The sequence below is a fragment of the Ochotona curzoniae genome, unplaced genomic scaffold (genome assembly GCF_017591425.1).
Source record: "Ochotona curzoniae isolate NIBS_2020 unplaced genomic scaffold, NIBS_Ocur_1.0 scaffold_4506, whole genome shotgun sequence".
Taxonomy (NCBI): domain Eukaryota; kingdom Metazoa; phylum Chordata; class Mammalia; order Lagomorpha; family Ochotonidae; genus Ochotona; species Ochotona curzoniae.
The window spans coordinates 51,739,024-51,870,528 of NW_024467119.1; the positions used below are offsets into that span (position 1 = coordinate 51,739,024).

The following is a 131,505-nucleotide window of genomic DNA, read 5'->3' on the forward strand; positions in this document are numbered from 1 at the left end:
AGAAACTGTGCATTAGCTGACAGTCAACCTCAGGGTCTCCATTAGCCCCAATTTTGCTGTTTGGCTGGGGTAGTTGTCCAATTTGTCCTGTCCTCCTTCCACAGGGATGGTACAGACACCCCTCTACAGGGCTCAATTTGCTGCCGTATCTTCCATACAGATCTGGGCCAGCTGTCCACTGTTCCATCTTTTCCATTGAGGACTAGTTCTTGCAGGTGGGCCAAGGCCCCTAACCAGGTGACACGGGCCCTACCAGACCACTGCCCCAGTGCCTACTGCACAGACAGGCTAAGGACCCAGGCCAGGTGACTGGGGACCCAGTGGACCCTACCCTCAGGGCGCATGGACCTGGCCCCAATGCGCATAGTAAAATTTCAAATGCAACTATCAACTGTAATTAGTGAAGCCGCTTTACTAATTCAATTCTGTACTAAAACCTAAAAAGGGAAATTACAATTTTTTTTTTTTCTAATAAAAGGCATTTATTCATTTCTTTGAATGGCAGGGTATCAGAGGAGACAGATTTCCCATCAGTGGTTCACGCCCCAGGTGGCTGCAATGACCAGCTGGGCCAGGCCGACACCAGGGACCTGACTGGAACTGCACTCAGATCCCCTGCGGGTGACAGGGGTCCAAGCACTTTGGTCATTCTGCTTCTTTCCAAGCCTCTTCAGCAAGGAGCTGGATCAGAAGAGAAATCAATACTAGACCCAGTGCTCTTATGAAATACCAACACTGCAGGTGGAGGCTTAATGTGCTGTGCTCAACACTGGCTCCCAATGTGACAAAAAGGAAACATTTTTGAAAGGTGTGAAGATTGTAAATAATCTTAAATTCCAGTAATCTAAAATTACCAATAATATATGCAATCAAATCCTTCTTTTCTGTCGACAATACACTGAGTTTAAGCACTACTATTCCTCTTAAACAAAGAAACAGCTTGGCTTAATAAACACACTCTAAACAAATTAAAGGAATAAAATGTTTTATTTAAAAACCCAAATATGTTTCAAATAAAAACTGTTCATTTATTAAGCACCCACAGAGTGCCAGGCACTATACAAAATATATGAAACATGGTTCATGCTCTTTTCGAGCGAAATTGTTCTATCGCATCCATCTTTCCATCAAGTAGACATCTTACTGCAATGCTGCAAGATGACCTGATCTTCAAAACTTGCTCAAGACACAAGTTTCCAATCCACAGCAGAAGTAGATCATGCCGATCAAAGCAGAAGTGTCAACCAGAGAAATCTGTCCACCACCACATCTAATGTCCCCTGCCTGGTTAAGAGAAAAATTCAAGAGTTAACAGGATGGAAAACAGGTTTTTAAACAATATTCAGATCTTAAATTTAAAATCAGCATTAGTTCCTACGTTTAGTAAGCCATTTGTAAACTTTAGCTGTCATTCATATCATTTCAGTATTATTTTTCAAACTAGTAATACAAAAAAAATAAGCTGGAAGTAGGTTTAAAAAAATGAAAAGGGAAAGCAACAAACTTTGCTCGTGGTCCACATGGTTGGTGGGTAACAGAGAAAAAACAAACCGGAAAACAAGAGAAAATGGCAAGCCATGTCAATTCTAGAAATCCAACCCTTGGTAGACACTGTTTCACTCACCTCGGAAACCACCGCCCCCTCTTCCTCGGAAGCCCCCACCTCCGCTGCCGCGTCCACCTCTGAAGCCACCTGCAAAGGAAACACAGATGAACCACAGGCTCCCGCTCCCATCAGCCTCCGAGATGAATACACCGGTACAGCTGTAAACACCGATTCACGTTTCCTGTCTCACAATTTTTACAGGATCACTGGGAACCACCCCAGTAGGTGACCAACTGGTCAATCACCTTTCATACAAGTATCCCATTTTAACAAATTAGCACGGCTTGTTGCCTCAAAGTATAATGTAGTCCTAGGGTTAAAAGCAAGATTATCTCAGCTTCTGTTTGCAGGAAATGCTTTTTTTGACTGAATTTAGTATAGTCTGATTTAACTGAGGGCTTTTATCCTAAGAACAAGTCAGGGCAGACCTGGGAGGCTGTGCCCTGGGAACGCTGGGACAAGGATGCTGGGCAAGGTGGCCTGCGCTACGACCGACCACAACCGTCCACGACCGACGCTCCCCTGTGGAGGATTCTCACGTTCTAAAAATTTCTTGGGCATTTTCGTATTAATAAACACATTTACCTTCCTACTTTTCAGGCTCCTTTTTGTGCTAACTTTACAAACATTTATAAAAATATAAGTTAACATTTTACCAGTTATGAAATTTAGTGTTAAACATGAGACTGTACATACAGTGAGGGAGCATTCCCAAAGCACTGAAGAACATTCGGATCTCTACCAAGGCTATCTCCTTCCTATCTACCCAAACAAGCACTTCAGACAGAAGTGACTCAATTAAGAAACTCCAAGGTAATTGTGGGGGCTCCCTTTCCATGAACTCAGTAATGGAGCTAAGTCCAGCTTTCCCCTTCTTCCTTTTTTTCCACTTTGGAAACTATAAACAGATCTCAGCATACCCTAGGTGGCAGCCCTGCTCATCACCCAGCTTTCCACAAAAAACGAGTGGCAGAACCTTGGGGAAACACATGATCAGAAGTCTAAAACCACAGCCACAAACTCACTGACGTGACAACTGCACGCAGTTTTAATTCCAGCTCTGCCAGCAGGAGCAGGGCAAATGTCAACCTTGGAAAGCCTCCTAAAATCAGGTTATCACCTCTGTAAAAATATCATTTACCACGAAAGGTTCTGCTGAATATTAAAGATACGCATGGCGCCTGGGGTGGTAGCCTAGCAGCTAAAGTCCTAGCCTTGCATCCACCGGGATCCCATATGGGTACTGGTTCTAACCCTAGCAGCCCCGCTTCCCACCTAGCTCCCTGCTTATGGCCTGGGAAAGCAGTAGAGGACAGCCCAAAGCCTTGGGACCCTGCACCCACGTGGGAGACCCAGAAGTGGTTCTGGGCTCCTGGCTTCAGATCAGCTCAACTCTGGCCACTCAAGGAGTGAAATCAGCAGATGGAAGTTCTTTATATCTCCCTCTCTATATGTATCTAACTTTCCAATAAACATAAAACGAAAATCATTTTAAAAAAAAGATACAAATGGATATTAAACGAACATGTGGCTAGCCCTTGCCATACAATCAACTCTCTACAAACCAAGTAACTACAATTTAGTTTAAAATTATCCTTCACCTTACTAAACTGCATAAGATCACATGATTAAATCAAATAGCTGGAAAACCCTCATAGACATTTACTAGTTCTTTTCCTACCTATTTTATTTGTTCAAGCTAAGCGTCACTACTATTAGTAATTTGCAAATAATATGGGTAATTTAAATAAAAGGCAATCAGGAAGGTCTGTGTAAACACCAATCAGGCTGATACCACAGGAAGGATGACCACAGCCTCAGCCTCCCCAGACCCGCGACTTACCGCCTCGGCCACCGCCTCGGCCCCCTCGGCCTCCGCCGCCTCTGCCACCTCCACCAGCGCCCCGGCCACCGCCTCTGGGGGGACCTTTCTCCCCCGGGGGCCGGGGCAGGAACCTCTGCAGCGGCAGCAGCTTATAGGGATCTATGTAAAACTGAAGCATGACAGAAACAATCAGTGTGCTGCCCTTGGGGACAGCCCAGTCACCACTGGAGAACCACACACTAGGATCAAAACGGCTTGATTCCAGTCCCCACTCTGACTTCCTGCTGTGCAGCCCTGGGCAAGAATTTAATTTCTTAGTGCCTTCGCTTCCTGCCTCTGCTTAGGACAGTGCTCCCCTCAAAAGCATTTTTTACTCACAGGAATTCTCACAGAAAACAAAATTAAAAGCAAGGCATTAAAATGCAAAACAACTGGCATGCCAGCTAATTTGAGATTTCAATTAAGATCAATCTGCTTACTTACTAAGCATACAAGGTAATGGAAGTGATACAGAAACAAAAGCCAGCCTGTATTTCAAGCTCATGAGGACATTTCAGACACTACAATGTAAGGAGCTATCATGTTCACAGCCCTACACAAAACACAAACAGGGAGGCTTCACTCACATTGAGCCAGAACAGTTTCCTGTATCCCTCAGTGGCTCAAAGAACATGCCCAATAATATCAACCCAGGAGCTCTTCCTGTTTTTATATTGAAGCCAAGGCCCCAAGAGCTCCTGGGCCAAATCTGTAGGCACGAGGGCTGGAAGGACATCTAGAAGTTTCTCCCAGACAGCAATGGTCAGGTCTTTCTCCAGGCAAGTCTGCAAGTTGGATTCTAACCCATTTTTCTCCTTCACAGTATAAATCGTATTATTAAAACACTTAGGAAATCATTTAGAACCTACCTTCTCCCCGAATAATACAAGTTTTATAATCATTCATCTTATATGGAGTGCTTGGTCATGCACGCTTTTCAATAATACAATAAAAACTAACAGTTACATATTTTGCTAAAATGACCAAGGAATGCTTGCTAAATGGTTGTACCAAACTTTCAGAGATCAGTGAACTCATGTTTATATAAGACAGATCATCTCAACTCACATGCTGGGGAAGTCTCAAGTGCCTCAGTTGGACCCACTATTACCTTACAAAACCAAGGATCTCAGGATGGCAAGCTTCACTCACCTTCTGTAGTTTTTTAAAGGAAGATGCCTTCATGTTCTCTGACAATTTAACTGAAAAGTACTATTAATATTATTAAGGAACAAGCAAGAAATGAAGATGAAAGATTTCAAACCTTCTGAACTCACATTTTTATTTAAAAACAAGACTATATGTGGAAAGCATATATGTGTTTGTGTGTGTGTATATATATACATATACATGTATACAGAGAGGGAGAAAGAAGCTTTAAATGAAATTTATAAAAAAAAAAAAAACCTCAGACTTCCAATTCCATTCCAGTGAACCATCATATCCAAAGCAATTAATTAATTCTTCTAGCACGTACCCAACTGGCCATCATTTCTAGAACTTTCCAAAACACAACCTTTCTTTCATCTATGAATCCAGTATATTTAGATGAATACATTCTTCTCTCTTTATTATCTTTTATGGTCCAAACTATAGAGATACAGTCTAAAGTTTCATTTATATTTAACTTCCTCAGGAAAAAAAAGTAACTTTTCCAAAATTTTTAGATCTTCCAGTTAAAAAGGATACAAAATCTCTAAGTTGTCCAAATATTTCATCCACTTTTCCAATTTGTTCTTTGTTTTCTAAATACACAGGAGCATTGAAATAAGGCACCTTATTTTCATCTGTGGTGCATTTACAAACTATGTCATCTTCACAAGGATGCATGAACTCTCCTAATACTGAAAGACAAGAAATCATTAAAACATGCAACTCTTTCAAATGTCACTGACGAATCTCTCCTGGAAACTGGATTACCCCCATGTTAGTATACCCACTCTCCCAATCCAGTTACTAGAGACAGACGTCTATCTAGTCTGGCAGTTATGACAGCCATGCTTTTTTATCAGATACCTGGGTTCAATGCCCAGTACCTGCTCCACATTCCAGCTTATGGTTACAGCTCAGGTAATCTGCCATCCATAGGAGAGACCTGGGCTGTACTTCTGGCTTCCCCCTTTACCAAGCCAGGCCCAGACAATGATACCCTTCGGGAACTGAACCAGCAGATGAGAACTCTCCAAACTCAAATAAGTGCATTTCCTGGGTTGGAATATCAACTCTAAAGTGTATCAGACGCATGACCTAAGGAAAAATATTCACCCTCTTTGGTTTCAATGTCCTGATCTTTAATATATAGCTAACAACACTAACAGGTATCTATGGCTAATTTATAGTCTCTTGAGAATTAGGTAGAACAACAAATATCCAGGCCTCAGGACTCAGAACAGTACCTGACATGTTGAGGCCACTCAGCCTACAACACTTTTACTTTATTGTAACATTATCTGATTAAACACAATATTTCATTCACTGAGTTTTTCATTTCCCAACTTCTGTGAATCACACTTTTGTTCTTGTCTTTTTCTTCTCAGAACTACTGCCACATCTTTACCAATAATATCAAAAACACTTTAATGAGTTAATTTATTTGAACAGCACAGTTGCAGAGAGGAGAGAGAAAATAAGAGCTCTTCCCTCTGCTGGTTTGCTCTCCAAATGACTGAAATGGCCAGAACTCAGCCAGGCCAAAGCTAGAGGCTTAGAAGTCTATGGAAGTCTCCCAAATGGGTGAAGGGGCCCAAGGACTTGGGCCATCTCCTCCTGCTCTGTCAGGTACATTATCAAAACCAGATCGGGGGTGGAACAGATAGGACACAGCTGGCACCCACCGGGGACAATGCTATCCTGACAACATGTTACCCAGTTTGCCACACTGCTGGTCCCTGCCAAATCTTTATAAAAGTATGTTGGAATCTCAAAACAACTACCTTTACTTATAAATGACTGTCACCCCCAAATGAAAATATTCATAAAATGCCTGCAGTATCAACTCTGTCCCACTAATACTTAAGCTCAAAACCTGGAACTTTTAATTTCCAATATTAATCAAGTTTCGCAAATTTGGTTTCCCTCAAAACTTCTCACACCTGAACCTTTGCTCTTTCTTCACTGTCACCAACCTAGATCAGGCTGTCAGTGCCTCATGCGGGGACTGTTGCCAAAGCCTGTGTTCTGAGATGACTGACTAACCGTGTCCCCACCTGAAGCCATCCTGCAGACTGATCTGACCCGTTTTTCTGGGCTCAGCCTTCTCCCCTTCAAATCCCCTTCCACACCTTCCCGACTTCACTGACAATTACTCCAAACTTCTTCTATGTGGGTCTGACTTCCCCTCCTAGTTTTCCTCTCAAGCAATTTTTTTCTCTACTTTTACGTAGCAGAAGAAAAATATGAGCTTTAGAATAAAAAGCACTTTCCTTTTTACCCATCTTTACTTGTCTGAAAGGCGGTGAGAAAAGGGGAAGGAGAGGGCAGGGAAAGAGAGCACGTGACATCCCTGGTCCCTCCCCCAAATGCCTGTGACAGCCAGGACTGGGCCAGACCGGCACTCCTTCCCAATCACCCCCATGCATGTGCGGCGGGGACCCATGGGCTTGACCCTTGGGGATGTGATCAATGGAAGCTGGGTCAGAAGCAGAAGTGAGCTCAAACACACCAACTCCAATGGGGATGGTGGCTTCATACAGCTGTGTGTAAATAGGTCAGCCCCGTTGGCTTGGCATGTATCAGTAACCTTAAGATCCTAGCAAAAAAGCTGAACCTTGAATCACAGTTTACCCTTCTGTTAAAACGGGGCAGAGGGAGAAATGGAGAAAGCATGCCATACCGCCTGCACAACATCCTTCAGTCCAAACCTGGTCATACCTCCCAGACACTCTCAAAGCCATCCAGCTTTCCCACACACCACAACATTCAAATCTGGTCCAGAATTCTGCAAGTGTACACACTGGCCTCCACACACAGGGACCGAGCTGCAGGCCCTCTACCTGGGCTGCTGCCCCCACTCTTCAGCACCTGATTCGTGAAACTGCAAGGGACACGAACCCACAATCCAGCCCCCAGCCCCACCCCCGAGCAGGCTGAGTTTCCAGGACGACCTACTGACTACGTGTTCCGGAGGTCCTTGGTCCTGGCCCTTGTTAAAGCCCCCACGGCCACCCCCTCGTCCGAATCCTCCTCTGCCGCCGCCGCCTCGGAAGCCGCCTCCTCCGCCTCGGAAATGGCTGTTGCCGCCGCCACGGTTGAAACCGCCACCTCCACCACCCCGATTAAAGCCTCCACGACCTCCGCCTCGGAAAGACATGATCTCTTCTGCCTGCTGGAAAAAGAAAAAATAAAAGTAAAATAAGGGCGTGTCTTTCGATGCATGCGGTCCCAGAGCATGCACCTCGCCAAGCCCAGGAGCGCTGGCGGGTGCGCGCCGACCGACCACCCGCTGTCCTGCCCGCCCCCGGGGTTGGCACCTCCTCTCCTAGCAGGCAGCGAGGTCTTCAAGCCGCACTCCCTTCCCGCAGCTAACTTCGGGACCCGCACCCCCAGATCCCGCAGCTTTCCCGAGGCCACTCGCGGGCGCCACGTGCGCCTCCCGGCCCCGCGGCTCGCACATCCTCCCCGCCCCGCCGGGTACTTCCTCCCCCGCAGTACCTTTCCGGCCACCGATCCGGAAAGCGGGCCGGGAGGCAGACACGCACCGGCAGATCCTGCGGGAATGCTCCAAAACAGTCTGCAGCGCCGGAAAAGCACCAATCCTACCCAATTTCCGACCTCCCGGTGGCGGCGGGTAGGTCCATGGGCCCCGCGACCCGCGGCGGAAGTGACGCACAAAAGTGGCGTCCTTGGCAGCAGAACTTTGCGGAAGTGCCGGGAGACGGAGGGCGTCGGGGATCCGCCCGTCAGCCCGGGGCTAGCGCGCTCTTCCGCGGCGGCTATCCTGGCGGCCCGGGACTCCGGTAGCGGGTGCCCCAGGCCCGGTGCCTTCGCTTCTCTGGGGGCGAAATGGCCCCGCAGCCTCGACTCCCGCGTCCTGGCCAGCTGCAGAAGGTGCGGCCGCGCAGCTCGGAGGCGCGCTCTGCCCGGGGTGGAGCGGGCTGCCTTGCACCTGTCACAGTCCAAATCCTCTGGGATTTTACCTCAGTATTTGACCCAGGCGTCGGCCTCGTCTTTGAATGAGGTGATCGGTACCTGTTTCAGAAAGTTATTGTGAATCAGGATTTGAAATATCGCTATGAACGTCACTGTGGAGTATAAGCTTGTGAAAGAAGCACCTAATCATATAAATTTTGATGGAGGTATTTTAACTTGGATTTGATAAATACGTTTTTAAATTCGGTACATCCAGACGGTGCTGGAATCAGCCGTGTTACATTTTTGCCTTATGGCATTTAGGGTTTACATAAGGTCTGTCTCCGTGTGTATATTTTATGTCCCACTGTTGCCCCCAACCCAGCGTGACAAAACCATTGAGCTCCTAGGGAACTTTGAAGATCCCTTGACACCTCCCCTGTTTAAAGGAACTGGCATTCCAAGAATAACGCCCTCAGCTGGTCAGCAGGGCGGACTAGAACCCCGAGTTGTCACAGTCCTTAGCTGTTTCCTCCTGCTCCAACTCTCTCCTTTTCCCAAGTTCATCTTTCCAATGCCCGATCTGTCCTCTGGGTGGCATCATCGTCTTGGTCCCTGATCTTTAAATATGTGAGCGCTTTTCTCTGGCCCTGCCCTTCAGGACCCTGCCCTCCCCACTCTCTCCTTCATAGTCCATTTCTGTTCATTCTTCCTAAGGTAGCTTTGTGTTGTTGTCAACTTATTACAGGCCTCCAGTTGTCACTGCCACAGGTTTCCTTTGTTAGTCCTATCCTAAATCACCCAGTAAAATCACAAGACTAGAAATAATAACATCCTGTCTCATGTTGAGTATTTTTGCTGCCTCAAACTAAGTGCTTCCAGTCTCCACTTCCTCCTGCCATCTCTGCTGCATGTCATCACATGGCATTGAGCTTACTGAAGCAGTTCCTCGGCACCAGGCCCTCATTTCCTTAAGTACAAGCCAATTCTCTCCATCTAGCATTCTGTATAATTGATTTTATTGTCAGGCCAATGTCATTGTTGCTTCCCTTTTATACTTCTGTCAAAAATTTTCTCTTGCTTGGAGAAGCCCCATTTTCCATCCACTAGACACAAGGGGCCTGTGATGTTATTCACAGGCCATACAAAGGTCAAATTAAAAATCAGCTTGCTATGGGGGGAGGGGTATGGGAGGGGTGGGGGGATTCCCCAGGGCCTATAAAACTGTATCACATAATACAATGTTAATAACAATTTAAAAAAAAAAAGATGAGCTACCCCACATTTAAAAAAAAAATCAGCTTGCTATAGATTTGTTGAATTTTCAGTGCTGTCTGCCCTGTCTTACCAATGCCACACCAAATGCTTTCATGGGCCTTATGTGGCCTCTAGGCTCACCGTACTGCTTCCTGGATCATGTTTATGTTCTGGGGCAATAATTGAACTCATTTTCTTGTTTCTTTTCTTAAAAAAAAAAAAGATTGATTTGTTTCATTTGAAGGGTAGAGTTACAGAAAGAAAGAGCAACCATCAGCTGGCTCTCATCTCAGATGGCTGCAACATCTATTTGGGCCAGGCCAACTGAAGCTGGGAGCCAGGAGTTCCGTCCCTCTCTCCCAAGGGGATGGTAGGAGCCCAGGCACTTGGGCCAGCTTCCATGTCTTTCTCACGCAAATTAACATGAAGCTGGACCAAAACTGGAACAGCCAGGACTCAAACTGACACTCAAGTAGGATGCCAGCACTGCAGGCATCCGTTTAATATGCTGCACCACCAATGTCAGTGCCTGTTGAAATAATTTTTAAATCTAAAGTATGATGGGCAAGTTGTAGACATGATAATCCAATAGTATCAATAGTGTCATTTTAAAAATACAGTGAAACACATATAACATAAAATGTGCCACATTAAGTAATTTTTAAAAAAACATTTAAGAGCTCTTATCTGATTCAGACCCCAAATTCCTGCCACTGCCCAGCATTGCCAGGCTACAGAATGTCTCTGGGAGCCACAGAGCCCAGAGTCCAGGAGCCCACGTCTGTTGTGTGGGTGGCATGGACTCAAGTTCCTCAGCCGTTACCTGCTGCCTCCTGGAGTGCATGTTGGCAGGAATCTGAGTCAGGAGTGGAGCCAGGTCTTGGACCTGATAACCTAACTACTGCCCACAAAGGCCTGCCCTTCACTCTCTGATGTCCACAGAGGTGGACAAGCTTAGTGAGCTGATGACTGCAAACAAAGGAGGAAATTAACTGGCGTGCCCTTCTTTGAGCCCTGAGCCTCTGTGGAAGTTGCAGTTCATTCAGCATCTTGGGTGAGTAAACTTGTTCTTGTTTAGTGAACATTCAGAGCAGAATCAGACTCTCCTTACTATTGAAAATGAAATCTGTCTGTGTTGGTTTCATCCTACAATGCTAGTTTCTAAAAGACTGAAATTTTTTTTTTGAAAACACAGTGCAAAAATGAACAAAACCCACATGACTGTTCTGCCACCTGCAGACTATCTGGGAATGTGTGTGATGAGATTAGGGTCTGTGCTTGCTAAGGTTAGCCTTTTTTGTGTAATCATCCAGAATGTCTTGCTGCAGCTGCAGGTATCTGCTATCCACACTTGTCTGGGAAGAACATAGAGTATTGTGAGGCCATCACCATCTTCTCATTTCAGGAGAGGGGAAGCTTTCTGGGAGTCAGTCACTAACAGTTCCTCCAAGGAGTTCCAGTTGTTTCCAGTATGAAGACAACATTAAATGTATCTTTACCACTGCTTTATTGGAGTAGGACTTTATACCAGAATTTTTTCTTGAATTTCACAGTAATTTATAAATACTTTTTGAAAGATTGATTTATTTTTATTGGAAAAGCAGATCACATTTTATAGAGAGAAGGAGAAACAAGAAATATCTCCCATCTGCTGGTTTATTTCCCAAATGACCACAATGGCTGGAGCTGAGTCAATCCAAAGTTATTCTGGATCTCCCATGTGAGTACACAGTCCTCATCGAATGCTTTCCCAGGCTATAAGCAGGGAGCTGGATGGGAAGTGGAGCAGCCAGGACATCAACCAGTGCTCATACAGAATTCGGGCACTTGCGAAGTGAGGATTTAGCCATTAAGCTGTCATGCCGGACCTCAGTAATGTCTGCATATTAACTGATGTTACCATTGCTCATGTCTGATGATTCATCGATCCTGGATTAGAAGTTGTTAGGGTTTCTGGCACTATTCATCATATATTCTATGTCACTAGGCCAATCTAACAAACTTTGAAAATGAAACATTTTAGTTTCTCCTGTTATATCTTGGCATTTCATTCTATAACTTTGTGTGCTGAGGGCTGCCACTGTGCAACAGGTTAAGCCTCTGCATGTGACACCCACATCTCAGACATCTCAATTTCAGTCTTGGCTACTCCAACTTCTGGTTATTTCTCTGATACAGTACATGGGAGGGCAGCAGATCGCCCTAGTGAGAGACATGGATGGAGTTCCAGGCTCCTGGCTTTGACCTAGCCAAGCGCAGCTATTATAGCTGTTTGGGGAAAGAACTCGGGGGAAAAAAACTCTTGCTCCTGCTGTTTCTCTGCCCTTCAAATAAAGCCTTTTGTAAAAGTTTTGTTTGTTTTTTGTTTTTTACTGGGCTGGCACTATGGTCTAGTGGATAAAACCATCTCCTGTGACACCAGCATGCCAAATGGTCACTGGTTTGTGTCCGGTTGAGTCAATGTCTGATTCATCTCCCTGCCAAGGGCATGAGAAAAGCAGTGGAAGATGGTTCAAGTACTAAGGCTTCTGCATTTACATGAGAGACCCGGACAAAGCACCTTGTCCTTGCAGCTGTTGTGAGATTGGTCTGAGAATTTCCTACTTTAAAAAATAGTTTGAGAAGAACTGGTGCTAGTTCTTTCATAAGAGTTATGTAGAATTTAGCAATGAAGCCCTGATACTAGGATTTTCTTTTTCTGGAGACTTTTTATTACTGATTGATGCTAATGAGCTGTTATTAGTCTGTTGAGGCTTCCTGTGTCTTTATGTTCATTTTGGTAAGTTATATGTGTTCATAATTTTATTCATTCCTCCTAGGTTTTCCAGTTTGTTGGTATGTAACTGTTCATAGTAGTTCCTTCAAGAGCCTCTGTATTTCTATATTATCCATTGTAATAACTCCTTTTTTTTTTATTTTTTTCTTTGGGTAATGTAGCTAAAGATTTATCAACATTGTCTTTTCAAAAACCCCAACCTTTCATTTCATTGCTCTTGTATGGTTTTCATTTTTATTTTCTGTCTCTGTTCTCACTTTTGTTTTTCTGTTACTTTGGGTTTAGTTTGTTCCTGCTTTTCTGGGTCCTTGAGATACATTGTTAGATTATTTGATGGATTTCTGTTTTTGTTGTGGTCCTTTACACCAAGAACTTCTCCTTTAGTACTGTTTTGCCTTTGAAATATTTTGATTATTTATTTATTTTTTTTATTGTCCAGATAAGTTCAATGGCTTTTTGGGGAGACCTTCTCTGGTCTGAAGGTAGAGCCAACAGAGTAAAAACCCAATCAATCTAAAGCCCCAACATATCATCGGCAACAATATACAATGTTATGGTATTAATTGATGTAATATTGAGTAAATAATCTATTAAAAAGAATGCAAGTTCTTAACCGCATCCTGTGACTACTCCATTGATATTTCAGCAATTGAGGTGTATAACAGTTATATTAGGAGTGAAGCACAAGGTTTTGAAAGTATAGTAGGTTTTACAATTTTTCAAAAACACATGGGTTGAGACAGTAGTAATTACAGGTTCAAAAAGAAGAATAAAAAATTACAGGTTAAATTAAGGCAAACAAATGGTATCTAACCTTTTGGGATTGGCTCATTTCCCTTAGTATTATGATTTCCAGTTGGGCCCGTTTGGCCACAAAGAACTGCATTTTGTTTTTTTTAATAGCTGAATAGTATTCCATGGAGTAGATGAACCATAGCTTTCTTATCCAGTCTTCTGCTGATGGGCATTTTGGTTGCTTCCATGTTTTTGCAATTACTGATTATGCTGCTTGATTATTTATTGATTTGATAATGTGTTGATTCCATTTGGCATAAAGTACAGTTAAGTATTATTCATCAATATCCTTTTCTTTGGAGCCTGATATTAAAGTGGCATTTTGTTCCTCTGAGAGTGACACAGTGCCTTGTTCGCTCATAATTCCTCTGTCCCTGCATTGACATTTGTACATCTGGGAGACCGTTTATCTCTGTCACTTCCAAAAGTAACTCTCAAGGTAAAACCTTATTCCTGAAGATGTGTCTGTATCAATTTGATAGCTTATTTTACCTTTATAGCTGCAACTGGAAGCTGTAGTGTAATCTCCCTATCCCCCTATATCCTTTTCTACCATACTCTGTGGAGGCTGGTCCTGGCAGGGATGGAAGGGTCACAGTAAAAGCCTGCAAAGTGGAACTGGAGGTACAGGGGTACCTGCCTTTGGCCAGGGTCTTATGAATGCTGATGTACAGTTCTAGAGGAATCACTGTGCCAGATGTTTGAGGTTGCTAATACTATGTCTGACGGAGGCAGCAGGTGCTTCTCTGCAGTGTCCTGGCCCCATCTACCTTTTCTTGCTCCAGGCAGACAAGTGCTATTTCCATGTTGTGTTGTCTGGGATTAGGAAAGGCTTAGAGTAAGAGTCCCTGTGGTTATCAACTGCTGAAATAGTGTATCGCATCCAGAGCCCACTGATTGCAGGGCACCATGGAGATTAGGCATGGGGTGCCTGCTGCTGAGGTGGATTTGGACTTTAAGGGTGCTGCAACCAGCCAAGATGGAAGTCCAATTCACTGAGGTCAGGAAAGTTCTATATCAATGTGAAGAAATATCTAATGATTCTAACTGAAGACCAGATCCAGAAGTGTATTCTCCTTGGAACAGTAAGAATCACAGCTAAAGCAAAAAAAAAAAAAAATTGTTAGCAATGTTGCAAGGAAAGGCTGGCTTTGACCTTGATGTTGGATTTACTGATACTTTGGGGCACAGCCTACTAACAGGGTAGTCTGTGCACAGAGCTGTGTCGTAGGCTGTCATTCTAGGTTTAGCAAAGTTACACTCTAAGATGTTCACATAGCAACAAAATCTCCTAACAAATAATTTCTAAAACCGTAATACCAGTGAGAGAAGAAATAATAAATAATTCCTGGATCTATGTTCTGTCCTACAACCAAATTCGATATTTGGAAACCTAAGAGAGAGGTGGAGACTTTAACCAGATCCTGGACTACAAAGGGAATAAAAGGCTTTTAAATATGCATTTTCAACTTCTGTTTAAAAAACATTGTTTGGAATGAATTTCCAGAAGAAAAGCAGAACAAAGATGATTCCCTGAAGAAACCCAGAAACTTCCTCTAAAAGTTCATCTTGAGGAGCTCCCTGAAACTGCTTTATTTTCAAAATGATTCTGCTAAATGAAGCCAAACCTTATGCTTTCAGATGTATTTAATTTTTCTTATATCCTTATGTATTTTTCATTCCTTTTGATTGGTTTTATTGGGTTTTTAATATTCTGGCTTCTATGTTTAATTTACTTTTTCAGTATCTTTATTGTAAATTTTAATTTGCTCTGTTTTATTAGCCTGCCTTTCATTACTTCAACTAAAATACCCAAGAGAGGCTCAAGTTTAGTTCACCTTACAGTTGGGAGGTTACACATCAAGATGTGGCATTCTCCAATCTGGAGTCTGGTGGGAGCTCACCTTGGTGTGTGCAGATAAATGATCACCTGGTAGCCCGGAAGGGAGTAGGGAAGAGAGAGAGAGAGAGATTTCATGCAAGACCCACCTTCCCATAGCATATTACAATCCCACCCACTCCCACCAGGCCCATCTCTCAGTTGCCATTTTTAGATCAAGTTTCAACACTTAATCTATTCATTATTAATAGATTATTAACATTAAGACATCAGAGGTTAAACTTCCACATGAGTTTGGGGGACAACAGATCTAATTCAACTCATAACAATACGTAAAAATCTTTTCGTGTGTTTTTTTTTACATATATATTTGTTTCTATTCTTTCTCTACTTAGAGATTCCACTTCTTACCTAAGTTTTGGTGTTTCAGTGGGATGTATTTTACTGATTGGAGCCCTAATTCTTGTTGTAGCAGTATTATATCGTATCAGAAGGGATTGGTTTGAGAAAACTGAAACCACTTTAGATATTTTAAGCAAAAAAGAGGAACAGAAATAATTTTTATTCACATAAGGTGGGCAACATTTAAGGTTGAACTTTCTCCCCAGTTTCTCTCAGCTTCTAATAAAGTCTGCAGCGATTGAAATCATATGAGCTTTCCATAAGATTTCCCATTATTTTGCATTAATAGTATTTTCTTGATCAAAACAGATGAGATGTGCAGTATATTGAATGCTTGCTAGGACACACATGTGCCAGAGGATGAATGGCATGTCAACCAGTCCTCAGGAACCTGCCAAACCATGTTCTCTAAAGTTGAAAAATTTGAGTTGTTTCATCTAGTACTTTTCTGTTACAAAGAAGGAAACATATAACCTGATAAGGCTCTGTGCTGGGGTCCGTGCAGTAGGTGTAGATGACACAAAGGTGTGAAGAGCACAGCTTCCCTGTTGGCGAGTCCGTAAGGAGCTTCCAGCTGTATGGCAGGGCCTGGCAGATATCTCTCCAGCCACCTCAGTGTAGTCTCACCCCCTTTTGCATGAACATTCAACCATCCCACTAAAATTCTGTAATCCATTGAAGCATTGTTGTTTTCTTATGTGAGATGGTTTGTGCAACCAATGTGAGCTTGGGAGTTAATATTTCTGATCATGTCTTGGTGAGTGGGCCTTTAATAATTTGCACACAGGAGTATAATTCAGCCCATGCCATTTCTGGACATTTTATTGTGTGCCTGCCCATTGCCCCAGAATCTGGTTCAGACATGTAGCACACCTTCTGGGAAATGGCTTGATAAGTATCCTAAAAATTAATGAAAGTGATGGGAGTATGAGCTGAAACTGCTATGGTGATAAATAGAGTTACTGTGACCTTAAAGGCTAGCCTGTCTTTGCAGTTTCTTTGGCACATAGGAAATGTATTTGTTTTAGCTGCTTATACAACTTTTGGCTAGATGAAGTAAAGGATGCTTTTATTAATATTATAGAGATATGCCTTTAATTATTGTTTGATTGTTTATGGGGTTGTAGAGCCTATAGTTGTAGGAGGATTTAATATATGGAACCTTTGTCTTGGATCTTTATGTTTTTTCCCTTGTGACATTCTTCCCATTGATGGGTAAATTACACAAACAGAAATGTGGTTGGAATGTATTACTGATTAGCAGGTAATTAATTGCATGTGTCTTGGCCTTGGAGTCCTGGCTGTTGCTCCATCGCTACTACTAAAGAATGAACAATAGCTTGCATTGAAGAACATGAGTACAGTATTTTGCAGAATTATCTTAGGGGCACCTGCTTAGCCATGAAGTACAATCAGAATGACCAAATGTCTGTGCATGCCCCCTTAGTCATGAATTAAAAATAGAACAATTAAATGTTTATGCAGAAGTTTGTGATGGGGGCTGGGAAAATAAAAAAGGACAGCTTCTTGAGCTGTAACAAGAAAGCACCAAGTGATTGTTTGTGTGTCTTTTGACTGACTCCATACCCCTTCTCAAGCTCCAAACTTGGCTGGAGCTGGTCTCTGGCAGCTCTGGCCTCTGGGGCAAATTTTCCATACTGAAGTGTGCAGCCCCAATATCTGGAGCAGGAAAGACTTCTGCAGTGACCCAGCAGACCGTATAGTATTGGAAGTGTCCATGATGGAAAAAATGTGTGTGGTGTTTCAGGAAGATGTAGCAGTAGAATCATAGTACAAGACCTTGAAGCTGTAGAGCATGGCCATGCCATCAGAAGCTGAGAATTATATTCCTTTTGAGGCACAACTTGGTCCCTGCTCTGATAGATTAGCATGGACTGATGAATGTGGAGCTGAAATAATGAAGACAATCTCTGTGAGGATGGGGTGCTGCCCTCTGAGAATCAAAGGAATATCAGGAATTAAAGACCTTCATATAGTACCACATCCCCAATAGGAAGAATACATGGGTCTAGAAAGCACAGGATAGAGTGAGAATGATCATACCTGCTAACCCTTCCAGTGACCAACTGGAGACTTTGTGCTGCCCATCCCCATAACTATAGATTCTGCAGGATTACAAGTCTTAGTCCACAAAGGACTATACTTTCAACAGGGGCAGAGCACAAATCCTATTGAGTTCTGAGATAAGGTCTAGGAGAAAAGAGGAGTCATCTACTTTTAATTAATTAATTTATTTATTTATGGCAGAATGTCACAGAAAGAAAAAGCTCTGTGTGCTGGTTTATTCCCCTAATGGCCACAATAATCAGGTCAAAGCTAAGAACAACTCCTATCCTGGTCTTTCACATGAGTGGTGGGGACCCAATTGTTGGATCAACTTCTGCTGCTTTCCCAGGCACATTAACAGGGAGCTGGATTGGTAGTGGAACTGACATGCTGACAAAGTGTGCCAGCTTCGCAAGTACTTAACCCTAAGCCAGGCCACAATGTCGATCCCCCCACTTGTCACTGTCTTGACAATTTACCCTGATCATTACAGATGAATCAGAGCAGCTTGTTACCAAAGGGGAGCAGCAAGGAGATCTTGTGGAACCTGCAAGATGTGTGAAATGCTTCTTGTGACAATAAAGGGATAGAAACAGCCTGAGAAATGAATGATAACCAGGGCTCAGAAAACTCTTGAAGGAGTTGGTCAGTAATACCATCAAAGCAAGCTCCAGAAGTGAAAACTCAGAGGGAAGAGACTGTAGAATGGATAGGGAAGACAGAAGGGGATCAATAGCAATGGCAAGAGCAACAGTTTCCCCTGCTAACTTCCTCTTAGGAAGAGACCTATTAGAATGACAAAGGAGCCACTCTTGGACTGTGTATGGAAAGCAGATCTAAAAGGTGCGCCAGTGGATTCTGAAAGATACTGAGATGACGTTACTAGATTCCTTTTCAAAGAATACATTGCTGCCTGGCTGTGATGAGTGAGCAGATAATTATCATATCTTTCAGGATATATACCTCACCTACAGAGCACTGACTGAAGGGCGACACAGGTAATTGTATAATACCCAAGCCAATTTCACTGGACCCAGGAACACCCAGACAAGTCACACTTCCTCCAGGGCTCCCCGTGGGCAGAGAAAGCCTTTGTGGAGCCTGCATTGCTGTTCACCTCAGCCTGCTCACGCCTGTTCCCTCTCTTGATGATCCCAAACTTTGTTTCCAGCCTCCTTCTGGAGAACCCAAACAGTGACAGCATTTTTTTTTCATCCATAACAGTGAATCCTGCACCATAGTTGGTACTTTTCAAAAGACATCCCATCTCCTGGATCTCTCCGGGAGGTGCTTTCCTCCTACTTCTTTTTCTCATTCACCAGGTCACTTCACAAACAAAATTTTTCTGTCTGGAAAAAAAAGAAGAAAAAAATCTTTTCTGTCCTTAGAGAGTATAATTTGATTACAGCACAACCAATACATGGTAAAGGAACTGGTGGTTTTGTTTGTTTTGAGTGTGCAGTTAGTACAGCCTTCAGTATGTTGCATTTTCATTGTTTTCTTGTAGTCTTCAACCTTCAGGGGAAAATATTTTACAAAAAAGAATAACAAGTATGCTTGCAGTATAATTTTGTATCTCTCCCAGAAAGGCGGAATTGTTGCCAGGGACATCAGTGTCTCCTGGACCAGATCAGGCACCTCCTATTGATTGCCTCGCTCTACTGTTTAACAAGAAGGTCGTATTTGGTTTCAGTTACGGTAAAACTTGGAATTTGAGTCAAGTTCTTTGAAGAGTTCAAAAGTACAAGCTTCTTTAGGAGGTTTGCTCTTTTGAAATATTTTTTCAGAGGTTAAAAATTAAACTTCAAAAAACTACCTAGCTGGAAGAGCCCTCAGCAGGACACAGACCCTGAATGCTTCTAACATGAAGCTTATTCATGTTCTTCTGTCACTTTTGTGCTGCCACTTAAGTTTTTGCAGGGTAAGTAATTTAATCTTTATGTAAAGTATTTTAAGTATTTTACAGATTATAACAATCTAGGATAAATTTTAAAGATGTCATTTTGGCTGAACTATCAATAGTTATCAGCCATGCTTTCATATGGTCAGTGTAAAATATGTTAATATATTGATGGAAAAGTTAAGAAAATAGTCTTTTTATATCCTTATATATGTGCTTAGACATTGACCTGAACAAAAATTTTGTAAAATTAGGCTGTAATTTAATCAAATTGATAAACGTTTGCTAATTCCCTTCTTTGTGAAAGATATAGTACTAGGAAGACAAGATTGATCTCTTCCTTCAATGGCCTTTTAGTAAAGTTGCTAAGAAGTTATATAAATATGCTAGTGGAAAAATAAGATTAAAATTATGTTTGAAAACACAGAAGCAAATGCTAAAAGACAGTTCAGGTACTGCTCAACCTGTAATGGTTTTACACCTAGAAAACCCATAATAAGTATATTTTAATCAGAAATTAATGTACCTAACATACAAACCATCATATCTCAGAAACCTAGCCTATCTTAAATATGTTCAGATCATTTACCAGTAGCCTACAGTTGGGCAAAATCCATAACAAAAAACCTATTTTATAATAAAGTATTAAACATACTTTATTCACTGTTATTCATTGATTACTGAAAGTAATGGGTAGTCTGAGGCTGAAGCAGTCATTTGGAGAGTGACCCAGCAGATGGAAAATTTTCTGTAAGTCTGAATTTCAAGTAAAATATTTTTTAATTACCCTTTCCCTTTGGGACTGATATTGCTGTGTAGCCATTTTCTGTGATGCTGGCATCCGGCATGTATGCTTCAGTTCTGATCCAGCTCCCTCCTGATTGCCTGAAAGCAACTGAAGATGCCCCCAAGTATTTAGTCTTCTCCCCACAACCACCTCCCTTGCTGAAGTAAAGACCTCCTGTGTAACTTACTGAGTCTGACTTTTTTGGTGTTGTGCCTGTACTTGGTAAGTAATTTAGGAAGTCAGACCCATGCTCAGAGAAGGACACTTAGCATATTTCAGGGAGGGTTCTAAGCTTGACTCTCTAGCTGATTTCTAGGCTGCATGTAAGTAGCAGGTGTAGGAGAAGAAGCTAGAGTTGCACATGGGATGTACCCATGTTGAAAAAGTACCTCAGGACAGAACCAATCTGCAGACTGGCAGAAGTTTTGCTATAGTAAGTTTATTTTTCTCTTCTTTTTTCCTGTCTCTCTCTCTCGCCACCCACCCTATTCTTTCTTTCAAAAAAAAAGCTGTCTAAAGATTGACTAGCTGAACACAAGCTGAATGGACTTTATAAAACATACAATTTTTTAAAATATACTCTTCAAAAATGGCTTAGAAATCTATAGGTTCTAACAACTTGAGTTAGAAAAGCACAATAAGCACCAAAAAAATAAACTGAGCAGAGAGCATGGGTTTTGAGGGAATGTGAGTTCAAGGAATTACGTATTATATATCCAGAATGTCCAGTTTTCAACCAAAGATTGAGAAGCAGGCCCAAGATACGGGAAAGCAGGGCCCATTCAGGAAAGATATTAACAAACCATCCCTGGGGAAGCACAAATTTTGGACTTAACTAGACAAAGAGTTAAATCCAACCATCTTTTTAAAATGTTAAATTATGCTGCATGTAATAAACTGTATTACTTAATGTCTGTAACTTGAGTTTGGATATAAATACACAGCTGTGAAAATACCACAGCAATCTATGCTGCAACAAATTTATTACCTCCAAAAATTTCCTGTTGCTTATGTGTGTATGTGTGTGTGTGTAAATAACTCTTAACAAAAGGTCTACCCTCTTAGCAAATTTTTAAGTGCACAATACAGTATTAAATATAGACACCATGCTATATAGTACATTTTGCATGACTGAAACTATATACTTTTGACCTATACCTCCCCAGCTTGCCCTCCTCCAGTCCTTGGGAACCCCCATTCTACTGTATTTTCATGAATCTGAATATTTTAGGTTCCTATCATAAGTACTATCATACAGTCTTTGTTTTTCTGTGTCTGGCTTATTTCATTTAGATTAGTTTTCTTCTAGGTCATCTGCATTGGCAAGTGACAGGCTTTCCTCATAGGGTTGAGTAATGTTCCACTGCATGCATATATCACCTGTTGGTGGATATTTAGGTTGCTTACATGTGTTGTCTGTAGTGAGGAATGCAACAGTGAATGTGACAGTGCATTTTTGACATTCTGATTTCAATTCTTTTGGAAATAAACCCAAAAGTGAGAATATATATGGTAGCTCCATTTTTTAATTTTTGGGGGACCTTCCATCCTGATTTTCATGGTACATTTACTGATTTCTACAAACATACAAGGTTTCTCCACATGCTTGCTAACAACTTTTATGATTTTAATAATAGCTATTCTGACTGGCAAGTGGCTTGATTTTTGTTTCCTTCACAATTAGTAATAGTGAGCACTGTTTCTGTGGCCAGTTGTGAAGTTTTTGAAGAAATGGAATCAGCAGATATTTATTTAGGTGCAAAAGAAAATTTTGAAATCCATGCTCCTTTTTAATAATACACAATTTCCATGAATTTGTTGAAGACTTTTCCTGTAAGAATTTTGAGAAATGTCTACTCATACCTTTGTGCAGTTTCAAGACAATTATTTAGCTTCACTGTGAACTGTATGACTCCCCTATTCATCTTGGATATTAACATGCTTATCAGGTGCATGGTTTGCAAATATTTTCTCCCAATCTGTGTGTTACATTTTCATTTTGTTGACTGTATCCTTCACTGTGCGGATTTATTAACTTGATATTATCTCACTTGTCAATTTTCTCCTTTTGTGGCCTGTGCTTTTGTCATCATATTCAAGAAATCATTGCCAGTATCATACCATGGAGCTTTCTCTCTGTTTTCATCTAGAGTTTTATAGTTTCAGGTTTGTGATGTTAAGTCTTTAAATCCAGTCTTAGTTGGTTTTTATGCATGGCATAATATGGAGGACTAATTTCATCTTTGCAAATGGATATCAGGTTTTATGTCTATGTTTTTCTTAAACTTTTCAATTTTTTATTATTTTTGTTCTTCTGTATAATTTAATATAACCTATTTTTAGTTCACTGACTCTTCTGTTTGACAAGTATGATATTCAGACTATGCATTGGATTTTCCCACTTACTCGTTTTTGCTTTCGATACTTCAAGAACTTCTCTGTGTTTTTTTTTTATTATGTTTTCCATCCCTGTTAAATTTTCATTTCATTCATGTATTTTTCCCATGATCTTTTTAGTTGTTTGTCTCTATTGCCTTGTAGCTCCTTGGATTTCCTTATGGCTATTATTTTGAGTTAGGTGTCAGACAGTAAGTTTCCATTTTTACAATCACTCACTACACGTTTATTTGTTCATTTTCTAGTATCTTATTTCCTGATTCTTCCTGATTATTGCAGCCTGCATTGATATCTGCACATCTGAAGAACCAGCTGCCTCTCCCAGACTTTACAGTCTAGCCTTGGGAGGGAAAGCCTTTCAGCCTGGTCATAGATTCTAGGTAGGCCATCTGAGAATATCTGTAGGGTGGATATGTTGCCTCTGATCTTATGCCGGTGGGCTTGCTGAGCCTGGTGCTGTAGTCTGTGAGTGGACCTGCTGCCCAGGTCACTGTGGTAGAAGGTATATTTCATGACAGGATTCCTGGGCAACCTTACTCTGTATTTCCCCCACAAGTAAAAGCTATTTTTCTTGTTATAGTTCTATAATATACGAGAGTTGTATATGTGAAGAGAAATTTTCACTTGCATTTTCAACTCCATCTTTTCTCATATCCATGTTCCACCAGGATGAGAAAAAATATTTCCTTATCCAAAGTATTTAAACTGATATTCCTTTGGTAGACAACTGGGAAGTTTTTTCCTTCCATCTTGCTAACACCACTTTCTTCAACTGCCTTCTTTTTTTTTTTTTTTTTTTTTTTGCGCCAAGCATCTATTCATTTGAATGGCGTATTGGCAGAGGGAGGAAACACACATGCACCCGCAGCCAAGCTATTCAGATGACAAAAAAACAGTGAAGGAGGTGATGTGACTTGCATATGGTTTGTCTCCCAAAGATTTCAGTAAGGGTGGTGAGGTGATGAAAGCTTTCTAAGATAAGGCCAGGCTGGGCATTTTGCACAGGGGTTAAGATACCACTTAGGACACCCACATCCCATAATAGAGTGAGCTTCCATCATCACACCACCCTTCCTGGAACCTTTGGGAGACAAACCATACGCAAGTCACATTACCTCCTTTACTGCTTTTTTGTCTGAATAGATTAAAACTAAAACTATTCCAATGGAAAAACTTTTGATGTGGAATAAACTCTTGGTTAAAACTGTTTTATTCACTTCCAGAAGAAAAACAAACTTTTACAGTGCCTATTCTTTCAGAATCCATTTGTTTCCTCAGTATTTTCCAGAAAAGTAATTGCATCCATTGGTTAGTGTTGTAATATTAAAGCCACTACAAAATCTCAGTGTACACAGTTTTTATTTTTATTTTCCCCAATTTACAAGAGAAAACTGGATAAGGAAAATATAGTCATATAGCCAAGATTGTTCAGCTGGTGGGCAGTAGAAAAGGGGCTTCCAAAGAATGCCCCCAAAAAGGGGAAAGTGGTAGATTTTTCCTTAATGTGGTCATAATTAATCTTTTTCCCCTTGTTAATAGGTAAAGGTGAAAATACAAAATGAATAAGGTAACAAAAGTGAGATAAAGTAAAGTAGCTATATACTGAGGTTGACAAGACCTAGAAAACTCTTATTTATTGTTTGTTTTCGCATGACTGACTGTCTAAATGGTTTCATTGTACTCCTGCTTGGAAAACAAAGACCACTTCCACCTAAAAATAACTGCTACTTCATTGCAAACAAGGATATGGCCAAAGGTGAAAAAATAAAGGCTATGTACACAAACAGAAGCAGGTCAAACCACTGCAATTCTGTTTGTAGATAAGATTATAGTAATAATTGCTAAACCAATATTCTGTGCTCCCAGTATATACAAATATAAACATTTAAGAGTAGTAAATGCATTTATATATCAATAAATGCATCATAAAATTTTAAACTTACATATAACATTTTTAACATGTTTTTTTTTAGATTTTTCTTTTTATCTTTATGGCATAATAGCTGGAAAAATACCTCGCAAAGCATCATCCTGTACTTAAGTATACAGGGAGATATTCATCATTAATGACACTATATATAAATCTGTATTCCAAATTATCTTTTTGATACTGATGGCTTGGGGGAATAAATAGTCCAGCATCATTCATTCATTCAATATCAAAGATTTTCTTCTTTTCTTAAAATTCTTTTTTTTCTTCTTTTCCCCCCCTTAATATCAAAGCCTAGAACCCATTGTCATTCCCTTAAGGGATCAAATTGTTCAATCTTACTGCTTTTACTTGTTCAAATGTCTTTCCAAGCTATTCTCAAGCTCCACTCTTGCTGCCTGTCCCTCTTGACTTTACCGACAGTGGTCACCCAATTGAAGCATACTCCAGTGCTATATATGCTTGATGGTGGGATGGTGTATAAAGCTCCAAATAAGCTCAGTACCATCTTTTTCTTGTGTGTTGCTATCATAGCCTTCTGGCAGATACACCTATCCTTCCTGGGGGTAGCTCACTTCCTACCACCTCCATGAAGTCTTGCAGAATCTTAATCACCCTGGTTCTCCAGAACCACTGTATTCTGTTTGTACTTCTGTTAATATTACTTACCAGTCTGCTTTGTTATCCTTGCTACTATATGTTTCCAGCTTATTGCCTTAATAGCCCTTAAAAAGATAAAGACTGTCTCATGTTCATCTTAACAATGTTTTACATGCTAAGTGCAAGTTTAATAAACAGGTTTGCATTTAAGTTTTATTCTTATTAATTTTTGTTTGTTTTAAAGATTTATTTATTTTTTATTACAAAGTCAGATATACAGAGGAGGAGAGACAGAGAAGAAGATCCTGCGTCCGATAATTCACTCCCCAAGTGAACACAACGGCCAGATCTGTGCCGATCCGAAGCCGAGAACCAGGAACCTCTTTTGGGTATCCCACATGGGTGCAGGGTCCCAAGGCTTTGGACTGTCTTCAACTGCTTTCCCAGGCCACAAGCAGGGAGCTGGATGGGAAGTGGAACTGCTGCAATTAGAACCGGTGCCCATATGGGATCCTGGCGCGTTCAAGGCGAGGAGTTCAGCTGCTAGGCCACGCCACTGGACCCTATCTTATTAATTTTAAAGGGAGAGACATGGAGACAGCGAGGAATCGTGTGCTCTCCAAATGCTTGTGACAGCAAAGTCTGAGTCAAGCTAAAGCCAGGAACCAAGAGCTCAATGTGGATCTCTCATGAGGGTATAATAGACTCCAAACATTTGAGCCAAAACCTGCTACCTCGTTGGTATGCTTGACAGGAATCTGGAATCTGACGTGGAGATAGGATTTACACCCAGGCATTCTGATATGGGATACAGATGTCCCAAACAGTATCTTAACCATTGCATCAAATGTCTGCCCCTGTATTTAAAAATAGAATTAACAAATTTCATCCATCACATTATTCCGTAAGACTGTTGAGCACCAAGTTGTTATTCCCTAACATGGCGTTGAAATTCTCTGATTTCTTCAAAGGTAGAATTTTATGTTGACCACTAATGTCAGCGCCTATAAACTGCAAGCCTAGGACCTGCTATCCTTCGTACACATAGTATTTCTAATCATTACATTGGCCTAGCAGAAGATGAGCTTTCGTCCTCATTTACTAGATAAAGATACTTGCTCAACGCCAAGCCTGGGAGCCATGTGGATCTGATCCTTAAAGCCACCAGACCACACCAGCCTCATCTGCACTGTGGTGTGGTTCAGTTTTGTGCTGTTTTGCTCTTTTCTGACACTTACTCATCCTCAAAAAGAAGACTGTGGTCTGACGTCAAGTTAATGTGATTGTTTGCTTGTTTGTTTGTTAGGTCCCTGCGATTTCAGATGCATCTCCAGAGGACCTTGTGGAGGAGAAATGCTTAATGAAAAAATACACACATCTCTCCTGCAGTAAAGTCTTCTGCCAGCCATGGCAGAAATGCATTGATGGAACATGTGTCTGTAAACTCCCATACCAATGCCCCAAGAATGGCACCTCTGTGTGCGCAGCCAATGGCAAAAGCTACCCGACTTACTGTCACCAAAAGAGTTTTGAATGTCTTCATCCAGGGACAAAGTTTGTAAATAATGGAAAATGCACAGCTGAAGGTACGAAAAGACAACTAGTTTTCAAGTTATTCTTGATGTGACGTTCACATACTTTCCTACGAAATATTATTATGACAGCTCAGTATTTTTCTCTAGATCCTTAGCAATACTTCACGTGAAACTTAAAAAGTCAAATGTCATTAGGATCCAACCAATTATCTTGAATCCAAAGCATACCGTTCTGAAGTCAGACCCTCCCCTGAATGCCTGTGCCAAGCCCATTACAACTGTTCCAACTGAATGCTTAGTTAATGGATTATTCACAGGTGATTGGGTTGGCCATATCCCATCGCGCATTGGTGAGTTTTGTATTGACATGTAGTCTAATTGGACTTTACACCCTCTTTGGACCTCCAGCTGAAGTCACTTTGTTCAGTATTGGTCTCCCCTGCCCCAAGCCTTTTCTCCTACCTCCAACCACAGTTGCCCTGACTAGCCAAGGAGAGCTTGACTTGCTGCTGACCCAGGAAACTTGAATATCAGACCAGAGACTTTGTCTATATTCCATACTTGGTCAAAATAATGATGAAACTGAATGTGAATCACTGGAGTGATTTGAGATCTCACTTTAGATCAGATCCAGCTCCTCCAAGCCTCACATTATTTGTTAAGCGGTGTGACCTCTCTGAATCCCAATTCCCTCATCTGTAATTTGTGCATAATAGAAGTTGTGAAAATTAAAATCAAAATATGTATATTTCCACAGAGTACTTAGCTTGTACAAAGTACTCATTAAATTTAGGCCGTGTCAAAAAATTTTCATTTTATTGTCTTCTGATATCTAGTTCCTGTAGACATTTTATGAATTTGCAGAGGAATCCTTAAAACATTCCTTCCTGTACCAGTTCACAGAAGCCTACATGTTTTTATGATGCAGAGTTAAGATGTTGTGGTACTTTGGAAAAGGAAGAAAAACCTGTTAGAAAAGAGAAAAGCCAGTGGAGATTGTCTGTCAGCGTTAGATATTTCTGCTCTGAATAAATACCTAAAATATATGAGAATACATAAACACTTTGTATGTTTTCTGTAATTCTTTGCTCTGCTTCTAAAAGTATGGACGGTAAAGTAATATCTGTTCAGCAAGCCCCAGTGGCTGACTTTACTGTTTGGGTCAATACCTCAATACATTCTACTGGATTTGGCTTTCTTATGTATAAACACAATAATGAATGCAGGATTGATCATCTTAGGATTGGATTTAATAATCCTTTTTATGCCCAAGTAGCATGACCACTCACATGTTATAATGCAAAAGAATTGCTTACTATTTTTTTTATTTTTAAAAATATTTATTTATTTATTGGAAAGTCAGATATACAGAGAGGAGGAGAGACAGAGAGGAATATTCCGTCCAATAATTCACTCCCCAAGTGAACACAATGACTGATGCTATGCCCATCCGAAGCCAGGATCCAGGAACTTCTTCTTGGTCTCCCACATGGGTGCAGGGTTCCAAAGCATTGGGCCATCCTCAACTGCTTTCCCAGGCCACAAGCAGGGAGCTGGATGGGAAGTGGAGCTGCCAAGATTAGAACTGGCGCCCATATGGGATTCTGGTGCGTTCAAGGCGAGGACTTAGGTGCTAGGCCACACCGCCGGGCCCACTTACTATTATTTTTAAAAATCTTCATTGTGTTCAAAGCTAATTGAAAAAAAAAAATATTATTTTTTAAGTCTCTTAACCTAAATGGGGAAAATAATTGTTCATCTTTTTGATTTTTTTTTTAGGAAAATTTAGAGTTGACTTGGAGTATGGAAATAAAGACTCTGAAGGAATTGTTAAAGTTAAACTTGTGGAACAAGATACGCATATGTTCATATGTAATAGCAGCTGGAGCATAAGGGAAGCCAATGTGGTCTGCTTTGACCGTGGATTCAAACAGTGAGTACTTCTGTCAGGGAATTTTTTTTCTTGAATTGATTTTCTGTTTTCTATTACTTAATCTTTCTCTGCCTCACTTTCCTCGTGTGAAATCTCAAGATATTGATTACCAATTTCATAGCATTGTAGCAAGATCAAGCAGCTTTATCTTTACTTAGAACTTAGAACCCCCTGAGCCCCAGTGTAGCAGTAGTTTTATGATTCTATAATGCCTAATATGTTACTGTTTTTACTCATCATAATGTGTATTTTCTCATATCAAATATTTTTTGTTTATGACTTTTCCCTAAATTAGCCTTATAGAAGCTTATTGATTATTTATAAATTCTCTTACGTCTTTATTTTGTAGTTCATTAGTCTTTGCTTCCCTCATTTTACCTATTTATCTTCTTGAATTCTTTGAGTTGAATATTTAAAACAACCATTTTCAACTTCTCTTAATTAAACACTTATGGTAGAAATTCTCAGATGCTTAAGTAATACTTTGTCTGCATACCATTAGTGTCCATAAATAGTACTGTTTATTCTTTTGGTGACAGTAAGTCGGGTAGCTTTTGCCATTGGCTGCGCACACAGAGGTGCCATTCTTGGGGCATTGGTATGGGAGTTTACAGACACATGTTCCATCAATGCATTTCTGCCATGGCTGGCAGAAGACTTTACTGCAGGAGAGATGTGTGTATTTTTTCATTAAGCATTTCTCCTCCACAAGGTCCTCTGGAGATGCATCTGAAATCGCAGGGACCTAACAAACAAACAAGCAAACAATCACATTAACTTGACGTCAGACCACAGTCTTCTTTTTGAGGATGAGTAAGTGTCAGAAAAGAGCAAAACAGCACAAAACTGAACCACACCACAGTGCAGATGAGGCTGGTGTGGTCTGGTGGCTTTAAGGATCAGATCCACATGGCTCCCAGGCTTGGCGTTGAGCAAGTATCTTTATCTAGTAAATGAGGACGAAAGCTCATCTTCTGCTAGGCCAATGTAATGATTAGAAATACTATGTGTACGAAGGTTGGCAGGTCCTAGGCTGCAGTTTATAGGCGCTGACATTAGTGGTCAACATAAAATTCTACCTTTGAAGAAATCAGAGAATTTCAACGCCATGTTAGGGAATAACAACATGGTGCTCAACGGTGTTATAGAGTAATTTGAATCTAATATATGTAAGTTTAGAGAAAATTACTGTAGTCCCTTACCTTCTACAATAGCATTAGAAGTGTAAATACTAATTATCCTACCAAAGCGCTTCTTTTCTTCTGTTTGCAGAGGTGCTCTTGATGTGCACAGAACGTTCCATTTGTCTGAAAATCTCCATATAAATTCCACTGAGTGTCTGAATGTGCACTGTCAAGGATTAGAGACAAGTTTGGCTGAATGTGCTTTTACTAAGGGAATAAATGAAGGTTACCAGGGATTGGCTGGTGTGGTGTGTTTTACACAGAATGAAGGTTGGTAGAGTACCTCACATCGTATTTGCCCTCCAATATTGAAGGTCGAATCTTGTAATAAATAAAGTTTGATATCCAGTTGCCAATCACAGAGGCAATGACATTTTTCTATCCATATTCCTTTTTAAATATTTTCATTATTATTAATATGATTTCTTGAAGGCATAGGTATTCCTGAATCCCTGTCTCTCCCTTCTCATTCTTCCCCACCACCATCACCATAATCTCCCATTATATTACAATAGTGAAAGCTGACATTATAGGGTTTTTTTCCTTGTAAAGATGTATTTATTTTTATTGGGAAGGAAGATCCACAAAGAGATGGAGAGACAGAGAGAAATATCTTCTATTCACTGGTTCATTACCCACATGGCCATAACGAAGCCAAGAAGCAAGAGTCTCCTCCATATTTTCCACATGGGCCCAACATCTCGAGACTTTGGGCCCTCCTCCACTGCTCTCCCAAGCCACAAGAAAGGAACTGGATGGGAAGTGGAGAGGCTCATATGTAATACCAACACTGGCAGGCAGATGGTCAGCCAACTGAGCCACTGCACCAAGCTTTTTTTATAGGTTCCTATATAGAAAGCAAAGTTTTCTGACTATAGTTCATTTCCTTGAACTTTGCTCAATCATGAAAAGCAACTTCAGCATCTTTGACAGTCCTAGCATGTATACAGTCCTTTAAAGTGCTTAAGTGACCACACTGGTACCTCAGTTTACAGGCAGTCATTGCCACTTTGAATCTCCAGTGTGACACTGGAATAGTTTAAGCATTTATGTGGTAATAAAAGCCAAAGCCATTCCCTTACTTTTCAGTGCTAAAAATAATTGCCATCAAAATGTAAATGAAAGGGCTGGCATTTTGGTGTAAGTCAGTATTGCACCAGCATCTGATATGAGTGTTGTTTGCTCCACTGCAGAGCTAGATCCCTGTGACATGTCTGGCAAAGCAGCAGAGGATACTCTAAATATGTGGGCCCCTGCCAATGACTTGGGAGACCAGATGGAGATCCAGGCTCCTGGCTTCAACCTGCCTCAACCTTAGGTATTGGCATCCATTTGGGGAATGAATCAGCAGATGAAGAGCTTTCTGTCTCTCCTCTGTCAGTAGCTCTGCTTCCATAGCCAACTTTTTGTATATTCTTTATTAGCCATAGGCACTATGCTGATAGAACCAAAACATATCACATCATTTTTTGAGGTCTGATTTTTTTCTTAAGGGCTCTTTATTTTTCTCAAAAATGTGATAAGGATGTCATGCCACAGCTCCTTAAACAGATTTTGCAAAGATTTTCCATGCTTTGCAGGTTCTCCAAGAGAAAGATCCTTCCAATGTGTGAATGGGAAAAGCATCCCTTGGAAGAAGGCTTGTGATGGTGTTAATGATTGCGGAGACCAAAGTGATGAGCTGTGCTGCAAAGGTAACACAGTTTAACCACTAGATCCTCTGATTTTAAGGTTCCACTGCATTCAATTTTAAGAAATAGGAAAAGGACTGGCAGAGTGGCATAAAGGGTAAAGCCACTTACAATATCATCAGTATCCTATATGAATACTGGTTCAAGTCCTGCCGCTCCACTTCTGATCCAGCTCCCTGCTAATGCACCTGGGAAAGCAGCAGAGGATGGCCCAATTGCCTAGAATTCTTGGAAGAAACTCTTGGATCTTGGCTTCAGACATACCCAGTTCTGGTTACAACTATTTTGGGAATGAAACAGTGGATAGAAGATCTTTCTCTTTCTTTTGCTCCTTTTTCCTCTCTCTCCATCCTTTCTTTATCTTCCTCCTTCTCCCTCTCTCAGTGTAACTCTTTCAAAGGAAAAAATAAAAGAAATAAATGGACGAGCCCTCTCCTTCTGTTTGCACAGGGTGTCAAGGTGAAAGTTTCTTGTGCAAATCGGGTGTTTGTATTCCAAGGCAACACGTTTGCAACGGGGAGGTGGACTGCATTACGGGAGAAGATGAAGTTGGCTGCAAAGGTAATTCAAAGTCCCATGGCAACTTTCCCTCATTATTGAATCCAGGGGATTCTGACAAGTTTCTTTATGTAAACTATAATCACATGTGAACAATGGAAGATGTAGCAGGAAGAATGTTACTGTGTGGGTATTTGAAGAATCTGGAATATTGGCCTCCTAGTATTTTAATCTGCTAAATATCTATTTGTTACTTCAGAACCTTTTATTTAAGAGTTCTCACATTTTAAAAAATGACACAATATTTGGAGCATCCCCTGTGGACCCACCTCCCAGCTGCAGTAGTCGTTTTCATTCATCTTATTCATCTCACGCCAGACACATCTGTTGGAGTACCTTAAAGTGAGTTTCAATAGGATGCTGGACTCTCTACCATTGTCTGTGCCTGCAGTGTCAGGATACACTTAAACAGCAGAATGATGGAGTTATAGCTGATTGGGAAGGATATACTATTGCAATGACATGGGAGAAATAATTGGGGGCGGTGCAGGTTGGAATTTGGGGAGGGGAGAAGGGAAATCCCAGAGCCTATGGAACCATATTAGGGAATAATAAAATAAATTAATCATTTTTTTAAAAAGTAAGTTTCAAATAGCAGATATTATATCATTTTACCTATGTCCCTACTCTAATGATAAAACACTATGTCTACACATATATAAAACATTCCTTTCCTAAAATACCTAAAATATAGCAATTCTTTAATGTCATTTAATAAAAACGTGTTCAAGTTTTCTCAGCCATCTCAAAAATGTCCTTTTTAAGTCAATGCATACAAATCAGGGTTTAAAATACTCTAACTGTTGTATTGACTGTATTTTCAATATTTTAAATTACTTATATAAAATGGAAAATGTCATGTTTTCCACAGTACAGATTTAGGGGCATAGTGATACTTGTCACCCTATCCTCTCTTGCCCTCATTCCCTACACACCCTGCTCCTTTCTTACTGGTTTTTCTAAATTCCACAATGGCATACTTTCAGTACACTCCACCAGGTAAAGAATTTAATAGCAAGTAGGAAAAAAAAAAACGCTATCTCTCAAGAATATAGACAAAGGCTGCAAACAAAAAACGCATTTCAAAATCCCAATCTCACTCACATAGGTTACATTTTTTTGTGCTCTGTGTAATAGTTACTATAGATCAGGAGAACCACATTTGTCTTTTGGAGAGTAGCTTATTTCATTAAGCATAATGATTTTCATTTGTATTTTGTTGCAAAAGTCAGGATCTAATTCTTTTTTTAATACCTGAGTATATATGTCACAATTTCTTTATCTAGTCATCTATTGGTGGATATCTGGGTTGATTCCATAACTTAACAATTATAGGTATTAAATGTATAAGTCTCATTTATTCTTTAAGGGTATTCCCCATCTGCACAACCCATTGTTTCATGTCATCAAATGTGTTATGTCATTTGCATTTGGATATTTCTTATTCCGTATTTATAGAAATCTGTTTAGATGCAAGGTTTGTTATTTTTAGTCAAGGATTCTTGAAGGATGTTACTGTTTATTTTCTGTCACATAAAATGTTTTCTTATCTGGTTTACCCACTTCCAGTGATGCCAAGACTGTCCACTGGACCACTTTGATGTCACCACTAAAAATTCCTCTACAATCTTTCCCCATATGATTTAACAGCCTGGGTAAATGTTGCCTACATTTGTCAATAAGGCTGTACATTGGCAGTTGCTAAATTTGTCATTCCTTCTGCATTTATTGACTGGAATGCTACAGGGAAAAAAAATCCCTTCATGAGCTACTTTGTTTCCATAAAATTCAATTCAGAAAAGAAAGGCTGACAAATGATTAATTCTTCTTCTTGACTTGTGGAGGAAATCATGGTCACAGCCACACAGGTGGCCCTGACAAGTGCTTCAGGCAGATGCAAAGCTTGTGCAATGTGCCTGAGACAGGAACATTCCAGTATGTTTGAGGAGTCCACAGAAAGGTGGCAGCAAGACTAAGGAAGGCTGTGGAAGGAATAAGCCACCTCATCTACAGAACTTGTCCAGTAATTTGCTGGTAAACACTCATCAATCAAGTATGGAGATAGAAAGAAAAGCACTGATTTGTAGCTTTTGCCCAATTTTGTGGCAGAAATACTCCCACCATGGGTGATCTTAGGCTGTTGATTTAATGAAATGGAACATAAGTGGAAAGTGATGGACCCAGCAGGTGCTTGTGAACCTGTCAGTGACAACACACACAACATTACATCAGTGGTTTATCGCAGATTTGTTTTGCTTTTTTATTTGTCTCCCCTTTCTTTCTCAGCACTAAACATCTTGAAATAGAATCTACCTAATCATTTCTATGTTCTAAATGTCCTGGGAGAAGCACTTTGCACATAAATTATTACGTGTGTGTGTGTGTATATATGTATATATGTGTATATATACACATCTAAATGTATAGATATAGATACATACATCTAGATGTATAGATAGATATATATATTAAAGATAATGTGTGGATAAATGGACTGATTTAGTTACATTTTGCCATTGCTTGGTGTGCCCAGTATTAGACCTACAGAAATTTTCTCTAATTTTCCATTGCTACCATTTTTTTAAAGATTACAGAACATACTTTTAGATTTCAAATAATAATTTCTTTATGGATGGTTGAGTAAAAGAGCTTTATGTTCATTGAATTTAATTCCTTCAGGCACGAGTTTGTAAAACATGGCTTTTCTAGTGAAGCTCTGCAGTTTTATCTCACTTCTTCAATGTAATCATATTTGTGGCTTTTCTTTTCCTCTTCCTTCTCAACTTTCCCTTTTGTTCCCCTGCATTTAAAGCTGAAGTTCATGGAAAGGCATTAGTCACAACATTTAAGATACTTCTTAGGAGAGTCAAATCCCATATGGTATCTCTGAGTTTGAGTCCCAGCCCTGCTTCTGATTCCAAATTCCTGCTGTTATATACCTTAGAAGGCATTGGTGATGACTCAACTAGCTAGGTCCTTTTCTCTGTCCAACAGATGGACTCGTGGCTTTAGTTTGGTCCAGCCATGGCTATTGCTGGCATTTGAGGAGAATATCAGCAAATGGAAAATAACTCTCTTGCTATGTGTATGTCACTGCCTTTCAAATAAAAAAGAAATTCTGGGCCCGGCGCGGTGGCGCAAGTGGTTAAAGGTCCTCGCCTTGCACGCCCAGGATCCCATATGGGCGCCGGTTCTGATCTCGGCAGCCCCGCTTCCCTTCCAGCTCCCTGCCTGTGGCCTGGGAAAGCAGTCGAGGACAGCCCAAAGCTTTGGGAACCTGCACCCGCATGGGATACCCAGAAGAGGCTCCTGGCTTCGGATCGGCATAGCATCGGGCCGTTGCGGCTCACTTGGGGAGTGAATCATCGGACGGAAGATCTTCCTCTCTGTCTCTCTTCTCTGTATATCCGCCTTTCCAATAAAAAAATAATAAAAATAAATCTTTAAAAAAACAAATAAAAAAGAAATTCTGAAGTTTGAAGTCAAAGCTTATGTTGATATAGATTTCTTGACTCCATAACAAAGATATATTTAGTGAACTGCCATTGTTACTTTCGTTTATTAGGAGTTCTACCTTTCTATTTCCCTAGTAGTTCTGTTTTTTCCCCCTAGGAACGGGAATTGGGTATAGAGATGTAAAATAGAAATATTAATGTGTTTGATAACCTTTGCTTTAAGTGTCCAGATCAGAGTCACTACGTCAAAGGGGGCTTGGGTTCTGTTTTAATTGCATTTGTCTTTTAAGACTCCTTTTATTCATACATTTAAAAAGTTATAAATTATGTGTAGTTGCATGGTAAATTTGCTGTTGAGTAGGTATTTACGATTATTATTTTTAAAATTCAAGTTAAAATGATTTCTTTACTGTGCTAAAAGTTATGGAATATTAAAAATTTAAATGATGCAGCACAGTTTGATTTTCTTTTACTTAAATACTAATTTGTTAGGCTATTTCTAAAATAGCAAGTATTTGTGTACATTTTATGCAACTGAAATTTTCTTGGCTATAAATGAGTTTTTGGTTTTCTTTTCAGGTGGCGACCATCCTGCTATTCTAGGTAAATCTATTTTATAAAACAAAAGTTGCATTACAAATAAAAGTAAAATACATTGTTTTGATTGTATATAGAGAAAATATTGAAGTGGTATTTATTTATCCTCAATTAAAAATTATCCTCTGCAGTGGTAATTTTTTTGTCTTTGTTTTTCTTCAGGTCTTTTATCTATGGCTCGAGGTAGGTATTTTATTAAAATATGGGACACCAAAAAATTGAAGCAAACTAAAGTTCTATTATCTTCTTGTATGACTAACGTAGCTGCTGACCAAGGGTTGACATGGCTGTGCATTAGCAAGATTTCAGCTTTACAGCTCATGCACATGGGCCTTTTTCAGTTCTCACACTGCCTTCCCAGGTACAGCCAGAGATCATAAGATACCCCCAGGGACCCTTCCCCGCACACTTCTCCTTTGCCTAACACATTTCTCCTCCCCCTTTAACTTTTCCTTGAAACTAAGGCAGCAGAGGAGAAGAAACTGCCAGCAGAGAAACAATAACATGTTTCATGACAGCTATTTTCTTGTTATATAAGCCAAATATCTCTGAATTCTCCAAATCTTGGGCAATGCCCTTTCCTTAAATATTCATATAAACACCTACATCCCCAGCCCCTATGCTTCTGGAAGTTCCTGGCCCCTCATAGGATTTCTTAGGATTCCCAGGCAACCAAAGCAGTTCAAGATCTCCCTTTCTCTAAAAGCCTATTTTCAGTTCCTTTTTTACTCCCACTCACTGGTACTCTTGCCTTCTGAAACCTCTGATCTTCTCCTTTCTCTGTTTGATCTTCCACCTTTATTCTTATTCTTTATTCTCTCTTTTACTTCCTTCTCCCTATCTAGTTTTGGACTTCAGGGGCAAAGGGACTAAGTTAAAGACATTCCTCAGTCTGTTGGACATGATCATCATTGGTCCAGACAAAGTCTCTGTCTTGTTTTACTTTGTTCTCTTTGTTCCTGTATCCCTGTTCCCCTTCCTGTGTGAGCAACTACCATAATGTGATTTAATAAACAGGCCTTTTGGTTTGTATGCATTCTTCTCCAAAGTATGTATTGTTCTGAAAGCATACATTGTTAATTTGCACGGCCATTTTGTGGTGGGTGTCCTATTTACTTTTGTATTTTCCTCACGAAGTATTCTGTTTTAAAGATCTGTTCATGTTTCTGTGTATTCATCTGTTGCTTCTAACTGCCATATAAAACACTCAACTATGTCCACCTTTTTCAATTTACTGCGTGTTTTCTCAGTAATGGACTCTCAGTCCACAGTCACACTGCAATAAATATCATCTCCTTCAGGATGTGTGGGAGAGTGTGTTTGAGACATCTGGCTGGGCAAGGAATTTTGGAGTTGGTATATGCACCTTCTAAACTTAACTACTAGGGCCTGGATGATTTTTAGCGGAATAGAAACATTACCTATCGGTTTTCACTTCCAGCAAAAATATCCAAGGGTTTCTAGCAAATCCCACCAAAATCAAGCATTACCCAGCTTTTTAATATTGCTAATCTCACAATGTCAATGGATAACCTTGTCTGTTAACTTAAATTTTTGTAATATGATCATTTTGAGTTTCTTTTCATATACGTAACATTTTTATTTTTTCTTTCCCCTGCCCTTTCACCAGTTCCCATCCTTTCTTCATTTCAGCAATTCTCTCTTTGAAATCTTCCTTCTTTTTTATTTCCTTTTACACTCTAGATATCAATCTATTGTAGATTTAGACCTGGCAAATACCGTCCTCCATTTTGTCATTCATATATTAGCTCTATCCATGGTGATATTTGTTGAATTAGAAATCCTTAATATCAAAGTCATCAATTTTTATGATTTATTATTATTTACTTATAGATTTTAACTGAAACATAAAAACTGTATATATTTATATATATAACTGTATATTTATATATATAACTGTATATATAAAACTGTATATATTTATAGTTACCATGTGATGTTTTGATACATGTATAGCTTATATAGTGTTAACTCACAGTAAATATATCCATCTCAAAACACCTATCACTTCCTTAATATTTTCTTCTACCTTTAGTTATACATATTTACATATTTATATGACAATACTATTAGAAACCCTGCTGTGAAAAAGAACACCAGACCTTTCTTCTCTTCTGTATAACTTAGCACACCTTAATCAACATTTCCCCATCCTCCTCCTTTCCCCCCAGCCACTGGTAACCACCATTTGGTTTTCACTTCTATGTGATCAATTTTGTTAGATTCTGTGCGAGAATGAGAGCCAGCAGTACTTATCTTCCTATCCCTGGCCTATTCCACTTCACAAAAAGATCTTCTGTTCTATGCCTGTTGTTGCAAATATTAAGATTTAATCTTTTTCCTGGCTCAGCACTGTATAGATGGCTTCCATTTCCTGGCTGTGGTAACTAGTGGTGCAATACAGTTCATGTGTTTGAAGTTTTCAGCTAGTCTTCTAACATCCAGCACATCTAAACTACAGGAAACCCTCCTCATCTCCCTTTGTGGAACACTAATGTGCATATTCAAGTCATCTCTGATTCGTTGGAGTGCTTTGATGAGCACTTCTGAGCAGAGCTTCCCTGCCCCAGAAAGCAACTCAGATGCATGGCATGACAGACACATGTCAACCTGTCCCAAAACAAACTTGGGAAACCCAGAGGCAAGACATAGATAGGATTTCCATTACAAAGTAACTTACTTTCTAGGCTGTGCCATACCCAACTACATCCTTATTATTCATGGCAGATAATGTTAACGGGACTGCAGCTTCTGATACCTAGGCCAGAGGAATAATGACTCTATCCTTTAAAATGCTCCTGGATGACAGAGAGAAGATGTAACCAAATATCCTCTATAATTTCAGGCAAAAGTCAAAGAAAGAAAGGAGAACCATTTTTTCCTTTGGATTTTTCTATCCCAGAAGCCTACTGCTAACTATCTGTGACACTAAAACCAATGCATCTATGTTTGTACCAGTAAGAGGTGACTTTTTAATGCTAGTTCAGAACTCTCTTCTTCAGAGTCAATAACTGCTCTTTACACTATATGGAGACTTTACGAATGTAGTGGCCTTAAAGAGAAGCTTTCAGTATCTGTTCCGGGCATTGCTGCCTACTTTAGATAAAAACCACCACCACAGCAACAAAACCTGTGCTACCTCGTACCTCAAGCTATAGCACTCATATCAACAGGTACCTGTTGTGCCAGTAGGAATGGCTTTGTAGCTCATCTTGAGCCTTTACAGCTTCACAGGAATTGAAAGGAAATAAGATATCATACTTTGAGGGAGGACAAGTTTTAAAACAGCTAAAAATTTGAATGATTTTAATGATTTAGTTTTCACTACAAACACATTTATAACCTTGTAACTTTTTGTTTTACCATAGAAGAAACAAAACTGGTGATTGCTGGTATGGATACAGGTAAGTTAATATTGTATTTTTTCTAAATATTGTATTTTTTGACTAGTGGTTCCTGGTTTAGGCTTACATTTCCCCCTTTTTTTTCTTCTCTCATTGTATGTTTGCATTTTAGTATCATGTGTGAATGTATGAATTTTTGTTTACATATATATATGTGTGTAATTTATTCAAGCAACAATTAACATTGTTACCAATTTAAATTGAAAATATATAACATTATTCTTCCTTATTTCTATGAAGATAACTTTTAAAGAAAAGACCCAGGATCCGGCACAATGGTCCAGTGGCTGAATCCTTCCCCTTGCAAATGCCAAGATCCCATATGGATGCTGGCTCATGTCCTCACTATTCTACTTCCCTTAAAACTCCCTGCTTGTGGCCTAGGAAGGCAGTGGGGGCCCAAAGCCTTGGGACCCTGTATCCACTTGGGAGACCCAGAAGAAGCTTTTGGCCCCTGGCTCCAGATTGGCTCAGCTCTAGCCTTTGCGGCCACTTAGGGAGTGAACTAGCAGATGGAAGATCTTTCTCCTTCGCTCTGTAAATCTGCCTCTCCAATAAAAATAAATAAAAATTTTTTAATCTACCTAATTTTATTGGAGAGGCAGATTTACAAAGAGAATGAAAGACAGAAAGAAAGATCTTCCATTTGCTGGTTCACTCCCCAAATGGCTGCAACAGTCAGAGCTAAGCTGATCCAAAGCTGGGAACCAGGAGCCTCTTCTGGATCTCCATACAGGTGAAGATTGAAATGGAGCCAATGAGACACAAACTGGCACCCATATGGGATGCTGGCATTTGCAAGTGGAGAATTAGCCAATGGAGCCATTGTATTATCCCTTATGAAAATAAAACATTTTAAGAAAAATTAGTGCAAATAAGTTGTAATTGGTTTTTAAACTGGATTGATAGATATGACTGATTTTGAAGTACAGTCTGACATAGGTTTTCTATTTGATATGAACCTTGTGAGGCCTGTTTTGCCAAAAAAAAAAAGGGGGGGGGGCCCAACCAGATTTCAAGCATGATTTGTAACATACATTTGAAATAGAAAATAACGGAAGTCAATTGAATTAATCTGTTCTTTTCAAAAACGTGTTCCACTGATCTGCTTCAACTGGGGTTCCTGGCTAGTCACCCACTCAGGACTAAATAAGATAAAGGATATACAGCATGCCTTAGTATGGGAACTGACACATAAAAAATAAATACTTAATGTTGATATTTAATGTTAATATTTATTGTTATTAGAGTTCCATAGAAACAGCCAAAAGCCAAGACAGTGAGAAGGTACAGTTCACCATGTCTTTAGCATATTTTGATCCTTTCAGAATGTGACATGCCTCACCTGAGCTGTCCCTGGAGTAACACCTGGCATCTGGCTACTCTCAGAGGCTGACAAATATTTAAACCCTTGGCCAGCCCCTTTCTTACATTAACTCACCTTAGGAAAGAACCTCAGTGAATTTAGCCAGTTTTAATATCAATCCCGAATTGTTAAACAACATTAAGAGTATAATTTAGCATCCAGATAAATTTACTAATGAATCTAACCTGTTTTCTATTAACCACAGTTGTTTTTGTGGCATATAAAATCTAGAGGTGTCTGTTTCCAAAGTAATGAATTCAAAGTAATAAAGATCCCATCTCTTACTTTCTTGAAGAAAGAAAACGGATAAAATCATTATTACCAAAACCCTTTTGTGGAGTTAGAGAAAACATACGCACTCGAAGGAAACGAATTGTGGGAGGGAAGCCAGCTCAAGTGGTAAGCCCACATGAAAGTCACAACTTACACTTCCCAGAAGCAGCCTAAATTGGGGGAAGCAATGCGGGATGAAGTGATTACAAGAGTCCAAGTTTCTTGCAATGGACAGAGTTAGGGCTACGTACTTGTACCACTGTCTGGTAGAAAGGAAGTGACCACATGAATGTCTTTTCAGGGAGAATTTCCATGGCAGGTGGCCATTAAGTATGACAATAAAATCAAATGTGGGGGAATTTACATCGGTGGCTGTTGGGTTCTGACTGCTGCACATTGTGTCAGGTAAAAATGTCTTCCGTGCATTTCAGATTTCCTGAAACAATGAATAATAGAAATTGTGGTAGATGTTAAAAATGCAAACATGTCTGAGGATTCACTGACATTGTCGTTGTATGAATTGCTCCATTCCTGCTCATATTCATGGCTGAAATTCCAGAGGTCAGTCACCCACGACCTGCTGTGTTCTCCACAAACCAAACTGCTGATTCCACTGGCAAGGGCAAATCCAACCATTAGGTACAAGGTTACTTCACTTGGCTCATTTGCATGGTAGGAAAGCGAGTAGTTACTACTTTACATTTTGAAGAGCTGGGAACAAAATCTTTGGAGAGCACATAAATGAATATTTATAAAGAGAAAACACTAACCCAGCATTTTCTCTGATCCTGTTCTCAACAAAGATGTTGTCTAGACATCTTTTAAACTTCCTAACTGTGAATGGGAAATACACATTTGCTGCAGGTCCAGTAGGTGAGTTATAAATATCTGTATTAGTTTGCTAAGGCTGCCATAACAAAATACCATAGCATGGGAAACTAAATCACAAGCATTTCCTTTCACAGAGTTCTGGAGGCTTTAAGTTCAAGATTGGGGTGCCAGGTGGGTTGGTTTCTCCCTGAGGTCTTTATCTCAGGCTTGAAGATGACCATTCACTCACTGTATTCAGTTACAGCCTTTCCTTTGGGCATATACTTGCATGGTCTCTCTCTCTCTCTCTCTCTCTCACACACACACACACACACACACACACACACACACACGCACACACACGCACACACACACAATCCTACTGGAATAAAGTCCCACCTTTCTGAACTCACTTAGCTCTGATTACTCCTTTAAAAGTCCTATCTCCAAATGGGTCACAGTGGAGCTTAGGGTTTCAAAATGTGCAGCAGACATAATTCAGTCTATAACAATGGCTGAATTGCAGTACCTAAAAGGTATTGATTAACAAATCAAAATCATCAGGGAAAAGAATGGAGCTCCAGGTTATTAGTTTACTTATGACTATAGAATGAATGAAATATCCTTTATGGAGCACTTACCATGAACTAGGTACTGGGCCAAGCACTTTGATATAGACTGTCTTGTTTAGTATCCTCAACAATCCTTAAAAGGAAATATTGTTCTTCCCATTATGTGGATTAGTAGAATGAGACTGAGAAGTCACATGACTTGGTAAACAACAGAACAAAGATAAAATTAAGTGAAAACAGTAACTTAGATGAAGACCTGTCAAATAGCCAGACAATCCAAAATTGAGAAGAATCACAAATATGTCAAATGATTAAATGTGAATTATACCTGTAAAAATCCACATGTATTGGAGAAATGAGCCAAATCTAACATCTTCCTTCTTCATTTTTTAAATTTTAATTGTTTTTTAATTTGAGAGGCAGATAAAGAGAGAAAAGAGAGCTCCTACCTGCTGGTTCACTTCCCAAGTACTCGCAACAGCTACAATTGGAACTGAAGCTGGAATCCTGGAACTCTGGCCAGGTGTCCCCTGGGAGTAACAGGAACTCAATTCCTTGCACCATCACCACTGACTCCAAGGATCTACCTTAACAGGAGGCTGGACTCAGGAGTAAAGCTAGATAGTCTAGGAACTCAGATGTGGGAGCTCCAAACATTGACTGGTAGGCCAAATGCTATTCTCAAATTCTAGAGATCCTTCTCTTGGCTTTGGTGCCATAACACTCTCATGGGTTTCTGTTTGTCTCTCTGAACATACCTTCTTTGTCCTTTATACACATTCCTCCTTCTGTGTTTGCGTATTATTATTCAGCTAAAATATTGGAGTTTCTCACTCTTTAGCCTGACTTTTTCTTACTATAGTTATCTGCAGTGTACATATTATTCTGGGACTCTTCTTTAGCCACTGACCCCTACAGTCAGTTGCCTACCAAACCATCTTGGATGTATCAAACTATATTGGGGAGCAGGAGTTTAGCCTGGAGGTTAAGACGCATTCCATATCACAGTGCCCAGGGTTCAATTTCCAGTTCCAGCTCCTGACTCCAGATTTCTGCTAATGTTGACACTGGAAGGCAGCAGTGATATATCAAGTAGTTGGGTGCCTGCCATGCCCAGGGCAGACTTGGATTGTATTCCTAACTCCCTGCTTTGGACTGAGCCTGCCCTCAGCAGTTAGAGACATCTAGGGAGTAGACCAGCAGGTAAAAGATGGCTCTCTCCATTTCAACTAAATAATTTTTATACTGCATCAAATTCAAAATTTCCTGAGGTTAAGCTCATAACAGTATTTTTCCCTCAAATATGGTCCTGTCCCAGTATTTCTTACCTCAGTAAATGACAGGATAAGGCAGAAATCTAGGAATCACAGTATTTCTTTTTCTCAGCTGTACTCTGCGCCAGCCAGTATTTTGGCAACTCCAGATGGCATTTATAGTATCTACTGATGTAATTCTCAAAACTTCTCTCCATGTTGCCCTGCTTTCCCCTTTGATCTGGGTGGTGTCCATCTCCTCTTAATTGGCTCTTCACCACAGTGATGCACACTTATCTAGAGGCAGCAAAGTCTTGTTGCTTCTGGGAAGCCCAGAAGAATTAAGTAGTTTTTTTGATTGCTTTGCTTTGCTTTGAGTAGCTTTTTGAGAATTGAGTAGCTTTTTTGGTTTGTTTTATTTTGATCAGCTACTCAATTCTTTATTTTGCTAATATTGGATGTGTTGATGGATTATTCCTTTTTCATTTACCATTGGCCTACTTCTGCCCTAAAAATACAATGTCACTGTTCTAAGATAGCAAAGATTTAAAAAAAAAATGGTGAAATGAAGATGGTCCTTTCAGAGAGAATTATAAAATATCAGAATTCCATATTTATATATTTTTCTCAACATATTTCTTTTTCCTTTTTCCTTTTGGTTATAGCACAACCAGAACTCATCGTTACCAAATATGGACAGGATTGATAGATTGGATAAAACCTAATTCTGAACTGAAGGTTGAATTTGTGGAAAAAATTATTGTCCATGAATATTACAATGGAACCAGTTACCAAAATGACATAGCTTTGATGGAAATGAAACCAAATCCTCACAGTAAACGTTGTGAGATCCCTAACTCCATACCTGCTTGCATCCCCTGGTCTCCGTATTTATTTCAAGCTAATACGACATGTGTCATTTCTGGCTGGGGTCGAGAAAAAGGTACATGTTTTATACTTTGTTAGTTAAAATCCAAAGATTGGAAATTAATGGAATTAGGAATACATGAGAGCTAATCTTCTTATTGTAAATTAGAGAGGTTTCTGTTTCCAGGCATTTCACAGATAGTGATCTGCTAGAAGATATTTAGTCTATAACCGTAGTACTGTGAGCACCAGTACTTTCACTATATCAGCATTCACTGAACAGCTTCTTTGGGTTCAGATGGCTCCACCTGCTGATGCAGAATGAGTAAGGCCTACCTGCTGCTCTCACAGCATTTAGGGTAATATGGAAACTAACCCCAAATGAAAAACTACAGTATGAAAATTTCTGTGAACTGGGAAAAAAAGAAGTTGGGGCCAAGACTTACTGTTTACCCCAAAGACACCTTACAGTGTTCTTACATTTTATTGTGTCAGTTGACAGTATCTGGTCCATTTCCTTGGATCAAAGATATTCAGGTCCCTAAACTTTCACTTAAATGGAGATTCCCTTTCTTTGTTCATAGATTTATTTTATTTATTTGAAAGGCATAGCAACAAAGAGAGAGAGGGGAAGAGAGAGAGAGAGAGAGAGAGAGAGAGAGATTTTCACCCTAGTAGTTAACTCCCCAAATGGCTGCAACGGCCAGAGCTGTGCCAAACTGAAGCCAGGAGCCAGGAGCCAGCAGCTCCATCCTGGTCTCCCACATGGGTGGCAGGGGCCCAAGTACTTTGGTGATCTCCCATTGCTTTCCCAGGTATAATCATTTAGAACTAATTAGGAAACAGATTTTCTTACACACATACACACACACAAACCTGTTTGCAATTTCATACATACATCCTTTATTTTGACTCTAAGAAGTACTTTCAAGGAATGAGACTATATGGAGATAGGAGGTATTTCCGTGAGAAGATTCTGTCCATTCCTGTCCAACTCCCCCAAAATCAGCAACCAAAGATTAAGGATTTGATCTTTCACTCACTTCACCTATGAAGTGTGTCAGACCTCATCCTCCTGGACCATCTGTTCAGTTTTACAAAGGCAAGCATACCAACTAACAATATGAAGAAAGCAGAAAGGTGCTAAACAGGTGTAGACCTTTGGCCTAGTGCTCTCACAGCTGTCCGAGTCACTGGACTCACATGCTTGCCCTGCTCCTGATTCCAGCTTCCGGCCAGTACACACCCTGGGAGGCAGCAGGTGCTGGCTCAAACACTTCGATTCCTACCATCCACGTGGGAGACCTGAATTAACCTTGGCCTAGTCCAGCCTCAGCTGATGCAGGCATCTGGGGAGTGAATCAGCAAATGAGAGTTCTGTCTGTGTCTCTCTTAAAAAGTTTTTTTTTAATTAAGGAAATTGCCTCAAAAACTCATATATGTATTAAAGAGTACATATATATAGATGCTTTTATATTCCTAGTGGCATACTAGGCAGGAGCTTAAATTCAGATTTCTCATGTGTGACTAGAACGTTCGTTTTCTCATTTTGTTCAGATAACCAAAAAGTCTACTCACTTAGGTGGGGTGAAGTTAACCTTGTAAGCAACTGCTCTCAGTTTTACTCAAATCGCTACTATGAGAAAGAAATGGAATGTGCAGGTAAGTGCTAAGTGGTTTGTCTGAGAGATCTGTACACCACCTACCAAACATCTCTCCTCCTCTTCATACCTGCTCCTGGCTATGGGTCTTGACCTCTTCCAAGTGTTCTGTCCATGATATCACCAAGCTCCTTCAGCCACTCCCCTTGTAGCTCAAGTTCCCTCATTTTAATACTAACAGAAAGAATCTTCCCTAAGCCATTATACAGCAGTTTAGCTCTTGGTCTGTGACAAAGCAGAGATAGTGGAACCAGACTGCCTGGATTGACATACCAGTTGTCGTGTAACTGTGAGCAAGGTTCCTCATTTGCCAAAACTGAGGGCCTTCATAGATAAGGAAAATGAAATATAGAACCAATTTTCCAACCAATGTATCACATTTGGGATGCCTTATTGAAACTATTTGTAATGAATACTGAAAAAGACAGCATTATTGAAATCTTATTAATTCTTAGATGTAGTGGTTAAAAATCTTAGAAAGCCATAAGAAGAAAGCACCTTCCCCTGTTGAAGTAGAATTCAAAATTCCTGTAGACAGATGAGTAGAGAGCACAAAATCCTCCAGGGAGGGTGAAGAACACAAGCTCTGGGGTCCATCTGCCTGGGTTCAAGTTGAGCTTTCATAAGTAGTTAAGTACTATTGGCACTTTTGAACAAATAGCTAACCTCTCTGTGACTTGTCCTACCTGTGAGATAGAAATAGGAACGACACACCACTTTGAGCCGTGAGGCTTAAGGCAGTGAACAATTGATGCATATAAACTCTTAATAAATACTAGATATTCCTATTATTTTTTCCTCTTAGCTTAACATGCTATTGTCAGACTACATTCTCTTCCCAGTATACTTAGCAATTGCATAGAGATCACAGGAAGAATATGCTAAGGTGAGGGATGAATAGAATACTCAAACTTTTCCCTAATCTTCCCAACTCTGCAAGTCCAGCAAGGATCTGTAAGGAGGGGCGAGCTCATTCAAATTATTTCAGTAAAGTGTAAGAAAATCAAAGTCATTGCCAGCACTGGCAGAGGAGGCAGGAAGTCAGTAGAGTGTCCTTGATAAAGGAAGAAAATAGGTGATCTTCTCCTTCCATTTTCTTTCTCAGGTACAATGGATGGTTCCATCGATGCCTGTAAGGGTGACTCCGGAGGCCCCTTGGTTTGCACGGATATCAACAATGTGAATTACGTTTGGGGCATTGTAAGCTGGGGTGAAAACTGTGGAAAACCAGAGTTTCCAGGTGTTTACACCAAAGTGGCCAATTATTTTGACTGGATTAGCTCCCATGTAGGAAGGTCTCTTATTTCTCAGTATAATATGTAAAATTGTGATCTCCCCTTTTTTTCCTACCCTTTGTCTCTCAGGAGTCCCATTTTGGTCAAAATTAATTAAATAATCAGTGCTTCTCAATGGAAAAAATGGAGGTAAATCTTACTGAAATTTTTATTGACTTATCAAGCTCATACTGTACTGTTTTGCTGTACAATTCTCAAATAAATATTTTGATCAAACACAAGTTTTATTTACTTATTTATACAAGAATGATAATATTGACTAAAACATTTAACTAGTTGAATGGCATTGCATTCACCTAAACCTGGGTTAAGCCCTCAACTTTCTCACCTCCTAAATTTGACCTTGGGTAATTTATTATCCTCTTTATGTCTCATTTTCATCTATGAAATGAAAACTAGAAATTCATGAAAAATAAAACTGTGTACCTATGTAAAATACTTGACATAGTACTTGTCACATGGTGGTGCAGGCCTCACTGCCTAATGTTCTCTTTTTAACATTATTTATTTGTCTAAGTATGCATTTATTATTTTTTAAAAGTTTTATTTACTTCATTTAAAAGGCAGATTTATACAGAGAAGGCTCTTCCATCTCCTGGTTCACTCCCCAAGTGTCCACAAGAACCAGAGCTGAGACAATCCAAAGCCACGAGCCAGAAGCTTCTTCCCATGTCAGTGCAGGATCCCAAGGCTTTAAGTCATCCTGTACTGTTTTCCCAGGCCACTAGCAAGGAGCTAGATGGGAAGCAGGGCAGCCAGGATTAGAACCAGTGCCTATATGGAATCCCAGTGCATGCAAGGAAAGGACTTTAGCTGATACCCTACTGTGCACCAGAAACTCTGTGCAACTCTCCCACATGGGTGTCAGGAACCCAGTTGCTGGAGCCATCACTCCTGCCTTGCAGAGTTCCCATTAGCAGGAAGCTGGAGTTAGGATCCAAGACTGGGATTCAGATCCAGGTATTATGACGTGGCTCATGGGCATCCTAACTGATATCTCAATACCTATGTTTAATTCCTACCCCTCTCTGCTTTACATATTCAACTACAAAAAAAAAGTCTTTGTTTCCTCCCTTCACATATTCTTCTTGACCCTATCTCCAAATATCACATAACTCAGATGTGCCCCATCTCACAGTCACTAAGCGGTTCTCATCTCAGCAGCACTAGATCCTGCAGTGTACCGCTCTCTCCCCATCTGCTATTCTCAGCCTGCCTCCCCAGCCTCTTCCTTCATGTTGCTTTCATCTGTCACTTTCCTTGATGATCTTATCTAGATTCAGTTTTAAATGTCACCCACAGTGAATGGCTCAGTGACATAGTGGTTTGGACCTCTCTTTGTGGTACCAACATCCCATATGGGTGCTGGTTCACTCCACTTCTAATCCAGCTCACTGATTATGGCTTGGGAAAGTGTCAGAGAATGGTCTAAGCCTTGGCACCTTGCACCCACATAGGAAACCTGGAAGAAGTTCCTTGCTCCCAGCTTTGAATTAGCCCAGCTCCAGCCATTGCAGTCATTTGAGGAGTGAACCAGTGGATGGAAGATATCTCTCTCTGTCTCTCTCTAACTTTGCCTTTCCAATAAAAAATAAATTAATTTTTAAAAGCTTGCTCATAGACCCATGACTCGCAAATCTGTATATTCAGCCCTGACCTTTCCTAGAGCTAGATGCAGACTCTACTACATGCCACTGAAGTCTTAGCATCTCCATGTGGATATCTGGTAGCATTTCAGAAAAAAAAATATGCCCAGCCCAAAACTCATATTGCTCGTCCCTAAACCTGCTTCTGCTCTGCTCAGTAATGGCCACAACCACCACCTTGGGGGCACAGAAGGCACTTTCCATCTTGTCACCCTACTGTAGTCTCTGCATAGCACTGACTATCCTCCAGCCTATTCTCTTTCCATCAGCTTGTCTACTTACCCACGCTTTTCCCTACCAATTATAAGACATGGGAGAGAAACCGCATAGATCTTCCTTCTGGCTGCAGTCCTAGCATTTGTTTCACAGGGGGTGCTTAATGAATCAGCATTAGCTGCTTTGCTTTTATTATGTTTTTTTTTTTTAACTACAGTTATCATCCTAAAGGAAATATAACCTTTTGTGTATCACTGGGGTGCAGTCTTGGATGGAGTCTGGTTGTTTTAATAATAGAAATGCCATGTCTCCTTAGATTCCAAGATTAGTACTCAGACTTTTCCCATTTAAAAAAAATTATAGTAAAATATTTATATGTAACAGAAAATTAACCATTTTAATCACATCTAGTATAAAGTTCAATGGTATTAAGTGCATTCAAATTATTGTACAGCCATCACTATTATCCATCTCCAGACATTTCCATCTTTCCTTTTAAAAATTTCATTATTTATTTATCTATGTGGTACAGATTTAGAAGTATAGTGATACTTGTTACCCTACCCGCTCTGTTCAGCCCACATTCCTCACCCTCTCTCCCCTGCTCATATGGAACTGCACACGGGCTGGGGTGCAAGCTAGTGGCTGTCGAGGTATCTGATGGAGTATTCTTGCAGTGATCTTTGCGTTATTCAAAGATCATAGACTCCATTTTTTCTAGCTTTCCTTAAACAAATTGGCTACAGTTGTCTGCAGTTAGAAGGCCTGTGGCAAAGCTGTAAGCTGGGAGAACCACAGAAGTAAATCATGACGCTTCTGTTCCTCCTGTTTCATACCCGTTGAGCACTGTCTCTTCATTTCATCCTCTCAGGCTGGCCGGAGTTTAAATTACTTTTGTCATTTGATTGCCAACTGATGTGTAAAAGGAACTCCCAAAGAGTGGCCTAAAGCAACTTTGCTCACGAATCTGGGAGTTGCTTGGGCCCTGGTGGGCAGTTCCCCTTCAGGTCCCTCATTCAGCTGCAGACAGGGTTGGAGCAATTTTTCTCGAAGGTTTCTTCCCTCACGTGTCTGGTACCTGGGCTGGGAGACTTCACAAGCTGAGACTCCTCGGGTATCTATCTCCATGTGCTATGTCTTTGTGGACTGTAAATGATAGACTGAGGTCACTGGAACCAGCTGGTGAGGGTCCCAAGAGAAAATTCAGGATCTGTAAAGACTGCCTGTCCTTGCAGTGGACGTCAGTCAGCATCACTTCTCTCACAAAGTCCTGCCCAGGTCCAAGAGAATCTCTCACTTTAAATATATATGAATGTATATGTGTATGTGCATATACACTGTAATATGTGTGTTTTAATGTTTATATATGCATATATATATATATATACATATGTTTGAAAGGCAGTCTTGCAGAGAGATAAGGAGAAATATAAAGTTCTTCCATTTGTTGGTTCATCTACAAAATGACCACAATGGCTAGAGCTGGGCTGGTTCAAAGCCAGGATCCAGGAGCTTCTCCTGGGTCTCCACATGGGTGCAGAGGCCCAAGAACTTGGGCCATCCTGCACTACTTTTCCAGCCCATTAGCAGTGAACTGGACTAAAAGTAGAGCAACCAAAATCCAAACTGGCAGCCATTTGGGAATGCCAGCACCATAGGCAGAGGCTTAGCATGCTACGCCATGGTGACAGTCTCAAGAGAATTTCTTACTGGCCAGAGTGTCAACAGCTTGCACTGTTAAGTCAGTGTCCTGACTTAAGAGTGCAAGAGCAAGGTGGCAACTTGAAGGACATCGGTGTGAAATAAACAGGCATGGACACCCTCAATTCACAAGGAGTCATATCAATGCCTCTTAAAGGATGAGGTCAGTGTGTGCAGTAGCTGAGGGCTAGAGGCTTCAGCAGACATGGACCTTCCAGTGAGAGTGGTGCTTCTGAAAAGCCAAGAGCAAGCTCTCCAGGGGACTCTTGTGGCAGCAACCAGGAAGAGCGCAGGTAGCAAGATTTAACTCCACTGTTGCCAGGTCGGAGTGAAGACTCTTTAATGGCAGACAGCAAAAGCCAATCTAATTGATTTAATGAAACACACACACACGTGCGCGCGCTCAATCCAAGATATAATATAGATCACAGATTCTCCAGAAAATTGGAGTCTACACAGAATAATGTATACAGAGACTACTGTAGGCTGTCCATCACGAACTTCCACAGCCGCCAGCCTGGACCCCAGCCTCCATGCGCATCTTATACTGCAGCGGCTGAGCATGGGGTGCTGCTGCCAGGCCCTCTGTCATTCCTGCCTGTCTGCATTCGTGTGGCCCTCCCTGCAAGTGCTTGGCAAACAGAGCTCAGTGGATGTGGAGCTCTGCCCTCATTTTCCACTTACTCCAGCCTCTGATCTCACGACCTTCTGAGGCAGATGGGAACATATGTTACAAAGCTTTACCTTCCAGGTACAGTGATAATAAAAACTCAGGGGAGATCTGGAAATAAGTCTGGAGTGTTAAAGAGAACTTCCTTAGAGACAAACCTAATCTGAAATATGGAAGAACATTTCAGGCAGCAGCAAATTCCAACTTCTTGCAGCATAAGGAGCCAGGTAGCCAAGGAAACTGCCACTTGACTTGAGCCCTAAATTCACTGAGAGTTGAGAGCACTACAGGATTCCAGCAATTTGAAATTGAAGGCAGTGCAGAAAACACTTTGGAGAAAGATGAGATGGAAAATGGAGACAGTGAAGACACTTCTGGAATAATCCAAATGAAATGGTGGAGACAGAAAAACTTGCCTAAGTCAGCTTAGTGACCTTCAGATTCAAACCATGCACTCCACCAATCCAGACACATTTATCCCTCATGTCCATCTACAGCCACATCTGCCAATCCCTGAGCCGGCACTCCTCATACCCACCCTGAGACTATAAAGGTGCCCCGGCCCTTTGTTCTCTTTCTTCTCATGCTGTCTGTCTCTGTTCTTCTCATTCTCTGAGAGGAGCTTCTTTCAGGCCTCTCGCATGGGTACAGGGTCCTAAGGCCTTGAGCCATCCTCTCCTCTACTGCTTTCCCAGGCCACACACAGGGAACTGGAAGGAAGTGGAGAAGCTGGGACACGAACCAGTACCCATATGGGATCCTGGCACATGCAAGGCAAGGGCTTTAGACACTAGGCAACTGCGCTGGGCCCCTATGCTCCCTTCTCTAAATATGTTCAAAGATGCCATCTCTACCCTCCCCCCAACTAAATGTTTCTGCATGTTGTGAGCCTTGGTTGATGGAATTACTGTCACCTGACTTCAACTCCTGCTTCTAGTGTGGTAGTTCAAGCCAATTCCAGGGAACCTGGAGTCATGCTGTCCCCATCCACAGAAGGGACATTCTTGTATTTACCTGGTCCAAAGGCTGCCCACATCCCTGTCAGAGGGGTTCTGAATGGCAGAAGTCGGGCATACAAGATGTCTAGCACAGAGTGTGCACTCGACAAACAGGACATGATTCTTAGGAACTCCAAACTGCATTCTTAAAAAGATGTACTTATTTGTTTGAAATCAAAGGCAGAGTGTAAGAAGGTCTTCCACACCACTGATTCACTCCCCAAATGGGTGCAAGAGCCACGAGCCCAGGTCCTCCCACAGGGGTGGCAAGAGTCAGCTAACTTGGCCATCTCCAGATGCTTTCCCAGGCATACTGGCAAGGAGCTGGATCAGGAGGAAAGCAGATGCTGGCATGGTAGGCAGGAACTTAACCCACTGCACCACAACGCAGCTCCTCCCAGACATAAGACATCAGTTTCCATAGTCCTCATCTAAAGGAGGCATCTGTTGCTAACAATTCCAGCACTGCCCTGCATCCATCGCAAACCTCTTTTTATAGTTATTTATAGCTCTATTAAAGTGTGCTGCAGTCTGTTTATTTATGGATCCTGAACAATGCAGGAAACAATTCAGAGAAAGGTCAGTAGAACTAGCAAGTAACATTACACCTTGAAAAGGAACACGGTGACTACCTCGCTCCAATTTTTTTAAAAACTGTACTCCAACATAGACTACTGATTCTTCCTCAACTGGGAAAGAAATCTGCAATTTTCACTGTTAAACCATCTTGTCCCAAAAAGTGTAAACTAACATCTAGCTCATCCTTGGTAAAGGCCAAGGCTGGGAGGTACCTTTTTCCCCCCAGACCCTGTCCACTCTATCCGAAGTCAGAGGGGTCATTAGGACGCTGGGTCACTTAAGATGAAATCTGCTTTTCAAACCGAAAAGTCAGCGGACTCACGCAGATGCAACAAACACTAGAGCTTGTCCAGAACCGGGAAAGCCTGACATTCGGGGTGGTGGCGCAGACCCTAACACATCACATCGGGTCACGCATGGATTCGCTCCGCAATTCCCGATGCCCACGGCTATTCCGTACCTAGGTAAATAGACTCCTTCTGGCACGAGGTTCGGGCACGGTGCTTTCCATGGCCGAAGCCAGCATTTCCCACGCGAGCAACCCAAAAATTTAGGTAGCGCGCCAGAGCGTCCACGAGGGCGAGGAGCACTCCGCCCCAGCGCGTTCCTGTGACGCACAGGCTCCGGCGCAGGCGCGCAGCGGCGGACAGCCGCCCCGGTGAGCGGGCGCCGCGTCCGGCTGCCGGGAAGGAGGTGTGGGCATGGCGGAGTCGGCCGTGGCCGAGCCCGGGGCTGGAGCCGCTGCATAGGACGCTGTGGGGCCGTGCGGATGGCCCTGCTCCGGCGGGCCGCGCTCGCGCTCCCGCTGCTGCTCCTGGTCGCCGCCGCTGTCGCGTCCCAGGAGGAGGCTCAGAGCACCGACTGGCGGGCCACCCTGAAGACCATCAGGAACGGCGTCCACAAGATCGACACGTACCTGAACGCCGCCCTGGACCTGCTGGGAGGCGAGGATGGGCTGTGCCAGTACAAGTGCCGGGACGGTGAGAGGGCGCCGCGCCGAGCAGCTGGGGTGACGGAGGTCGTGGGGTGTGAGTGTGACAGGTGCGGGGCAGACCTTGCTGTGCCCAAGCAGTGCTTGGGCTGGAGCAAACCTGGCTGACAAGTTCGCAGCACTGCTAACCCTAACCTGGGTGACACGTTCGCAGCACGGCTGTTGGAATGCGACAGGTCGCCCGAATGTGTCCCTCGCATTTGGGTTGAGCTGCGTCTGAATTACTTTGCTTGGGCGATTGCATCAAGTTGCCTAAGAGCTTAGTCACTTAGGCGTCCAAACGGACTGATATCAGCTGTGTGTGGACTGGTAAGCATGTGAGCCGAGCATACTTAAAAAAAGAGCGAGAGAGCGAGAGCGAGAAGAAAAGAAAGCAACTCCAAAATTGCTTTTAAAATAAACCGTGCCATTACTGGATATTGGATTCCCAACCCCGGCAAAGCTACCGGAAAGAAATGGTGACCTTTGTACAGACCGGTGTCCCTGATTGTTGAGAAAGAGTTCTGATAACTCCCTAGAAAATAGTTTTATCAGGATTTCACAGTTTTCCTTCCTTGGGTATCAGTGACCCCTCCTTTTTGGCTAATGCTAATGTTAATATGATTGTTGCCGTGTGTGTGTGTGTGTGTGTGTGTGTGTGTGTAAATATATGTATATATTTTTTCACTTATATATTTTAACTTTGAATCTGAGAACTTGTTCAGTGGAAATGTGGTAATAAACTCAAACAGTTTGGTTAAATGGCTCATTTGGAGCATTTGATTTTTTGAATACTGATATATATGCATATAAAGGTTTATTTTTATTGGAAAGGCAGATTTCCAGAAAGAAGAAGAGACAGAGAGGAAGAACTTCCATCTGATGATTCACTTCCAAAGTGGCTTTAATGGCTGGAGTTGAGCCAATTGGAAGCCAGGAGCCTCTTCCTGGAGCCTCTTCCTGGTCTCCCACACTGGTGCAGGGTACCAAAGCTTTGGACCGTCTTCGACTTCTTTCCCAGGGCACAGGCAGGGAGCTGGATGGGAAGTAGGCAGCCGGGACATGAACCGACACCTCTATGGGATCCTGGCGATTGAAGGCAAAGGATTAGCCATTCTGCTAGGCTCTGAAATATATATATGTGTATATTTTTTAAATTTATTTTTAAAATAATGATTACATGTTTGATCAGGGTGGTAAGGATCAAGGCTTAGGGAAAACTGGCTGAATTCATTGCTCCCAAATTTGCTATTTCTTCTTGTTGTCCTGGGAGAAGGGGAGAAACAAAGGGGGAAACCACTCATGACCTTCCACACATCTCAGTACCCAGGGGTGATGAACTGCCACCTCATATAAACCCAGAGTCTCAACGTGTACATGTTCTGAGGGTTCTGTCCAAGTGGCTTGCATAGTTCTGAAATGCTGCCGATTTCACCAATCTGAGGATGTTTTACCCTCTTAATGTCCATTGGCTCCGTTCACTGAGATTTTTTTCTGTCAGCATTTGTTTGGGGTAGTTCTGTTCTTCTGCTACAGCACCAGAAGTGCTGCCATATTCTCCGTTTATAACAGGGCCTGTGTCCACTGCTCCACCTTTTTCATTAAGCAGGGCCTGTTCTTGCAGGTTAGACCTAGAACCTGAGCCAGGTGTCCCATGGCTCTGAAATATATATATTTTTAATGGTTTAGAAAAACTACTTGGGCTTCTTGGAAATTTACAATATACACTTGATCTTAACTAAAAGACCAAGAGAAGATTGGAGATTGAAATGTTAAGATAACACTTTGCAGGGCCCGGCGGCGTGGTCTAGTGGCTAAAGTCCTTGCCTTGAATGAGCCAGGATCCCATATGGGCACCGGTTCTAATCCCTGCAGCTCCTCTTCCCAACCAGCTCCCTGCTTGTGGCCTGGGAAAGCAGTAGATCCCGGCCCTGCACCTGCGTGGGATACCTGGAATGAAGTTCCTGAATCCTGGCTTCAGATCAGCACAGCACCAGCCGATGTGGTCACCTGGGGGGTGAATCATCGGACAGAAGATCTTCCTCTCTGTCTCTCCTCTTCTCTGTATATCTGATTTTGAAATAATAATGAATAAATCTTAAAAAAAAAAAAAGCACTTTGCAGATCATGTTTTCTGTGAGATCATCTCACAGCTGGAGCTAGTTCATGCACATGGAGCACATGACAGCCAGCTCTTCAAGGCCAGTAGAGGATTTCAAGTCCTTTGTCAGAAGATGGAAAACAGAACTGGTTGGACCACTCACCTGGCCAACTTGGCAGCATGTTCCTGTGTCTGTCGATACACTAAGGTGGACTTTGTCAACCGTTAGACCTTGGAAAGATTTTCTCAACCCTGGAGCAATGAAACCAAAAACTCAGAGCTATCAAACCACTCAAGTAACAAAGGGTTGTTTGTTTTGCTGCTGTTTAGTTTCTAAAGTTCTTTCTAAATCCTGGATATTAGCCCCCTATCAATTATTTAGAGTGCTAAGATTTTCTCCCATTTTGTTGGTTGCTTCTTCACCTTGTTGATCATTTTCTTTGCTGTACAGAAGCTTCTTAGTTTCATGTAGCCCCATTTTTTAAATTTTACTTCTTATTATTATCATCATTTTATGATCTAGTTCAATAGGCTCTGAGATTTCCTCCAGCTTGATTTTTATTCTTGAGGATAGCTTTGACCATTTATGGTCTTGTGTTTCCAAGATGTATTTTCCTATCACCTTTTCTAGTTCTGAGAATGTTGTTGGGATTTTGGTTGGGATTGCATTGACTCTGTTTATTATTTTCGGTAATATGGACATTTTGATGATGTTGATCTTGCTGATCCAAGACCATGGTAAGTTTCTCCATCTTTTAATATCTTGTTCTATTTCTTTTTTCAGTGTTTTGCAATTTTCGTTGCACAGGTCTTCCACATTTTTGGTTAGGTTTATTCCAAGGTATTTAATATTCTTCTCTACTATTTTAAAGGATACTGTACTTACAAGTTCTTTCTCAGCCATGGGGTTATTTGTGTATTCAAGAGCCATTGATTTATATTGATTAATTTTGTATCCTGCTACCTTGCCAAAGTCTCTCATGAGTTCCAACAATCTCTTAAGTCTTTCGGTTCTCTGTATAGAGAATCCTGTTGTTTGCAAACAGAGATAATTTTAATTCCTTTAAATTATTATTTTATATATATACACACATATACTAAGACTCTAGCTAGGACTTCCAATACTATGTTGAATAGCAGTGATAGAAGTGAACATTCTTATCTAGTTGCAGATCTTACTGGAAAAGCTTCCAGTGTTTCCCTGTTTATTATGGTGCTAGTGTTGTGGTTTTCATACATTGCTTTGATTATGTGGTAGAATGTTCCTCCTTTACCTATCTTGCTTATGGTTTTTAGCATAAAGTAGTGATGGATTTCATCAGATGCATTCACTACATCTATTAACATGAGCATCTATTGACATGGTTTTTATTCTTCAGTTTGTTGATGTGGTACATCACATTTATTGGTTTGCGTAAGTTAAAACATCCCTAAATGCCAGGGATAAATCCCACCTGATCCTGATGTATTGTTGGATTGTGTTGGTTAGGATTTTGTTCAGGATTTTTGCAACTACGTCAAGTTCTAGTTCTCTTTTTCTGTTGTGTCTCTATCTGGCTTTGGTGTTGAGGTCATGTTCGTCTCATAGAAAGAATTTGGAAGGATTGCCTCACTTTGTCTTGTTTTGAATAGCTTGTGGAGGATTCAGGTAAGTTCTCCTTACTATGTTTGGTAGAATTCAGCAGTGAGGTCATTCAGTCTGGGGCTTTTCTTTATTGGGAAGGATTTAATTACTGATTCAATCTCAGTCCTGGTTATAGGGCTATTTAGATTATTAATTGCTTCATGATTCAATTTTGGTAGATTTCATGTGCCTAAATATCTATCCATTTCTTCTAAGTCTTCCGATTTGTTGGCATGTAGTTGCTTGTAATAGTTCCTAATTATTCTATGTATCTCTGAAATATATATATTGTTGTTATGCTTCCTTTTTCATTTCTGATTCTATTGATTCATATCTTTCCCCTAATTTTTTTGATCAGTTGGGATAGTGGAAATCAATTTTGTTGATTTTCTCAAAGAACCAGTTCTTTGATTCATTGGTCTTCTGTACTGTTCCTTTGGTCCCTATTTGTTTTATTTCCTCCCTTATTTTGGTTATTTCTGTTTTCCTGTCAATCTTAGGATGTGCTTGCTATTGTTTTCTACCTCCTTCAGGCATATGGCTACCCTATTTGCTTCGTACTTTTCAAATTTCTTGATGTAAGTGCTGAGTGAAATCAACTTTCCTCTTTTTTTTTTTTAAGATTTATTTATTTTATTGTGAAGTTAGCTACATAGAGAGGAGGAGAGACAGAGAAGAAGATCTTCTGTCTGATGATTCACTCTCCAAATGATATCAACATCCTGAGGTGCGCTGATCCAAAGGCAGGAGCCTGAAGCCTCTTCCAGGTCTCCCACATGGATACAGGAATCCAAGGCTTTGGGCCATCCTCACCTGCCTTCCCAGACCACAAGCAGGGAGCTGAATGGGAAGCAAGGCCACTGGGATTAGAACCGGCACCTGTATGGGATCCCAGCACATTCAAGGCGAGGACTTTAGCTGCTAGGCCACTGCGCTGGGCCCCAACTTTCCTCTTAACATGGCCTTGTTTGTGTCCCATGTTTTGATATGTTGTGTTGATGCCATTGATTTCTGCTGTTACCCATCGTTCATTTAACAGCATATTATTTGGTCTCCAAGTTTTTGCATATCTTTTGGATGTTTTGACTTGTTGATCTCCAGTTTCATTCTATGATGATCTGAGAAGATGCATGGTACAGTTTCAGATTTGCTGAGGCTTTTTTTTGTGACCAGAATATGATCAATCCTAGAGAAGGTTCCATGTACTCATGATAAAAAAAAAATGTATTGTGCATCTGCAGGATGAAAGGTTCTATAGATATCAGTTAAGTCCGTTTGTTCTGTTGTCTGAATGAGCTCCTTTTTTTCCTTGCTGAGTTTCTGTCTCATCAAAATGTCCATTGATGCAGCGGGGCATCAATGTCCCTGACATTATTGTATTGGAGTCTATTTCTCTCTTTTTAATCTGTTAATATTTGTTTCACGTAGCTAGCTGCCCTGGCATTTTATGGTGATCTCTTGATGAATAGACCCCTCAGTCATCATGTGGTGTCCTCTCTTGATGAGCGGATCCCTCAATCGTTATGTGGTATCCTTCTGTATCTCGTTTAATGTAATTCACATTAAAGTCTATATTATCTAATGTAAGAATGCCTACACACCAGCTTCTTTTTCCTTTCCATTAGCCTGGAATCTCCTTTTCCATCCTTTCAATTTGTGCATATCTTTGTGAGATATGTCTCTTGCAGACAACAGATGGATGGGTTTTACCTTTTGGTGCACTTTGCTGATCTGTGTCATTTGCTTTACAAGCTTAAGCTGTGTGCATTCATGGTTAGTGTGGCTAGGTAGTGATTTGATCCTGTCATTTTAGCAATGGATTGTTGCTTGATTTAGTCTTCTTTGGTTTGATAGGGACGTTCTCCACATTCGCCTTTGGGTTTGTAGGTGTTATTCTGTCAGATATTTTTTTTTTTTTTTTAAGATTTACTTTTTAAAAAAAATTTGAAAGTCAGATACATACAGGGAGGGAGAGACAGAGGAAGATCTTGCCTGGCATGTGCAAGGTGAGGACGTTAGCCACTAGGCTCTCACCCTGGGCCCTGTTCTGTCAGATCTTTAAGTAGCATTTGTAGGGCAGGTCTGGTAGAGGCGTAGATCTTTCAGCTTTTGTTTGCTGTGGAAGAATTTTCTTTCATTTTCAAAGACAAAGGAAAGCTTTGCTTTGCTGGTTAAGTTAATCTGGGCAGACAGTTCTTTCCTTTTAATGTATGTGCTGCCGAAGCGAGCACAATTCTTTCCTTTTAGGATCTGGAATATGTCTCTCCATTCTCTTTTGGCCTTTGGAGTTTCCTCTGAGAGGTCAGCGGTGTGTCTGATTATGGTTCCTCTATAAGGTAACTGATTTTTTTCACATACATTTTTCAGTTTATTTTTCCTATGTTCAAACAACGAAAACTTCATTATGATGTGTTGTTGCGAGGATTATTTTGGTCAGCTCTGTTGGGAGTTCTGTGACCCTCCTGTGTTTTGTTTTCCAATTCTTCTTATTAGGGGAGTTCTCATTTATTACTTCAATTAGTGTATCTTTGAACCCAGATTTTCACTCCACACTTTCAGCACCCCTGTAACTCTTACATTTGGCCTTTTAATGGTCCCTTAACTCTTGAATATCTTTGCTAGTTTGAGTCAGTTTCGCTTCCAGGTTTTTGATTATTTCAGAGTAATTGCAAAAAGTGCCTTTCAATTCTGAGATTTTCTTCTGCCTCACTCATTCTGTTATTGAGACTTTCCACCGAGTTTTTCATTTGCTGTATTATGTGCGGCTTGATTTTGTTTCCGTGTTGCTATTTCCTGTGTAATATTCCTTGAACTTCTGCATGTGCTTCTTACTGTTTTTAGAAACTTAAACAATTTTTAATATCTTGATCCAGCAGTTAGTTCCTTGATGTCTTCCTCAGTTAGCTCTCATAGGATTTTGCTCCTTTGCAGGGAAGGTGTCAATAACCTTATTTTACTGTCCCCATGTCTCTTCTTTTGCCCTCAGTCATTGAAACTCTGGTGAGCAGATTCCTCTCCTTGGGGCTGTATTGTCTGCAGGCCTACCGTCAGCTGAATCCTGTTCAGTGCCTGATTATTCATTTGCTGTCACATGTGGGTCTCACATAGGTTGGACTCAAGGACTTGGGTCATCATATGCTGCTTTCCTAGGCAGTTAGATCAGAAGTGGAACAGCCAGGACTAGGCTAGTACTCTAGTATGATATACTGGTGTTCCCAATGGCAGCTTAGCCCACTGTGCCACAATGCTGGGTCCTGACTGCCACTTTAAAAAAAAAATTTTTTTTGAAAATGTTTATAAAGTTAATCAAGGTGGGAAGGATTAAGGGTTAGGGAAAAGTGAGTGTAATCACTGTTTCCAAATTTTTCATTTCTTCTTCCTGTTTTTGGGGTAAGAGAGAAGCCATACCCAGCCTCCCAACTGCCCCAGTACCTGGGGATGGGAACCAGCCACCCAGTATCAACCTAGGGCGCTGATATGGTGCGTGCTCCGAGAATTCTGGCCCATTGGCTTCGATCATTCTGAAATGGTGTCGCTCTTGCCTATCCAAAGACAAGAACTCTGTTCCAATATCCTTTGACTGACATAGTCAACATTACTGTCTCCATTTGCCCAGATTTCTGCTGTCATCATTTGGCTAGAGTGGTTGTCCATATGTTCTGTTCTCCTTCCTCTGCTATGGTACCAGATGTCCTCTGCATGCCCCAATAGGCCGCCATATCCTCCATGTGCATCTGAGCCTGCTGTCTGCTGTTTCATGTTTTACACTGCAGAGGACCAGTACTCGCAGGTGGACCCAAGGACCCAGACCAGGTTACCCAGGCCCTCCCAGACACTTCCTCAGGGCTCACGACCCAGCACCCACCACACAGGTGGGCCCAAGGACCTGGGACAGGTGTCCCAGGCCCTGCCGGACCCCTGCCCCCCGGGCACATGGATCCAGCACCTGCGATGCAGGTGGGACCAAGGACCCAGCCGGGAGGTGGGTGCCAAATTTTAAAGAGATGTGACAAACTACAAGTGAGTATATCTTTGGAAGCTGCAGAGTAGAGAACAATACAAAAACAGTTGAAGGGCAGAAAACAATAGCAGCTTATTTATAATGAGTATTATAAATGCCATGAGGTTTATCTTTCTGAGTCTTTCTTCATTTTTTCTTTCATTTATCAGTAAATAGTTATTTGAGAACCTGACCATATGCCAGATACTAGGGTTACAAAACACAAAACCTCCTGCTGTCAGGGAGTGTACATGTTACCATGTCAAGACAGGTTGAAAAATGAAGGAAATAGATTACTAATGTTAGTATGTTAGAAGTCACATTGAAATTATAGGGCTGACATGAAGGACTCCATGTTGAGCTGGGCTCCATCTTAGGTGAGGCACACCCCTCCACACACACCCATGAGACTACCTGGCTGAGAAAACCACATCCTGCTTGGCAAGGATCCATAAACCCCTGGCCAGACTGTTCAGGCATGACTGGGAGAAAAATGAGCTTCACCTGGTACTGCAACCAAGGCTTGCAAAGTTAGTGATTTTTTGTCACTAAGTTAGTTCTGCATTAGCTCAGTCCCCTGAACTCTTCCCAGTTTGTGGTTTTGCCTTTATCAACCCTGCTGTTCCGTAGTCTGCAGTGGAGAGACCCTTGGGTGCACAATCTTACTCATGATCGGTGGCAATAAAGGACTTTCAGATGTTAACAGTGCGTGGTGCTCCTTTATATGCACTTGTTTGTGTGCACCAGTATTTTCCACTAAACAGTATGGTCAGGAAAGACCTTGCTGAGAACATGAATATCCTGGTCTGGTGTGTTGTAACAACATGCTGTGAACTAGGTGGCTTGGAGGCAGCAGGAGTGTATTCCTCTTGTTTCTGGGGGCTGGGAAGTAGATCAGAGCACCAGCAGATGCCAGTCCTGGTTCACAGATGGCACCACCTCACTGTGTTTTCACACGGCTAACAGAGCGGGGTAGCCCCCACCCCTCACTTGTAGGAACAGTTCTTCTGGTCTTGAAGCTTCTACTCTCATGATTTCAGCCACCTGCCAGTGGGTTCCATCATCACACTTGGTAATTAAATCTTTACAACATTAATGGATTTGGCAGTCAGCACTGAGATGTTGAGTTACAAATATTGAAACCATAAATATATTTACTTATGTCAACATCCAGATAAATCTTAAATATCTTGAAATTGTGGGCCTTTTTGACTCTTTTAGTTCTATCATAGTTGGTGATTATGATCCCTTTTATGTTTTATAGGCTCTAAGCCCATCCCACGTTATGGTTATAAACCCTCCCCACCAAATGGATGTGGCTCTCCATTGTTTGGTGTCCATGTAAGTATTGAAGTTTTGGTTTTGTTTTCTTTAAGATTTGTTTATTTAAAAAGTGGAACACCAGAGACAGCAGGTGGGTGGGGCAGAGGGCATGAATGGAGAGATTGACTGATGAACCTTCCATCATCCATTTGCGGATCTGCTCTTCGAATGGTTATACCAGCCACGGCTGGGCCAGGTGGAAGCCAGGAGCCAAGAACTCCATCTGGGTTTCTCATGTGAGTGGCAGGGCCAGTTGGAAGCCAGGAGCCAAGAACTCCATCTGGGTCTCTCATGTGAGTGGCAGGGCCAGTTGGAAGCCAGGAGCCAAGAACTCCATCTGGGTCTCTCATGTGAGTGGCAGGGCCAGTTGGAAGCCAGGAGCCAAGAACTCCATCTGGGTCTCTCATGTGAGTGGCAGGGCCAGTTGGAAGCCAGGAGCCAAGAACTCCATCTGGGTCTCTCATGTGAGTGGCAGGGCCAGTTGGAAGCCAGGAGCCAAGAACTCCATCTGGGTCTCTCATGTGAGTGGCAGGGCCCCAAGTACTTGGGCCAGCATGCTCTGCCTTCCCAGAGGCATTAGCAAGAAGCTGGACTGGAAATGGATCAGCCGGGACTAGAACTGGCATCCATATGATATACTGGCACCACAGGCTGAGAATTAGCTTACTTTCCACCACTTCGGCCCCAAGGGGATGTGTTTAAAGATTCATGGAACAATGGAATTAAAAAGTAAGTTTATTTTAGTGCCAAAATAATTTGAAATTGTGCATAGTTTGTTCATAAATCATACCTTTCATGAATTTCTTAAAATTTTTTGCATCAAAATAACTTTAACTTTGATTCCATTCCTGTGAACTTTTTGAAGTTCCCTCTATGGATGAAGCATGTGATCTGTATTAAAACAAGGTCGAGTGGGAATAGGAATGTGGTTGTAAGGATGACCAGAGCTTACCTGCTGAGCCTAGAATGCAAAAGGTGTGTGGGATGATTCCTAGGCACAGGGTTTTGTATATGAAGATATTTTCAAATAAAGGTAAAAGTCTGGTTAAAATTTTCCATTTCCTGAGCCCAGCATGGTGGCCTGGCAGCTAAAATCCTCTCCTTGGTTCTAGTCCTGGCGATTCCACTTCCCATCCACCTCCCTGCTTGTGTCCTGGGAAAGCAGTCAAGGACAACCCAAAGCCTTGGGATCCTGCATCCATGTGGGAGACATGGAAGAAGCTCCTCGCTCCTGGCTTCGGATCGGCACAGATCTGGCCGTTGTGCTCACTTGGGGAATGAATCATTGGACGGAGGATCTTCCTCTCTTTGTCTCCTCTTCTGTATTCTGACTTTGTAATAAAATAATGATAATAATAATAAATAAAATCTTTGAAAAATGTTTTCCATTTCCTTAGAGAATTAATATCTTAAAGCTTAAGAAAAAAATTCAGTTGTAGGCACCTAACAGTTTTATGTGACATTTCACACACAGCGCATTGTACTTGGGAGCACAAAACACCTTAGCCCCTGGATAAATCCTTTAATGTCCTCCTTTGGTTTCTGTTTTTAAATTTACATTTTCCTTTTCCAACAGTAGGAAGTACATTTGTTATTGCTAGATAACATTGCAAGAAGGAAGCAATGTGGCATGGGTGAGACACTGCAGGTGGATGTGGGTAAAGGTGGGGGCTTGATAATATGTGACTCATTTGCAGGAAGAAAGTAATTTTGTAATTATCCGTCTGGCAGTCATTGTTACTTATTTCTGTGAAGTCTGTTTCATTGCGATGCTTTGGCAGAGGAGTTGGCCATTCCTTGATGATAACCCAAGCCAAATGCTTCTTGCAGCTCAACATTGGCATCCCTTCCCTGACCAAGTGCTGCAACCAACATGACAGGTGCTATGAGACATGTGGCAAAAGCAAGAATGACTGTGATGAGGAATTCCAGTACTGCCTCTCCAAAATCTGCCGGGGCGTGCAGAAAACGCTAGGACTGGCTCAGCACGTGCAGGGTAAGCACAGTCGCTGGGTTGGTGATAAGGGCCATTTTCAAGGTGTCATGGACTTTCTGTTTTTAGGATAGCAATCGATCAGAAGTTCATGAAGGGACAACCATTTGCTCTGGAGATGCTGGCTAAGATGCCTGTATTGCATGTCAGCAGAGTACCTGGGTTCTAATTCCAGCTTCACTCCCAATTACAGCATTTGCTAATGCATACCCTGGGTGGTAGCTGTATGTCCTGCTGTTCGTGGATTGAGGTCACAGCCCCTGCCTCTGGCCTGGTCCACCCATGCTGTTGCAGGTGCTTGGGGAGTGAATGAACAGCTGGGAGCTCTCTGTCTCTGTTTGCCTCCTAAATAAATAAGAATAATTAATTTTTCAAATTTTATGGAAAACTAAAGACTCACTTATTTTGCTGCAAAAGTTTTTGAGGTCCTTATAATTTTCTCATAATATACATTTTTCATGAACTTTTGAATGGATTTCAATTTTTTTTGCACCAGGATAGGATTACCTTTAATTCTGTTGATCAATAAACTTTTTAAAGTACCCATTTTTTAAAGATTTATTTTTATTATCATTATTTTAAAAGTAGGATTTTACATACACACACACGCATATACAGAAAGAGAGACAGCGGAACAGTCTTCCATCTGCTGGCCCACTCTCTAGATGGCCCAGTGGTGCAAAGCCAGGGCGTGATTCCAGGTCTCCCATGTAGGTGCAGGGGCCCAGGTAGTTGGGACATCTTCCGCTGCTTTTCCCAGGCATATTATCAGGAAGCTGGGTCAGAAGTGTAGCAGCTAGGACTTGAACCATCGCCCATGTGAGATGCCAGCGTCCCAGGGGCAGCTTTGCCTGCTATTTCATAATGCCAGCCCCACACAACTGTTGTCTATTGCCACACAGCCTCTTCAGGTTCCTGAGGAGCTGATCATTTTGTTATCTACAATGATTTATGGTCAAAGAAGTAAAATGTATAGGACGCCCTGGGAAAAGGGTCCAAGGCAGTGAAAGATAAGAAATCATGCACTTGGTGCCTGGAGGCGCTAATCATTCAGGACCCTGGATCCCGTGGACTCAGTCTGTGCATTGCTAAAACAAACCACATGGACTGCGTGGCTTAGAGGTAACAGGAACTGATTTCTTCACGCTGGAGGACAGGTAGTACATTAGCCGCATTTTATCCATGGTATCTCTTTCCAGGAATTAAGTTATCTTTGATGAACCATGGTCTGAATATATGAAATGAACAGTCCTAGAAATGATGTGTGATCAGTTCTTAAAAACCATAACTAACTGAAACGTTTTGAGTTTTCTGTTTCTATGCTTTATTTCTTCTGTACATAATGTCTTTCCTCAAGGTGGAAATATAAGCATTTGGGGGCATCTTTATTAGTGATTGTGTTTTTCAAATAAATGTTAATATCAGTTAATACTATTACTGATCACTACTGTTGATAAAAAATGATACTTGTCTAGTACCAAAGATTCAGTTGACCAGTTGGATGGAAACAAACTATAACATTATTAAGGGAGACTAAGACCGGAATTCTGCAGGTGTGTGTGTTCCTATACACACAGACAACATTTCTCCCTTGATTTTGAGTTTGGGATGACTGTCACCTGGTTACCCATGAGGGATGTGCTGGACCTTGGGCCTTAACATGTGACTTTGAAAGGAGAACAATGCCTGGCAGTTTCCTGTGTGTCATTCCATGCCTTAATTTGCAGCGTGTGAAACAGCAGTGGAGCTCCTGTTTGACAGCGTCATCCACCTGGGCTGTAAGCCCTACCTGGACAGCCAGCGGGCCGCATGCACGTGTCGCTACGAAGAGAAATCTGACCTTTAAAGAGGATGCAGACAGCTGGGGACAGATGAGGATGGAAGAAATATCTTTGGGCACAGAAACAGACTTTTTGTGGCGAAAAGATGTGTGTTTTGTATGTGAAAGGATGAAGCCTTTACAAGACTTACATTTTGATGTTAGGACATCATGCCTGGTGTGATGGTGAGGTGGCTAACTCCTAGCCTTGCATCCACCAGGATCACATAAAGGCACCAATTTGTGTCCTGGATGCTCCATATCTCATCCAGCCCCCAGCTTGTATCCAGGAGGGCAACAGAGGACAGCCCAAGGCCTTGAGACCCTGCATTCGATGGGAGATCTGGAAGAAGCTCTTGGCTCCTGGCTTCAGAGGAGTTTAGCTCTAACTGTTGCGATCACCTGGGGAGTGAACCTGTGAACAGGTCTTTCTGTATCTCCTCCTTTCTATAAATCTGATTTTCCAATAAATATATAAATCTAAAAAAAATACATCAAGCAAATTAAAAAAACAAAAGTGAGGTTATGAGAGTGCCCTTCCACTCGTCACCATGGCCGTTGCCCTTGTGTGCCAGATTGCCTTGGTCAGTCTCAGAAACGGGTGCATTAAGGAAAAATTTCTGGAAAAAAATGAGTATAACCATTTTTGCAAACATATTTATCAATAACAAGATTAAACATAAAGGACATTTCAAGCTCTGTTCCATACAATATTATTTGAAAATATAGAAAATCTTTGTTTATCATAAAATTTTAAATGCACACTAATGCCTGGAAGGAACTGAGTTTCTTTTTCCACCATTTTAATTACACATGATGGAATGTCCTTTCTCTAGCCCACTGTGCACATGGGTAGGTCGCCCACTTCCCAGGACACTGTCTGGGTCTGTTTCCCTTCTGAGATTTGAGCCCCTGGTGTCAGTCCCTAGGAACAACTCGGGGACTCCTAAGTAGTCTTGAAGCAGAAGCAGAGCTGAGCAGGCTCAGCAGCACAGCCTCTGCCATCCCAGGAACTGCTGGCATGACAGGTGTCGTCTGTTGCTGTTGCCTCTGCCTAACTCACAGAAAAGATGGAGTTTATGTGTGCATTTTAAAATGACACACATGAGAGCGCTTCAGGGCCTGCATCTTTGATGTTTATTGCAACCTTTTACCAACTGTGGTGTGAATAAAAATTGTTCTTGATGTTTATAAAAATTTATTTTATTTATTTCAAAGACAGAGTCATAGAGGTGGAGAGAGAGAGAGGACTTCTATCATTTGTTTGCTCCCCAAATAGCCACATCAGCCAGGGCTGGGCCAGGCTGAAACCAGGTGTCTGGAACTCCATCAGGGTCTCCCACACAGGTGGCAGGACCCAAGCACATGCACCATCATCTGCTGCTCTGCCAGGCACATGAGCAGAGAGCCAGAGGAGCAGTAGAATAGCCAGGACTCCAGCTGGCTCTCTGTGGGATGCCCCTGTGGCAGGCAGCTGCTCATCCCCCTGCTGCATTCCAGGAGCCTGAAACTCCACCTGAGTCTCCCCCATGGGTGGCAGGGCCCCAAGGAGCTGGGCCATCTGCTGCTGCTTCCCCAGGCATGTTAGCAGGGAGCTGGGTCAGAAACAGAGCAGCCGGACACACCTGCACCAGTGTTCTGACACGGGATGCTGCTGAACAGGCAGCAACTGAGCTGGCAGCACACAATGCAGGCCTGTATGGATTTAAAAAATATCTTGAGATGAATTTATACTTTGGATACTGTTTATTTTGTTGCTCAAATTGTTTTGGTTTAGCTACTGACCCAATCTCTTTGCTGAAAAAGTTACATTTTTGTTAGCTCTCCATTTTCTTAAGTGGAGGGATCAGAATATTCCTGTGCTTTCTATACAGGAAAAAAAAAAAAACTACTAAAAAATTAGTGTGGTAAACACTGCAAACAGTGACCAGTGTTCAATTTGATAATCACCTCTGGGCTCAATTTTATTTCATAGCTACTTCAATCCTAGGAGTAGTGATAAGCTAAACCTTCAGTTTCTGTTTCATGATGTAGGAAGAATCAGGCCTTCCTGTCCATCTTAGTATATAGAAATTGTCCCTTATATTTAAGCATCACATAATATTAAAGGTTTTGAAAGTTAAAAAATGAGGACCCGGCGCAGTAGCCTGGTGGCTACAGTCCTCACCTTGCATGCACGGGGGTCCCATTTGGGTCCCGGTTCTAATCCCAGCAGCCCCGTTTCCCATCCCTGTTTGTGGCCTGCGAACGCAGCTGAAGACAGCCCAAAGCTCTAGGACCCTCGACTGGCATGGAAGAGGCTCCAGGCTCCTGGCTTTGGATCAGCAGCAGCCTTGGCCATTGTGGTCGCTTGGGGAGTGAATCATCGGACGGAAGATCTTCCTTTCTGTCTCTCCTCCTCTCTGTATATCTGAAAGACCTTCCGTGGGCCCTTTACATTCCGAATCCTGAAGAGTTCGATGACACCATCTTTTCATTCAGTTGGACACAGCTGCTCCCGGAAGCCAGTTTTGCAACCACCACCCAGGGAGGGCTAACTGGGTTTGCACTCCCTGCACACAGCAATTGCGGGGTGAGAAAACAAGCTGCAATCCTGTGAGTTTGCTAATGGCTTGCTTTCGTGTGATCTACCTGTGAGGGTCAGAGCTGAAAACCCTGTTGTGTCTCCTGTTGTTTGTTAGCCCAATCCCTTAAAACAGAGCAATTGAACGTGGCTCTCCCACAGTGGTAAGGACTTGCCAGGAACCTGCAACTCGCCAGGGAGTGGGAAGAGCAAACAAACACCTGGGCCTGCTGAGCTCAGCGCAGGTGAGGTAACGTCGCCTCCGCGGAGCAGCTTGCACTCCTGAGACCTTGGCTCTCCGGGCTTGGAGGAGGGCGGGATCATCCGCCCTACCTGGGGCCCGCGCGCTGCAGAGCCGCGGACCAGGAACCACGAAATAGGAGGGCAGCCCCGGGCGGCGTACAACGGGAGTCCCGGGGGCTGCGGACGGCCGGAAGCCACCGTCCGGGGCGGAGCGGCCGCGAAGGGGCGGGGACAGAGCGCCCCGGGATTCAGGAAGCGGAGCCGAACCGGACCATTGATCCCGCGATGAGCTCGGCGACGGGGCTCCGCGGAGCTCGCTGTGCAGGTAGGCGGGGGGCAGCGCGGGGACGCCGGGCAGATGCGCGCGCGGTGCGCGGGCGCAGGCTGGTCGTCAGGGACGCAGGCCCGGCGCCCCGAGCCAAGGGGACGCGCGGCTCCCCCGCACATGCTGGACGGGTTCCAAAGGCGGCGAATCCTGCAGGTAAGCAATTGGGTGAGATCCGGGCAGCTTCGGGTCTGGGGTCCTCACCGTGTCTCGGGGCCCCGGCCGCCGTCACTGCCACCTCACCTCCTTGGCGGAGCTGGGTTGGCCCTGGGGCGTGCCCCTACCTTCTTTGTCCGCTGCCCCGGAGCTGCTGGCTGGCGTCCGGCCTTTTAAACTTTAAATGGCTGGGACTTCCCCCACTCTGCGCTTAGCCACTTAGGAAAAAGTTAACTTTGGGGAACGGAATCTCGTTTTGTTAACGCGCTTTTGCATAAAAGGAAAAAGAAGTGGCTGAACCGAGTAAATAGCACAAGCAGTGTTAACTGGCAGTGTGCCTTGGCGTCTGTGGCTACGCGCTTAGCCTGAAGGGGAAGGCTGGGCCTTGGTGAGGTCCGGCTGCCACTCCTCCCCCACGTATTTCCCCCTCCCTCTACCCTTATCCTTAAACTCTAGCAGCAAAATAAAACAAAACTGCCTGCCTTGACCTATGGTCACGGAGCAAGCCTTTATTTTAGAGCAACACAACGGGAGCCTTGCTCCAAAGGCAAGTTATGAAAGCCATCGGGACAGCTCAGGAGTGGCCTGGGACAGGGCAGGCTGTGTCCTGTGCCGGCTTTTTCCCAACAGGTGGTGAGAGGTGGGTATGGGGCAGGGTTCCCAGAAGCCCAGGCACCTGTCCCTGCACCAGGACTGATCCTGTTTGCCAGGTCCCTTTGCTCACCTGCTATCTTCCTCTTCTCCCCTTGGCCGGGGCATAATCTAAGTCTGATGTGGGTTGCTCCGGGCGGGATGTTAAGCAGCATTATTGGCAACATAAGAGAGAGCAGAGACATGGCAGTTGGGCAATGCAGTGTCAGCAGAATGACCAGATTGGACAAGCTGACATGTTGGTTAGAAGGATAGCAGGTCCCTCCATGATGCCAGGGGTGCCTGGAGGGGTCTTTGGTGTTTGACCCCAGCTCCACCTCTGGAAAGCCCCACCCACTTACCCTGATTCCAGAGCCATGGGAGCTGAGGGGAGATAGGTATGTACAATGAGGCTGTCCTGTAGGTGGTGGTTGGTGGGCTTCTCTGAAGGAATTAGCAAAGCCGGTGAGGAGAGAAAGGAATGATAGGTTTTGTAAGATCTGTGCAGATTTAAGCAACAAGAAGTTACGATCTGTCTATTAAATAGAACAAAAACAGGAAGAGCTCCAGACTCCATTGTGTGCTTGGTAGTTGCAACTCAGGGTGGTGGGCAGAGTGATGCAAGGCAGCTTCAGAATTGAGACACAGTGTTTGGGGCTTCTGTGCCCTACGTCAGGACCACCAGCCCTGCTCTTCACGCAGGCTGCCAGCCACTGAGCACCCTCCTGGTGTTTTCTGATGAAAAGTGATCTCAGTACTTGGCTGATCCAAGTACTGAGGGAAAGTACAGGAAGTATTGAATAAGCTGCCTGGAATCCATAGCGGCATTTTGTGAGATGAAAAAAAGAAAAAAAAAATGACCAACTGAAACTCAGGCTACCATGGGATTTCTTAATTCCTTTATGGTTTGTGAGTCATCAAGTGAGACCTTCAAACCCCAACACAAAGGCCAGGCTCAGTCTGTTGCTCAGGTGTTAGTGATTTTGTGTGTGTGTGTATGCGTGTGTTCGGGATGGCAGAAAAGCTTGAAAAATCAAATCATCTCCTAGGTCTGATCCCCCCCCCCTACTGTATTTTTAGCCCTTCCCCTTCCCCATCACAGCTTTGTGACAGTCCAGGAGAAACAAAGTTTCCACAGGAACTCTAACAAATTTCATAAACATTCCTAACATCTAAAGTGATACCTTTGCTTGGCAGTGGTCATAGCCCGGTACCTGTCCTGTCCCCTATGGAGGCAGTGGTGTGTGATCCACAGCCTTTGCCTCCTCGCTGCCCATTTTCCCTTAAGGCACAACCAGCTGCTGCTTCACAGTGCTATCTTTCCCATAGTTGGTGCAAGGTGTCTTCCCTCCTGCCAAGTGCGCTCCTGCGTTATGGATGGGTCACCGAGACTGCGTTGTGATGCCTGCTGCAGGCCCGTGCCAGGCGCCAGCAGAAGCTCTCCTGCATTCTCAGTGTCAGTGCTGCTGTGAGCTGTGGAGTCACCAGCTGCAGAGCTGATCAGCTTCTGTGCAATGAGGCGTTTGCAGTCGTCTTCTAAGAAATTCCCTGTGCATGTCATCATTGTGCACTGAACGGATCTGTCTGCTTACACACTCACATCACACTGGGTGGAAATTCACATGAAGGATTAGAGGGAATGCACTGAGAGTTCAGCAGGATCAGAACAAAGCTTCTGGACTCAGTTTCCCTCTATAACTATAGCAATAAAAAAGACAACAAAACCCTTTTATTCTTTTTTTTTTTTTTGGCAATTTTTTAAACTGCCTTAATAAGACTGCCAAAGCTGTTCACTTTCAAATTTAAATGGAGTTTTTAAAATACCTATTTACATAAAAGGCAAGAGTGAGAAATCTTCCATCCATTGGTTATTCCCAAATGACCACAAAACCCCAGGCTGGTATAGTTCAACATCAGGAAAGAGGAACTCCATCCGGGTCTCCCACATGGGGTACCATGGACCCAAGGATTTGGGCCATCTTCTGCTGCTTTCCCAGGCACATTAGCAGGGAACTGACTCAAAAGTGGAGTGGCTCGTCCTCAAGGAATGCTGGTGTTGCAAGCAGCAGCTTAATCCAATGCATTTCTACACAGTCCCCCTTCCTGGAACTGACCTTCCTAACTGGCTATGTAAACCTAGCTCCTTATCTCTAAGTCTGTAGGTCTTGAGTAAGCTAAGACCACCTGGACTGGCATCTTAAATTATGTCAGCTGGGAAGAGTTGGGAAGCTCCTTTGAGAATAAAAAGAGCTTTATAGACCCAATCAAGGATGCATGACCAGGGGATAGGCGTTTGGCAAAGCAATGAGTTAATGACTGTTTGACACCTAGGCCAGAGTGAGCACCTGCTTTAAGTCCTCACTGGGCTGTTCCTGATCCAGCTTCCTGCAGGTGCAACCTTGGAACAGCAGATCATCACTTGGGAACTTGAACTGCTGCCAGCCACATGGGAGACCCTGTTGAGTTCCTGATCTTTCCATTTTGAAGTGAATTAGTAGAGAATTGAAATCATTCTCTCTCTCTTCCTCCCTCCCTCCTTCCTTCCCTTCTTCTCCCTTTCTTCCTTTCTCCTTTTCTTCCTCTCTCCTTCTCTCCCTGCCCCCTCTCCCTCCCTCTCCCTTCCTGTCTAACTTTCACTCTCACTTAAGAGGCAATGAGAGAAGTAGAGCTGTCTGGTGCTATATCCCTCAGGAGTGGGGTTAGTTTCATGCTTCTGTATGGGGCACACCTTGGGGCCAGGAACAAGAACAGGGAAGATACAGCCACCCTTTTCACCAGCTGAGAGACTGGTTGCTTATCAGGCTGAGCAGGAGAGAGCTCGGGGCTGAAGAGGACAATTGGCTATCGGACAGGTAGATTTCATTGCTAGGTGTAAAGCAATTCTCTTAGTTCACAGTTCAGTCAGCTGCAAGATAAGAAGGTAAAGCTATCAGAAACAGGCAGGTCCTGGGCTGCTCTGGCACATGGGAGGAGTGACAGGCATGTGCTTTGTCCATCAAGTAGGTGTGTGGGGCAGAGAGTGCCAGGACAAGTGTGAGTTGTAAAGAGCTTGCCCACCTGCCTTGCAGCTGCCCCAAGCAGAGACGGGACAGCCATGCAACAGGCTGCTTTGGGCCCTCCGGTAAACTCACTGCTCAGTCATCATTCCTTCCTCCCACAATGAGACTGGCCATCTAGGTTGGGCTCCAGGAATCTGTATTTGCCAGGGTGGATTTTGGGAGTAATGAGTGGGAAAGGACTGCTGCAGGGGGCTTGAGCCAGATTACAACCCCCCCTTCTCTTCAGTGTAAGGGATGTGTCTGGAGGAAATAGTTCACCGGGGAGGAGGACACATCCCTGTTGGTTGGGAGTGCAGGGTAGGGATCTGCATGTCAGTCGTTCTTCGCTGAGAGACCCCAGCTAAGGGGCACATCTTTCTATACTGCGCATGTTCCTCTTTATCCATCACTTTCTCCCCCACTAAGAGGTGGATTTCATGAGGTAACAAGAGGTTCATGGTAGGCAGTAAGATTCCTTACTGTGGAAGATGCTGTACTTGTCACACTGCCCAGTACAGAAACTGCTGGCCACACATGATCATTTAAATTGATTGAAAATAAGTTTGATCCAGGACCTGGGGAGGGTGGGAAATTGGGTGGGCCTTCTCCCTTAATACCCCCTTTAAACATGAAGGAAACAATATGGAAAAAATAATAGTCTTACCCACTTTCCTGTAGCCCTTGAACCTTTTTACCCTAATTAACCTTGTAACGATTGTCAAAATATAATAATAATAAAAAAAAGTTTGGGTTGGCACCATGGCATAGCACACTAATCTCCATGTGCAAATGCCAGCATTCTATATGGGCACCATTTCACATCCAGGATGCCTATCTTCTGAATTAGCTCCTGCCTGTGACCTGGGAAAGCGGTAGAGGATGGTCCAAATCCTTGGGCGCCTATACCTGTGTGGGAGACCCAGAGGAAGCTCCTAGCTCCTGGCTTCCAACCACTCCAGTTCTGGCCTTTGTATCCATTTTGCTGGCAAACCAGCAGATGGAAGATCTCTCTCTTCTCTTTGTTTCTCCTTCTTTCTCTGTAACAATATGTCTTTCAGATAAAAATAAGTAAAAATTTTTAAGAAAATATGTAAATATTTGAGTTCCTCAGTTGTAGCAGCTGCCCTTCCTGGGCTCAGCAGCTCCCATCCATGGGAGAGTGCAGCTAAGAGCAGTTCTGTCAGCATGGAACATTCTGTCACAACACTGTTCTGGAGAGCAAAGGAAGTTGTACCAGCCACCCTGGAGGGTGGGGATCTGACCCAATGAGAAGGGAGGGGCAGACCTTTTGGCACAATGAGTCAAGCCACTGCAGGGGACACCTGGTCCTTCTGTCAGAGTTCCTGGGTTGGAGTCCTGCCTCTGCTTCCTGCTAGTGCCCTGGGAGGCAGCAGATAGAGACCTAGGCATGTGGGCTGTCACTGCCCCCATGGAACCTTGAATGGATATATTGGCTCAGGCTGGCCCAACCCTGGCTGCTGTGGGCAGCTAGGGAGGGAAGTAGAGAATAAGAAAGAGCCAATTCTCTCCAATGTGTCATGGTGTATGTGTGTGTGTGTGTGTGTGTCTGTACCTTTCAGACAAATAAACATTGATAAACAAGCAGGAAGAGAAGGATTCCCTTCTAGGATATCGAGGCAGGTATATCTTTCAGGGGATGCAGCTGCTAATAAGCCTTGGGCAGTCCTGCCTTGCCTTTAGCTTCCTGGGCAGATCAGAGGGTGATGCAGGGTTGACCAAGGCTGGGTCAGCTGTACATGACTCGGGTCCTCCCTCCTTCAGAAAATATTTGCACAAATGTTTTCTGCCTGAATACGTGCTGTGCTGTTACATTTGAGCTCGCTCACCACAGACTGACTATCCTACTTTATGACAAATGGGCTGTGTGGTGTTTTTTTCCCTTTTTAAGAGTATTTGCTGCCTTGCAAGTAAGAGTAGAGGTCAAGAACACCTTCAGCTGTTAGTATAGAGTTCTTGTATTACTGAGAAGTTTCCTGTCACTTCTGGGGTCTTTGCATCAGAAGTTGGGTGGGAGCTCATGCCGTATTGGACCACATGAAGTCAAAATGTTAACAAAAGTCAACTCTGTTTTTTATAGATGGGGAGCAGAACATGGTAGAAACAGATGCCTTCTTTAAAAGGTAAAATGTACATTTTTTAAAAAAGATTTATTTATTTTACTTTAAAGAGAGTTATGCACACAGGAAGACGGAAATCTTACTTCCAGGGCATGGCTGGTCCGAGGCTGGGAGCCAGGAGCTTCCCCTGGGTCTCCCATGCAGGTGTAGCCCAAGGACTTGGCCCATCCTTGCTTCTTTCTCAGGAAGTTGATGGGAGCTGGATTAGAAATGAAGCACCTAAAAAACGAACTGGTGCCCAAATAGAATGTCGGTGCTGGGCTTTAAAATGTGCTATGATTTTTGTTTTGTTTTTGTTTGCTTATTTTTTTTTTAAAGAATAGAAATCTCTTACATGAATTCAGAGCCAGAATGGAGCTAAACAGTAGAACTGAGTATGAAGAGTTTTAGCTTCTGGGAGACTTGGTTGATAGAACAGCAAGGTAGTGGCTGCAACTGATTATCAAAGGGCCTGGAGACGTTCGAGATACTCAGTTATTGGTCTAGCTTGAGCGAGGACCTAGAGTTTGATCCTGAGCTAGGCTGTTGTCCTTGGACATGGGACAATGGGGACATGAAGAAAAGACTCAGCTGTTGGGGATGGGAGAAAGTGTAACAGGCCAAGTGGCATGTGACTTCTGTTCACCAGCCAGTGCAGCACACCGGCAGACCATCCACCTGACAGAGCATGAAGAGGTGGCAGACCTGCCTCTGTCCCCATGTTGCCTGTGGGCTGGCACGAGCTCTTTCCTGGATATAACTGTTGATATTTCTCATTTACAGGGACACATTTGACCCAGCGGAGGAGTACAAAATGGACCACAGGAGGAGAGGGATCGCCTTGATCTTCAATCACGAGTGGTTCTTCTGGCACTTAAGGCTTCCAGAGAGACGGGGCACCAATGCAGACCGGGACAGGCTCACCCACAGGTGACCAGGTTTATCTGCATGTCCAGACAGAACACTTGAGGGACAGAACAAAAGGACCTGTCGTACCTTGTGGGCACTGATGGTGGTCCCAGGGCCTTGCTTGGACCGCTTAAGAACTCACCTGCGTTCTTTACCTTCTTGTGGTACATGTTAGCAGGTGTTGTATTGTCACTAACTCATCTACACATAGACAGAAATATCCTAAATGGAGCAGCTATCAATATAATTAAATCTTTGCTCCTGAGGGAGGACAAGGATTATCATATTTGATATGTTCTTTGTAAAGGAAAAGGAAATTTTATTTGTCATGACAATGCTGATAGATTCCTCCAAGGTAAGAGTATTCAACAACACTGAGAAGTTCATCAGCTAATGTTCAGTTTACTCTGTCACCAGGTTTAAAGAGCTAGGCTTCGAAGTGAAGTGCTTTAACAACCTTAAAGCAGAAGAACTACTGCTCAAAATTCATGAGGGTAGGTAGTTATACTGTCAAATTGTTTTCTTCCTCTGATGGGACTGAGTACTTTGTTCTGTTCTGTAAAAACAGGCACAGACAATGAAGTATTGGGTGAAAAAAATGATTTATTCACTTCAGAGGCAGATTTGGAACACAGTTACATACAAACACACTTCACCCCCAGATGCCACAACAGCCCAGGCTGAGTCAGACCAAAGTCACAGGCCCAGATCTCCATGCAGGTCTCCCACACAACTGCAGTAACTAAGGACCAAGGCATCCTTCCCTGCTACATTAGCAAGGAGCTAGATGAGAAATGAATCAGGCAGGACTCCAACCTACTGCCCGTTTGGGATGCTGACATTAAAGGCAGTGGCTTAACGAACAGTGCCACAAACCCAGGACCTGAAAATGTGTTAATACAGCGTAAGTTATAGGTTTTGGCAGAAATGTTATCAGATTTAAAGACCCTTGGAAAAATTTGGACATGCAAGGTTTAAGTTGATCATATGTTGCCATCTGTTACTCAAGAAATGAATGAAATCACTTCTGCATTTGGCATTAAACTCTGAGAAGCAAATCCTGCAGACATGGAGTGGGACAGGCCCATTTGCTCAGTTGCTTCCTGCCCCATTTTATCACTGGCTTTAAACAATGTCACCGTATCTACATTATGGCTTCTGTCATGTCACTCTTCTGTGAGTAGCTGTGCTAGTTGATCGTATGACTTGATGGTCACTGCTCCGCGGGGGTTTTCAGATCACCTGCCAGTGACTGGCTATAGTGATCTTTGTGTAGATCAGACAATGTCTTTAACACACAGCCCACTGTAACACTGACCAGCTGTACACCAGGAAGATTTGGGCCTCCTTTGAGCTCTTGGTTCTGCCTCCTGTTGTGCCAGTGTGGGCCTCAGTTGGGACATGCCACGGTTGTATCTCTGAATCTTCCCCAGCTGTTCTAAGGTCTCTCTTTACTCAGAGAAACTTTTAATCCTGGGTTGTAAAGGAACAACGCCCAACCAGCACAGTTTTATGTTCTAGATCCTTATTCTCTGTTTCACAACGGATACTGAAATTTGGCCAAAGTCTCTTACTCTGAACTTTGTAAAAATCAATTATGAAATGGTAATGAAAGTTGTGTCTCATTACAGAAGTACTGACTAAGGCACAGCAACACTGCCCCCTCTCGCAATCACCTACATGTCTCTTTGTTCTGTATTAGTAAATGGCCTGAGTCTGTGTGAATGACAGACACCTTCATCTCTGTGTGCACTCTTGGGCATTTTTGCAGCGTCCACCTGCAGCCATGCAGATGCTGATTGCTTCGTGTGTGTCTTCCTGAGCCATGGCGAAGGCAATCACATTTATGCCTATGATGCAAAAATTGAAATCCAGACATTAACTGCCTTGTTCAAAGGAGACAAGTGTCCAAGCCTGGTGGGGAAACCCAAGATATTCATCATTCAGGTAAGCCTACTTATAAGAATTATAAAATCTGTGGTGATTATAAAAGTCTTAATGCCACTCTCAGTTGTTTTTGTTTTTAATATTTTATTTATTTGAAAAGTGGAGAGGTCTTCCATCCTCTGGGTCACTCTGCAAATGGCCACAGCAGCCAGACCCTAACCAATCCAAAGCCAGGAACCGTGAATGTCCATACAGGTCTCCAAGGTAGGTGGGAGTGGCCCAAGGACTTGATCATCATCTACTGCCTTCCTGTGCACGTTACCAGGAATCTGAAGTGATCTAGCTCCCTGCTGATAGCCTAGGAAAGCAGCAGAGGATGGCCCAAGGCCTTGTCTCTGCCACCCGTGTAGGCCACCAGGCTTGACTCCCACTCCTCAGAGCAATGTTCTGTGGTAATTGAGAAGGTGCTGTATGAATTTTGGCCAGAGTTGCATTTTGAGTTGTTAGTAACATGTTAACCCTCTAATATTTTTATTATCATTCTATAGTATTTGGATTCACATTTGAGGTGGCTCTCACAATAACAGGTGCTCCTGGTTGGCCAGGGCCAGGACCCCTGTGAGAGATGCCTGCTTACTGAGCAACATAGCCCACTCTGCCTGGTCTCTGAGAGCTGGGGGAGGAGTTCCAGTCCTCGCAGAGCTCAGCTTCATGTTCCCGCTGGCACCAGGCTTGCCTGCTGACCCGCCATTGCCCTCTGCTCGTCTGTGCCCCCACCCCTCTTAGAATGCCAATCATGCTGGGTTAGGGCCCCAGGGCACCTACTTAACTCTTGTTACCCCTTGCACCCAAATACAAATTTGAGGTAGCAAGTTGGCGCTAAAGGGCACACATGGGAAAGGAGAGCACGGTTCAGCCTGCTGCACTTGCCCTTGGCCTCCCAGTGGAGGACAACCAATCAGGAGAGCGGTGTGCACCTCACTGAGATGGAAACACAAAGCACCATGAATAACTGTCATCTCAGCCAGGCCGTGGCATTTCCTTTTCTTCATGGTGTGTGGCTGCAGCCCAGCCAGCTAAACCCCATGTGCTGATGTTCTGATGAAATTCATACCAAACATTTCTCCTTTTTTTAAAAGATTTTTTAAAGATTTATTTAAGTCAGATTTACGGAGGAGATAACAGAAAGATCTTCCATCTGTTGGGTCACTCCCCAACTTGTCGCAAAGGCCAGTGCAGAGCCGATCTGAAGGCAGGAACCAGGAGCTGCTTCCGGGTGCCAAGGGTTTGGCCTGTGCCTGACTGCTTTGCCAGGCTACAAGCATGGAGCTGGATGGCAAGTGGAGCAACTGGCGTACGAACCAGTTTCCATATGGGATCCCAGTGCAGGCAAGGCAAGGACTTTCTAGGCTACTGCACTAGGCCCTTATCAAAGATTTCAAAGGAGATGATACCCCTTGGGGCCACATGTGCGGTTCATCCATGACAATGTTAAGAACTGTGGAAGCTTTCTCCTCCCCTCCAGTATCCCTCAGCCACCATAACTTAATGTGGAGTTAAAGATGTCAGTTTCCTACTAATTAAAAACTTAAATAGGTAAACAACTGTGTCAGCTTGAGTGCGCTTTAAATTGAAAATTTCTTTTTGTAATTTATTTGAAAGATGGGAAGAAACAGATCTTCTTCCTGGGAGCTTCATCCCAGTCTCCCACGTGTGTGCTGGGCCATCCTCTGCTGCTTTTCCCAGACCATTAGCAGAGAGCTGGAGTGAAGTGGAGCAGCTGGCACCCACGCGGGCACTCCTGTGGGCTGCCCACATCACAGACAGCACTTTTCCAGGCTATGCCACAACACTGGCCCCAAATCTGAATGTTTTTAAACCACAGGTACTGTGGTTTGTGTTATTCCCTGCAGCAAGGTGTGCTGTTTTACATTCCCTGGGAAACTTGAAGCACTGGAAAGACAACAGCAGGCACAGAAGGTCGATTGTTTACTCCTTATCTTGTAGGCCTGTCGGGGAGACAAACATGACGAGCCCGTCATCCCAATGGATGTGGTGGATCATGAGAAAGGGGGACAGGAGAGCAACATGACAGAGGTGGACGCGGCCTCGGTCTACACCTTGCCTGCTGGAGCTGACTTCCTCATGTGCTACTCTGTGGCTGAAGGTATGTTGGTGTTTAACACAGACACAGAACTGGCTTTGGCCAACTTCATGCAAGGATCGCCTTACCGATGTTGCTTTGTGTGTGGTTTTGTTAATAACCATTCCAACTGTAATGAGATATGTGATTAAGGTTTGTATCTGCACCTTCATGACGGCTGGTGATACTGAACATTTCTTTGTCTATCTGTTGGTCATTCATGTTTGTAAAATGTTTATTCATGTCCATTGCCCATTTTTTAAAAAATATTAGTATTCTTGACTTTTTAAAGATGTATTTATCTATTTGAAAGAGCTGCAGACAGGGAGAGACAGAGAGCAAGAGTTATCTTTCATCCTCTGGTTCTCTCCCCAGAGCTGCGACACACTGAAGCCAAGAGCTCCACCTAGGTCCCCCGCACAGGTGCACAGGCTTCCCCAAGGCTGTTAGCAGGGGGTTGCATCAGAAGTGAAGCAGCAGGGGCCTGAACTGGGTGCCCACATGGGATGTTGGAGTCACAGGCCTTACCCACTAAGGCACAATGCATCCCTTTTTCCCAATTCTTAACTGAGCTTTTTGTTGTTGACTATTTTGAGTTGCTTTTATATTCTGTTAATCTTTTGTCAGATGAATACTTTGCACATATATTTCCTGTTGTGTTGATTGTCTCCAAGCACCAACTGTTCTTTCTCAGGTGTATGTTTTTGGTAACTTAATTAGAATCATTGGCTATAGATGCATGAATTCATTTCTGGGGTGTCTCCTCCTTTGGTGTATGTGTCTGCCTTCATGCCAGTACCATGCTGCTTTAGTTGTAGTACCTTGGTATTATGTTTTGAAATCAGGTATTAGGATGTTTTTTATTTCCTTTTTTTAAAAAAGATTTATTTTATTTTTTATTGGAAAGTCAGATATACAGAGAGGAGGAGACAGAGAGGAAGATCTTCCATCCAATGATTCACTCCCCAAGTGAGCGCAACGGCCGATAATATGCCGATCCAAAGCCAGGATCCAGAAACTTCTTCCGGGTCTCCCACGCGGGTGCAGGGTCCCAAAGCTTTGGGCTTTCCTCGACTGCTTTCCCAGGCCACAAGCAGGGAGCTGGATGGGAAGCGGAGCTGCTGGGATTAGAACCGGCGCCCATATGGGATCCCGGCACGATAAAGGCGAGGACTTTTAGCTGCTAGGCCATGCCGCTGGGCCCTCTATTTCCTTTTTTATTCAAAACTATCTGGGGTCTTCTGTGCCTCAGTATGAATCTTAGGAGTGTGTTTTCTAGTTCTGTGAAGATTGTCATTGGTATTTGATGCAGATGGTGTTGAATAAGAAAATCACTTTCAATAGTGTGGAATGTCACTAATAGGGAATTGCACAGTAGGTAAGATGCTGCTTAGGCTGCCTGTATCCCATAGGGAATCCGCATCACAGTGCCTGAGGCCTGTGCTGGCTGTGCCCTTAGGCCCAGCCTCCTGCTATTGGCACAGGGAGACAGCAGGTAGTGGCTCAAGTGGTCAGTTCTCTGCCACCTGCATAGAACAACTGGATTGTATTTTGTGCTCTTGGCTTCAGCCTAGGCTAGTTTTGGCTGTTGCAGGCATGTGAGGAGTAAGCAGTAGACAGAAGATATAGCTCTCTCTTCCTCCCTGTCTGCCTCTTAAGTAAATTGAACCTGTAAAGATTTTTTTTTTGGTGTGGGCAATTGGCACACTGGGTTAAGCTGCTACTTGGGATGTGCATATCCCATATTGCTGTGCTTTTCTGAGTTGCAGCACATTGGCTTGTGTTCCCAGCTTTTTGCTAATGTAGTTGGGAAGGCAAATGAAGGCAGAAGTGGTTGGGTTCCTGACATCACTAGGAGACCAGACCCTGGGGAGTGAGCCAGTAGATAGAAGAACGTACTGACATTCTCTCCTTTCAAATAAAAGTAAATCAATATTTTAAAAATATTGATTCTTCCAGCCCAAGGACCTAGGAGTCCTTTGTGTTTATGCATTCTCTAATTTCATTCATTGGTGTTCGTAACTTTCATTGTAGAGGTCTTTCACATCCTAGGGTAAATTCATTCCTAGGTTATATTACTATTTTTAATAGCTGTTATGGATGCTATTGTACTTAATATCTTCACAATTTCCTATTGATGTATGCTGTTGAATTTTGTGTTTGATTTTGTATCCTTACAGCTTCACTGAATGCCTGTGGTAGGTCTCTTGGGGTTTTCAGGATGTGGAATCATCTGCAAAGAGACAATTTGCATTTCCCCTTTCCTATTTGAATGCCTCTTGTCTTTCTTGACTAATTTTTGTAGCTAAAATACTCAATGTTACGGTAAACAAGAGTGGTGAGAGTGAACACCTTAGAGGAGATGCTTTCTACTTTCCCCTACCCAATAGGATGAGGGCTGTGAAACTGTCATAGCAGCCTTATTCATGTTCCTCCTTGAACCGTGCTTGCCTTCAGACCCACCATTGCCCTCTGCCTGTCTGTGTCCCTACCTCTGTTAACATGCCAGTCAGATTCGGTCAGTGACACAAAAGACCCAACACAGTCTAGTCCAATGCTTGATGGCATCAGCATTGAATTTTTAAAACTATTTTATTGGTTTGAAAGGCAGAGTTACCGAGGGAGAGACAGAGAAGTCTTCCATCTACTGACTTCCTTCCTAAATGGCCCACAATGGCTGGGACTTGGCCAAGCTGAAGCCAGGAGCTTCATCTGGGTCTCCTGTGTGGGGTCAAGGGCCTAAGCATTTGGACCATCTTCTACTTCTTTCCCAGGCACAGTAGCAGAAAGCTAAACTGGAAGTAGAGAAGCTAGGACTGGTACCAGTGTCCATGGGGTTGCTCACCTTGCAAGTGGTGGCGTAACCCATTCAGCATAGTGCTAGTCCCTGGATGTTCAATTTTATCAAGTGCTTTTCTGTATCTGTGGAGATGATTACAGGATTTATTCTGTGATGTGATGTGTTACTTAGAGATCTGCATATTGCTGTGGTTTGAATAGGGTATGGCTCTTTTTCAGCTGTCTTCCTCATGTAGTTAAGTCCACAATCCACTCAGTCAGTAGTGTTAGGGAAGGTGGAACTTAATCCAGTCTGCTGGCTAGGAGATCAGCCTGAGGACTGCCCTTGAGCCCAGGGCATGCCATTTGAGGGTCCATCTCCTTAGGATCAGTTGCAGACACCCACATTGCACCGTCTCTTGAATTTCATTTGGCAGTAGTTTGTTGAGTATTTTGCATATATGTTTATTAGGGGTATTTGTCTTTGGTTCTTTTTTGTTTGTTTTGGTCTTATTTTTGAATGTAACAATGCTGGGCTAGAATGAATTAGAAAGGTTCCTTTGTAATGTTTTTGGAATACTGTGAGAATTAATATTAGATTTTCCTTAAAAATTTGGTAGAATTCAGTACTGAAGCCATCTAGTCCTGGACTGGACTGTGTTGGGGGCTTTTTGTTACTGACCAAATCATATTACCAACCTATTCTGGCTCTCTGTATCATCATAGTCCAATTTTAGTGAATTTTATTCCAGAGATATATCCATTTCTTGCAGGTTTTCTAATCTATTGACATATAATGATCCTTTGTATATCTATGGTATTAATTTTTTAATTTTTTTTAAATTTTAGATGATGTTAACTTAGTTGATCAGAGTGGGATGGATCAAGCGTTAGGAAAAAGTGGGTATGATCATTGTTTCCAAAATTTCTATTTCTCCTTCTTGTTTGGGGGTGGGAAGGTAAATGGAGAAGCCACACCCAGCCTCCCAACCACTCTAGTACCCAGGGTGAAGCATGGCCACCCGATAACAAGTCAGAAACCCAGTGTAGCACATATTGCAAGGATTCTGCCCAGCTGGTTTTGATAGTTCTGAAGTGTTGTTGATTTCGCCAGTCCAAGGATGAGGGAACCCTTTTAGTGTCCATCATCTGACATAATCGATCTCAGAGTCTGCATTAGCCCTGATTTTGCTGTCAGCGTTTGGCTGGAGTAATTGTCCAATTTATTCTGTCCTTCCTCTGGGATGGTACAGGTGTCCCCTGAAGGGCTCAATTTGCTGCCATATCCTCCATGTGTATCTGGGCCAGCTGTCTACTACTCCGTCTTTTCCACTGAAGAGGACTAGTTTTCACAGTTGGGAGAAGGACCATAACCAGATGACCTGGGCTCACCAGCCCTCCCATCCCAGGTGTTCATGGACCCAAACCCTAATTTGCAGGCATGCCAAGGACATAGACCAGGCAACCTGGGCCCCGCCAGACTCCCATCTCCAGGACTCATAGGCCTGGCAACCCCAAGCACCCATTTCACAAGCAGGACAAGGACCCAGACCAGGCAACCCAGACCCTCCCGGATCCCTCAGCCCCCCGGGATTCACAGACCCAGCACCACCCTCCCCCTAACTGTCATCCACCAGAGGGTGCTGCAGCTGGCTCAGTCCACCCTGTCCATAGTACCAACTTATGCTGACAGGTGCTGCAACCCAACCAGACCCAGCCAGACCTCTGTCCCAGCCCTGATATGAACTGGCTGGTGTTACGGCCCTGCTGGTGTTGTGGCCCAATCCGGCCCCTCCTGAACCCTGTTTTGGTTCTCAGATCTGCCAGTGGATGGTATGAACTGGCCCAGCGTGGCCCACCCCCAGACCTGACCCATGTGTGCCAGTGGGTATCATAACCTGGCCTAGTCTGGGTTGCTCCTTGCCTTGGTTCTTGTGCTTATCTGCAACTACTGTGTTCTGACAAAGGAATTTCCAAAACTATTCCTCTTCCAGGAGACCTGGAAGTGGCAGGTGTTGCATACACCAGTAGGTCTTTGGCCCAGTAGACTTAGTCCACCTCTTGTCCTGGCAGAAACAGTGGCCATGCCCAACCAGCCCATACCCATTCCAGTTCTCACTGTTGGGTGCTACAGCCCAGCCACATCTGATCCACGCCCAGGCACAGCTCTCACATGCTTCAGTGGGAGCCAAGATCTGGCCCAGCCCATTGTACACTGATGCTGGCTTTCATACCTACTAATAGGTGCTGGAGTCTAGCTCAGTCTGGCACTCTCGAGACCAAGTTCATACCCATGCCAAGGGAGACTGCACAGCTTAGACCACTCCCCCATTCTGGCTCTCACACTCACTAGTGGGAACCCCAGCCCACCTGAGGTATCCTCTTAGTACCCCAACCAGGCCTGTTCCCAGCCACAGCTTTTGTATGTGCCAGAGAGATTGTTGTTCCACTGGAGTGAGAACCCATGTGCCCCCACAGATTCTGCCTCCAGGCCTGATTCAATCACGTGATGCTCAGTGTCATGGCCCAGCCACACGTTTACCCAATCCCTGTTCCGACTCTCACAGGTGGACACCTTGATCCAGCCCTACTGAGAGAGTCTCTTTGTGCCTATGAGTGGTATTCGGTGGTGGTTGACTCTACTCCAGTTCAGCCCTCCCAGGTGAACTGGTACTTCAGTCTGACTCTTAAAGTTCCTCCCATTCACTGTACAAGCAACTCAGTCTCAGAACCCTTGCTCACCTGATAGAACAATGGTAATGTTCATGGAAGTCCCTTAGAGTGTCTCACCTGGACATGAACCCTCAGGTTCCTATACACCTCCACCTGTGCCATCCACAAGACGCCTTATAAGTCCATATCCCCAGGTACTCAGAGCTCACTGTCAGGCAGCCAGAGGACTTTGCCTGCGACCATTGGTGCACTGACCACCTGACACAAAATGAAAATCCACAGTCGCAAGTCTAGACTGCCGTCCCTCCTGCTATACACAACTACATGCAGCTCAGTATTCTGTTTTTTAAGATTTATTTTTCTTTAATTTTTACTGGAAAGTCAGATATACAAAAGGAAGGAAGACAGAGAGCAAGATCTTCCATCCACTGATTAAATCCCCAAGTGGCCGCAACAGCCTTACTACACCTACCTGAAGCCAAGAGCCAAGAGTTCTTCTGGATCTCCCACGTAGGTGCAGGGACCCAAGGTTTTGGACCATCCTCAGCTGCTTTCCTAGGCGACAAGCAGGGAGCTGGATGGGAAGCAGGGCCACCAGGATTAGAACCAGTGTCCATATGAGATCCCAGCACTTGCAATTGAAGACTTCACCTACTAAGCTAGCACACCAGGCCCAGGTTTCCATTTGTTCCAAGGCATTTGTAATTTTCCTCCTGATTTCTTAGTGACCCAGTGTTCAGTCAGAAGCAGGTACCCATGTATTTGTATAACTCCTAGATCAGAATATATACAGGATAGGATTTCAATTTTTTTTTCATTTGTTAAAGCTTGTTTTGTGATCTAACCATCCATCCTAGAGAACATCCCATATTCAAAAATTGGTGTGTTCTGCAGTTGTGGGATGCAGTAATTCATCCGTGAGGACCATCAGATCTGTATCGTTGCTTGAGGCTGATGTGTCTGTGTTGATTGGTTAGCATGATCCATCCATTGATAGTGGGCTGTGACCATCCCCCACCATGAACATGACCCATCCTCCTATAGCTCCCATGTTTGGTCAAAGTGGGTACATGTCATTACACGTTTACAAGCACTGTTCTTCTCACTGGATTGATCCTCTATATAATGGCCCCCTTGTTGCTTTTTTGCACTTTTAAAAAGTATGTTCTGTCTGATATAAGAACAGTGGTAACGTCAGTGATACAAGGATGCTTACTCCTGCCCGCTTTAGGTTCAGGTTATGAGGAACATTTTCTTGGAACCATCCTCTTTCAGTATGTGTCTTTACTGGTTCAGTTGCTGTGGGAGGCAATCTATTCAGGCAGTCTGTCTCTTAATTGGGAGATTTAGTCTAATTAACATCCAAAATTATTGTTATTTTTAAGATACTGGTCTTCGGGTGCAGTGTGATAGTGTAGTGGCTAAAGGCCTCATCTTGAACACTCTAGGATCCCATATGGGTACCAGCTCTTATCATGGCAGCCCTGCTTCCCATCCAGCTCCCTGCTTGTGGCATGGGAAAGCAGTCAAGGACAGCCCAAAGCCTTGAGACCCTATAGCCATGTGGGAGACCTGGAGGAAGTTCCTGGCTCCTGGCTTTGGATCGGCTCAGCTCTGGCACTTGTGATCACTTGGGGGTGAATCATCAGACAGAAGATCTTCCTATCTGTCTCTCCTCCTCCCTATATATTTGCCTTCCCAATAAAAGTAAATAAATCTTTTTTAAAAAATTGGTCTTAAAGGCAGAGTTACAGAGAAAGTGAGAAACAGCCTTATCTGCTGGTAGCTGGCTGGTGACTCTGAACACAAGAGCTTTTTCTGAATCTCCCACATGGGTGACAGGTACCCAGGGACTTGGACCATCTTCCGATATTTGCGCAGGTCATTAGCAAGGAACTGGGTTTGAAATAAAGCAACTGGGACTACAAATGACACCCATGTGGCATGCTAGTCTTTGAAGCAATGGCTTTATCTGCTATGCCACAACACCTACCCCTCCAGGTTATTACTGGTCAGTAATGACTTAGTCTTGTTATTTAAAAGAAGTCCTCCTGTTTCTTCTGGGTCTCCTTTGGTCTGTTCGTTTATTTTTGTGGCTGGGCAGTGTGCTTAATTGAGCTTTCATTCTTTCATAGTTCCCTTTTGCCTGTCTGTTCTACGGGTCTGTTTTCCACATATACTCTCATTCTTTTCTGGGTATAGTAATTTAAGGATCTTTTTTAAGGCTGTTCTGGTAGTGATAAATTTCCTCTTTTGCTTCCCTTGGGGAAAAAAAAGCTAAAATGTATTTATTTTCATTGGAAAGGTAGAGTTGCAGAGAAAGATTTTCCATCCACTGGTTCACTCCCTAAATGGCTTTAGCAGTCAGCTGAGCTGATCCAAAGCCAGGAGCTAAAAGCCTAGCTGCTTCTGGGTTTCCCATGCAGGTGCATGGTCCAAATGACTTGGCCCAACCTTGGCTGCTTTTGCAGTCCACAAGCAGATACCGGAAGCAGTGTCTGTGCTTGGAGGTGGAGGATTAGCCAGGTTAGCCAATAAAATGATTGATTTCTCTGTTTATGATGTGTAACTTTGGTTGAAAGCTTTTGGTTTTCCGGAAATGGAGTATGTTCTTCCGTGTATATTACACTGTGTTTATGCTATTAGAGGGGAAGGTGTGACATAAAACATGCGTTTTCTCGTCTTGATTTATTTACACTTGCAAGTGAGAGTTGCAGAGTGAGAGACATGTCTTCCATGACTGGCTCACTCCCCATCCGGCCGCCATAGCCCGGGGCTGGGCCAGACCAAAGGCAGCAGCCAGGAGCTTCTTTCCAGTCTCCCACATGAGTGGAAACTTTGAAATTCTTTCCTCATGGTGTACTTTTGAGAGTTTGACTACAACATGAAACAATGAGGATCTAATCTGGTCATTTCCATCCGGGTCTGTGGGCCTCCTTTACCTGGACATGTGTTTCTTCTCCAAGGCAGGGGAAGTTTTTGGCTGTTGTTTTCATGAAGAGGTTTGGATCTCCTTGGAACCGGAGAGGGGCAATGTGGGCAGTTCTTTCCTAGCTGCCTTCTTCAGTGCATCTCTTACTGTTCTTGTGCTCAAAGCGAGTCTGCCGCTGTCTAACGCAGTTCCTCGGCCGTTGTGAGGGTGGTTCTGTGTGTGAACAGCTGGTCCACTTGATTTTCCTGGTGACAAGGTTGCCAGAGACTCTGATTCAACTGCCATCTCCCTCAGCCTCACCACACAGCTCCTTTAACTCTCATCTCTCAGGATGACTGGCTGCCATCCTGGGGATTTCTTAGTGACACTGATATCAAACTATAGAAGTAACATGATCTGAAAGTTGTGGGTGCATCTCAGTCTTTCCCTAGGATTTTTGAGAACGTCTGTAGCTGGAATGTAAATGTTTTTGCCAATAACTTGCAACTGAAAGCCAGGAAACATTGTGACCTTTTTATTTTCTCCTCCTCTTTCTTAGGATATTATTCTCATCGGGAAACTGTGAATGGCTCGTGGTACATTCAGGATTTGTGTGAAATGTTGGGAAAATACGGATCCTCCTTGGAGTTCACAGAACTCCTCACACTGGTGAACAGGAAAGTCTCTCAGCGCCGGGTGGACTTCTGCTTAGACCAAAATGCCATTGGGAAGAAGCAGGTCCCTTGCTTTTCCTCAATGCTAACTAAGAAGCTGCACTTCTTTCCCAAAGCTAGCAACTAGGGGCTGTTTTGTCTCATGATGTGTGTCCAAAATGTTTCCCTTTCTGTCACCAGCAATTGAGATGTTTTAAGGTTTAGTATTCAACAGGGAACTTCATGGATAGCCCATGGTGGATATGGACTTAAGGGTTTGATATACAAATAGAAAAATAAATACTCAGGACATTCCCAGGAAAGACTACCAGCATTTGAATACTTAATCTTCTTAGTAAACTTTAGTACTACCCAGTTTTGCCCTAACACTTGATAATTATATTTTATTAAAATTTTTTTTAATTCACATTGTCATTTGTATAATTTGTAGAATTGTTTTACTTGATCCTGCTGTGGCTTAATAGCTGATACGATTACCACATTTTGTTGATGACTTTAACTGCCACTTAATCAAGCACTGTGACATTCTGTATCAGAGGGTAAAGTGCCTGCCAAGCACACAGACCATCACACCTTCATGCGGGAAGAAACACACCCCAGGCTGTGGGGGGACCTGAGCCGCCAGCAGCTGCTGGGGCTCTGAAGCACACATAGAGGACTCCACAACCCAGAATACTCAGGTGAGATTTTGAAAGAACACTTTTTTAGAAAAAAATAAGAATTTGTTAGCTAGAATTTGAAAGCAATTGAAATGAACCATGAGACTCAGAAGTGGCATTTGTAAGGTGCTCAGTCAACATAGGGAAAAATCCAGTAAAAGGTAAGATTAATTCTTTCCACTGAGCTCCTCTACTTGCATTCTCAAATAGAGCAGGTGGCGCACCTGTCTCAGGGACTCTGTGGCCTGTCACGAGAGAAAGAAATAGAAACACGTGACCAGAGGAGGAAACCCATTGCCGCAGCAGGGACTCCTTACAGAGCGTGCCCCAGGGCAGCAGAGTACATTGAAACTACTAAGTAGGGCCCAGCGCGATGGCACAGTGGTTAAGGTCCTCGCCTTACACGCCCAGGATCCCATATGGACCCTGGTTCTAATCTCGGCAGCCCCACTTCCCATCCAGCTCCCTACCTGTGGCCCAGGAAAGCAGCCAAGGATGGCCCAAAGCTTTGGGACCCTGCACCGGCATGGGAGACCCGGAAGAGGTTTCTGGCTTCAGATTGGCTCAGCTCCAGCAGTTGCGCTCACTTGGGGAGTGAATCATCGGACAGAAGATCTTCCTCTCTGTCTCTCCTCTCTGTATATCTGCCTTTCCAATAACAATAAAATAAATCTTAAAAACAAAAAGAAACTACTAAGTAGTGAATACCGAAAATCCATCACTGTTATCATGTTGGTTTTTTGGAAGGTGAGTTTTACTATTTGTATTATAATTGAATGATTTTTTTTAACTAGCAGATTAAATCTTTCCTAATGGCCTTTCCAGCTTGTATTTAAAACAACCCGTCTCTGTTCTTTACCACCTGTTCTTTTTTTTGCCTGATTGATATGTTTTTAAAATCTTAAATGATCCTGTCCTTATAAACTAGCTGTGAGACTATCCATTGCTTAGCCTGGGATTGAATCACCCAAATGTAAAAGGAGTTCACACAACTACAAAAGCATTCTAGTTTTCCTACATGATTTTTATGACATGCTTATTTTTTGAATGTTCAATTTGGGGGTTACATGATTCTAATTTACAATGTCAGAGGCAATTTAGAAGGTACAAATAGCAAAAGATACAGTGATTACTGACTGTTCAGTGAGTGTGCAGGTGGCAGTGTAGAGTTTTTGTTAAGATGGATTTATTTGAACATCATAGCAACAGAGAGAAGGATTTTGTCTACTGATGCACTTACTAAGTGGCCACAAGAGTCCAGGCTGACACGTTGAACAACTCCTGGGTCCTCTGGTAGGTGGCAGGGAACCAAACCTTTGGGCCACCCTTGCCGCCTCACCAGGGCTGTTAGCAGGGAGTTGGATCGGAAGTGCTCCAACTGTAAACAATAGCATCACAATTGGTGGCTTAAACTGCAGCACTACATGGCTAGCCTCAATGAAGGAGATCTTACTAAAGTTATTTGCTTATAAAGATTAGAACTACAGTTCTATGCTAAGAAATCCCCATGAGCCCAAATTCATGAATAAAGCATGAGTCCAGAGGCAGGAGCTGCTAAAGGAGCCAGTCTGGCAATGGCAGTGGCTTCCCTTCATGTTCCCAATGTTTGGGAAGTTCTTTTATAATTCCATGAATACTTCCTGCAATCCTGCCTCTATTTGCACACCTTCAGGAATTCCTATACTCAACATTTGATGTTTTGATGGTGTCATTCATTTCTTGGATAGATAAGTCAAAATTATAGTAAAATGTATGTAACAATTAACCATTTTAATCATATCAGGTGTATGGTTCAGTGGCATTAAGTGGATTCAAATTATTTTGTAACCATCACTATCATCCATCTCCAGACATTTCCATCTTTATTTTTTATTCCATTGTTATTTATGTATCTATGTAAAATGAGCAACTTTCACATATTTCATGGTACAAATTTAGGATCACAGCAATACTTCCCACCCTACTCTGTACTGCCAACGTTTCCCATCGACCCTCCCCTGCTCATAAGGAGCTGCACACAGGAACTGTGGTCTAAGCTATTGGCTCTTGAAATCTCTGATGGAACACTCCTACAGTGGTCTTTATGAGTTATTCCCAGAGCATCATGAAAATGAATGAATGTGAATTTAAGTTTCATGATAATTATTGGCATTCCTCCACTATGGTTCCTATAAATTACTTTGATAGAGCATGAGGACTATTTGGGGTAGATCAGACCAGGCTGGACTGCAGCACCTGTTGGCATATGTGTGGGTTCAGTATGGAGGTGGGCCATATTGGGCCAGTTTGCAGCACACTAACATAAATGAGAGGACAGGGTGAGGCCAAGCCAGGAGGCGCTTAACACCCCCAGCTCACATTGGCTGGGGCTGGATGTAAGCTGGGCTGTGCTAGACTGCTGCTGCACCTTCAGTTGAGTGCTGGGACCAGGGGTGAATGGGCTGAGCCAACTGTAGTACCTGCTGGCAAAGGCTGAGACTGGGGATATGCCATACCAAGCTCGGCCACAGTTCCCACTGGCATGTGCAAGACCTGGAGCTGGGAGTAGGTGTGGTAGGGGAACTTTGGAGACCCCCTGCTGGTCCTCTTATTCTACTGGGAAGTGGGAGAGGAGGGAATGAGGGCAAGCCAGGCCAAACAAGGCAACAGCATAAATGTGAGCCTGGTCTTCAGACAAGTCGGGATGAGCTAAGCTCCATCATCAATAGGTATGCACAAGAGCTGGATGGGATGTGGGATGGGATGGGCTAGGCCTCAGCACATGCCAGTCCATGCAAAAACTGTGCCTGGGACAGCCCTGGTAGGGATTAAGGGGGATCGTCCTGATAAGGCCCTGGCACTTGCTGGTGTGCGTAAAGACTGGTCACATGATATATGGCCGGACAAGGCTGCAGCGTGTATTGTTTTGTGTGAGAGATGGGGCTGGAGTGGAACTGACCCTATACTAACTGGTACACACAAGAGTTAAATCTGAGTCATCGCAGGTGAAGTTTTTGAGGAACTTCCCAACTAGACCACTGGACTCAGACCACAGCCACTGGGAAAAACAAGAAACATGGTCTGGCCTTGGCATGTATGTATCCTGACTGACCCTCTCAGTTGCTGTTGCCTTTGTAATAGAGCATGCCCAGATGCACATGGGGGACATGACAGTCAGATTATCCAGGCCAGAAGAATATGTCAAGATCCTTGTCAGAGGCTGGAAAGCAGAACAGGTTGGATCACTAAAGCAAAAGAAAGATTACTTCGGGGCCGGCGGCGTGGCTAGTGGCTAAAAGTCCTTGCCTTGAACGCGCCGGGATCTCAAATGGGCGCTGGTTCCAATCTTGGCAGCTCCACTTCCCATCCAGCTCCCTGCTGGTGGCCTGGGAAAGCAGTCAATGATGGCCCAAAGCTTTGGGACCCTGCACCCGTGTGAGATACCCGGAAGAAGTTCCTGGATCTTGGCTTCGGATCGGCATAGCATTGGACAGAAGATCTCTGTGTCTCCTCCTCTCTGTATATCTGACTTTCCAATAAATGAATAAATCTTTTTAAAAAATGTAAATGTTAAAAAAAAGATTACTTCGTGAAAGATATGTGGAAGCATAAAACCCACTAGAAGCACAGATATGCAAAAGATTAATATAAAAAAATCAAATATTATAGACACTACACATAGCCTCTTAAACTCTAGGCCTGTGTCACTTGTCTCTGGGTAGCAATCTTTGGTCTGTGTGAAACAGGGAGCAGCCAGGAATCTGAACACGGGAAGGTGGGAGGGGAAATGTGCAAGGTATGCAAGAGATAGAAACAGGGATAGACATTTGGCCTGGCAGTTGAGGTCCTGGGTTTGAGTTACCACACCATTCCCTGTTCTAGCTTCCTGCTGATGGACACCCTCGGAGACTACAAGGGATACCTCAAAGATTTCAGACTGCCATTTATGTGAGAGTGAGGATTGAGTTTCTGGCACCAGACCTTAGCCTTTCAAAGCCCTGAATGTTTGAAGTATTTACAGGAATAAGCAAAAAGACGGCAATTCACTCTGTCTCTCAAATATTTTTTTAAAAGTTGGAAACAGGATAAGTAATGTGCAAATTACAATTTAAACTGACATACCCTGCAAGTTTTCTTTATCCTTCAGACATCTTTTTTAGTTGCTAATGCTTGTAGCTTTCAACAGTAAGTCCAACTGTTAATGAAAATTAGCATATACATTACAGATACATAGCAATAACAAATACATTGCTTTTCCTTTTTCCAGACTTTTAAACACTGGTGTATTTACTGTACTTTTTCTAGATAAACAATTTATGTGTTTTATATAATTTATTGTTAAAACCACTGACAGGAGAGCTTGGTAACAAAGCATACAGAATTAGAAGTGCTTCCCAGAGGGTCCAGCTCAATGGTTCAATCCTCACCTTGCAATTGCTAAGGTCACGTATGGGCACTGATCAGTGTCTTGGCTATTTCACTTCCTATCCAATTCCTGCTTATGGCCTGGGAAAGCAGTAGAGGATGGTCCAAGTCCTTGGGACCATTCATATAGGAGACCTGGAAGAGGATCTTCACTCTGGGCTCCTGGCTTTGGATTGACCCAGTCTGTCCAATTTGGGAATAAACTAGTAGATGAAATCTCTCTCTTATTTATATCTTAATTTTTGTTTTTCATGATATAGTTACTTAGGCTCAAGGATATCTCCATCTAATCCACCCCCCATTTCCCATTATATTGTAACAATAGTATAGTCCTAAAACAATTCTCTCAAGTCTACCATTCTGCTAATCAAGTCTATCGTGGCATTGTAGGCATAAACAATTATGGAAAGTCACGTCTTTAATGGGAGTCCATATTTTGCTCAGAAGTAGAGATGTGTACTGCAGTGTATCTTCATGGTATACTTGCCTCCATTATATAGTTCCTCTAGATAAATACATGAATATACATGTTTACCTACAATCTTTTGACCTTGTGTTTTGCATGAAGGTGCCTTATGTCAAAGAGAACTATGATATCTTCTTTCGTGACTGGCTTCTTTCACTAAGCATAGTGGTGTCTATTGGCAACATTTTGTTGAAATGGTAGAATGTCATTCCATAGAATAGATGTTTATTCATTCCTATTTAAAAGAGCATTGGGGTTGTTTCCATGTCTTCTCTACTATAAATTGTGCTGCTGTAAATATAGGATGACAGATTACTTTCTCATATGCAGATTTCATTTCCTCAGATATATTCCCAGCAGTGGGATAGCTGGGTCATTCAGTGGATCAATTTTCTGTTGTCTTAGCGCTCTCCATACTGACTACCATAGTGGCTGTACTAGCCTGCATTACTCCCATCAATGGTGAAGAAGGGTGTCTTTCTACCCACATCCACACCATCGCATGTTGTTAGTAGAGTTCTGAATACAGGCCATTCTCTCTAGACTTGGGTGCAACCTCAGTGTGGTTTTTATTTGTATTTCCCCCCATGATCCATTTGTAACTAATTTTAGATAAGAAAACAAGTGGGATTCTTGGTTCTTACCTCTGCAGGCTGCTATCCAGTTGTCCCAACAGCATTGGTTAGAGATAAAACTTCGTACCTGAATTATTTTCAGTTCTCCTGTCAAAGATTATTTGGCTTTACATGTGTGGGCACCCCTCTGGGGTTTCCATTTTGTTCGATTAATCTTCTCTGTGTCTGTAAGAATCCCAGGCTATTTTTTTTAAAGATTTATTTATTTTTATTAGAAAGTCAGATATACAGAGAGGAAGAGAGACAGAGAGGTAGATCTTCCGTCCGATGATTCTACCAGGCTATTTTGGTGACTAATGCCTTAAAGTATGTCATGAGGTCTGGAATTGTGATTCCTCCAGCTTGATTTTTATTCTTTTGAATAGCATTGACCATTTGTGGTCTCTTGTGTTTCCAGATGTATTTTCCTAATGCCTTTTCTATTTCTGAGAAGAATGTTGTTGGGATTGAATTGAATCTGTATATTTCTTTTGGTTATTTGGGCATTTGCTTGTATTGCTCCTGCCAATACAACAACATGGTAAATGTAAGCATTGTTTGAGGTCTCCTATTTCTTTTTTAATGTTTTGTAATTTTCATCATAGAAGTCTTTCAGTCTTTGCTTAGGTTTGTTCCAAGATATGTGTTCACTGCAGTACCATACTGCTGTCTCCTCTGCTTCCCATGTTCACTGGCCTCCAGGTTTCCCTCTGCCATCGGCCTGTCCTCTCCTATTTCCCATGAGTGCTTCTTCTCTACTTCACCAGAGCTAATCCTTCTCTGTTTCCAGTCTCTTCATTCTGTAAATCTGATCTTCCATTCCAATAAAAATAAACATAAATCTCAACTATAAGCATTGCTCCCTGGTAGTGTAATACTGATTCAGTCCCTTCTCTGAGGAGTTGCATAATGTGGCAAGTCAAACAAGAATACAGACCCATGCATCATTTTTCATGATGTTTCTGTGAGCAGTGTAGACTGGGTGCAGTCCTAACCAGCTGAGCAGCGTTGGCTTAGTGACTGCATGGCTGCCTGTAGAGAGGACTCATCCGCAGAGGGAGTAGATCCCCATTGTCTCAGTTAACGTGTTTCTCACGTTTATGAGTAGAGGGAGCAACAGGGCAAGTAGCCTTTAATTTAAAAATTGAACAGTCCTGGATGATAAACTAAAACTAGCAAGACAAAGTAGTATTATCTTTTATTTAATTCTAAAAATAAATTTTACAAGGACAGGAGTTGTCGCCTTATAGTCTAAGCCACTACCTACAGCACAGGCATCATCTTTGGGCATACTGGTTCAAGTCCCTGCTACTTCATCTTTGATCCAGTTGTCTGCTACTGTACCTGGGAAGACGGCCTAACTCCTACATGGCCCTGCACTCATGTAGCACATCTGGAATAAATTCCTTTCTTCTGTTTCCTGGCTTTAGCCTGGCCTGGCCAAGGGATTTCATCCATTTGGGGAGTGAAACAGTAGGTGATAGACCTCTGCATACCTATCTACCTAGCTCTTCCATTCAAATTGAATAAATCTTTTAAAAAAGGAAATAGACAGGTGTGACAGTTCAGATAGGAACTAATTCAGTTTGGAAACAATAGGCGCCTGGCAGGGTAGCCTAGCAGCTAAGTCCTTGCCTTGCAACATCCAGTATCCCATATGGGTGCTGGTCTGTATCCTGGCTGATCCACTTTCCACACAGCTCCCTGCCTGTGGCGTGGGAAAGGAGCCAAGGATGGCCCAAAGCCTTGGGTCCCTGCACCCACATGGGAGACCAATGTTTTGCTTCTGGTTCCTGGCTTCGAATCAGCTCAACTCTGGTAATTATGGCCACTTGGGGAGAGACTGAGTGGATGGCATGTCTTTCTCTGTGTTTTTTCTTTTCTCTCTTAATCTAGCTTTCCAATAATAATTTACAAATTCTTTTTTAAGATTTGGTACTTGGCTAAGACCAAAGATTTGGTTGACCAGTTGGATGGAAACAAATTATAACTTTAAAAAGGGAGCTAAGACTGGAGTTCTGCAGCTGTGTGTATATCATAGGCACACAGAATCAGATACATTTCTCCCTGGGTTTTTGAGTTTGGGATGACTCATCTGGTCACCCATGAGGGCTGAGCTGGAACTTGACTCTAACATGTGACAGTGAAAGGGGAACAATGCCTGGCAGTTTCCTGTGCGTCATCCCATGCCTTGCTTTGCAGCGTGTGAAACAGCAGTGGAGCTCCTGTTTGACAGCATCATCCACCTGGGCTGTAAGCCCTACCTGGACAGCCAGCGGGCCACATGCACATGTCGCTACGAAGAGAAATCTGACCTTTAAAGAGGATGCAGACAGCTGGGGACAGATAAGGATGGAAGAATAACCTTGGGAAATGAAGAATTTACAAGACTTTATATCTTGATGTTAAAACATTATGCAAAAAAACCAGTGGGGCTGTGAGAGTTCCCTTGAGCCTACAATCTTGATTATTGTCTTTCTATGCCAGATTGTCTTGGTCACTCACAAAACTGAGCATAATCATTATTGCAAACACATTTATCAACAAAAAGATTAAGGATAAAAGTCATAATAAAGTCTGTTCAACATAATCTTATTTGGAAATATAGAAAATCTAGGTTTATCATAAAAATTTCAAATACACACCAATCTCTGGAAGGAACTGAGTTTCTTTTCCCACCATTTTAATTACACCTGATGGAATGTCCTTTCTCTAGCCCACTGTGCACATGAGTAGATCACCCACTTCCCAGGACACTGTCTGGGTCTGTTTCTCCTCTGAGATTGGAACCCCCTGGTGGCAGTCCCCAGGAACAACTCGGGGACTCCTAAGCAGTCTTGAAGCAGAGCTGAGCAGGCTCAGCAGCACAGCCCCTGCCATCCCAGGAACTGCTGGCATGACAGGTGTTGTCTGTTGCTGTTGCCTCTGCCTAACTCACAGAAAAGATGGAGTTTATGTGTGCATTTTAAAATGACACACATGAGAGCACTTCGGAGCCTGCATCTTTGATGTATATTGCCAAGCACATGTAACTTATAGTAGAGACATTAACATTTTACCAACTGTGGTGTGAATAGAAACTGTGCTTCTTGAGGTTTTTAAAAGTGTATTTATTTCAAACAGAGTCATAGAAAAGTGGGAGAGAGAGAGAGGACTTCTATCATTTGTTTGCTCCCCAAATAGCCACATCAGCCAAGGCTGGGCCAGGCTGAAACCAGGTGTCTGGAACTCCATCAGGGTCTCCCATGCAGATGGCAGGACCCAGGCACATGCACCATCATCTGCTGCTCTGCCAGGCACATGAGCAGAGAGCCAGAGGAGCAGTAGAATAGCCAGGACTCCAGCTGGCTCTCTGTGGGATGCCCCTGTGGCAGGCAGCTGCTCATCCCCCTGCTGCATTCCAGGAGCCTGAAACTCCACCTGAGTCTCCCCCATGGGTGGCAGGGCCCAAGGAGCTGGGCCATCTGCAGCTTCCCCAGGCATGTTAGCAGGGAGCTGGGTCAGAAACAGAGCAGCCGGAAACACCTGCACCAGTGTTCTGACACGGGATGCTGCTGAACAGGCAGCAACTTAGCTGGCAGCACACAATGCGGGCCTGTATGGATTTAAAAAAATCTTGAGATGAATTTATACTTTGGATACTGTTTATCTTGTTTTCAAGTTGTTTTAATTTAACTACTGACCCAATCTCTTTGCTGAAAAAGTTACATTTTTTGTTAGCTCTCCATTTTCTTAAATGGAAGAATCAGAATATTCCTGTGCTTTCTATACAGGAATAAAACTACTAAAAAGTTAGTGTAGTAAACGCTGCAAACAGTGACCAGAGTTCAATTTGATATTCATCTCTCAACTCAACTTTATTTCATAGATACTTCATTCCTAGGAGTAATGATAAGCTAAGACCTTCAGTTTCAATTTCATAAAAAGGGTATTAAGATCTAAGAAGAATCATTCCTTCGTGTCAGCCAGCTTCTATACATCTTAGTGTATAGAAATTGTCCCTTATACTTAAGCATACAGTCTATTCAATGTATTGGAAACAGTGTTTCAGCATATATCCTGATATTTTGTTAAACCAAAGTAGGCTCTGTTACATACATACACACAGAATGGGGTTTTTTTAATTGTTGTTGTTTTTGTCATTCTTATTTGAAACACAGAGTAATAGTTCCCTCTGCTGGTTGACTCCTCAGAAGCCCTCAACAGTAACTTCATGGAAGCCAGGAGCCAGGAACTCTATCTGGGGCTTCATCAGCACTTAGGACCCCAGCTCCTGAAGCCAGCCTGCCTGTCTGCCAGCGTCATTTCAAGGAAAATGGGTCGCCAGGCAATGTTGGGACTTAGCGCCAGCGGGTTATATATACTACAATGCTGCCCTCAAATGCAGAGGTCTGGAAGAGTTGGTGGAAACCACTCTTTCATGCACTCAGATGCAGCTGTTCCTGGAAGCAAATTTTACAGCAAGCACCCAAGGATGGGCTAACTCAGGTTTGCATGCCCTGCACATGGCACGGGGTGGGAGGTTAAGGGGGTGAGTAAACAAGCTCTGCCCTGGGAGAAGCCCTGACCATTGTGGTCCTGTGACTTTCTGCCCCAAGATTTCCTCAGCACTGACCCTACGTATGAAGGTAAGCCATGACTGGCATTTAACCCTAGCCCTTCTCGGAGTGGTGCCAGGAGCCATCGGCCTGGATGCAGCAGCTGTGAATGGGGCAGGGACATGGTGCTCCAGGATTTAAGATGCAAAGCCAATAATCTCCAGAATATACAAAGACCTCCAGAGAAACCAAAACACCAAAACAAACCACTCAAAAAAAAAAAATGCATGGGAAATGGGCAGACTTTTCACAAAGCAACAAACCCAAATGCTGAAGTGAAAAAAATGCTCAGGTTCCCTGGCAACAAGGAAAATCCAAATGAAGACATCAATGTGGTACCACCTAACACCAGTAAGAATGGCTCATATACAAAAAACCACCAACAACACTTGCTGGCGAGGATGTGGGGAAAAGGGAACCCTTCTCCATTGCTGGTAGGGCTGTAGGTTGGTGCAGCCTCTATGGAAATCAGTATGGAGAACACTCAAACAACTGAAAATCTGCATACCATATAATCCAGCACTCCTAGGAATGTATCCAAAACACCTACAACACAAGAAACCTACATGTACCCCCATGTTCATAGCAGCACAATCAATAATTGCAAAAACTTGGAAGCAACCAAAATGCCCATCAACAGAAGACTGGATAAGAAAGCTATGGTTTATTTACTCCATGGAATACTACTTAGCTATTTAAAAAAAAAAAAAAAACGAAATGCAGTTTTTTATGGCCAAATGGGCTTAACTGGAAACCATCATGCTAAGGGATATGAGTCAATCCCAAAAGGTCAGATACCACATGTTTGCCTTAATTTAAGTTGAAATGCTGTCAATTTGTAAAAGGGTACCAGTGAAATGTAGTATTACATTGTTAATTAACCCCATAATGTTGGAAACTGTTGTTGATGTTATGTTATGGCATTTAATTGGTCGGAATGATAATCTGCCAGCTATGTCTCCAGGCCAGAATTAGTCTCCACAAGAAACTGTTGAATTTAGCTGGGCAACAAGATACTGGACTCTATACAAAGCACATGCTTACACTGAAAGAAATAAGACTAGATTTGATCTGTAATACTGCAATAAGGTAGAGCAATCCAACATGGGAGAGGGTAAGGGGAGGGGAAGGGGGAACATCAGAGCCTATGAAATGTTGTTATAAAATTAAATGCAATTAAAAAATGCATTTTGAAATTTAAAAAAACAAAAACAAACAAACAAAAAGATACAGAGCCGAAATGGACCCCTGATCCTGCGCTGCCCCACAATGAGCTCAGTTGAGTGGAGACACTTTGCATTTGTACATGATGCGTGAGCAAGGGAGGATGTCAGGGATATAGGCCACCAGGGCAAATGGCTCTCTGGCCTTTGCTGGACGGGTTCCAGATTCGGCAGCTCTTGAAGGTAAACACTCAGAAGATATCAGGACAGCGTCAGGTTTGGGATCCACACTATATCTCGGGGCCCTGGCCACTATTGCCACCCTCCCATCCCCTTGTTTCCCAGGACAGCTGCATAAGTTCTGGAGCTTTCCCTACAGTCGCTATTATCAGCCGGCATCTCATGGCTAATATCTGATCTTTTAAATTTTGAATGATGGGATAGACCCCACTTTGCACTTGGCGCCATAGGAAAAATTAACATTAGGGGAGTGAGTCTCGTTTTGTTTGACCACTTTCACATAAAAAGTTAAGAGAAATAGCTAGACCAAGTAATAACGGAAGCAAAGTTAGCTGGCAGCAAGCCTGAGCCTTGGTGTCTGGGGCTGCCAGACTTAAACTGGAGGGGAAGGCCAGGCCTTGGCAGGACCGGAAGCCCCCCAAGATGTTGTTCCTCTTCCCCCTTTCCTATCCCCTCTTTCTCCCCCGCAAAAAATAAATACTTGTCAGTGTTGACTTCAGGTAACAGAGCAAGCCTTTATTTTAGAGCAGCAAAATGAAAATCATGTGAAAGCCATCAGGACAGCTTATGAGTGGTCTGGGACAGGGCAGGCTGTGCCATGTGCCTGTTTTTTTCCCAGCAGATGGTGGGATGTGGGCATGGGGCAGGGTTCCAGGAAGCCCAGGCACCTGTCCCTGCACTAGGGCAGCCCCTTTCCTTTTTGCTCACCTGCTACCTTCCTCTTCTCCCCTTGGCCGGGACATAGTCTAAGTCTGATGTGGGTTACTCGGGGCAAGATGTTCAACAGATGTTACAGGGAATTGCAGCAGTGTTTCAGAGACATGGCAGTGGTGGCAGGGTGGGAGGAGATGCTGTCAGCAGAATGACAGAAGGTTGAACAAACACACATGTTGGTTAGAAGGATAGCAAGTCCCTCCATGATGCCAGGGGTGCCTGGTGGGGACTTTGGTGTTTGACCCCAGCTCCACGTTTGGCAAGTCCCACCCACTCATCCCAATTTCAGGGCCCAAGGAGTTGAGAGGAGATAAGATATCTATAATGCAGGCTGTCCTGCAAATGGTGGTTGGTGGGCTTCACTGAAGGAACTAGCAAAAGGGGTAATAGGTTTTGTAAGCCTGAGCAGATTTAAGGAATGGGAAGATAGGATGTGCTGGAACAGAAAAGGAAAGCAAAAGGCGCTCAAGACTCCCCCGTGTGCTTGATGTTTGCAGCTCAGGGTGGTGGGCACAGCAGTCGTGAGGCAGCCGTGCAGCTGAGACATAGAGCTCAGCTCAGTGATGGGGTTTCTGTGTCCCATGCCAGGAGCCCCAGCCGTGCTCACATGCCAGCTGCCATCTATTGCGCACCCTGATTGCATGTTCTGTTGAAAAGATGATCTCAGTACTTGGCTGATCTAAGTACTTAGGGAAGATACAAGAAGTATTGAATAAGCTGCCTACCATCCATATCAGGATTTTTCATGTTAGATAAATAAATTTTTTAAATGACCAACTCAGCACCCAAGCCCATGAGAGATTTCTTATCTCTATGATTTGTGAGTCATCAAGTGAGACCTTGAAACCCTAACACAAAGGCCAGGCTCAGTCTGCTGCTCAGGTGTCCATGGTTTGTGTGTGTGTGTGTGTGTGTGTGTGTGTGTGTGTGTGTGTGTGTGTGTGTGTGTGTGTGTTGGTGATGGCAGAAAGGCTTGAAAAAGCAAATCATCTCCTAGTCCTGGTTTTTCCCAACTGTATTTTTAGCCCTGCCCCATCACAACTTTGTGACAGTGCACAAGAAATGAAGTTTCCACAAAAACTGTAACAAATTTCATAAACATTCCCAACATCTAGAGCGATACCTGCACTGGCAGTGGTCATAACCCGGTACCTCTCCCCCTAAGGCAGGCTGTGGTTTGTGGCACACAGCCTTTGCCTCCTCGCTGCCCATTTTCCCTTAAGGCACAACCAGCTGCTGCTTCACAGTGCTATCTTTCCCATAGTTGGTGCAAGGTGTCTTCCCTCCTGCCAAGTGCGTTCCTGCGTTATGGATGGGTCACTGAGACTGCGTTGTGATGCCTGCTGCAGGCCCGTGCCAGGCGCCAGCAGAAGCTCTCCTGCATTCTCAGTGTCAGTGCTGCTGTGAGCTGTGGAGTCACCAGCTGCAGAGCTGATCAGCTTCTGTGCAATGAGGCGTTTGCAGTCGTCTTCTAAGAAATTCCCTGTGCATGTCATCATTGTGCACTGAACGGATCTGTCTGCTTACACACTCACATCACACTGGGTGGAAATTCACATGAAGGATTAGAGGGAATGCACTGAGAGTTCAGCAGGATCAGAACAAAGCTTCTGGACTCAGTTTCTTTTTATTTTATTTTATTTTATTTTATCTTATTTCTTCATAGCCCTTATCATCATTATTATTATCATTTTATGATACAGTTCCATAGGCCCTGGGATTTCCCATACCCATTTCCCAATTCTCCCTCCCCTCACTGAGTACCCCTATATTATTACTATACTGTAGTTCTTCATAAGCAGTCATATGTCCATCATTGTGGGCATGGACAATGGTGTAGTCCAGCTTCCTATTGTCAAGATATAATGCACAGTTTCATTGGAAGTCCATCTGGAAATAGAGATGCGTACTGCAATTTATCCTCACATCTGGATATGACAGTCTCCATTAAACAGTTACTATATATCCCTTTAAATGAAAAATAACAATACAAAATCAGCAACAGGAAGAAATAGAAATTTACAATGCCATGAAGTTAAATAACATGCTAGTAGATATGACAGTCTCCATTACACAGTTACTATAAATCTCCTTTAATGAAAAGCCACAAAACAAAGTCAACAACAGGAAATAAAAAGGAATTAACAATGCAAAGAAGTTAAATAACATGCTGCTGAATGACTAACGTGTCACTGAAGAAATGAAAAAGAAAATCAAGGACCTTCTTGAAGAAAATGATGCTACTGTGTGATCTATCTGAAGAGATGAAACTTAAAAAAGTCAAAATCCATGAGATACAGTTTACACTGATCTTTGTTGGTGAGATATGTCTCCTGTAGGCAACAAATAGATAGGTTTTGTTTTGTTTTGTTTTGTTTTGTTTTGAATTCTGTTCACTAATCTGGCATTTGATTGATGAGTTTAAGACCTTTACATTCAGGGTTAATATGAATGGGTAATAATTTGGTCCTGTCATTTTAGGAATGCGTTGTTCATTGATTTAGCCTTCTGTTGTTATTTTACTGGGATGTTCTTCTCATTTGCCTTTTCTCTGTCAAGATAACATCTTGAAGTATCATTTGTAGGGCAGGTTTGGAAGAGGCAAATTCTTTTAACTTTTATTTACTGTGGAAGAATTTTATTTTATTTTCAATGATGAAGAAAAGTTTTGCTGGGTATGTTATCCTGGGCTGACAATTTGTTAGTTTTAGAATCTGGAATATGTCACTCCATTCTCTATCTTCTAATTCTGAGATTCTTTCTTCTGCCTCCCTCATTGTCTTTTGAAGACTCCCCACTGTACTCTTGGTTTGCTCCACTGTATTCTTCATTTCTGATACATTAGCTTTCATTTGATGCACTGCTGTTATTTGCTGATTCATTAAATTCCTTGAATGCCTGCTTTATGTAGTTCTCATTGTTGATAACAAGCTTTATAACAAGCCTTTTAACTTCTGTATACCCCATTTTCTTGATGTCTTCCTCCATTAATTCCGAGTTTGGCAAAAGCTTTTGCTCCCTTGCACGGGAGTCTTCAGTAATATTCATTGTGCCACTGTCACTTTTGCTCTTAGTCATTGTACTTGTTGTTATCAGATTCTTCTCCTTAGGGCAGGTTTCTAAGCTCTGTCATCAGTCTACAGTTCAATTTTTTTTTTATGGCAATTGGTACCTGGTACTTTTTTTGCAATCACTTGTGCCACTCCCTCCAGCGAGTTCCAGGTTATGTTAGTTCTTCACATGTTAGACTTACACTATAATCTCTGCAGGCCCAGCTCCTGGCTTACCACTCTCCATCTCTTGTGATACCGTGCTGAGGCTGCATCGTTGTCTGTACAACCTTTCTCCTACTTCTGTTTGGAGCAGGACCCAGGATTAGGGACCAAGTGTCCTATACAGCTAAGTTGTTGGTACTGATCTTGCCAGAACCTGTTGGCCATTAGGTCTGAGGACCACATGGACCTATTTTGACCTGTACAATGCCAAAGTCAGTATTATTTTTCCTGTGGGAACACTGCAATGCACTGAGCTCAGCAAGTTTGCTCCCAGCTCAGAACATGTGTAGCTGTTGTTCCAGCAGTCTTATAGTGTTTCACACCATACAACATGGCGCCCGATTCGGCTAGAGGAGGCAGACTGGCTTGTGAAATTCACCCTGTTCCCGCATTGCTCAGCTCTGGGACCTGCTGCTCTGTCTGCTCCTGGTCAAATCAGATGCAGGATGGGCAGTTCTTTGTTTGAGTTTAGCTCCTGAGCTCCCAGTAAAAGTCCCTTCCCCACTTGTTGCTGGTGGAGTTCCGAATGCCAGTGGAGTTTAGAGCGTGGCTCACTGAATGTCACTGAGATGTCATTGCCAGAGACCAGCTCCAGCTGACTGAGAGCTTGCAAAGGATGCGTGGATCGGCGAGATGGTAGGAAGAGATAAGACACGGACCACTATGGCTTGATGCTCATAATGGACAACTCAGAAAAGTTGCCTTCTTTATTTATACATAAATCATCACAAGTTTTTTCACAATATCCAATTATTTCATGTTTACTTCATGGTTAAGAGAATACAAAAAAACAATCCTAAGGAAAATATTTTCAACAAACCATTACTCATTGAAACCTGCAGTCACCTGGCTGAAGCCAGGAACTCCACGGTTGGCAGCGCATGTGGTTACATAGTGACAAGTAGTTTACTTATACTCAAAATCAATTCTTACTAAGCACAATCAAACTAATATTGCTAAAATATTAAGAGTACAGAATTAAAAGATCATAAATGAAAGGATTTTATAAAAGCATATAACATAGATTCTTTGCTAAATCTTATAATCAAATCATGCATTAATTACGGTCACCGTCACCTAGTGCTGATTCAATTGTTTTTTGTTCTTTTGTTAAAGGGCAGTGAAAGGGATCAAGGCAATTCAGCTAATCTACAAACAGAGGGCCTTTACAAGAAACTTTCTTTCATCTATATAAACTGTTTTCTTTCCCTAAATATAAGTGCCAATATAAGATAAAGATTTTTATAAACTGTTTTCTTTCCCTAAATATAAGTGCCAATATAAGATTGAGATTTTAAGCCAATTTGACGGGGTTCACATTTATTTCCTTATAAAAAATGCCCCATATACTTTTGTTTTCTGTGGTAAGAAACTAAAATGCGTCATATCATGTGTTGTAACAGTTCGAGGTGCATGGTAAACAAACTCTTTGTACCTCCATGATTGCCGTCTGTTGCAAGATATTATCAAGCCATTTCTTAAGGAAAACATTACTTATACTAGGGCAAACTTTAGAACAAAAGTGGGCACATAGCAGGATGTTTGGAAACATAGTGGGCTCAATTGTATTATTGTATACTTTTAACTGTGTGTCATAGCCTTACATTACTACAGGTGTTTTTATCATAACATGATAGATCAATTTGAGGTGTCATACCAGTTACAGGAATCACTTCACATAGCAGAAAAACAACAACAACACCCTCAGAAGAATTTTATGAAATATCAGAGAGGTGATTGAGTTCCATACAATGGGTGAGGCAGCAATGAGGTGACCAGAGACATTCTGCCGGGCCTTGCCACGCAGCTAGAAACTCCTCGCAGCCTTGCTAACTGAGGAGCGGTGTTCATCACACACCCATGCCATCCGACCCAACTGCATGGCTCCCCACATCTGCCCCTCTTTTATAATTGAGTTGAAGGGTGCGAAGTTCTCTGCGTGTGGTTTGAAGTATTGTGCTTAGTTGTCGGATGAAGACTAGGATGAGAAATAGTACAAGAAGAAGGACAATTAGTGTGGTTCCTAAATTAATAAAAAATGAAGTAAATGTTTTTCCAGAAACAAAGGATGTAATAGACTGTAAAAATTGTTTAGTAACATTCCCTGCAGAAAGGGCTTGAAGATGAGAGTGTGAGATGGCAGAAATTTGCGAGTGTAATTGTTGAATACTAAGAGTAGTGGAGGTACTGTTCCATAGACCTTGAAGATGAGTTTTAATGTCATCCCAAGACATATGTGAATCATTATAATAAAGAGGAGTAACACAAATCCATTTATAATTTCTATGGCAGGCAGTACTAAATCTAGTTTTTAAGTGTTGAATTTCATTGCCAATATAAATTACTGCCTCTTCTAATGCATTAATCTTAGCTTCTAAATTTTTATCAATACTTTCTTGAGTAAACAAGGCAAGACTAATATTACGACAAAGGGAATTAACATGATCAGCTGTATGAACCTGTTGTACTAGGGCAGTAGTTGAAGCTGTAAGAGACCCTATAAGAGTAATAATATTAGTGAGACCTAAAGATAAGGAAATCACCAAGTGCTTAGGATGGGATAAAGCTGTAGAAATTGAGTCCAATGCATAAAGAGCAGCAGCATCCTACCATGGTTCAGTCAAATTTACAGTTAACATTAAATATGAGGGTTTTCTCAAGATAACAAAAATATCAGGCATCAGGGAAGAATTAAGACAATAAGTAACAATATACTTAGTACAAATAACAGTGTATACAGAGCCATCTCAGGTAACGGAGATGGAACCTAAGGGTCCATCTGTAAGTTACTTATCAGCAGTCCTTTTTGGAAAGTAGCTTGAATCCTGCACAGGGATGTCTTTAGTGGTAGAGAGTAGATCAGCAGGCATGTTTGTGACGTGTGTTCATGGCAGGAGTTGATGTTCTGCACAGACTCAGCCTTTCAAACATTTCCAGGTGGAAGTGTCTGTAGACTTCAGCAAAGGTAGCACTGAGGCTAGTGAAACTCTTTCTGTTGTTTTGGCCAGAGGCAGGCAAGAAGGAGAGATGGCATCAGGGTTCTTCCTGGTAACATAGCTCATTACTCTTCCTCTGGGCCTCTGGGAAAGTGAGCTGTAAAGGCAGTCTTTAGAATGTCAGATTTATAAGTTAACCATTCTGGAGATCTAACTCTGTGTTCTGAGAGGCTTTTTGGAGTTTTAGAAAGGAAGTAGAAGAAAAATGAAGAAAAAGGTAAAAATTATCATATCAATCAATTTCAGAAAAAGCAGGTGAAACTCTTAAGAAGTAACAGCTTTAGAAAATGTTTACTCAAAGGTCTAATATTTGTTATGAATTTAAAGTAAAGGTACAACCTTAAATAGTACATAGAAAAAGGCGATGAGGATATAACATGAGTAACCTGGTTATTACAAAAACATCAAAAGTGGTTAAAAATATAGGATTTCCTAACTAGTAAACACAGACAGTGATGTATGATAACAATTAAGGCAATTTTTTTGCAATAACTTTAGCTGGGAGAAAGCGGCATAAAACTAAAATCTATTATGTGCCCATTTCTCATCTGATCTCAAGGAACACTGAGACCAAACAATAAAACAACAAACACACACACACATACACACACACACTCACTCCCTTTCTTAACAAAAAGACACACAGCAAGACAGACATAGGTGGCCACCACACTCACTTAAATTTTAAAAGGCTAATGGGTCATAAAGATATTTAATATGGACCCTGACTCAAGAAGTTGTGTTGCACTCAGCCCTCTTGAGTCCCAGATGAGTACTCAAAACATGCAAATTTAGATGACAAGATACCTGTGAATAGGCAGAGGTCAGTGCAAATCCTGCAAGCCAGGAAGCCAGGACTGGTAGCTGGGGCTGTGTTAATCATCACGGTGGCCTCCCCAGGTGACCAAGCCAGGCTCCAGAACCCAGGATGGCTACTACCCTCTGATTGAGGCCTCCAAAAATGTTGTAGAGAACAAAAGAGATCACATCACATAAATTTAGGATTTCCTAAGGATTCTTTATAAACCAAGGTTGGTGATAGCAGTACCCATTAAAATTTAATAAGTGAAGAATTGGGTCAGATTTTAATTCCGTAAGTCAGTGATGAACTTTTTAAGGAAATGCTGCAAATAATATTTAAAGACTATGATTAATTATATTGCATATAAATAATACAAGATGTATTCCTTTCACACACCCCATGGCTTTCCCATCTCTTCTTCAACAAACTTCATCCTGTAAATATTTTTTCCTCTTCAGTGCTATAGTCTAACATAGCCATTCTCCTGTAGGACAGAATATTTCATAAGCCATGTCTTTTTCTCTTTTATTCACAAAACTCTCCTTTATAATCTTTTCCATCAAGAACACATTTGTATACTTGCATTTATCCTTCATCTAAATATAAAACTAGCAGATAAAAGCACATGGATGCATTATATACCTGGAAAAAATTTAACAATGAATTAGATGTTACTTTTATACCAGTTTATATTTGGTGTAAATGTTATACTTTTAAAGCAATGCCTTAAACAATGTCTTAAGAATTATATTCATAAAGTTCAAAAATCCAAGATAAAAATTTAGCAGAATTTAAAAATCTTGTATAAACATAAAGCACAAGAAGCTAGTTATTCTTCTGTGGGCCCAGTTTAGTTTATGTCCTACCCCACTGCTCTTTGCGAAGAAAGGTTGGAGGTGGGAGGCTTGACAAAGAAAAAAAAGTAAAATATTTTGGAGAAACTACCTGAGTGCTGAGTAGCCTAACAGAAAGGAGGGGGAGGAGGCTAGGGAGAGTGATTGTACCTGCTGGAGAGAAGAAAGTGAAAGTTTAATGCTGAAGTTGCCGGGCAGGAGGAGGGACTTGTGTAGAGGCTGCTTGCCGCTGCGAAAGGCAGAGGGGTGGAAATGTAAACCGGATAAGAATGTCTAATTAGTTGATCTGGAATCCAAGTCAGCAAGTCCAAGCCCTGTGGAAAAACACAAACATACCCTCTTCCAAAAGATTAGAGGAAATCGGATCCTTTCCATTGAATTGTAAGAACATTTTGGACTTTTACTAGAGGTTTAGGGGCTATTGGGGTAAGCGATATGAAATTATACCCACAAGGGTTAATAGTGTTATTTGCCATATCTCATTCTTGGATATTAAATAGATAAGCTGTCTATAGAGCTGTAAGGAATAATTATTTTATTTACATCCTTACCAAAAAAAAAGCTTCTTATTCCTATGAAATCTCTCTATAATTAAGGTGGAGACCAAAGCACAATAAGGAGTAATAACGTTTTTATACATGGGATGGAGGCACAAGCATCCAGTTGGGGTATGAACAGTAGGTAGTATAATTAATTGCCAAGGAAGATACCAACTTTTAATTAACATTTCCTCTATCAGTATCAGTTTTTAAGTTTGTTACTCTTCTATAGGCACAGCTTGGATTGGATATTGGTGTTTTGTAAATCTATGATTGTTCAGAGCCTGGGACTAGCCCCGCCAGAAGATTCCTGACCACAAGCGCTGGCCATCATGATCAATTTTAGATTTACATTTACATATTTTTGCCCAACGTACTCCTTTATGACATTTAGGACATATTTTAGGGCAGTGATCCTTAGCAGTAATACTGCCATATTTTTGAGCTAAAAGAGGTGCTGCTTGGCATTGTTTTTGAAGGTGTCTGGGTTTCCCACAATTATAACACTTAGCATTTATTTGCTTCTGAATAGCAATGGTTTTAAACCTTGCAAGGTGGGCAGGATGTTTCAAAGTCCCAATGTTATGATAGGCCTTTAGACAATTAATAACTTTTTCTCCAGATTTTGGGGTGTTTCGTTTCCTACAATCTTTCCACATATGTCCCAATTTGCCACAATTATGACATTTAATTCTATTTTGCTTTAATCCAGTATTTAATGCAGCAGTCAACATTTCAATTTTGCACCCTTCAGAGCCAATATCCATGCATGTGCTCATTACTTGGGAGGCCCGCCTCCTGTTTCCCTGCCTTTGACCCTGTACAGGCTGATTACTCAAACTAGATTGATTTCGAGGCAATAGAACAGTTCCATTCCGGTGGAATTTAGAGTGACAAGCCTTTTGCCAATGAAATCCCTTCTCACACCGTGGACAGATGGTACGAGGAATATTTAAATAGGGTTTAGGAGTGTCTATAGAAGTTTTTTCCTGTTTGAAATTTTGGGATGATTTTCTGGCAGGACAGCTGTGGCTGAAATGCCCTACTCCGCCGCATGAATAGCAATTGCTTCTTTTTTTATTTCTTTTGTTACCTCTAATAGTCTTTAAAATCTGAGTAGCAGTTTGACCTTGAAGAGCTGCAGCAATAGTTAACCTTTGTATGTAAGATGGAGTTACTTTAGCACAAGCTCAAACATAGTCTGACAAGTCTCCTGTCCTTCTCACTGGTTGAGGTAAAGTCTTACAAATTGGAGTAGCATTTTCAAAAGCCAGCTGTTTAACTATGAAATCTGTAGCTGTATTGTTAATTATTGTCCGGCTCACTGCCTCGGTGAGTTGAGCTGCAAACTCTTCAAAAGGCTCCTCAGGCTTCTGCTTAACATTTACAAAACCTGAAGACTTTTGATCTGGAGATGGCAGGCGTTTCCATGCTCCTAATGCCAGGGAGGAGATAAGCTGTAATGTCTCCTTAGGCAGAGTGAGTTGTTCTGAAACGCCAAGATGAGTGCCTTGACCTAAAAGCATGTCTAAGGTAAAAGAAGGTTTGCCATGCCTCACAGATCCCTGAGACTTTATTTTTGCTTTAGCTAATTCCTCATATTCCATTTTCCACAAAAGGAAGTTTCCTCCTGTGAGGCAAGCCTTGGCAATCTGAAACCAATCATAAGGAGTCATCCACTTTGCTGCTAGGCTCTTCACTATTGCCATAGTGTATGGGGAGTTTGGTCCATAGTCAGAGACAGCATGCTTTAGTTCTTTAATAAGCTTATGAGGCAACGGTTCCCATTCAGGTTCATCCCATTCATAAACAACAGGAAAACAGAAAAAATCACCTTCCTTATGTGCCTGCTCTATTGCCCCTCTAAAGCCAATCTTTGCTGGATTTGGTCTAGCTGGTAAGGGCTCACAAGACTTAGAAGAATACTTTGAAGCCTTATTATCTATAGCAGGAGACCTTTTATCATGTAATTCAGCCATTTGTCCCTTTTCACAATCTCTAACTCTTGATCTAGATATTTCTGGCTTTAAAAAATCTTCCTCATTGGTTAAACCTTCCAGATTAGTTTTACAATATCTTACATTATCTTCAGGACAGACACTTTCCATTGAGCTATAACTAAGGCCTAAGCCTCCCTTCTGAGGATCAAGAAGGAGAGTATGTTCTCTCCGCTGAGCTGAAGGCGCAGGATAAGGCTCAGGTCCCACATCTAGTGCCTGTCGTAAAACATTCCAAATGGCATATGCAGAGGATGGCATGCCTACTCATCCATTATTCCGATACCACCTTTTCATGTCATTCCCTACCTGATCCCATATGTATAAGTCTAAAGTGTCCTGCTCAAGAAACCATGGGCTAACTTTTTGTACAAATTGTAAAAATTCTAATGATTGTTTCTTACTAACTTTAATGCCCTTCCTATTTAAGGTATGTTTAATAATATCAGCATATAAACTTCTTTCACTAGAATCACTCTGTCCCATTTTGTAACTGACAGAGGGTACAATGCTTCTCAAAGTAAATGTTCTGACTATTCACCCCCACCTGATCTACACTCTTATCAGGGGGCCTGCAGTGCCCTTGGGTGAAGTCCGATCCACACCGCGAATACCAATATCATTATTAATAGAGAGGAAAGAGGTTTACCTTCGTCGAGCACTCACGTCGGGCGCCACTTGCCAGAGACCAGCTCCAGCTGACTGAGAGCTTGCAAAGGATGCGTGGATCGGCGAGATGATAGGAAGAGATAAGACACGGACCACTATGGCTTGATGCTCATAATGGACAACTCAGAAAAGTTGCCTTCTTTATTTATACATAAATCATCACAAGTTTTTTCACAATATCCAATTATTTCATGTTTACTTCATGGTTAAGAGAATACAAAAAAACAATCCTAAGGAAAATATTTTCAACAAACCATTACTCATTGAAACCTGCAGTCACCTGGCTGAAGCCAGGAACTCCACGGTTGGCAGCGCATGTGGTTACATAGTGACAAGTAGTTTACTTATACTCAAAATCAATTCTTACTAAGCACAATCAAACTAATATTGCTAAAATATTAAGAGTACAGAATTAAAAGATCATAAATGAAAGGATTTTATAAAAGCATATAACATAGATTCTTTGCTAAATCTTATAATCAAATCATGCATTAATTACGGTCACCTTCACCTAGTGCTGATTCAATTGTTTATTGTTCTTTTGTTAAAGGGCAGTGAAAGGGATCAAGGCAATTCAGCTAATCTACAAACAGAGGGCCTCTTACAAGAAACTTCCTTTAAACTATTTTCTTTCCCTAAATATAAGTGCCAATATAAGATAAAGATTTTTACAAACTGTTTTCTTTCCCTAAATATAAGTGCCAATATAAGATTGAGATTTTAAGCCAATTTGACGGGGTTCACATTTATTTCCTTATAAAAGATGCTCCATATACTTTTGTTTTCTGTGGTAAGAAACTAAAATGCGTCATATCATGTGTTGTAACAGTTCGAGGTGCATGGTAAACAAACTCTTTGTACCTCCATGATTGCCGTCTGTTGCAAGATATTATCAAGCCATTTCTTAAGGAAAACATTACTTACACTAGGGCAAACTTTAGAACAAAAGTGGGCACATAGCAGGATGTTTGGAAACATAGTGGGCTCAATTGTATTATTGTATACTTTTAACTGTGTGTCATAGCCTTACATTACTACAGGTGTTTTTATCATAACATGATAGATCAATTTGAGGTGTCATATCAGTTACAGGAATCACTTCACATAGCAGAAAAACAACAACAACACCCTCAGAAGAATTTTATGAAATATCAGAGAGGTGATTGAGTTCCATACAATGGGTGAGGCAGCAATGAGGTGACCAGAGACATTCTGCCGGGCCTTGCCACGCAGCTAGAAACTCCTCGCAGCCTTGCTAACTGAGGAGCGGTGTTCATCACACACCCATGCCATCCGACCCAACTGCACGGCTCCCCACATGTCATTCAATCTAACACCATACCATTGTGTCTGCTGCTTTCCTGTGTCTGTCCTCAGAGTCTGTCTGTGGGAAGCCAGGGAGCAAGCAGGTCCTGGGGAGGCCAAGAGTCTAGAGGACTAGAATGATGGAAGCACATCACCAAGAGAGCTGGACTCAGTCTTTTTTCTATATCCATAGCATTAAAAAGAACAACAAAAACCTTTTAATTTTTTTGACAACTTTTTAAACTACCTTACTAAGACTGCTGTTCACTTTCATATTGAAATGGAGTTTTAAAAAGATCTATTTATATAAAAGGTAAGAGCAAGAAATTTTCCATCGATTGGTTACTCCCCAAATGACCACAAAACCTCAGGCAGGTGCAGGTAAAAGTAACTCGATTGAGATCTCCCATAGTACCAGGGACCCAAGGATTTGAGCCATCTTCTGCCTATTTCCTAGGTGCATTAGTAGGAAAACTGTACCAGAAGCAGAGTAGCTTGCCTCATAGATGCAGGCATTGCAAGCAGCAGTTAAACCCATTGCACCTACACACAGGGCCTCTCTCACCCAATCCCAGCTCTCCCAACTCTTGGGACTGAACTGCCTAACTGGCTACATAACACTATCTCATTACCTCTAACTCTGTAGATGATTAAGCATGGAATGATACTTGAGACCACCTGGACTGGCATCTTAAATGATGTCAACTGAGAAGAATTGGGAAGTTCCTTTGAGAATAAAAAGAGCTTTATAGACCCAATCAAGGATGCATGTCCAGAGGTGGGTGTTTGGCAAAGCAATGAGTTAATGTCTCTGTGACACCTAGGTCAGAGTGAGCACCTGCTTTAAGTCCTCACTGGGCTGTTCCTGATCCAGCTTCATGCAGGTGAAACCTTGGAACAGCAGATGACGACTTGGGAACTTGAACCATTGTCAGCCTCATGGGAGATCCTGTGGGATTCCTGCGTGGGGCACACACTTTGGTGTGTCTTGGGCCCAGGAATGAATGAGCTGCAGCCACTTTCTCTTCCAGCTGGGAGACTGGATGCCTTCACAACTGTGCAGGAGGGAGCTCAGAGCAGAACAGGACAGTTGGCCTTTGGACAGGTAGATTTCATTTGCTAGGTGTAAAGCAATTTTCTTAGTTCACTGTTCAGTTGGCTACAAGATAAGGAGGTGAAGCTATCACAAACAGACAGGTCCTGGGCTGCTCTTCACATGAAAGGAGTGACAGTCCTGTGTTTTCTCCACCAAGCAGGTGTGTGGGGCAGAGCAAGCAGGAGTGCCAGGACAAGCATCAGGTTGTAAGGATCCTGCTCAGCAGCCTCACAGCTGCCCAGAGGGGAGAGGAGGGAAGGCCATTCAGTACACATGCCACTCCATCACCACTCCTTCCTCCCAGAATCTGAGGCTGGCTATCTAGGCTAGGCTTCAGGAATCTGTGTTTTCACATCCACACAGGGAATTCTGATGCGGAGCTTGAGAAAAACCTACTAGGGAATGCTTCAGTGGTGGCTGAGCTGGCTCTGATTGCCAGGGTAGATTCTGGGAGTGTGTGGGAAAGGATTGCTAAAAGGGACCTGAGCCAGAGTTCCACCTTACTTGCTCTTCATTGTAAGGGGTGTGTCTTGAGGAGACACTACGCTGGGAAGTAGGACACATCCCTGTTGGTTGGGGGTACAAGGTAGGGATCTGCATGTCAGTTGTTCTTCCCTGAGAGACCCCAGCTAAGGGGCACATCTTTCTGTACTGCTCATGTTCCTCTTTATCCATCACTTTCTCCCCACTAAGAGGTGGATTTCATGAGGTAACAGGAGATTCATGGTGGGTAGGTCTCCTTACCGTGGAAGATGCTGCACTTACCACACTGCGTGTTACAGAAGCTGCTGGCCACACATGATTATCTAAATTGATTGAAAATAAGTTGGTACTGGCACCGTGGCATAGCACACTAATCTCCACGTGCAAACACCTGCACCCATTTGGGCACCGTTTCACATCTTGGCTGCCCCTCTTCTGATCCAGTTCCCTGTTTATAGCCTAGGAAAGCAGTAGAGAATGGCCCAAGGACTTGGGAACCTACATCACCTGGCTTTCTACCACTCCAGTTCTTGCTATTCTGGCCATTTGGAAGGTGAATCAGTAGAAGGAAGACGCCTGCCTCTCTTTCTCTCTCTCTCTTAGAAACGATGTGAATCATTTGAGTTCCTCAGTTGTAGCAGCTGCCTTTCCTGAGCTCAGGAGCTCTCATCCATGGGTGGGAGAATGCTAAAAGCTAAAAGCGGTTCTGTCCCATCACTGTTTTATAGAGCAAAAGAAGTGATACAGTGTGCCTTGGAGGATAGGGATCTGGTCCAGTGAGAAGGAAGGGGCAGGCATTTTGGCACAGTGAATCAAGCCATTGCTGGGGTCACTCTGGCCCCATAACAGAGTGCTTGGATTGGAATCCTGCTTCTGCTTCCTGACAGTGGCCAGGGAGGCAATAGAGAGAGAGACTCAGTCATGTGGCCTGTCACTGCACCCATGAAAGACTTGGATGGATATACTGGCTCATGCTGTCCCAACCCTGCTTAAATACACAGGGATCACATTTGGACGCCGGTTCCCCGTATGGGCGCTGGTTACTGTTCCAGATGTTCCACTTCCCATCCAGCTCTTTGGTTGTGGCCTGGGCAAAGCAGTCAAGGATGGCCCAAAGCCTTGGGACCCTGCACCTGCATGGGAGACCTGGAGGAGTCTCTGGGCTCCTGGTTCCCAATCAGCATGCCTCCATCTGTTGCGTCAACTTGGGGAGTAAATCAATGGACAGAAGGTCTTCCTGTCTGTCTACTCTTCTCTGTATGTTTGATATTCCAATTATAAAATAAAGTAAATTTCAAAAAAGTTGGAAACACAAGAAATTAAAATTTTAAGTTCAAATTGAAATAATATACCCCATTTCTTTTTCTTCATCATTCAGACATCATTTTTAGGTGCTAATGTTTCTAGCTTTAAGCAGTAAGTCCAATTGTTAGCCTGAAAATATAGATAGCAAATCCATCACTTTTCCTTTTTCTAGACTTTTAAACACTATATGGTGTATTTGTTTTTTCCAGATGAACATTATGAAATGTTGCTTAATGTATGTATTAAGCAATATATGTATGTTTTCAAGTGTTTAAAACAATCAATTGTTAAAACCACGGACAGGAAAACTTGGTGATAAAGCATAAAGAATTACAAAGGGTTCCCAGAGGGCCCAGCACAATAGCTCAACCCTCACCTTGCATTGCTGGGGTCACATATGGGCACTGGTTTGTGTTCCAGCTGTTTAGTTCCCATCCAAATCCCTGCTTATGGCCTGGGAAAGCAGTAGAGGATGCTCCAAGTCCTTGGGACTCTTTATTCACATAACTAATTTGAAATAACCTCCTGACTTCTGAATTTGGATTAAACCAACTCCAGACATTGTGACCAATTTGGGAGTAAATCAGTGGATGAAAGATGTTTCCTACTGTCTCTCTTTCTGTCTTTTCAATTTTCATTTTTAATGATTCAGTTACTTAGGTTCAAGGATCTCTCAATACAACCCACCTCAACCCACATTTCTCACTACATTAGAATAATAGTATAATTACTCAACAATATTCTCAACTCCACCATTCTGCTATTTAAATGTATCATAACATTGTGGGTATAAGCAATAGTGGAAAATCCAAGCAACTCATTGTGAAGATGTACTTGACAATTTCATTGGGAGCCCACCTTTTACTCAGAAGTAGAGATATATACTGCAGTATATCTTCATGATGTGCTTGTTCACCTATATTTCAATTGATTTTTATTTTGCATGAAGGTGACTTATATCAAAGAGATTGTGTGATATTTACACTTTTGGGATTGGCTTCTTTCACTGAGCATAGTGATGTCTATTGGCAACATATCGTTGGAATGGCAGAATGTCATTCCTTTTATGGATGAATACCATTCCATAGAATAGATATATCATACTTTCTTAATTCATTGCTATTTCAAAGGGCATTTGGGTTGTTTCCATGCCTTCACTATTGTAGGTTGTGCTACTAAATATAGAATGACAGATCACTTTCTCATATGCAGATTTTATTTGCTTGAATATATTCCCAGCAGTGGGATAGCTGTGTCATTCGGTAGACCAATTTTCTGTTGTCTTAGCGCTCTCCATACTGACTACCATAGTGGCTGTACTAGCCTGCATTACTCCCATCAGTGGTGAAGTAGGATACCTTTCTACCCACATCCACACCATCGCACGTTGTTAGTAGAGTTCTGAAATGTAGGCAACTCTTACTTGAGTTAGGTGCAACCTCAGTGTGGTTTTTGTTTGTATTTTCCTTGATGATCCATTTGGAGCTAATTTTTGTATAAGGTGACAGTGTAGAATCTATATTTTTGCCTCTGCAGGCTGCTATCCAGTTGTCTCAACATCATTAGTTAAAGAGACCAAATTTTGTTACTGAATTATTTTCAGTTCTCTTGTCAAAGATTATTTGGCTATAAATTTGTGGACCTCCTTCTGGAGTTTACATTCTGTTCCATTGAGAAAATAAACAAAATATACTCCCCACTAGCCCAATTAATAATAATAATAATAATTAACAACAAGAAGAAGATACACATCAATAACATCAGAGACAAGAAAGGAAATATAAAAACAGACACCTCAGACATACACAGAATTATTAGGAACTAATACAAGCAAGTATATACGAACAAATCCAAAGAATTAGAAGGATGGATAGACTTTTTGGACACATACAATTCACCAAAATTGAATCAAGAAGCAATTAATAATCTAAATAGAGCTGTAACATGCACTGAGATTGAATTAATTAAAACTCTCCTAACCAAAAAAAGTCCTGGACCAGATGACTTCACTGCTGAATTCTGCAAACATTTCAAGAGGAACTTATTCAAATTCCCCACAAGCTTTTCTAAACAATAGAAATAGAGGCAATCCTTCCAAACTCTTTCTTTGAAGCCAATATGACCTTACCACCAAAGCCAAATAGTGAAACAGCAGAAAAAGAGACCTACAGACCAATATCATTGATGAACACAAGCACAAAAATCCTTCACAAAATACTACTCCACAGGATCCAGCAGTACATCAGGCAGATCATTCACCCAGATCAGATGGGATTCATGCCAGGCATGCAGGGATAGTTCAACATTTGCAGATCACTACATGTGATATATCACACCAACAAATGGAAAAATAAAAGCCATATGATCATCTCAATAGATGCAGAGAAGGCATTTGACCAAATCCAACACCACTTCATGCTGAAAACCCTAAGATAGGCATAGAAGAAACATTCTACAACACAATCAAAGCAATTTACCCAAAAAAAAAGTCAGTATTATACTAATTGGGGAAAGATTGGAAGCCTTTCCACTAAAATCGGGAAGTCAACAGGGATGTCCACTGTCACCACTACTCTTCAATAGAGTATTGGAAGTCCTTGCCAGATTTTAAATTGGTTACAAGGGACTGAAATTATCTCTATTTTCAGATGACATGATTCACTGCATATGAGAACCAAAAGACTCAGTGAAGAGATTATTTGAACTATTTGGAAGAGTAGCAGGATACAAAAGTAACGAACACAAACTGATGGCACTAGTGTATACATATATTCCCATGACTGAGAAAGAAATTGGAAGTACAGTCCCCTTTAAAACAGCTGAAAGGGGAGAATCAAGATAGCAGAATAGAGTAATAACATGTTTAAACAGACAGAAAAAGATCAGCTAGTGTGAAGCAGGGAGAGCATGATCCAGGAGATGAGAGGACAGAAAGGCAGCTGAGAGACTCCCGGAGACTGAAAGACACAGGAAAGCAGTGAGCACAATGGTGTGTTGTTGCAGTGCCTGATACCTCAGCAGCATTTAGCGAGCAGTGATCTGAACCGCAGCATCACTTGGAACTCCACCAGCAACAAGGTGGGAAAGGAGGTACACTGAGAGCTCAGGAGGTGAACGCAGACAAAAGAACTGTCCATCCAGCTGGTTTGTTTGATTTGACCAGGAACAGGAACAGAGCAGCAGGTCCCAGATGGGACAGGGTGGATTTCACAGCCCAGTCTGCCCCTTAGAGCCAAATCTGGCACCATTTTGTATAGCGTGGCAAAAGTTTTAAGATGCAGAGACAAGAGTATGCTGTGCATGCACTGAACTGGGAGTGAACTCACTGAGAGCAGTGCATTGCACTGGTCCTACATGGAAAATAATACTGACTTTGGCATTGTATGGGTCCATTCTCCTGGGAAAAAGGATGTTGAGGAGTTAGGTGAGATAATAGGCAGTTAGGGTCTCTGATGAAGTTATCTTTTTATAATACAAAACATTGCTTCTCCCCATATCCTGCCTTTCCAAGAGCTGTTCTCCCTGCCACATCCTTTAGGCTTAATTTACAAAACAAAGAAGGAGGTTTGGGGGAACACATCCTGAATCTTTGCCAAGGTAGAACCAGAGTTAGTTGCAATTCCTCCAGCAATGCCCCAGGACTAATTAATATGTAAATGAACAGACAGGAAATTTCCTAGTCTGCAGGATAATAAAGTGGGAGAAAGCCTGCTGGATGATCAAGTTGTATATTAAAGGACTGTCTCTTGCTGTTGAAATTTAAATGGCTCAAAACCCTCATCCTTGATATTTCCATGATAACCTTCTTTTAAAAGTCTGATGGAGGCAATAAACTTCAGCTATCTGACCATCATGATAGTCCACACCTATGCCTTGACAGGTTTCAAGCACCAAGTCCATTGCTGCAGAGACGACGAACAGTAACAATATAAAAAATGAAATTAAATAATGAACTTTCCTCTTAATATTGCCTTGATTGTGGCCCGTAAGTTTTGATATATAAGTTGTGCTGATGCCTTCAATTTCATGTCAAGCAATCTTATTCTTTCTCCCTTTGATTTCTGCTGTTACTGATGTTCATTTAACATCACATTATTCAGTCTCCAAATTTTTGCCTGTCTTCTAGGGTATTTTGAATTGTTGGTCTCCAGTTTTACTCCATGATAATTTAAGAAAATGCAAGATATGATTTCATTTTTTAAAAACCTTGCGGAGACTTATTTTGTGGCCTACAATAGGATCAATCCTGAAGAAGGTTCCATATAGTCATAAAAAATGTATTGTACATCTGCAGGATGAAAGGTTCTGTACATATCAGTTAAGTCCATTTGTTTGTGTCTAGGTGAGCTCTGTTGTTCCCTTACTCAATTTCTGTCTCAAAATATGCAATAACATGTGTAATGTATCAATATTCCTGACTGTTATTGTATTGGAGTCTATTTTTTTAATCCATTAATATTTTTTTCACATAACTAGGTGTCCTGGCATTTGGTGCATATATATTTGTTGTGGTGAATCCATCCTTTAGTCATATGTGGAATCCTTCTTCATCTCTCTTAATGTTTTCTCATCAAAGTCTATTTAATCTGATTTAAAAATGGCTACACATCAGCTTGCTTTTCCTTTCCATTAGCCTGTAATCTCCTTTCCATTCTTTCAGTTTCCACCTATCTTTATTGGTGAGATGTGTCTCCTGTAGATGACAGATAAATGGGTTTCATTTTCTGATGGACTCTGCTAATCTATGTCATTTGATTGGCAAGCTTAAGCTTTTTACATTCATGGTTAATATGGCTAGGTAGTGCTTTGGTCCTGTCATTTTAGCAATGGATTCTCATTGTTTGATTTAGTCTTCTTTGGTTCATTTGTTATAGGGTGCAAGCGAGATCAAACCCGATATGTCTAAGGTTTATTAAGGAGTCTTTATTAACCAAGCTTGGTGGTAACAGAGCACACTAGAAATAGCAAATCACAAGTCCATATGGCAATCCAATCAGTCATAATCCAACCAAACATAATCCCAAGAGGAACAAATGGTCATTATCCTCAAGTCCATCATTAAGCTGAAGACCTATGTCCCAGCTTCCCCAACAACATAAGTTATCCTAAGACACGTGCAAGAAATATCCTGAACATTGTTACAAAGCTGCATGTGTTCACCTTTCCCTGGCTTCTCTGCCTACATTCCATTACTGCTAGGCTTCATGTCCCCTGGAACTCCTGACAGCACACAAACAAGAAACAACATACCCAAGCAGTAAATAGAGGGAGAGGAATACAGACACACAGAGGCCATGCTCAGGGAATTATCTGTCCTGGATAAGCCCAGAGCAACAGAAGCACCTGACCAGGAACTCGATCAAGAGAACAAACCCCTCCTCATTACGAGCCTTTAAAGGGGTTTGTGAGGGGAGTAGTTACACAACAATTCAATACTACCTCCTCTCAGATGATAGGTGAGAGTCACAGGTGGGCAGGAGGGAACACCTGGGGTCGGGGGAGTGGCTGAGGGCTTCCTAAGGATGGAATTAACATTCCATTGCTGTTAGGCCCCACCTTCAGGATGGAGGTTAGGGGACACAGCCGCATTCCATTTGCCCACTGTCAAGGGGTGCTGGTGATCACTGGCTGAATCCCCTAACACATTGGGACATTCTCCACAGTTGCCTTTGGTTTTGTTAGGTGTTACTTTTTTTTTTTTTAAGATTTATTTATTTATCTTTAATTTGAAAGTCAGATATATACAAAGAGGGAGAGACGGAGAAGAAGATCTTAACCCGTTGTGTGCAAGGCAAGGACTTTGGCCACTAGGATATCATACTGGGCCCTCTTCTGTCAGATCTTTAAGTAGCATTTCATGAGCAGGTCTGGTTGAGGCACAGTCTTTTTCAGCTTTTGTTTGTTATGGAAGAATTTTCTTTCATGTTCAAAGACAAAGGAAAGCTTTAATGGCTAGGTTAATCTGGGCAGACAATTCTTTATTTTTAGGATCTGGAATATGTCTCTATTTTCTGGCCTTTAGAGGTTGCACTGAGATATCAGCTGTGTGTCTGATTGGAGTTTCTCTATCCGTTCACAGATTTTTTTTGTGTGCACCTTTTTTGGTATCTTTTCCTTATGTTATGAGAACTTGATTATGATGTGTTGTGGCAAAGATTGTTTTTAATCAATTCTATTGGGAATTCTGTGGCCGTCCTATATTTTGTTTCCCAATTCTTTCTCCATAATAGGCAAGTTCTCATTTATTATTCTCATTTATTATTCTCTCTCCACACTCATTTCAGGCACTCCTGTAACTTGGGTATTTGGCCTTTTAATTGTGTTCTTTAACTCTTAGAGCTTTTGGTATCATTACTCAGATTCTCTAGTTTTTTGATTGTTTCAGAGTTATTTGCAAAAACTGTCTTCCAATTCTGAGGATCTTTCTTCTGCCTCACACATTCTATTATTGAGCATTTCAATGTATTTTGCTGTATTTTGTGTTTCATTTCTAATAATTCAGTTTGATTTTGTTTCAGTATTGCTGTTTCCTGTGTAACCACATTTTGTTGTACCCATGTCTCTCCCTGGTCATTGCAACTCTGGTTAATAGATTCCTCTGCTTGGGGCTGGTTCTTTTTTATTTATTTTTTTCCATTTTTTTATTTTTGACAATTTTACATAGTTAATTAGGGCACAAAGGTTCAAGGGCTACAGGAAATTGGGTAAGACTATTATTTCCACATTTTTTTTTCCTGTATGTGGGTTAAAGGAGGAGGTAAAGCGAGAAGCCCTACCCAGTCTCCCACCCATCCCAGGTTCCTGATGTGGGGCATGTTCCAAGGGTCTTGCTCAAGTGTTTTGACAGTTCAACAGTTCTGAATTGGTGCTAATCTTGCCATTCCATTCCAAGCACAATGAGATCGCTGAAGAATCCACTGATTGACTAGTCCATCTGAGTTTTCATTTGCCCTGTTTTTCACTGCCAACATATGGCTGAGATAGTTGATTGATTTGTTCTGTCCTCTCTCTTTTCATGCTTAGAGTTCTGAGTCTGGCAGTTCAGTTGGGGAGATCCCCAAAGAAACTTTATCTGAGGTGATTCCAGACCAGATTCTTATGCGTACTTGGCAAGTACAGGGCCCGGTACAGTCCATCAACCCAATCAGCTGGTGGTTGCAATTTTGGGGCTGGTTTTTTAGCTGTGTGTCCGCAGGCCTACAGGTCAACTTTATGGATCCTGCTCAGTGCCTGATTCTTCATTTGCTGTCACTTATGCCACTCCCTTTAGCAAGATTCAGTCCCAGGCTCTCTTGATACACTACCAGATTACCACTCTCCATCCTCTGTAAACCTGTGCTGTGACTGCAAATTTGACTCCACAGAAAATTCTCTCACAGTTCAAACAGCACCTGTGTTTAGGGAGACACCAGTTTCCTAGATCACAGGATTGTCAGTGGTGCCAATTGTTAGAATATTTTTTTCCCTTTCCTCTTCGTCCCATACTCTGGTTCCATGATGGCAATTAGGTGTGGGTTGCACCCATTGATGGAACCCAAGAGATGTTGAATTGGTACTGTGTCCCTGGTGAAAACAGTACAATGTGTTGAACTGAAAATGAATTCCTCTTTGGCTTAACCCATGTGCAATTTGGTGTTGTCCCTCCTCCAAAGCCCTTGAAGGTTCACAAAAAGGTATCTGATGTGGTACTGGTAGTGATCTTGGCCATGAAATCCATCCCATTTCCACATCTTATGCTTGGACTGGAGTTCTCCACGTGTGTGTGTGTTTCTAGACACACAGATATATTTCTCCCTGGGTTTTTGAGTTTGGGATGATAGTCACTGGTCACCCATGAGGGATGTGCTAGACCTTGGGCCTTAACATGTGACAGTGAAAGGGGAACATGCCTGGCAGTTTCCTGTGCGTCATCCCATGCCTTGCTTTGCAGCATGTGAAACAGCAGTGGAGCTCCTGTTTGACAGCATCATCCACCTGGGCTGTAAGCCCTACCTGGACAGCCAGCGGGCCACATGCACATGTCGCTACGAAGAGAAATCTGACCTTTAAAGAGGATGCAGACAGCTGGGGACAGATGAGGATGGAAGAATAACCTTGTGCAAGGAAGAAGTGTTTTTGTGGCAAGAAGTTGTGTGTTTTATGCCGAATGTTTGGAAATTTTATAAGACTTTACATTTTGATGTTAAACATTAAGAGAAAGAAAGAGAAAAGAAAGAAGAAAGGAAGAAACGAAAGAAAAAGAAAATTAAAGAGAAAGAGAGAAAGAAAGAAACAAACAACCATGAAAGAGGGCTTGTGAGAGTATCCTTCCGACTGTCATCTTGGTTATTGTTTTTGTGTGCACAATTGCCTCAGTCAATCTCCAAAACGTACATAACCATTTTTGCAAACATATTTATCAACAAAAAGATTAAACATAAAATCCATTATAAGTATAAGGTCTGTTAAATAAAATATTATTTAGAAATATAGGAAATCTTGATCTGTTATAAAATTTCAAATAAACACTAAATCTTGGAAAGGCACTGAGTTTCTTTTCCCACCATTTTAATTACACCTGATGGAATGTCCTTTCTCTAGCCCACTGTGCACATGGGTAGGTCTCCAACTTCCCAGAACACTGTCTGGGTCTGTTTCTCCTCTGAGATTGGAACCCCCTGGTGGCAGTCCCCAGGAACAACTCGGGGACTCCTAAGCAGTCTTGAAGCAGAGCTGAGCAGGCTCAGCAGCACAGCCCCTGCCATCCCAGGAACTGCTGGCATGACAGGTGTCGTCTGTTGCTGTTGTCTCTGCCTAACTCACAGAAAAGATGGAGTTTATGTGTGCATTTTAAAATGACACACATGAGAGCACTTCGGAGCCTGCATCTTTGATGTATATTGCCAAGCACATGTAACTTATAGTAGAGACATTAACATTTTACCAACTGTGGTGTGAATAGAAACTGTGCTTCTTGAGGTTTTTAAAAGTGTATTTATTTCAAACAGAGTCATAGAAAAGTGGGAGAGAGAGAGAGGACTTCTATCATTTGTTTGCTCCCCAAATAGCCACATCAGCCAAGGCTGGGCCAGGCTGAAACCAGGTGTCTGGAACTCCATCAGGGTCTCCCACACAGGTGGCAGGACCCAGGCACATGCACCATCATCTGCTGCTCTGCCAGGCACATGAGCAGAGAGCCAGAGGAGCAGTAGAATAGCCAGGACTCCAGCTGGCTCTCTGTGGGATGCCCCTGTGGCAGGCAGCTGCTCATCCCCCTGCTGCATTCCAGGAGCCTGAAACTCCACCTGAGTCTCCCCCATGGATGGCAGGGCCCAAGGAGCTGGGCCATCTGCTGCTTCCCCAGGCACGTTAGCAGGGAGCTGGGTCAGAAACAGAGCAGCCGGAAACACCTGCACCAGTGTTCTGACACGGGATGCTGCTGAACAGGCAGCAACTGAGCTGGCAACACACAATGTGGGCCTGTATGGATTTAAAAAAATCTTGAGATGAATTTATACTTTGGATACTGTTTATCTTGTTTTCAAGTTGTTTTAATTTAACTACTGACCCAATCTCTTTGCTGAAAAAGTTACATTTTTTGTTAGCTCTCCATTTTCTTAAATGGAAGAATCAGAATATTCCTGTGCTTTCTATACAGGAAAAAAAAAACTACTAAAAAGTTAGTGTAGTAAACGCTGCAAACAGTGACCAGAGTTCAATTTGATATTCATCTCTCAACTCAACTTTATTTCATAGATACTTCATTCCTAGGAGTAATGATAAGCTAAGACCTTCAGTTTCAATTTCATAAAAAGGGTATTAAGATCTAAGAAGAATCATTCCTTCGTGTCAGCCAGCTTCTATACATCTTAGTGTATAGAAATTGTCCCTTATACTTAAGCATACAGTCTATTCAATGTATTGGAAACAGTGTTTCAGCATATATCCTGATATTTTGTTAAACCAAAGTAGGCTCTGTTACATACATACACACAGAATGGGGTTTTTTTAATCGTTGTTGTTTTTGTCATTCTTATTTGAAGCACAGAGTAATAGATTAAGAGAGGTCTTCCCTCTGCTGGTTGACTCCTCAGAAACCCTCAACAGTAACTTCAACATGGAAGCCAGGAGCCAGGAACTCCATCTGGGGCTTCATCAGCACTTAGGACCCCAGCTCCTGAAGCCAGCCTGCCTGTCTGCCAGCGTCATTTCAAGGAAAATGGGTCGCCAGGCAATGTTGGGACTTAGCGCCAGCGGGTTATATATACTACAATGCTGCCCTCAAATGCAGAGGTCTGGAAGAGTTGGTGGAAACCACTCTTTCATGCACTCAGATGCAGCTGTTCCTGGAAGCAAATTTTACAGCAAGCACCCAAGGATGGTCTAACTCAGGTTTGCATGCCCTGCACATGGCACGGGGTGGGAGGTTAAGGGGGTAAGTAAACAAGCTCTGCCCTGGGAGAAGCCCTGGCCATTGTGGTCCTGTGACTTTCTGCCCCAAGATTTCCTCAGCACTGACCCTTCCTATTAGCTGAATACCCTTGGAGTGGCCCCTTAGGTTATCTTAGCTCAATCTCTCAATGCAAATAGAGCATTTCAAAGGAGGACTTGTCATGAACTTCACTAGGGATTGAGCAGAGCAAACACCTAAGCTCTCTGAGCTTGAAGCAAGTGATGCAAGATTATGCTGGCAGGGCAGTGTAAGTTCCTGAGGCCCTAGCTCTCTCAGGGGGTGAAGAATGGAGGGATCTCCCGTTCCCTCCAACACCCCCGTGAGGTGCAGAGCACCTGACAAGCAAAGGGTAATGCTAAGGTAAGCTCCTGTTGGCTTATGACCCGAGTCCTGGGATGGCATGCAGCCAGGAGTCACTGAACAGGGCGGAGCTGCTGCGAAGGGCGGAGACGGGGCGCACCACATTTAAGAAGCAAAGCTGAATCAGACTGTTGATCCAGAGCTGTACCACGATGAGCTCTGCGAAACGGGGACGCCTGGAAGATGCTCCAGCGCCAATGCGGCACAGGCAGAACTCCCAAGATGCAGGCCCATCGTCCCGAGCCCAGGGGGCACATGGCTCTCTGGCCTTTGCTGGACGTGTTCCAGATACGGAGGCTATTGGAGGTAAACACTGGGGTGGGATCCGCGAAGCTTCAGGTTTGGGGTCCACAGCATGTCTCAGGACCCTGGCCACCATCGTCACCATTCCATCCTCTTTGCGGCCCAGGACAGCTGCATCTGCACTGGGGCATACCCCTGCTGTCTATATTTCTCAGCCTAGCTCGTATCTGGTCTTTTAAATTTTAAATGACTGGGACTTCCCCAACTTTGCACTTGGTGCCAAAGGAAAAAGTTAACTTTCAGGGAGTGAATCTCATCTGTTTGCACACTTTTTTTGCATAAAAAGGGAATGGAAGTGGCTGGACCAAGTAAATAAGGAAGCAAAGTTAGCCAGTAGGATGTCTGGGCCTGGCGTCTGGGAGTGCTGGGCTTACCCTGGAGGGGAAGGTCGGGCCTTGGCAGGGTTATAACGCTCCGCCCCCCCCCCCCCCCCCCCCCCCGCCACCAAAATGTTGTTCCATTCACCCTTTTCTCCCTTCAAACCCGCCCTGCCCCCCGATAAACCTACCAGCGCTCACCTCATGTCATAGAGCAAGCCTTTATTTTAGAGCAGCAAAATAAATTCTTGCTCCAAAGGCAAGTTGTTGAAAGCCATCTGGGCAGCTTATGAGTGGCCTGGGACAGGGCAGGCTGTGCCATGTGCCAGCTTTTCCCCAGCAGGTGGTGAGAGGTGGGCATGGGGCAGAGTTCCAGGAAGCCCAGGCACCTGTCCCTGCACTAGGGCAGCCCCTTTCCTTTTTGCTCACCTGCTACCTTCCTCTTCTCCCCTTGGCCGGGACATAGTCTAAGTCTGATGTGGGTTACTCGGGGCAGGATGTTCAACAGATGTTACAGGGAATTGCAACAGAGTTTCAGAGACATGGCAGTGGTGGCAGGGTGGGAGGAGATGCTGTCAGCAGAATGACAGAAGGTTGGACAAGCAAATGTGTTGGTGGAAAGGTAGCAAGTCCCTCCATGGTGCTATGGATGTGTGGTGGGGACTTTGGTGTTTGACCCCAGCTCCACGTTTGGCAAGTCCCACCCACTCATCCCAATTTCAGGGCCCAAGGAGTTGAGAGGAGATAAGATATCTACAATGCAGGCTGTCCTGCAGATGGTGGTTGGTGGGCTTCACTGAAGGAATTAGCAAAGGGGGTGAGGAGAGAAAGGGGCAATTGATTCTGCAAGACATGAAGGCATTAGATGATTAGGAAGATAGGATGGAGTGGAAGAGTAAAGGAGAAGCAAGAAGCACTCAAGACTCCCCTGTGTGCTTGGCAGTTGCAGCTCAGGGTGTGGAGCACAGTGGTGCGAGACACAGGGGTTGGATCATCTGCATGCTCCTCATGCCAGCTGCCAGCCGCTGAGTACCATCATGGCATGTTCTGATGAAAAGATGATCTCAGTACTTGCTGACCCAAGTACTTAGGGAAGATACAAGAACTGTCAAAGAAGCTGCTTGCCATCAGAAGCAGGAATTTGTCATGTTAAACAAACAAAATGACCAACAGAGCACTCAAAGTTCCCTGGGATTTCTTTTCTCTGTATGGCTTCTGAGTCATCAAAGCAGACCTTGAAACCCCAGCACCAACTCTAAGCAAAGTCCACTGCTTAGGTGTCCGTAGTTGTATCTGTGTGTATGTGTGTGTTGGTGGTGGCAGAAAGGCTTGAAAAAGCAAATCATCTCCTAGTCCTGGTTTTTCCCAACTGTATTTTTAGCCCTGCCCCATCACAACTTTGTGACAGTGCACAAGAAATGAAGTTTCCACAAGAACTGTAACAAATTTCATAAACATTCCCAA

General features: G+C 42.6%; 4 protein-coding genes across 10 annotated transcripts; 3 read left to right on the top strand and 1 right to left on the bottom strand.

Moving 5' to 3' along the window:
* Positions 1 to 1,616: 1,616 nt before the first annotated feature.
* Positions 1,617 to 8,277, bottom strand: GAR1 (GAR1 ribonucleoprotein). Its single transcript, XM_040967382.1, has 6 exons — positions 8,168 to 8,277; positions 7,578 to 7,791; positions 5,160 to 5,314; positions 4,623 to 4,682; positions 3,450 to 3,600; positions 1,617 to 1,693 (listed from the first exon to the last, which is right to left on the bottom strand). Exons 2-6 carry the CDS (start codon positions 7,777 to 7,779, stop codon positions 1,617 to 1,619), a joined length of 645 nt encoding a protein of 214 aa, XP_040823316.1. The 5' UTR covers positions 7,780 to 7,791; positions 8,168 to 8,277.
* An 11,223-nt stretch (positions 8,278 to 19,500) lies between these two features.
* CFI (complement factor I) lies at positions 19,501 to 47,972 on the top strand. Of its 5 annotated transcripts, none has more exons than XM_040966877.1 (14): positions 19,501 to 19,595; positions 26,595 to 26,874; positions 28,603 to 28,756; positions 30,029 to 30,210; positions 31,521 to 31,634; positions 32,082 to 32,192; positions 36,224 to 36,247; positions 36,404 to 36,424; positions 39,631 to 39,666; positions 41,328 to 41,431; positions 41,607 to 41,710; positions 44,600 to 44,883; positions 46,365 to 46,469; positions 47,574 to 47,972. In XM_040966877.1, the coding sequence occupies exons 1-14, from the start codon at positions 19,539 to 19,541 to the stop codon at positions 47,789 to 47,791; spliced, it is 1,794 nt and encodes a 597-aa protein (XP_040822811.1). In that variant the 5' UTR covers positions 19,501 to 19,538; the 3' UTR covers positions 47,792 to 47,972. The 5 variants fall into 5 exon arrangements, with proteins under 5 accessions (XP_040822811.1, XP_040822812.1, XP_040822813.1 ...); XM_040966878.1 differs by having other exon boundaries at positions 44,606 to 44,883; XM_040966879.1 differs by lacking the exon at positions 36,224 to 36,247 and adding an exon at positions 19,829 to 19,831 and having other exon boundaries at positions 19,539 to 19,599; positions 26,611 to 26,874; positions 44,606 to 44,883.
* A 6,304-nt stretch (positions 47,973 to 54,276) lies between these two features.
* Positions 54,277 to 68,068, top strand: PLA2G12A (phospholipase A2 group XIIA). The gene is made up of 4 exons (XM_040967186.1): positions 54,277 to 54,553; positions 63,533 to 63,609; positions 65,422 to 65,587; positions 67,312 to 68,068. The coding sequence occupies exons 1-4, from the start codon at positions 54,343 to 54,345 to the stop codon at positions 67,428 to 67,430; spliced, it is 573 nt and encodes a 190-aa protein (XP_040823120.1). The 5' UTR covers positions 54,277 to 54,342; the 3' UTR covers positions 67,431 to 68,068.
* Positions 68,069 to 70,440: 2,372 nt separating this feature from the next.
* LOC121147428 (caspase-6) lies at positions 70,441 to 90,856 on the top strand. 3 transcript variants are annotated; one of them, XM_040967279.1, is made up of 7 exons: positions 70,441 to 70,534; positions 76,457 to 76,499; positions 77,259 to 77,405; positions 77,802 to 77,878; positions 79,156 to 79,331; positions 81,279 to 81,438; positions 90,336 to 90,856. In XM_040967279.1, the coding sequence occupies exons 1-7, from the start codon at positions 70,495 to 70,497 to the stop codon at positions 90,575 to 90,577; spliced, it is 885 nt and encodes a 294-aa protein (XP_040823213.1). In that variant the 5' UTR covers positions 70,441 to 70,494; the 3' UTR covers positions 90,578 to 90,856. The 3 variants fall into 3 exon arrangements, with proteins under 3 accessions (XP_040823213.1, XP_040823214.1, XP_040823215.1); XM_040967281.1 differs by lacking the exon at positions 70,441 to 70,534 and adding an exon at positions 70,549 to 70,690; XM_040967280.1 differs by lacking the exons at positions 76,457 to 76,499; positions 77,259 to 77,405; positions 77,802 to 77,878 and having other exon boundaries at positions 70,480 to 70,534.
* Positions 90,857 to 131,505: the final 40,649 nt, after the last annotated feature.

Excerpts from the sequence above, each read along its gene's own strand:
- GAR1 (XM_040967382.1), bottom strand. The coding sequence starts at position 7,779 with ATGTCTTTCCGAGGCGGAGGTCGTGGAGGCTTTAATCGGGGTGGTGGA. Across the intron at positions 4,683-5,159 it reads TTGGACAACTTAGAGATTTT|TACTTTTCAGTTAAATTGTC; the intron begins GTATCCTTTTTA and ends TAATATTAATAG. Across the intron at positions 3,601-4,622 it reads CCTTTAAAAAACTACAGAAG|TTTTACATAGATCCCTATAA; the intron begins GTGAGTGAAGCT and ends GTCATGCTTCAG.
- CFI (XM_040966877.1), top strand. The coding sequence starts at position 19,539 with ATGAAGCTTATTCATGTTCTTCTGTCACTTTTGTGCTGCCACTTAAGT. Across the intron at positions 19,596-26,594 it reads GCCACTTAAGTTTTTGCAGG|GTCCCTGCGATTTCAGATGC; the intron begins GTAAGTAATTTA and ends TTTGTTTGTTAG. Across the intron at positions 44,884-46,364 it reads TGGCTGGGGTCGAGAAAAAG|ATAACCAAAAAGTCTACTCA; the intron begins GTACATGTTTTA and ends CATTTTGTTCAG.
- PLA2G12A (XM_040967186.1), top strand. The coding sequence starts at position 54,343 with ATGGCCCTGCTCCGGCGGGCCGCGCTCGCGCTCCCGCTGCTGCTCCTG. Across the intron at positions 54,554-63,532 it reads CCAGTACAAGTGCCGGGACG|GCTCTAAGCCCATCCCACGT; the intron begins GTGAGAGGGCGC and ends TATGTTTTATAG. Across the intron at positions 63,610-65,421 it reads CTCCATTGTTTGGTGTCCAT|CTCAACATTGGCATCCCTTC; the intron begins GTAAGTATTGAA and ends TGCTTCTTGCAG.
- LOC121147428 (XM_040967279.1), top strand. The coding sequence starts at position 70,495 with ATGAGCTCGGCGACGGGGCTCCGCGGAGCTCGCTGTGCAG. Across the intron at positions 77,406-77,801 it reads CGGGACAGGCTCACCCACAG|GTTTAAAGAGCTAGGCTTCG; the intron begins GTGACCAGGTTT and ends CTCTGTCACCAG. Across the intron at positions 81,439-90,335 it reads GTGCTACTCTGTGGCTGAAG|GATATTATTCTCATCGGGAA; the intron begins GTATGTTGGTGT and ends CCTCTTTCTTAG.